At 38.3% G+C, this 129,752-nt stretch overlaps 7 protein-coding genes and 1 long non-coding RNA gene across 21 annotated transcripts; 7 read left to right on the top strand and 1 right to left on the bottom strand.

Annotated features, from left to right (window-relative positions):
• Positions 1 to 243: 243 nt before the first annotated feature.
• Positions 244 to 33,273, bottom strand: LOC116260292 (uncharacterized). Of its 5 annotated transcripts, none has more exons than XM_031638511.2 (33): positions 33,070 to 33,273; positions 31,962 to 32,105; positions 31,656 to 31,811; positions 31,221 to 31,385; positions 28,228 to 28,346; positions 27,575 to 27,622; positions 27,050 to 27,214; positions 26,189 to 26,385; positions 25,978 to 26,100; positions 25,647 to 25,878; positions 25,340 to 25,496; positions 21,847 to 21,923; positions 21,676 to 21,765; positions 20,423 to 20,466; positions 16,166 to 16,232; positions 14,304 to 14,389; positions 11,892 to 11,949; positions 11,721 to 11,816; positions 11,544 to 11,621; positions 9,975 to 10,019; positions 9,354 to 9,449; positions 9,200 to 9,280; positions 6,872 to 6,965; positions 4,719 to 4,798; positions 4,481 to 4,543; positions 3,992 to 4,129; positions 3,826 to 3,914; positions 2,039 to 2,120; positions 1,845 to 1,928; positions 1,446 to 1,520; positions 1,220 to 1,347; positions 871 to 1,053; positions 244 to 704 (listed from the first exon to the last, which is right to left on the bottom strand). In XM_031638511.2, exons 1-32 carry the CDS (start codon positions 33,179 to 33,181, stop codon positions 933 to 935), a joined length of 3,390 nt encoding a protein of 1,129 aa, XP_031494371.1. In that variant the 5' UTR covers positions 33,182 to 33,273; the 3' UTR covers positions 244 to 704; positions 871 to 932. The 5 variants fall into 5 exon arrangements, with proteins under 5 accessions (XP_031494371.1, XP_049935460.1, XP_049935459.1 ...); XM_050079503.1 differs by lacking the exon at positions 33,070 to 33,273 and adding an exon at positions 32,810 to 32,831; XM_050079502.1 differs by lacking the exon at positions 9,975 to 10,019.
• Positions 33,274 to 36,120: 2,847 nt separating this feature from the next.
• On the top strand, positions 36,121 to 45,199 carry LOC116260984 (uncharacterized). 8 transcript variants are annotated; one of them, XM_031639549.2, is made up of 20 exons: positions 36,131 to 36,526; positions 36,893 to 36,952; positions 37,040 to 37,207; positions 37,299 to 37,430; positions 37,740 to 38,003; positions 38,135 to 38,232; positions 38,766 to 38,928; positions 39,025 to 39,135; positions 39,825 to 40,901; positions 40,993 to 41,145; positions 41,232 to 41,331; positions 41,400 to 41,494; positions 41,565 to 41,750; positions 41,831 to 41,887; positions 41,973 to 42,044; positions 42,926 to 43,024; positions 43,165 to 43,296; positions 43,384 to 43,557; positions 43,626 to 43,838; positions 44,616 to 45,199. In XM_031639549.2, the coding sequence occupies exons 4-19, from the start codon at positions 37,332 to 37,334 to the stop codon at positions 43,782 to 43,784; spliced, it is 3,039 nt and encodes a 1,012-aa protein (XP_031495409.1). In that variant the 5' UTR covers positions 36,131 to 36,526; positions 36,893 to 36,952; positions 37,040 to 37,207; positions 37,299 to 37,331; the 3' UTR covers positions 43,785 to 43,838; positions 44,616 to 45,199. The 8 variants fall into 8 exon arrangements, with proteins under 8 accessions (XP_031495412.1, XP_031495404.1, XP_031495402.1 ...); XM_031639546.2 differs by having other exon boundaries at positions 37,040 to 37,187; XM_031639544.2 differs by lacking the exon at positions 36,893 to 36,952 and having other exon boundaries at positions 36,129 to 36,526; positions 37,176 to 37,207.
• A 2,371-nt stretch (positions 45,200 to 47,570) lies between these two features.
• LOC116260983 (alpha-glucan water dikinase 2) lies at positions 47,571 to 64,316 on the top strand. Its single transcript, XM_031639540.2, has 31 exons — positions 47,571 to 47,880; positions 47,965 to 48,074; positions 48,158 to 48,236; positions 48,479 to 48,570; positions 48,670 to 48,823; positions 49,698 to 50,015; positions 50,098 to 50,208; positions 50,522 to 50,620; positions 51,522 to 51,656; positions 51,929 to 52,017; positions 52,212 to 52,346; positions 53,020 to 53,182; positions 53,276 to 53,365; positions 53,448 to 53,633; positions 54,855 to 54,926; positions 55,024 to 55,077; positions 55,242 to 55,301; positions 57,532 to 57,684; positions 57,811 to 57,894; positions 58,265 to 58,441; positions 58,623 to 58,729; positions 58,932 to 59,145; positions 59,444 to 59,547; positions 59,653 to 59,782; positions 61,187 to 61,312; positions 62,054 to 62,164; positions 62,477 to 62,575; positions 63,062 to 63,235; positions 63,301 to 63,393; positions 63,556 to 63,674; positions 63,833 to 64,316. The coding sequence occupies exons 1-31, from the start codon at positions 47,830 to 47,832 to the stop codon at positions 64,035 to 64,037; spliced, it is 3,894 nt and encodes a 1,297-aa protein (XP_031495400.1). The 5' UTR covers positions 47,571 to 47,829; the 3' UTR covers positions 64,038 to 64,316.
• A 2,656-nt stretch (positions 64,317 to 66,972) lies between these two features.
• LOC116259951 (uncharacterized) lies at positions 66,973 to 69,450 on the top strand. 3 transcript variants are annotated; one of them, XM_031637985.2, is made up of 2 exons: positions 66,973 to 67,566; positions 67,649 to 69,450. In XM_031637985.2, the coding sequence occupies exon 2, from the start codon at positions 67,961 to 67,963 to the stop codon at positions 68,927 to 68,929; it is 969 nt and encodes a 322-aa protein (XP_031493845.1). In that variant the 5' UTR covers positions 66,973 to 67,566; positions 67,649 to 67,960; the 3' UTR covers positions 68,930 to 69,450. The 3 variants fall into 3 exon arrangements, with proteins under 3 accessions (XP_031493845.1, XP_031493847.1, XP_031493846.1); XM_031637987.2 differs by having other exon boundaries at positions 66,973 to 67,512; positions 67,622 to 69,450; XM_031637986.2 differs by having other exon boundaries at positions 66,973 to 67,512.
• Positions 69,451 to 80,285: 10,835 nt separating this feature from the next.
• LOC116260140 (dof zinc finger protein DOF5.3-like) lies at positions 80,286 to 82,302 on the top strand. The gene has a single exon (XM_031638241.2). The coding sequence runs from the start codon at positions 80,902 to 80,904 to the stop codon at positions 81,898 to 81,900; it is 999 nt and encodes a 332-aa protein (XP_031494101.1). The 5' UTR covers positions 80,286 to 80,901; the 3' UTR covers positions 81,901 to 82,302.
• A 12,777-nt stretch (positions 82,303 to 95,079) lies between these two features.
• LOC116261248 (methylmalonate-semialdehyde dehydrogenase [acylating], mitochondrial) lies at positions 95,080 to 102,882 on the top strand. Its single transcript, XM_031639922.2, has 19 exons — positions 95,080 to 95,171; positions 95,308 to 95,405; positions 96,434 to 96,508; positions 96,629 to 96,790; positions 96,931 to 97,009; positions 97,651 to 97,805; positions 98,123 to 98,186; positions 98,845 to 98,924; positions 99,197 to 99,262; positions 99,432 to 99,482; positions 99,568 to 99,719; positions 100,096 to 100,186; positions 100,937 to 101,017; positions 101,134 to 101,211; positions 101,311 to 101,346; positions 101,454 to 101,497; positions 101,585 to 101,663; positions 102,069 to 102,159; positions 102,483 to 102,882. Exons 1-19 carry the CDS (start codon positions 95,147 to 95,149, stop codon positions 102,590 to 102,592), a joined length of 1,617 nt encoding a protein of 538 aa, XP_031495782.1. The 5' UTR covers positions 95,080 to 95,146; the 3' UTR covers positions 102,593 to 102,882.
• A 1,470-nt stretch (positions 102,883 to 104,352) lies between these two features.
• LOC126410395 (uncharacterized) lies at positions 104,353 to 112,985 on the top strand. Its single transcript, XR_007574315.1, has 2 exons — positions 104,353 to 104,807; positions 112,593 to 112,985. It is a non-coding gene; the product is annotated as an uncharacterized LOC126410395 (long non-coding RNA).
• A 7,724-nt stretch (positions 112,986 to 120,709) lies between these two features.
• Positions 120,710 to 128,172, top strand: LOC116260534 (gamma-glutamyl peptidase 5-like). Its single transcript, XM_031638960.2, has 4 exons — positions 120,710 to 121,098; positions 125,780 to 125,929; positions 127,289 to 127,456; positions 127,834 to 128,172. The coding sequence occupies exons 1-4, from the start codon at positions 120,790 to 120,792 to the stop codon at positions 127,933 to 127,935; spliced, it is 729 nt and encodes a 242-aa protein (XP_031494820.1). The 5' UTR covers positions 120,710 to 120,789; the 3' UTR covers positions 127,936 to 128,172.
• The last annotated feature ends 1,580 nt before the right edge of the window (positions 128,173 to 129,752 follow it).

Below are 129,752 nucleotides of genomic sequence, written 5' to 3' on the forward strand. Positions count from 1 at the left end.
GTTGCGGCATGATTTTTGTGCACTACAGTGGTTTTCAGACGCCAAAAGCTTGGCTTGTTTTCTATCCTTAACTATCAAGGATGTTTACATTTACAATCTTTCTTATTTTCTGTTGGCAATCGGGAGAAGAGGGAGCCAGTACCGAGCACTTGTAGGCAGCAGTTTTATCCCTTGGATGGACCTCAATACCCAACCGCAGGAGGCAGATAAGCATCCTTTCACTTATTCCACGAACTCAAGACATGCGTACAGTTGGAATGCATTTTCAACTACTAATCAGCTAATAAACAAGAAACTGATAAGGTTTACGGGACCATACAAGGAGGGCATGACATGCTACGCATGCTCTCCAAACAGTATGACCACTAAATAAAGCTGACACTTTATCTAAAGCACGAACATGATCTTATTAATAATGGTCAATTGAATAACAATATGATACAAGATGAAGTACAGTAACATAAGCTGAAGGCCATGGCGAACCTTGCCTATGACGCAACCCCATTGGAGCACAATCACTGTTATTCTTATATGCAACAGGTGCAACAACAATGGTACCCTTTAATCTCATTAAAACCAAAGGCTGCAGTCAGCTCCTTCACTTCAAGGGACAGGCTTCTGATTTGCGATTTGATCATCCATGGAGAAAAAATGCAACAGCTTCAAATGGTGATGCAAATACTAAAGATTTTCAGACAATAATCCTGCAAGACCACAGCCGTCCAATTATACAATTAACTAACAAGCAAAAAGTTAATCAGTAATAATGCAAATATCACTATCTTCGCTGCCAGCAAATTGAAATATAATCAGTTGAAAATATAATCTAGATACGAATACAAGTACAATTATTTTTATTTTTCAAAATACCTCTAACATATCATTTAATAATAGAGCGGTTGATCATAGCATGTGGACTCATAACATCGCCCTTATTGCAGGCCAAACCCAATTGAATTGGATATTGCAAGTTTGAGCCTGTCCTCAAGTTTAGACTTGGTTTGATACTCTGGAATCATTAGTACGTTGAAACACGTGTGTGAGGTTGGCAATCTGCAAGGAAATATGACAACTGCATTAAAGCTGCACTGCAACACCTATAAGACATCCAATGCAGTAAGAAGAAGATGATTCCGCTAATTTAGGAATGACAAAACTAAAGATTTGCGTGAAAATCAAATAAAAAACTAAATTACATAAAGTCCATGCAATGCTTTACCTGTCAGTATCATCTCCATTTCGGATAATGACAAACGGGAGACTTCCAAGACCACCAATGGGCGCTCTATCATTTCCAGTTGTAAAAAAAAGCAGTGCCTTCTTCTCTTCAAGGCTCATTTTATGTACCTATTTAGTTGAAGGCTTGAAGCTTTAAACTACACTATTGACAGAAGGATATGATATAATCTCATATTGAAAAAAAAAAAGAAAAAAAAAAACTTTACCAGCTCCCAAAACCATCTGATGACCTTGCTTTCTCTAGAGTAACCACCATCATAAACAGTAACCCGTTCTAGTGCCTGCATTCAAGTTTACCAAAATATTAGTGAAGATTTATACTGAATGGCAAAGTTTTCTACTTTGTCTTAAACTCATAATGCTACAAAAAATTGTGTTAGTACAATCCAGTACAAACGAAAATAGGAATTTCCTTAGTATCTGCAACTGTATCCATGTCATGTTTCGACAAAGGCCAGCATCATTTTGCAAGCCCTCTACCTGGATCTTCCCACTCAATAGTATCTAGAAAAGAAATTCGGTTCTCTTCATTGAGAACAATCTAAAAAGTACAAACTTTTAACAGAAGAAGCAACCATATTCAATTCCATATAACAGAATCATACATCAAAATCATAATGAGGCAAACCCGAAATCAGCAATTCCAGCTCTTCATAATAGAAAAGTTTTAGTGCATGCCCTCCACAAACCTGGATGAGACCAAGGAATAAAATTAGATGCATATGAGCAAAGATGAAAACTATGACAACATAATGGAATCTTGCGAAAGCTGTTTTACAAATAATACAATGGAAATAACCTCATGAAATGCCCTTGAAAATGCTGAAAATTGTTTAGCAATAGAATCGACCAGTAGATACTTCACATATAGCTCCACATACCTGCCAATTTTAAAAATGACATTCAAAACCAACTAGAAATTCAAGAAAAATCTCCAAAAGATGTGTTAATAGAATATGCCTCTGTGTCTCTCTGTGTGTGTGGTTGTTGTTGGGGTGGGGGGGTTGGCTTTGTTGTAATTTCAAATGTTCATGCATTTTTCTTATATATTTAAACAGTGCATGAGAATTTGAAATCATTAAAGCACAAATAGACAATCACGTGGTGTCATAATACATCTTGTCATAATTTTGGCAATGACTGCTCATAGGGCACTGGCCGCTAGCATGGTTTCACATTCTATGACATCCGAAGTCTGTACTTCAGCTTTCCCATTCGGAGCGCATCAGATTGTGTACATCCTTTAGAAAATGATGAGAGGTATTTGGTTTATTAAGTGTAAACCATCTGCAAACATCACACGGCTTAGAAAAAAATGGCAACTTCTGTAACTAGTTACAGCATAGAAGGGTGGTCCCCATGTTAAGTGAAGCAGATGAAAAAGCTGAGATGGAAAGAAAAAAAAATCATAGGATTTAATCAATGCCCCATCTTCAAGGCTTGCACAAATCCAGCATTACATCACCTTAATAGGAAGGAGAGAGATTTATATTTGTAAACAGTGATTGAAGGTTCAAATTGAGTATATGATGTTACCATAGAAACTTCAGGTTCATTGCTTGGATTGACACTGTTCTAATAGAACTGGCAAGAAATTCTTTTTACAAAAATATAGGAAAAGCCACATGATTCATTAGACTCCACATACATACTTCAGCAGCATGCTCTCTTTGCTGGAGCAAGAGAAGCTCACTGTGTCTCACAACTAGCAAGATAAATTTCGTAAGAAAAGAGAACATGGAAGGCTACACTCTGTACATGAAGACTCCGTTGCAGAAAAAACATATAACCTGGATGCATCTAGAGGTCTACACATCCAAACATGTTGATATGACCATTGACCTGGGCACTACTTGACATGCTGAGACATACTATCTTCTGACTTCAAGGTGTCTTAACATTATTGGATATATTGAACATGGTGTGCTAAGTAGTGGCTACTCCATGTTTAGGATACGGACCACTTCAAAGGTAAAGATGCCTGTGAATACATCTATGTCCTCTCAACTTCTGTTTTTATGGTACACAAGTTTGGCCCATTGTACTAGCCTCCTGAGTCTCTCCTTCGAGGGCCTAGCAAAGTCACATCTAATCTTCACATGGATGCAACAATTTGTCCAACAAACAGTTACATATGAAATTTCTTGTAAAAGAATCCCTTCAACTGTGAGTTGTGTGGCTATCAACTACCTGCACAAGCCAAGACGTATAGATCATGACAATGAGGCTGCTAACCATGGGGTTTTTACAACCATAGGTGATTGACAAGTCTGACAACCTATGAATGATTTCCTCATCTAATAAATTGAAACGGAAAAACCTTCAAATTTCTGAATGGTCACATTTTGTGTTCTTGCCTTGTGGTTTTGGAAAATCTTCTGTCTGTTTTCATATTAATAGAGGGTAGATGAGTGCCTCTGGAGATAGCACAATTTAAAGGCAGCATTTTTACTGCTTTGTTCTGGAACTCCTAAATAAGTTATAATTCATTCTGGTTTATATTTCCGTTTCAGTTCCAAAGCAGTCAAAATAAGGGAAAAGAAAAACAGAATGAAGATAGAAGGTAAGATATCTGGACCAACTTACCTTTGTCGATTTTCATTTGTTACTGGTATATCACGTCCATTAGGCAAAAGATCATGAGTACGCATCTCTCCGAAATAATCATACGTGATCTGCAATAAGAAACTTAATTATGCTCAAAGCTTGTCATGATCAGATAGTATATGAAAAATAGAGTTTGGGTGAATACCTGGAAATACAAGCAAAAGGTATCAAACACATTACCCGTGAACTCCAGAAGATGAAGCAAACCTTTAATTACATCAGGTCGCAAGTCTTTGAGATCACCCAGGCAAGGGTTTAAACCCATCATTTTCTTATAGACAACCTCCAGGCAAGAAAAAAGAAGCCATGTTTATTCCCTTTCGAAGGCCAACCAACCAACAGATAGAAAAACAAAAATTTATTCTATGTGGAGTATTAGGAAATCAACTTGTCCTCATTAAACTCCATTTCTGCAATGCAGTCCCTATTCAACAACCATGGCATATATGGCCCATATTTGAAACATATGGAATTTAAGGGGTATTCTGGTTTCATGGTTAGTTATGACAAAAACTACACAAGCATCCACATTGAATTAATTTTCAAAAAGTTCACTGCATTACCAACCAGGGAAGCGCACCTACCTGAACAACAAGGGCAGCAAAAAAATTGAAAAAATGTGTGAAGAAAATACCTTTGGAAGGTGGAGATCAAGAATGATGCCATTATAAATTGCCAACCCCAAAATTGTTCCAACCTATAAAGATTCACTTGTCAGAAAAACTGAAGCAGAAAGGCCACTAGGAAGAAAAGATATCTGCAGTTATCAATGGTTATTATATGCTTCTAGAAGAAAACCTGCAGATACCAAAATATACATAATTACGCACACCATGACATGTGGGCATCAAAAGCAAAAGAATAACACTCACCAACCAAAACTCATGCTCAGAATCAATCGAATTTGCATTGAACCAAAAATTCCTTGTTTCATCATTGTATACAAACATACCTACACCATTACCAAGATACATTGTCAGTATATATGGGGAATCATTCTTAAAAAGGTCAATCATCATACTAGTATTGTCCAGCTCTGTCACTAGTTGTTACGAGGAATTCTCTGTTGTTCCTTCCAAGTACAACTATGTGGAGTGTTAATATCTATGTTTACCATTACGTTTGAAGAAGACCATAAAGGTAGTTTTGGTCCCCATCGTATTCATAAATTTTGAAAAATACAAGATTATTAGTTGCTAATTTTACATATGTGAATGTTGCTTCTAACAATTATGGCACAGATAAGACAGATCCAACAGAAAGCAAAAGATGGGTATTAAGGAACCCAATTTCTGAAATAATAGTGAGGGCTCGCAGAATGAGTACCTAATGTTTACATATTTAGATGCTGTTTCTGACAAGGAATGCACAAATAAGAGACATCCAACAGAAACAAGTTGGAATCTTAGACAAAAATGAACCTAATTCATGACATAATAATGAATAGGGTTCATAAAATGAGTACACTAATTAGGCCAGAACTTGATGTAAGTCCTTCAAGCACATAAGGAGCTAGACAGGCTCAGACATGGATCATATGGATCATGTCCATTATGGTACTCCACCAATTCTCATTCAACTGGTCCTATTTTTGTTATTTAACAAACTTCGCAATTGAACTATAACTTTTCTCAAGCAAGCATTTTTTTTCTATAATTTTTCAGCTACACTATAATCATTAAATCTTTATGAGATATAATGCCAACTACATTTATTAAATCAAGCCAATCTTCAAGAATTTTCTAGATGCTAATATTCTGAAAAATCAGTTTCCAACTACAGAAGGTGGAAACTTCCACCCCAATGAAATAGTAGATGCAATCTTCAGTCCAAGAATAGATAAGACATATAGCTTCATGAAAGCACTTAGAGAAACCAATAAAAACTTAATCGGGTAGACCCAAGATCAAGGTGAATGAAGGGCTCAAGCACAAGCAACCTATATAATGAATTATGCTAGCGTAACTGGGTAACATGATTTACAGAAACGACAAACTTCAAATGTACTCAAAGCCAACTTATTTTCCGATGCCAAGTTGTTGGATGATAGCGCTGCAGATATTTAGGGTTGTCATCAGCTATTTTTCTGAAGCTTCCAGTAAGATTAATACATAAGGGCATGAAAGGGCATTCAAATGGAGTACCCACACAATTTAGCTTTCCCGTCCTGAAAGCTCCAACTAGAAAAGCAACATACAAGTTCTCGTAGATAACACCTTCCAGTAACACAAAAAATTATAATGCCCAGCTGCATCAAAAGTACTGAAGCTCATGCCAATCTTTTCACTGACATATGATTTTATTGCATCTCAATATGCTCATCAACATCTTGACTTCTCCTACCCTTTATTTCTGGCTCAAAATTTACCTACAATAAGTTCAAGTACAGTTCATCAAGGGCTCTAAGATACATCCATTGCGAGGTCGTGGTGGTCATCTTAAATTGCTTCTTCTGCTGCCAGCTCTTCAAACTGATTATTTATTTGTTAGTTCTCACGAGCGTGTCTGCCTGTCGTCTGTACTCCTTTAGGTTCAACTCACACACTTGACCAACAGCACACAGATGGGTACAACTTGGTGCAAACTAAACTGACTGTCCACTTTGTGGTACTTCATTTTGAGTGAGAACCATTCATTATTTGGTATTCAAAAGCAACAGAAACTCTTAGGCGATGCAACACAGACACAACTTAACATGAAACATAAAATGCTCTAAACATCCAACATTCATGCCCAGGAAAAACAATTGCCTTCAGAATAGGAAGTGAATAACAAATGCTAATTTACATGTGTCATCAATTTCAATAAGGCATTTTAAAAATGGGAAATCACTTGCATTCAGGAATCCATGTATAGAAAGGGAAGAAGGGGGAGTGTCCAAGTGATAAACAAGACTGACAACACATAAAATAATACATCAATTAATTGATCCATTTACAGAAAGGGAAGAAAGGATTTAAATGATGAACATATACACAAAATCATAGATTTAAATGAACAACACTGATTACGCACAAAATCATACCATATCCTGCATTAAAAAGATCGCGCACTAAAATCTCAAAAAATTCTTTCCTTACACCCCCTTCATCCACACCTTCTTCACCCTCAAATATCACCTGAAAGACAACGACAATACGAAAAAAAGTCATAATTCTATTGAAGCTTGTGCTTTGACCACAAAAAAAAAAAATCAAGAATATAGAACAATGGCCAACAACTAGTAGCATATATCACAAAGTATTTGAAGCTTGTGCTTTGACCACAAAAAAAAAAAAAAAATCAAGAATATAGAACAATGGCCAACAACTAGTAGCATATATCACAAAGTATTCTCTTGGGTTGGACAATGAAGGATTATGCTTAATTCACTGCAGTTGTTCTGAAAACTTGCATTACCAATAGTCAGAGTCCCAGTGTAGAAGATGTTCCTTCATGAGGCAGTTCCAATTTTGTAGATCTTCTAAACCCTATGGAGTTACTGATTGATCAACTATAAGCACTTCTTATACCGATATACTTCATCTATCTGATTATGTCATGCATGAACAACATGATGACCTAGATTGGATAAAATGTGCTCCAAGTATTTTTCAGCCATAAATATCGCCAATATGTTGAAAACATTGTATTATCTACAAGAACAACATCCCAATCACTAAAGAATAAATGTTATGATATTTCAAACTATAAGACCTAGGATAAATATTATGACATCATTGTCGGCAATATCATGGAACTAAGGATTAAACGTGTTATCTACAACTTAAGTATATATCATTTCTTCTTCTCTATTTATTTCACTTTTAGAAAGTTTCCTAATGGATTATCTAGGTTTACATTTACACAATACAAATAAAATATTATTTCTTAGTATTCTTACCCTTTCAAATTTTAGGAAATTGGAATGCATAACAATTCTCCTAGATTTTCCCAAGAAACCACTTTAAAAAATCATGAAGGAAGAAACTGCTAAAACTGTCTTACAGTATCTGTGGCTAGGGAATGTAAAAGCAGGTACCAAACTCACATAATCAAGCTCAAATAAAGAATCTGACAGATAAGCACAAGAATAATTCTCACGCCAGTGGACTGCGTTAAAAAATAGGATCTTTATTAAGTCCAAAATACTAAGTATTAGTCAAGAAGGAGGAAACCCCTATATATACTGCTCAGTTGCAGCCATTGGGCAGCGCCAACAGCTACATTTGCAACTGATAGAGCTAGATCGCCAGCTCAGTCCTGGTCAAACATCAAAACTCTCAGGAACTGAGATACATGGACAAAAGCAATCTTTAAAAAAATTAAAAATAAATACCAAAAAAAAAGACAGATCTATATGCTTCTCCTACATACAAACTATATTTATGTCATACATGTATACAGCAATAAATATAAAAGTATTTACATATAATTAGTAACAATCCCCCGACCCACCTCCTCCCCCAAAAACAGCTTATTGGTGAGCCAAACCGAAAGTTTGCAAACAAGAGCATGAAACCTTGGAGAGGTTAAACTTTGGTGATGAAGGCCGCCACTAGAAATTGTTCGGTACAATAGGCCAGACAAATACTCTTCTTCAAATATCTTCTCCTATATAATTTAATCCATCTTAATGTACTTAATCCTCTCATGAAAAGTATGATTGCTGATGTATATTGCACTATTGTCATCACAACATAACTTCATAGGATTTGAAGAGTAATGCTCACATCTTGAATCAACTGCTTCAATCGAACAATCTCCATTTTAGTTGTAGTCATTGTTATATACTTGTTTTAACTAGAGGTGTTGAAAATCGTTCTTCAAGATTTTGCACTTGCAATGATATTCAACTTTCTACAACTTTAGGTCAAAAAAGTGTGTCACCATGTTCCCAAGTGTCGACTTTTAAGAACCACTATGTTCTATAAAACTTGTCCATATTGTATTATATTTTAGTATCTTTATCCGCGTGACAGCTTCTCTTTTCAGATTGGACATAGGTTTGCTCTAACATAGATGCACGAAGACATGCTCTAGTACCACACCATGGGTTAATAAGATGACAAAACCCCCTTGGGTATATAATAATCATGATCCGGATCCCTACAGGTTAGAGGTTAGTTCTTCCTGGTACCAGGTTAGGGACGTACAAGGACCTGCATATTTTAAGCAAAAAGTGAGGAAGGAAACAGAGGGGAAAACCTAACTGCATGTTACAGTAAACACATTCTCCAGTGAACATTATACAGTTGCAAAGAAAGAGGAAGTATCTGAATTTAAGCAGACATTCTTTTGTATAAGGCATGCCATACAATATCATACATTAAGAACTACAATGGAAATTGAGTAGCAAAGCAATAATATGAACCTTCAAAGGCTTCTTAAACTCATCATGATGTGAAGTAGACAATTGTCGCAATGTGTCAGCAACTAGATTGCTACGGCGTACCTAAGCAGAAAAAGTATTGCAATTAAATCAAGAAAATCATTGGTTGAACAGTGAAGGAGCAGAGAAATTCTACCCTCAGTATAAGGAATGGATTTGTGGCAGCATGCAGGAAGACATGTTGGAATACAGCCCTCTGTACTGAAAGTTGCTTGTGAATTTCAGCTTCAGCCTGGGTCATAAAAACATGATGACATATTGAGGATACTGAAAACAAAAACCATATATAGAACTCAAACATCATCTATCAGACTGTTGTACTTGTGTCTTATTGCTATGTATTTGACTGTAGCATTGGTAGAATCAAGCTAATAAGAGTTTATACATCTTCTCCTTCCATGTTTTTGGCAGAAGCACAATGACTTCAATGCAATAGTGCAAGACAACAAGGAATTGGCGAAATTGTTCTGGGGACGAATGTCCAACGTTTTTTCTTTTGGACAACCTTTTGCATGGGGAAGACCTCCCACCCTATGAAATTCAAATTGAAAGTACACTAATGATCATTTATTACTCCTCAGCAAGAAGGGGGGAAAATAAAAAACCATCAGGGTCCTTCAGTTCATCTACCATAAAAAGAAAACCTAATGAATAAATGAGAAGGTAAACAAACAAAAAGAAGCAAAAAAGTGGAATTTGTCACACAGACTAGTTCAATATACCAGACTAGCACTGCTAAACAAGATTAACTAGGTACCTGTAAAATTTGGCTTTTAGCTTCTGGAGTAAGCAGAAATGGTACCTAACAAGGGGAAAAGGGATTGTTAACCATGTGATAAATTAAAACAACAAACCTACTTCAAACAACATTCTGCAGAGGTGGAGGACGATAAAGCAGCTAACAGACATACACATGGCATGTCTACTTCAGCAAACTAAATTCAAGCAATATAAACAACAATAGAACCAGAATGATACCCTTTGACATATTTCTTTCACTAACAAGCATCATTTGCCGTGCATCTTGATGTCAGTTATCAAATACACAATCAGAACATGTCATCATGTCCAAGAAAGCAAAATTTTTAAACTACAAAAAGACTTGAGGTAATAGCCAACAAGAAGCAAGAAATTTTTCCTTTTATTTCCTTTCAATGACTCATAATAACAGTGTTGGTATATGGATTTGCACAAATGCTAACTGAACATATTCATGAAATGTAGTACCAAAGTTCATATCTAGGCCTTGACAAGCAAGTGATTCAAGAGGGAAATAGGCTAATATCTGCTATTGTACCTACTAAAATACTTTAATGGCTACAAAGCTAATATGAGAAAATTCAAGATCATGTACACATGAAATATTATTTATTTTTATATGACCTGACATAGCTATGGCTCTTCTCATGCAAGCTGGTAGAATTTTGGTTTACAGATATGACTTTTCCCATGATAAGTTCAGCAGAATTTTGGCTGGATCAACATTTTTTACCTCTCAGATGGGTTCGGACAGAACCGCACAGTTCTAAATTTCTAATAAAGATTCAACAAACCAGCATGGATAGCCGTAAGCCTAAATAAAGACAACAGATCTCATGAAAAGGGAAGTAAGATGTGACAGGTTATGAAGCAGACAGCTAGCAACTATGTAATATAGGTATAACTGGAACCTGCCAACACAAGCACCAACAAAGTAACGGTTCAGTTGGTCATGATGCAGATACAGTACTAAAACCAATATAATAACGAGGCAGAGAACATTTTGGTAACACCCTAACTTGGTTTTTCCATCCAAAAACAATCACTCAAGAAGAGCTGTATGTGTGAAACATGCTTTCAACCAGTCCAGCTTTTGGGACTGGTACTATTTCTCCATTCATTTTTAATATCTTTTACTCATTTTCTCTACAGTTTACCTTACGGATGTAATCTTTGCATTCAAAGCATTATGAATCTACAAAAAGCTGTTGTTTACAAATGTGCCAATGAGATGGTCAGAATCTTTTTGGTTTCTAAAACTCATTTTACATGGCCAGAAAAACTGAATTTTATGTTAATTTTTTAACATGCAGATCACATCCAAGTAATTGCTTTTTCAGAAAAAAAAAAAAAAAAAAGATAATTAAAGATAAAGGATCTAGTCAGACCACTACCAAATGGGACTGGTTTAAAGCATCTCTCTCCCTCAATATGTGTGTGTGTGTGTGTGTGTATTTTCCCCTTGCCTTTTACTTAGAGTATCTTCAGACCCGAATACACACGCAACCATGCCCCCCCCCCTCTCTCTCCCACCCCATTAAAAAGCAAGTGTCATGGATTCCGTCACCTGACATAAAGAAACAAGTTTGCTTCTTGACTTGTCATGAAGAACATCAACCCACTTCATAAGCTCTTTCTGCCAAAACTGCGAAGAATTTAGAAAGAAAAGTAAGACGTGAAGGAGATGCATTGTTCATCCCTGCAAAGAACAAGGAAAAAAAGTGGAAAGCCAGAGAAATTATACCTTTAGCAAATTATTACTACTAATCGTGGTATTGTAAAATTCTGTGTATGGAACCAAATGGGTGAGCTTGTTAGCATCATTAAGGATTGATAAGACCTGCATTATTTACTCATTTAGGAAATGGCAATCAAATCACTAAATCTCATTAAAATCCCAATTGCAAAAGATAACCTTCATTGCTGACACAACATCTCTAGGCATGTCCCCATCAAAGCCCAAGACGTTCTTCCTGTTAGGCAATACAAAACTAGGTCAAAACTGCAGATAGGCACCATCAAACAATTGTCCAATACATTTTTCCCATGGAAGAAGATTGGGTTTATCCTTTCTCCCACCAAAAAATTTCTCAATAAAATTCTCCACCACTTAAGATATGAGAATCTTAGAAAATAAATCGCAAAGGTCTTAATGATATTTAAAAAGTTATACCAAGAGGAACTTTGGACTTCCATACATGGATAGAGGAAATGGAACAATAGCCATCCGGAGTAGATAAGAACAAGTACATTCATAGGTCAAAAGACTCAAAATATGCCAAAAAATCATATGTTGAAATATGCCAAAGGCTACACTTAAGCTTATTTTGCTAAACAAGGAAATTTTCTTGAATTAAACACATAACACAACTATCAAATCACACCTAGAGCTTCCTTGTTTAGCAAGTGAGACAACACCCACAATCCTATGGGTAAAATGTCAATGGAGCTTGGCCTTCCTCTTGAAGACAAACGAAGCATGAAACCACAAATTTGGCTATATTTACTATTTAATGAACTACATAAGTAACATTTAATGGAAGGTACATTCTTTATAGTGTATAATAACAGCACTATAGCAAAGACAGAGCTCTTTGGCATAAGTAACAAACTCAGATGCATATCATAACTAGTATCAGTTGGGTCCACTTCATAACCTAACACAACTCAAAAATCATAGATTTTGTTAAAACTTTTTATCCCAAAAATAAATTAAGATACAAAATAAAGGTAGAAAACATAATAATAAATAATATTAGATACAAAATAGGCTACAATTTCACAGCCAAAAGTAGACAATGGTAAAAAGTCCAATGCACAATAAACAACCATGTGCCAAGACTAACCAACATATTTCAGCAGAAGCAATTAAATATTAACAACTTATACTACCTAGCGCTTGAAGAAATGCAAAATAACAATATTTTTACCTGTGATTTGATCCTCAAACAAATTTTTTTTCAAACACGAAGAGACGCAAAAAGAAAGACCATCAAAATGCTAACTTTAAGCCTTTTCTTTTATCCACGAACGTGTGCCTACTGCATATACAACATGTAACACATTTGATATTCCCCTCTATTGAAATAGTATCCAAATGACCAACCCAAAGCATGATAACAAACCCTTCTCAGTTCTCACACAAGCACGAAGGCTCAAAAAAAATTTAAATAAAAAACATTTTATTCACAGAAATGCTTAACAAATGCATTGGGAGCTGAGGGAGTTAACCTTCATTATACAAAAGAAGGAGGCTAGTTGAGCAAGCCTTATCAGAAAATCCAACAGCCCCATTTAGAGCCATAGAAGCTGCCCAACGGTCAGCTTAGACATTGTCAAAGGCCACTCTTGACATAAACAGAAAACAATAACAAAAGAAAGACAAAACAGGTTACATCACTACCTACATGCAGGGGGGCAAACTTGTCTCATATATACACACACACACATGCACATAAGCATGTACCTGACTACGCATATTATACATTTGGTAAGTCACAAGTGTTGATGATCTAAAAGACGAAAATAATGGGAAGATAAAAAAAAATGAAAAGAAGAGGAAAGTTTTGCCACATTTTAAAAAAGAAGACCAAATTGAAAGTACTGCATTTTTATGTTCTTTTGCATTTTTCCAAAAGAATTTTAATATATTTTAAAAAATTTATGTTCATTTAATATTTTAATGACTATTCTGGATTTTGTTCAATGTTTGTTTAAGGAAATTAGTAGAAAACTGAAATGTTCTTTATTATCTATATATATGTAAACTCTGAATTCACAAAATTTTTCCTAGAAAAGACAAACTTCCATTTAAAGCCCAAGAAAAACCCTGCAATAAACAAATGAGGACTATACCTGTGAGTCTGTGACAAAATTATCTATGAATAGATACTGTATTGTGTAAAAACTATAAGCATATGGACAAATAGACATAATTTAATACTGTTTGATATAGCTAAAAGTTGATAGGGCATCTGCCTCAAAGTTTCTGTTGACAGGGCAGAAGAGAATGTCTCAGATGTTCTATATGCGACATTCTCTTCCAAGCATTCAAAAGTGCCATTAGCAATTAAGATTTTGTCATACTCAAGGAATTATGTTCGTGACTTGTAAGAAGGAAAGCACCTTTACCTAATGCATATAACTTTAGCGCTCATGTCAGGAATAACTATGCCCAGTGTTGGCCTACAAGGCTCTGCTCTTGGATCAGAATAATTAGTTGAGTATTAACATGATGGGTCTTATGCCTTCAAAGTAATCCACTTTACAGCTAGTTCATGTTCACAAACTAGACAAAGACTCTCAGACACCTATCTGAAGCAATTACCTGCTAGAAAGATATTTCTGCACACCTCTGATGAATCTTCCACCAAAAACTTCTTTAGGATATGCTTCTAGCCATTCAATAATTGTCTGTCAATTCAACAGACAATGAAAGTTGTTATGTCATTATCACACGGCACATAACACAGGTGGCTAGAATCAACAGGACAAAAGTAATCGATATCCAAGCAAGGTAAACAACTAAAGGCTAGAATTGCACATTTTCTCTGGTTACAAAGAAATTACATGATTTCCAACTGGGCAACAAATTTTCCCAAGGCAAGGGCAACCAGATGCTTAAAGGTTTAACCAATTGTTCCGCTATTCATAATTAAAAGAGAAGATCTATCTTTATATCAAAAATACATGGTAAACACAAAAAGTTCATGCCATCTAACGAGTTACATTTATTGGTCTCTCTGGCTTGGATAACAATTGCCTGGCAGCAAGTCCACTAACCACTGTGACAAAAGTGGCCCTAGGCTATCTGCTATAAGCATTGCCAAGTGAAAAAAGCAACCTGGAAGTTGCAGATCATTGTTCTAAAAGTTCATCTGGCATACAAACAGTATAAATCATATCAAAGAATCCAGCAACACCTCAACGTATTCAAGTATCTAAAACAGAAGCTAAATCAAGCCAATGGTTCTCTTGGTTATATGCATAATATCGAGAAGTCAAATGAGTATTTTATGTCAAATAGGTGCGGGTTGTGGGGTGGCAGCTTTCAGAAAAAGTTGGGACATGCAGCAAGGGTATATATGACATAGAAATTGTTCACAAACAGTAAACAGCAAACAGACTTGTCCACAGCCAATAGACTTGAGATTAAACTAAAAAAAACAGAAAAATATGAGACACTAAGAAAGGTTATTATTATAAACCATATTATACAATACAATAGATTAGGACAAACAAAAAACAGATTATACAATCACCCAGTATAAAATCTTATAACAGACTATGCAATAAAGCAGAATAAATAAAACAAAAAAAAAATGAAACACACATATCTGTATCATAGCATTCTTTTATTTTTTCTCAATAAAGAGGATCACCTCAGCTGATTTTGCAGCTTAAGAAAACAAAAGAAATAGATGATTATGGTTCAACAGGCTTTGTTTTACTTTTATAAAACAAATGCCTGAAAAGGGGGTCCTGTGAGAGAGGAGGTGATGCCTGACAAGACGAAATGCTCGAAAAGGAGGTCCTGTTGAACCCTAATATTATGCTGTTGATGTGAGTCAGGGGTGAACCCAATTTTGGGCAAAAAAAAAAAGCTGGAGTGCTGATCACACCAGACTCCGTACCCACCTGGTGTAGGCACAGGTGTGGGCACTATTTCAAAGGCATCCGTGTCACCTAGAAAGTATTTTATGAGCAACCACAAATGTAAGCCACGTCAGAATCCCATAAAATATTTGAAAAAAAAAACATGATGGAATGAAAAATGAAATAAAAGGTGTCATAGCCAATGTGATAAAAAGTAATCTTCCCTTTCAATCAAAGCTGAAGATATTCCCTTCCAAGCACTATTTTCAACACTCAGAGTTGCATGAAATGTTTATCAGAAAATGGAGATAACAAGCATCATAAACCAAGTATGGCAGAAAAACAAGTCATGTACAAGGTAAAAAAGTGTGAATAATCAACTCTAAAAGTCACAGAACAACAGGAACCCACAGGAAAAGACAGAAGAAAAGGAAGAAGCTACAGTTTAGCAAATTTATGTTCATTTCATTTCTTTGTGACAAAAATGGAACATGTAAGAGCTATTTGCAATGGACTATGCCTTCCTGACAATGATTAATGAATAGCATCTGGACTACAGAAAAAAAAGGGGGGGGGATACCATGAGAGACTCACATTTCTCACTGTTGGAGAAATACATTCAAAAATGGAAAACAGTTTGGTGGCAAGAGCGTCTCCAGGCCTACATTCCAACAAAATAAAAGCATAGAAACCTGTCATTAGATCAAAATCATAAAACATAAGCTTTGAACAAGAACCTTATAGAAGTTAGAGGCCAATAGCATATTCTAGTGAACCAAAAAAAATTGATAGAAACAAATTCAGCGGCAAATGCAGTCCCATGCAAATAATTGTCTAGCTTTCGCTAGTTCTCTTCAAAGTTACCGGAGCCAGCTATCACCAGACTTAAACAAGCATGAGCTATAGGGTAGCCAAATTTGATGTCATCATAACTGTAGCAAAATGACAAAAAGTGATGGCAAACTTATGATACTCCTAGAAAACAGCAGCCCATGAGGGAAAGGATGATAAGTTTTTTAAGTGAAAGCACCATCACAAGTTCCAAAAAGGCCTTAAGATGATAAGGTCAGGAACTAAAACACCACCCCATTGTCCAAGCACACTTTTGCTTCCAATGTGGACATGTTCTCCCGTTGTTGATAATAACTAAAAATGGCTAAGCTGAATGTATTTTTACAGGACGACTAATTGCAGCATATAGCTAGTGAATATCAGATCCTATGCACGTGGTGTCCCTCTATATGCTCATAGCCAACAATCTTATCAAAGTAATAGGAAAAAATTCCATCACAATATTCTCAGAAAAAATCCCAAACACCAACATTTATAACAGCTAAAGGACTTTGGCACTTTAGCAATAATCCAAAACCCTAACAAGAAATAGAAATCTGGACAGCATACATGATGTCCTTTAAAAGGATTAAAGAGTGAGAAAAAGAAGATTAAAAAAACAACCCACATTAATACCAAAATAGGTTCAACAAGAAGCTGCACAAGAGGAGGCTCTTAAGAGCTAATTGACACAAACACGCCTAAAGAGGTGCCACTCCTGCATCAATGCATTGTCAGTGTGTGGGTGAAGCTCTGGTGCAGGAAACATGCAGTCAATGTGAACCTGCTGCAGTCATTGGGGCATCAATCTAATTTTTATCAAAATCAGTGCACACACACAAAGCCTACCAAAAAAATTGGATACGGTCAACTTGAGCCAGGTGCGCACCAGCTTATTTATGTCAATATTTCAGCCCAGTGAAGGTTGACCAAGACTATGCTTGTCTCATTAGCAAACTCATAAAACCAAATAAAAAAGAAAAAAGGTGTTAGGACACATCAATTCCTCCCCTTTTCTCCAGTTCTTCGCCTTAGCGCTTTCTCCCTCTTCAAGTTTTAGTGTTGGTAAACAATGTATGCACATCGGCTGTATGTGTGTACATACATAATATTATGTGTGTGTGTGTATATATATATATATATATATATATGTGGTATATTTCAATTTTTTCTGTATTCTTTTATTTGTATACTTTGATTTTTTTTCTTTATTTCCTTTTTTCTGATTGACTGCTAAACTAGCTTTTGGAAGCCCTGACTGCTAATTCAGCTACCAGGTAAACTCGCTGTTAGGAGCTCCAATAGCTAGTTCTGCTCCCTTTTGTAGCTCTTCTCTCTCTCCTTTTGTGTATATAAATTCCCCATTTGATGTATCAACTTATGTATATTCACATGCATTAAGGTGCCAATAAAGCTTCTTCATTCTTATGTTCTTTATGTGAGTGATCTGTGAGCACATTGTTCTAGTCCTTTGTGACTAGTTTGTTCTTAACTTCTTATTATTCTAGTACATTGTGACTAGGTGATTCTAGTGACACTTGTGCGATTAAAGGTTCAGATTGGAGACCATTTTCTTATGGGTGCCTCTCCAGCAAGATGTCTAACAGCCAGTTGTCACTCTCTCTTTCTCTCTCTCTCTCATTCTCCCTGGTGACTGGCAAGACTTTACAGCAGCCAGAGTTCTATGTTTCTGTCTCATCATTCCAGCGACCAGGTGCTCTCTCTCCCCCTCTTTGTACTTCTCTTTTCCAACTCATTGTCTTTTCTACTATATGCATCTATGTACTTTTCTATGCATGCTTGACAATTATATGTGGTCTGTAGTTCAGCCTTTTTGGATGGGCTGCAATCTGTTTTCTATCTGGCTTATATTCAACATTATTTTAGATTGGTTTTATGTGGTTTTCACATGAATTTATATTGAATCGAGATTGGATATTATATATATTAATCGAATTATTGTCTCCTTCATAAACTTGCATGCTAAGCTTATTTGTCAAGATCAGAAGTTAGACTCAAAGTCAGTAAGGACCTAAAAAGACTAGTTGGGACTAGTCATTTGAGTTGGTCCCAGTCAATTGTCTAGAATAAAATTAATAGATGAACACATAGACCTAAAATATACACAAATAATCGAACTTCACATTTTAGATAGAAAGAGAGAGAGATACTGGATACAAGATATATAGAAATAAAGAGTACATGTCATACACAAGATATAGAAATACAATGTAACACAAACATAGAATATGCAGACTGCATAATATATAGAAATACAAAATAGTTGAAGAATATATACCTGATACGTTGAAAGAAAGCTGAATGTTTGAAAAAGAGAGAGAGAGAGAGAGAGATGGGAAAAGTAGGAGGAAAACAACAAGAGGGAGAGGAAAAAGGGAAGAAAGGGAGAGAGAGAGAGAAAGGAAAAAAAGGAAAGAAAACAGGTGTGGCCTCTTTTTTTTTTTTTTAAGAAGAACTGTCAATGATCAATTGATAGATTGACTAGTTGACCAGGTCAGAAACAGGCCCAGCTGCCTTGAAGGCATGGACTATAGTTAGCTGACCGCAGCCTGACCTGACAAGGTGGCTAGTCAGAAAGACTAGCCGCCAGTTTGACAATTAAAATAATAAGTTTCCAGATTTTTATGAATTTCATAGTTTTGTACTGTCTATATCATTGTCACAACTCACAAACATCATTCTTGGGTTTTTAACGGCACGGTTTTTTTTGGGGTATTTTTTGACATTTTTTTCTTGGAAAAATCTCTGGAAAATTGCTACAAATTTTTAAAAAATTAAAAAAAGAAACTTTAGATAAAAATAAAATAAATGAGAACCTAATAAGAAGTCATAAATAAAACTAGATGAAAGTGGTACAAAGAACATTTTAATGATGATAAAAAAAATAACCGTAAAATAATTTAGTTTAAGTTTAAAATTAAACCAAGGATGATATTAATGTTAAAAAAAGATAAAAATGAAAGAATGGGGAAAAAATCGCAATAAAAACATGGTAAATTTATTTTTCACGTTTTTTTCAAAACATCGCAACTTTTTTCCTTTTTTGTTTTTCTCATTTTTTTCATTGATAGCGTGATATTTTTGAAAATATCACGGTCTCTGTGACAGTGAGATTCTATATATACATAAAGATACACCTTCCTGCACCTGCACCCAAGTTTTTCGTGAAAAATCACAATCCTGCATCCAAGACTTGCTTGAAATAACTTAAAAGCAACACATAAAATGTAAAAAAGGTATCATAAAATGTAAAAAAGGTATGAACTGCTGAAGAACCAAAATGCTTGAAGTAAGACTATTACAAAACAAAGGTCTCAACCCTACATATACCAACAAGTAACAAGGCTAGCCACTGGGACTAGCCAGTGATTCAAGGTTAAAGACTTAAAGGAAACCAATATGCTGGGAACAAGCATATTACGAAGAAAAGGTTTCAGCCCCTATATTATACAGCAATGAGGAACAAGACTTTCCTTTCTGACTACTAAAGGCCAAGAGGAATGACCAAAAACATAAACTCCAGAATACAATAGATGTAAAAAACAAAAGCATACCAAGCACTAGTGTCTAAATATACAGAGTCACATACATACACATGAAAAGTACATATTGTGTGTATTGCATATATGAAATATATATACGATATAAACATGTAAATATGTATACATAATTTCAACAAACCATAGTATGCAGACACCTATTGAAGCATGAAGAACTTAGGATCTATTGGAAGGTAGGGTTCACAGGAAAAGTCATCTAGAGAACAACAGACCACTCAGAAATAAGAAACAAGAGAACTATAGCACAATGTTTGCTCAGAACACTAGAACTGAAGGGAGAAAAAAAGATCTACTAAAACAAATATACTCTAACATGTGAACATGAAATGCTTTTTGCAAAAAATTCAACAAAGGAATGCCCTAACATAACAAGCATAATAAATACAATCTGATTCATGTAACATGACATCATAGCAGACAACAGAAAAATCAGCCATACCCCTTTTCTCCAATAAGAGGACACTGAAGAGAAATTAGCAATACCTGTGCCCAAAAAAAATAAATAAATAAGTAAACCAATGATAGGAGAAAAATAATATGAACTCTTGAACATGTGAAAAAGATGTTGACGGTTGGAAAATGCATAAAGGCAGCCTGGTTGTTTGAGAAAAAAGCACTACTGGTCAGGTGTTTTCCCATGCATGAAAGTAGGGAAAAAGACAGATATGGAAGCTTATATACTTAGTTGCATAAACAGGAAAAGAATTATTTGGAAAATCAAGAAGTGGTCCCATGAGAAGGTGGGGCCAAATTTAACTGCCTTTGCCTCCTAAGCTGCTCTAGTTTTTTCAGTCAAGAGTCTGAGTGACATTACTATTTAGTTCTTCTTTCCTCTGTAATTTTTCCAAAATATATAAAGAAGATAACTCCAGGATCTTAGCCAGTCTACAAAAATAAAAAGCCAAAGATATTCAAGCTTCCATACGTGAGTTATCAATATACTTCATCCCACCTTGAACCCTCCGCTCATCCATTGGTAAGTAGGTCAGTTTAACAACAACAGTCTGATAAAGGAACAATATTGTAAATTTAATTTGGAGAAACTGCCCTATTGTTTCTTGGAGTTCTTTAACAAGGAAGTCAAGGAAGAAATCCTAGAAACTGGCACAAGCAACAGGATAACATTAGTTTAAAGCACGTATTCTATGCACAATGTGATCAAATAAATTAAATGCAAATATTTGTTCTACATTCAGGTTCATCAGATTCTCATTAAGATTAAAAACAGAATGAAAATTTGTCCAAAAAATCTAAAGCAAAGTAAAGCAAACAAATGCAACATGAACATGTTTTAGAACCCATCCTTCACGTCCTAGTCAAGCTAATCAAAAAATTGTCAGGAACAACAGAAAGGTTCAAACTGGGATGATTTGATAAAAAGCTACCTCCTAAACAAATTGGATAGATGTCTGCACCATCAAAAAAGGCTAATCGCAGCAGAAAACTGACAAGGTAAGGCACTGTAATAAATGCAAAAAAATGCTGCATTTTATAAGCATGGAACAAAAATTTGCTAAGTCATCAATGTCAGACAGTTCAAGTTCTAACTGCAGAAGCAGTGGACAGTGAAATAGAGTATATATGTGTCTGCACAGTGCATATGTTCATCAAAAAAAAAAAAAATCAAGTCCAAAGGCAGTAGGCACGAGAAATATAGTATTTCAGCAAATAAAGCGAAAAGAGAAAACCCACCCTTGTCCACCTTGATTCAGGAACTCCATGCATATGCCTTTCTATACCTTCTAGCAAACGATGCATGGAACTAACCAGCCTTCTCAAAACCTGCAGTTTTTCTAAAGGAACTTATTATATCTGAAACTGAAGGGGCAGACCATTTTATTGAATATATAATTGCAAAATAACCTCTGGGTTATACAGCTCCAAGATGTGCTGATAAACATCACGAATAAGAAGAATATCAAGTCCAGGACCATCTTGACCTGCACAGACAAATGAAAACATATGCAAGCAAAATTACACAAGCAGAACACACATAGGCATAACATAAAGTAAATAATGTCCAGCGAGGATGGCTTTCCTCTTAATGCCAACTAAAATAACAGATAAACATAATTCTTATTTTTCATTATTTGAGACGATTTATGTTCACACACTGTTTTTATTATTCATATTCAGGTTATTGGTAAGTGACATCCAGTATTTATGAGTCAAACACTAAGCAAGGTGAAAAAAATATAGCAGTAAAATGAAAGGATTACCTTGTTCCATTACGTGCCAAAAATGCCTCACTTCAGGCCCATTGGTACTACATTAAGCTCCATGCTTTGTTTTCTACATAATCATATGAAAACTGAAAGAGCTATTTGCCACAAACACCCTAAATTTTCAGTTGTGCTGATGTTGCATCCAAATGCAGGAGTTGGCAATGGGAACATCTTATATTTCAGAGTTTGAGATATATTAAATTATTAATGGTATAATACCCTGATCACATACTAACAATGTCATGTTTCAGTTCTTTCTAGAATGTGAACTACAGGCAACGGGATGAGTCAGTATCTGTCAAACTGCAGACTGAGTCTTAAATCTAATAATTTAAAATATATTGATGGCCATATATACCTTGATCAGACTATTTGGTGTACTGATCATAGCTCAGCAATTGGCTACATGACAGGTTAGATCCATCAAATCAGATACTCGCATGAGTTTCAAACCAAGTTGTTACGGCTGATCAACAGCCTCAACCAACTGGTGACTGGTGAGAAATGAAAGAAGAAATAAGCTTTACAAGCTTCCCAAGTTTGGTGAGAAGGATAGCTATTTCCTCAACCTTAACTTGGTAGCTTACCTGCAAACTAGATCAACACCCCTTTTTAAGAAAAAAAATGTAAAACTGCACCTTATAAATCTGGGTTGATTTATTAGATAAGACTCAAGAAGACCTAAGCTCAAAAAGTCATCGAACCATCTATATAGTTGTCCCATATTGCTTCAGGTTTGGACTAGAACTAGACTCACCTGAAGCTCGATCAGTTGATTGCCTCACTGATGCAAATGGAAGCATAATCAAATCATGTAATGGATCTAATTAGATTTTTTTGTACTTATTAGATGGATCCAGATCCGAAATCCATCCCTTTCTCTATATAAAGGGACGTGGGTCATTTTTGTAACGGGGTGAAGAAAAGTTGAAAGAAATGAAGTGTTATGTTGTTTTCTTTGTTTTTTCATGTTCTTTGTTCATTTGCTTGAGTTTTAGTTAGTTTTAGTTTAGTTTAGTTAGTTTTAGTTTAGTCATTAGCTTAGAGTTGGATGCATTTAGATTAAGATTCCTTAATCTTAGTTCTTTATTGCATCAAGTGGTATCAGAGCGAGGCTTTCATCAACATGAAGGATCAAATTTGGCAAACCTTGCTGCAACAGGAATCTGATTTATCTTGTCTAAGAGAAGAAGTTGCTGCTTTTACAACAAAAGTGGATGCGTTGGGAGTCTCTCTCGATAGATTAATGGACGAATGCAGAGAAGTGTTTCGCCAAGCTCTGCAGAACATGCAAATTAACGTACAAAGCTACCGGGCGATTCCTGCAAATGTTATTCCCAATCTCTGTGCGTTGGGAGCTGTAGAACCGTCGCAAGGTTACCTTGCGAGAGACACCAGGGTTTTGTGGGGAATCTTAAATGCATCTTTGGAAGGAGTTCCTGCCGGAGGTCCATTGCCGACAGGCGTAGCAAATCCCACGCCAGGGCTTCCTGCCAGAGTTGCCCTGTTTTCGTCTGAAGGAGGTGGAGAATCAGCTGCGTCCTCCTCCCATCGTCAAGCAGAAATCTCGGCCCTTGTTGGTTTGCCCACCCATGAGCAGATGAAGGCGTCGTGTCCAGCGAAGGGAGCTTGGGTGGACCAGGCGAAGCGCGACGGATATCCTTGTTTCCATCACCGGTCAGTGGTGGTGCAGGAAACGCCGCTAGCACTTCTGCAAAACAGGAGGTGCCGCCGTCTACCTGCACCCTTCCGCCTCCTGCTTGTGTGAACATCCTGGTGTCCCCACCTCTGGAATGGGCTCCGCCCATGGAATCGCCGCCCGCCGGCAGACCGGAGGCGACAGGTAGCCGCCGTCCGCCACTTCCCCCACTCAGACAAGATGGGGCGGCGGCGGTGGGCACCGCTCTTTAGCCCTCTGGTTTGCCCCTTCCGCCCCTGTTTGAGGCGGAAAGGGGTAACCATGAGCAGCGCCTCGAACTGCCGCTCGAGGCGCTCATGGGCTTCGACCGGTTACTTTTGGGACCGGTTCAAGCCAAAGCAAGTTTTGGACCCGGTTCGAGTCCATATCGCCCGATTCACGGGTATAAGACTTCAGATTTGGATCCAAACCAGTTCTTTCCATCACTTGAGATGAGATTTGAATCAGCAATGCCCATAGACCATATCCAAGCCTGTGTTTCTTCTCCAAAGCCACCACCTGAGCCGCCACCTTGATCGTCTTCAGGAGAAGTGAGCAGACCACCAACTAGTGGAGCAGTTGGTCCTTTTTGTTCAGCAGATCCAAACTTTATCCAAACCCTCTAAGGTGAAGAAACATTTTGGCAGAACGAAGGGTTTAAAACTCGTCGAGGACGACTCTTCTCCAACTAGGGGAGTTTGATGCAAATGGAAGCATAATCAAATCATGTAATGGATCTAATTAGATTTTTTTGTACTTATTAGATGGATCCAGATCCGAAATCCATCCCTTTCTCTATATAAAGGGACGTGGGTCATTTTTGTAACGGGGTGAAGAAAAGTTGAAAGAAATGAAGTGTTATGTTGTTTTCTTTGTTTTTTCATGTTCTTTGTTCATTTGCTTGAGTTTTAGTTAGTTTTAGTTTAGTTTAGTTAGTTTTAGTTTAGTCATTAGCTTAGAGTTGGATGCATTTAGATTAAGATTCCTTAATCTTAGTTCTTTATTGCATCACTCACTCAGATTGGTCAAAGAACCAGTTACACGTGCATGCAGACATATGTACAAACATTAGACACTACACATAGGGGGCAAGGTGTAATGGCCAACAACCACCTAAGCTGGTCTATAGCAACCTTAGAAGAGGGAAAATGTGCACATCAGGGTCATAGGTCATACAGAAACTTCAGCAAAGGGGAATCACCTCACACCATTATAGGCATATGTTTGCATATTCACACAGAGATTCAGCTACTATCTTTGAGAAGCTTTACTATTTATCCAGCTTTCTGAATATTAAAGTCCATGTTCACGAGTCACAAATCAATTTTTTGGCTACAGCCAGCTTGTGTAAGTAATCATCGATCAATGCTTTAGCATGACACCACTTACTAATATCTTCATACACAAAACTGAAAAACAACTCATATTGGTGCATATTTTCAATGGAACTTACCAAGTTTGTTCAAGAGCACTGTACTCTTCGAATCTTCTGTACCCAGCCAACGAGAAGGCTGCAGCTTAAATGATAAAATGAGAAATCTTGTAGATGAGAAAACATCTTCCATTGCATGTACATGAACTGCCAAGATTCTTGCTGATTTTATGCAGTCCTGAAGAGGGGAAAGCCAAGTGCAACACAAAACCCAAAATGAATGAACCCATATATCTGTTAATGTTGAAAACTATAATATATCTGTCTAATCAGCAAGCTTCTAGAAAATATTTCCTTGTTAGTTCAGAATCTTGAGATGGAGAAACACCTCAAGAATTTTTGGCAGATATGGAATGACTACTGGCCTCAACCCCTTTCCATGCATATCTTCAGTCCCAGAACCATCTGGCAATCTTGAAGGCTCCACAAATGGTTGTTCTTCCCTGACATCCTGATGTTGCACAACTATTGGTAACTGATTAGCATTTTGGACTATTTCATCAGCCAGCGACCCACCATTCTCATGCTGAGTATAATCTGCAGTTGACAAGCCTTCATATCTGAAAAACAATTAAAATGGTCACCACAGATCATTTTATATTCCATAAAAGAAATGAAATCGGTAGGAAATTAGGTCAACAGGATCTGTCTACTGTTACCTCAGAGTATCCAGAACATGATGTCGAAAAGAAGTAACAGTGTGTTCACCTGCAGCCACGGCATAGAGAAGACTGAAACCCTCACGTTCCAGATTAGGAATCAAGGATGGCAAAAGATTAATTCTGGTGCAAAATATGCCAATATTATAACATAATCCCAAGTACACCTGCACAGGTGCCATCATACATGTCTTCAACAATAGTTATTTACCTTTTAGTGTGTCCAAGTTGATTTTGCTCCCCATCTCCCCACCCATATAACTTCCAATCCTCAGTAACTGCAATTGAATGCCGAGAACCAGCAGATGCTTGAATTATCCGTGATCCACATAGAGAATGCACTTCTCTTGGAAGAGGTATATCATCCACAACTCCATGTCCTGTTTGACCCCAATGGCCTTGGCCCCACTGTTACAGATCCAGTGACAGAAATGAAAAACGTAATGAAATCGACCCAGTGAATACAGATCAACCCATGCCACTGGCCAGCCCCCATTATGTTCTCTCCGAAACAAAAAATTGTTTTTCAGGAACCATGCTTCAGCAGCCTGAAAGTCCATGAGGGGGAGCTCAGGGAAACTTATTTACTAGACAATAGGAAATACACTTCCAAATTTTATTTTAGTTGACACTTCCATTATTTCCATCAATCTTTCTTATCCTCCTAAAAACCTTGTATGTTTTTGGGATTAATACATTTGGTGTTCTATTATATTAGTGTGATACTTTGTTCCTTCCATGTTTATATCACACTTTCTAACCATTTTCACATTGTTTGTTTTCTATTTCCATCCTGCTTCTATTTAAACTCACTTTAGCTTAACAAATCATTTTAAAATAGACTAACATCCTGCATCACAGTATTTTCTAACTCATGTTTCACAAATTCTACATTTGAGATCAATTTTTGTATCCATCTTGCAAGCAATGTGACAAGTATATGGCTATTCAAAATTGACAAAAATAAAGGAACAAGAAACAAGGAATGATGCCACTGATAAGTATACTTAATCAAAAATTTTAGCATGTTCCATTCACAACAGATAACACAAAAAGGTAATTGACTACTTACAGAAAAAAGGATGCCTTCTTCATTTATAGCCATTGTGTGGTTACCCCCACAAACCACTTGAACAATCATCTGGTCAGAGAGAGCTTTTACAGGTAGGGGTTTCAACTCACTTTGCAAACTGTCATGTCCTAACTGCCCATACTTTCCTCTTCCCCATGTAAACACCTATACAAAATTCAATAATTTGAGAGGCTAGCTGAAGAGACGAAGTTGCTAAAACATTAAATTTTTAAAGTATATGAAAATCAGATCCAACAACAGAAAATGACTCTCCAAAAAGAAAAGAAGGAAGAAAGCGGCATATTTTGTAAGAATTGTTTAGAACAATTTAAAAGCTAATATCACCAAAAAGGTACAGGTTTTGACAGTTACATAATTTAGCACAATAGATAAGAAAAAGCCAACTGCCACTTCACATTACGATATCATAATTTGACTTAGAAATTCAATAAAGAACTCCAACACCACAATAAAAGCCTCTAGGTAGCATAAGATGGAACTAAATGAGCCAATGCTATTGCATACCTGGCCATCCACAGATAAAGCAGCACTGTGATTTTCTCCACATGCAATCTGGAAAATCAAGAACCACAGCATTATCTTACCTTCACCATGATATGGACTCCAAGTTCTCACAATATCACTTGGATAAAAAATGCAGGTTACAGATCACGAAAAAGGGAATGGAATATGAACTAGGACTCTAAAAATATATCCTAAACTGTGAAATATGGGCATCACACCATTAAAAAAAGAAAAGAATGGCGTAACCCCATATGAACATGATGCACATAAACTCCACCCATTTATAGATAGAGATATGCAGTATAAATTTTAAACTACATCAAAATTTTATCCATCTCAACAATGTGTCAACATGCAGAAAAAGAGAACCATGACTATCATTGCACATGACATGGATAGTACCTTCAACTTCAAATGTCTAATGGACTTAGAACCTACGTTATAGCACAACATATGCACTTCTTACAGGTAGAACAACCTTCTTCATGCTACATGCATAACACAACAATGCACAACCAAAAAGGAAAAAATAACAAAATATTAATGTAACATCAAAACTGAAGCTTCTAGGTACAGAAAAATGCATTCAAACTGGTAGCTTGCACAAGAACACATGGACTCACTCAAAGAAATAACCCACCAAATAACACTACCTGAATAATTCCCAATCCCCACAACTCCTGCACATGAGTGGGAGTGCAACGGTCATCTGCGTCGGATAATCCAAGGGCACCATATATACCTTGACCAAAGGAGTATACATCACCACTTCCTGGGAAGCACAGAAGAATAAGCTACACTCTAAAGGTACATAAACAGAGCAATTTACTACTACCATGGTTAGGGAAAAATTCATGGAAAATAAAATAAATGCCTCCAAAAGCACGTTCCATTCTTGTGCCACTAAAAGAAAAAAGTTTTATCAGTAGGTTATGGATAGGTAACTTATTCCACCTATAACTTAGATTGGAACAGGTACACAAATATCTGAGGAAGAAAAGGGGAAAGAAGAAAGCAGCTAACCAAGAAATAGACAATGGTTGCAGAAATAATTCTATTAAGGGTGAATGCCTGGAATTATTAAAGGGTCTTTCTTCAGTGTCCACAGGAATATCAGTTCCTGGAGGCTGGGACACATGTCCGGAACGCACTTCATTCCTGGAACAGGAACATGTCTTCCTCTGTTTGCAATGGAGGACAAAATGCAAAAACACATCATTGAAAGAAGCCATTGCAAAAGACCATGAACTAGAAGAGATGAAAGAAGTCATTACCTTCATACTTGCACACATGCACATACACACAATAGCAAGCAGGCAGCCCCTTCTGCACTTGTGTGTCTGCATGTATGTATCTTTGAATGAGAGAGAGCGGAAGAAGCTGCCCCTTCTCTAAGCAAACAGCAAAAAGAAGGGGCTGCAACCTGGAGAGAGAGGAAGAGCCAGATGGGGAAAGAGACGTCTACCCCTTCTCCAGCTAAACATCAAAGAGAATAGAGAGAAAGTCCATTGCAATTTGCAACAGTCCAAGGCGGAGTAGCAAGAACACATAAAACACACCTCGCAGGAATGCAAAGGCAAGCATTCAGCTTGCTCCTGTTTGACACATTCGCATCCCACACACGCAAAGGGAATGCGGTGTTCCTGAAACAAAACGCTACCCAAGAGGAACCTAATTCAGATAATTATTTGAAATTTGATGCAAACTTGATCTGCTTTAGAAAAATGTCAAAAACCACACAGGATTTCTAATTAGTACTTTCCTACCGATTTGACTAAGGCAACAAAAAAGGAACATTCTAGCCTTCTAGGGTTTAACTTTAACGACATCTCAGCTAATTTAAGGAAATAGCGAGAAGGACTTTCTTCATAGTTTCTTTATGCGGACTTATCAAATAAACAATTAGATGTAGTAACTTTCAGCTATGCAGTAAATAAGTTCATCGTTTTGAATGGCTCAATTACAGTGTATTAAGTGCATGATCTCTATGTACAATAATGAATCTAGGATGAATAAATCCCATTAACTATTGAATTATGTAACTGGATCCAAATAAGACTGCATAAATAGTGTCATTTTTTCTCTACTAAAATTGATTTGAAACCCACACAGGTTAGTAAAGTTGACAACATGACATCAAAGTGGAGATACTTCTCATAATCTATATACATAGGGAACATAGACCCATGAGGAGCATTGATAATCTTGAATTACTGGAAATGATTCCCTCCTGCGAAACCAAGCCATAGCAAGTTATAACGAAAGGTGACAATAGTTATTAAAAGGTAGCAAGTGAGTACAGGTGATTGATGCTTAGTTAGACTCCCAATCCACAGAAGTACCTAAACCCGACATTTGAGAATAGATAAATGTGCTTATTACCCTTCACAATATAAGTGAAACACAGGCAAACGCATAGTTGGGGTCTCTTTTATTTACTGTAACTACCATTGCAATGTTGGGCATCCCTGCACATTTGTTAATTAACTCATGGAATGCCCGATGCTAATAAAGTTTATTTATCTACCCAAGTTTATTTCAGAGGCTATTTCCTCCTAAGTCACACGGACTCTTCTATTTTACTGTTGCACACGAGTCGCATCAAGTCGGGTGCGCACCGGACATGGGTGCAGCTCTGACTCGCACCCGAGCCCAGTCAACGTGAGTTGGATGCGGTCAGCCGCACCAGACTATATTTGTCCATTTCTGACATGCACCCGACTCGCGTCAAATTCGAGTCTGATGCGGTCAACCCGCGTCCGGTCTAAATGTGTCCCATTTTTTGGTATTATTGTTGTATACATTTTAGCATTTTATTTTAGATGCTTGTTCAGTTGTTCTAGAATCTACTATAAAAGTTTTCAAAGTTCAACTAACAAATATACATTGTCAGTTGTGTACATATGCAGCCGTGCATATATACTGTGCAACTGATATAGTGATATATTGTCATGTTATAATATATATTATAGACTTTTTTATATATGCATTATTTAGCCGACCAGCTGTGGTTAGTATTGTTCTTTTGAAGTTTTAATTTCAAATTTTCAATTTCTGCTTCTATGATTCTATTAATTTTTTATGTTTTATGTTAGACTGTTAGTATGTCATATTACTAAATTACTATACATAATATATTATATATAATATAAGTTGTTCTGATATTTTCCTATGCAATACAATTATGGAAGTATGTTATATACATTAATAACTAAATTGTAATAATAATATATACATGCTTATTCTGTTTATATATAATAAATTAATAATAATAATAATAAAATACCCTCGCCACACTGCCGCACCTACATTTTTTGGGATGTGCCACTCCAGCACCCGCACCCCGCACTCATGTGACATATGTTTCCTCTATTTTTTCAGGTGTCATAAACAAAAATACTTAGTATAATGACCCAAATTCAATACAACTGGAACAGTCGTTGCAAAGAAACAAAAGCAGGGGTTACAGTGAGGATGAACATGGTATTGTATTCACAGATTTTTAGGTCATATAGATTATCAACTTAAAATCAACCACTGAAAGCAGCTTTGTTTCCTTTCACTTAAAGAAAAAAAAAATCATATAAAACCATAAGTAGGTGAAACCCATCAATCATTTGTTCATCCCATTTCTTCAGATATCAACCTGTCAATGCAAGTGTATGAGCAGCCCCACAAGCAACACGAACAAAATGCAGTTCCTGAGATCCCCTGACAACGCGTGGTTGAATCACATCGACAACTTCAATCATATCCTTGAGGCCTAATTGACCAAACTCTGATGCTCCCCAAGACACCAAAGCACCCAAATCTGCGGCAATACCATAACAATCAATTAGCTGCCAGTCAAAGCTTCAGAAGGGGACCAGAAAAGGAAATGGAAAAAGAAAGACAAGGCAAGAAAAAGTTAGTACACAACTTCTAGCAAATGACTGACAAACATGAGTTTTGGTCTCCTCTACGTGAATAAAATGTTAACATGTCCTAGGGTACGTCCAGTGGATTATGGAAACATACTAACACATGGGCATTAAAATGTAAGCTGTAACATAAGCAAAAGCGAACAAAAATGCAGAGGTACCAGTAACAGCTACTGTGTGAGCTTGTCCGCAGGCTACATGTGTAATCCGGTAGATGTCTAAGGCAGATACTCTTGCAGGTAAAAGCTGTGATTCCCGTGATCCTATTCCAAGCTGCCCATACTCATTACTGCCAGTCATGAATAGGTCACCATCTCCTGAATTAATAACAAGCGGTTGATTGCAAACAGAAAGTTAAAGCTGCATGAAGGGAAAATATTAAGCACTTGTATGCATATATGAACTATGAGCTACAAAGTGGATTGCAATTTATAATGTATCACATGGTTGCTTCAGAAAACTCTCACCAGTGAGAAAGGCAGTATGATATTCACTTCCGGAAATATGTACGACAGATTTGTCCAATAAAGATTCGACAAAATTTGGGTACTCACGTCCGACATCGTCCCCCAAACCAAGCTGTCCCAGATCTCCTCTACCCCAAGCAAATACTACAAAAGGGCATAACAAAGTATATGAGTATAATTAATAAAATAAATCAAATCATACTGTTTTCCGATAACCATGGAGTTCAAAATCAATATATGAATCCAAGAAACCAACCTTACAAGATCCTAAAACATCAAACTTCATACGTTTATGATTCGTATAAACGAACCCTCGTTGAAGCTATACCTGAAAGACGGAATTTTCTTTCCCTTGAGTGATTTCCTGAAAGGCCAATTACTAAACTATATATTCGCGATGGAAATTGAAATTGGACGACAGGTATGACCGATCTGATTGTCCAGATTTTGGATATCCCAAACTATTGCACTAAGTAGCCAAGCTTCGGATGATCGTATAATAGCGTTTGGTATGCGTTTATGTTTCACAAAAATGACGCTCTCGAAGCTACACCTGAAAGACAGTTTTCATTTCCCGGAGTAATTACCTGACATGCAGACTGTTAAACCATATTCACGCCAAAATTGACGAATAACAGGCATAACCAATTTCATCTTCTCGATTTCTTAAAACCAAATATTGCACGATAAGAACGGTCGACTAGTGAATTATATGAACATCGCGGCACTTCAATTCAATTGTTCCCAGAAAAAATGGCGTCGGCTCAGCATCACGTACACAACCCTAATGACGTGAACTCGAAGCAAAACCAATGGCGACAAAGGTTTGATGAACAATTAGAACTCACACTTCATAGCTGAAGTGGCAGATTGAACAAATTGGAGACAAATGACTCAAATCCTCCAAGGGAATCGCACCAATACCACGAACCTACAATCACCAACTACCACGATCAACAGCAACCATATTCCAATTAACATTCGCAATTGCTTTCATCAAATCGAAAACCTTTCCCCTGATGTTAACGAAAGAACTAACAGTTTAACAATCGCAATCAATCCCCACGTACAACTGACCAAAATGGGGGCAAGATACAAGCGGCCGTACCACACGAATTGACCTGAGAAAATCGAGAATTGAAGCGGATATCGTCGCGGATATCAGTGATATGCAACGGCTGTTGGGACGAGGATGGGGCGACCGAAGGAGAGTCCTCCATTTCGGGCGACGATGGAAGAGGACACCCGAGAGTCCCTCCCTTACAATCCAGAACAAACGACGAGTCGTGTCTCGACAACGTCTCTCCGTGGTCTTTCGTACCTTTCTTGCCCAATATATATAGGACGCGAAGATCGATGGATTGCGCCGACGTTCTGCCGCCAGTTTTCAGTTTCTCGTTATTTCATGCGCCGTCCATAAATTTTGCTATAATTTGTTGGGTAGGATGATTGTCATGACATTTACCCAAACGTGGCCTTCGTGTTTTCAAATTAGATTAGATGCTCTGACCTATTGAAAATTACCTTGTTTTATTCACTGTGAATGCACCTCTTATGAACCATAGTTACCAAAAATTTTATTCTTTTTTATAACCTTGGCTCCCTGACTTTGAATTAAGTTGCTGCTCTATAATGCTTCTCTAGTTTCATTGCCTATGCTAATGTAATATTTTTCAAAACATTCAATACCCTGCTTTCATCATTTTACACCCGATGTTTGATGTCATTTCATACCATTTGTGCACTGCCTAAATATTTCAATGCTGATTAATCTAAAGCAAGATTGCACTAATACTTTGACGAAGGAAGACAAAATGCGAAACTAGATTAATGGGTATCTGCTTGTTTTAGTTGTAGTATCCTGACCTTAGTCCAAGTCTAATGCTATCTTTGTGAAGCTCGACTAACCTAAGTCCAGCTCTTAATATTATCAGCTAAATTCTAGCCAGTGACATCTTTGAATCTTCTTTACTTTTTTTCCTTTTCCCTTACGCCTTTAAGCTTGTTTCAACTTCAACGATCACCTGTATATAAACTTTTTGGCAGTGACTTTTGGGGGGCATGTTCCCCTGCAGATGTTTTCTTGAACTTCAATATCTGATATAAAAAAAAAGGGAAATTCGGGATTGCTTCCTTTTTCTTTTATCGACTGCCTCGCACTTGAGTTACTAACTAAGTCATGTCTGGTTTAATAAAATTCATTAAAGAATGTTTTTAAGATTTAAATGTGGTGCAACAAACAATGGTTCCTACTGTGTTTGCCAGATTCAGTCCATCAGGGAGGCTGCTAAAAGAAGTTGCAGAGGATAACATAAGACGGTCTACGCTTTTGAAATAAATGTTAAATGAGATGGACAGGAGATGAAGTGTTTCCCGTCTTTTTTTTAGTTGCGCTGCAACTAACGTGGCAAATCCATCTCCGCTCGACTGATGCCGAAGACGTCGACGCCTGTCAAAAAGTCAAAGTCGAACTTTCATTAGCTCCAATGTATGTGGGTTGTCATCGGCTCAAATAGATCTCTCACACAGTTTCATAAAGCATTTGGGAAAAGCACAACAATAGAGTTTTTATGAACACATTCTCTTTGTCTAAGTCCGTCGCTCGTCTTGTGCAGAAAGATGTTCATTTTGTCATTTGACTGCGACGGCATCCTCCTTCTGCGGCTGTGTGATGGTATCGTTCCGTCCTTTCACTCTCTTTTCACATCTCTTTTTTTGTTCTCTATGAGTTGTATTATATATTTTCTTTTTTGCTTATATTTTACGATTTGTTACTGTAACTAAGAAATTTCTTGTCTAAGAGACTTTTTTTGATATACATTCTCATTTTATCCGCTCTCTCATTTTATCCACTCTCTCTTTCTGTTTTTTTTTTTTGGATCGCCGTTGCCCAAATTTCCTTAACTCCGCTAACACGAGTTCCAAAAGTCCATTGGAAGGAGGTTTAGAAGTCAATTTTCACATTTGGCATGGTGGAATTGAGATTTAGCTTTAAACACGTAATTGTGGTTGGCGCCTACACTTTGCACAACGCAAAGTATGTGAAGGTTTTATGGTGTACCAGACTTTACAACTTTAATCGATCGAGCGACAAGTCTCTAGACTCTGGTGAGTCGAGTTCAACACTTGCTATACGTTTATCATACAATGTCCTCTTCTTCATTGTTTGTAGTTCAATTGGTTTAGTGGGTAACTTGTGGTGATGAACACAAGCCAAGTGGAGCTCGGCTCGACAGCCAAAATACTCAGATTGAGCTCTGTTCAAGCTCGAGTCCAGCTCCATGAGTTGGGCTTGAGCTCCATTCTAGGGGCTCCATTCAACTTGGAAGATGAGAATTCATTGAAGCCAACAAAAAGAAAAAAAAAAGTCGAGCTGGACTAAAGATAAACAGATTCGAACCGTTAACAAAATAGAAAAAAAAAGCTTTCTATTCTTGCCGCCTGCAGGTATACCTTTCTCTCTCTCTCTCTCTCTCTCGATTGAGGATCGCCGTCCGGCAGCCCTCGCCCCCTCTTTCAGTCTCTATGTCCCTCTGTTCATCGAGGAAGGGCTGCCTGGCGGCCTTCCTCAGTCTTTTTCACTATTGAGGTGTGAAAGCAAACTTATTATTTTAAAGGTACTTGAATTCCTTTTCACCTTTTAGCTATAGAGTTTTTACTTTTTGTGAGATGCCCGTGGCTCGTTGAACATTTGTAATTTGAAAAAATGGCGATGCACGAGGATGAGTTCTTATTTCTGGTGACTTTTTTTCTTTGTTGAGTTTTTTACTTGCTCGTCTTTTCTAGTGTGTGATATAATCTCCTAGTTTCTTGTGCTGCTCTTGTCTCGTTTCCTTTGCCATCATTTTTTGTGTGTCAAAGAGCTCATTCATTTCTTGTTTCTTCATTCTTTGTCTTTCTCAAGCTGTTAAAGGGAAGACGCAGATGGTGTTATATAAATTCGTTCAGACTATGATTTGTCTGTTTAACAAGTTTTGGTGTCCACCAAACATTGAATTTTTTGCCTCAAAAAAATTTACAGGCCATCATACATGGCCTGGATTAGGAAAAACGTAAAATTTTCTTGACCGTACACTTACCTTGCATATTATTTTCCTTGAAAAAATCTTTCCTCAAAAAAAGTCTGTGCCATCAAACGGGGCCTAAAGGAACTTAACCAAGCCGGGTCCGAGGTACTCGAGTCGGTGTTTACCTGAGTCATTTGGCACAAACTTTGTCGGGGATTTGCCTTAAACCTGAGTCCCCAAATCGAAATACGCTAAGTAGTTGCGCGGGCGCTACGACGCAGGCAAATGAGGTTGGGTTTGATTGTTTCGAACCGTATACCGCGTGGCTTTCTCAGATGATCAGATCCGTCGTGGCTGAACTGAGCGCTGCCGAACTAAGAGCGTGGACGGGCTTGCCGTGGGTTTTCACTCCCCCGGTACAGGTGCGGCAACGGCGTCGTCTTCCCGGGTGTTCAGGTTAGTTACCTCCATGTTCCGTGCACGTCGTCCTCAAAATTTGGTCAGTTAATGCGCGCGTGGAAATGGCGATCGCCTGAAGAATGGAAGAGAAAAATGGAGGTAAGAAATACGAAGACTTGTCTGCTATTTGTCTTTGTAGCCGAGACATTAGTTTCACTCAATCTGATAGTACATATACGATACTGGTTGCTGTGAGTTGCTAGTCGATTTAAAGAAGTTATATCGAGGCGAAAAGAGGGTAGAAAGAAAGCACCGGGGTGGTTACGTACGCCAACTGTTTGTAGTAAGACCTGGGCAGATTCTTATGGGGTTTCAGTTGTTTTTCTTGAAGCTCTCCAATACATATTAGGACAAATTTTGATACCACTTATGATAGTTTTGTTGGAACGATTAAGAATTGGTTTTGGAAGGCAATGGCAGTTTTTTTTGGGCCTTGCATTAATTCTCAAAGTGGATCGTTTTCAGGTCCGAAAACTTCGGTGGTTCGACGAAATGCGATGGCCAGTAGCACCTCTGTATCTTATGGTTGGCTATATGATTAAAAAACCATTTTTTTTAAAGTGTTAAGTTGGTTTTATTACGTTTTATGACCTTTATTTTTCATTTTCCTAGTTAAGATCCTGACGTCCATAATGAAGATTTTGGTACGTATGTAAATTAAACGTTTGTAGTAAGGGCTGCACGCGGGTTGATTCTCTCAAACTCTTCAACACGGCAAAATTTCTGACATTGGTCGTGGAAGTTTCAGGACTGGAGCATTGTAAGTGGGGTGTTCTTCCTGTGAGTGTAAATTTTCATGTGCCTCTCTGCGATGGTAGGGAGCTATGGTGTTCCCTTGCTGGCTTGTGTTGATATCATTCCCATATTCTAGGCGTCGGTACGGAAGTTGGAACAGACACTTAAGATGGCGCAGAGCTTTATCGACAGGCTTTACCAAACGCGTTTCAGAGGCCTTTCTTTCTCAGCACCTGCCGTGACGTCAAGGACAACTGAGGCTCAACTGGTAATCTTTGTGTAAAGTTGCTAACCAATCAACGGATCTATTTCCTTTCAGACCTTTTTGTTACAAAATTCTGCAGACCTCATTAAAGGGATAGATTCATCACTTTTTGAGGTTCTAAATAGATCAGGGAAACATTTTTTTCAAGTTCATAAAACAAATCCGGCATTTTGAATTGCTAATGTTTCATTACTAACAAAGAAGTTTTTCACTTTTTTCATTTTGGACCTTTATTATTTAAAAATTCCACGTAGACCTCAAATTTGTCACGCATCAAAGGTTGTTTATGACAGTTGCTTTTTTTCTCCGAAGGTACGAAGTGTCCTCCAGATGCTACAAGGATTCTCAAGTCCTCTCTTTTACTGGGATGATAGAGCACATACTTTTCATGTCAAGAATGACATCCACGTTGCACACCTTTCTTTGTCAAGTTTGAGTGACATACTTAGTCGGTTCATCCATGCTGCTAACTGCTTACAACTTGTTGAAGAGTTCGTCAAGCACATTAGAATGTATTCCCAAATGTATCCACCTACCATGAAGGCCTTCACAGATTCTGTTTTTGAAAGGTTAAAGGTATATCACTTGTTAGTTCACTTCACAAACAAAATACTGTACGGCTGTGGGTCTGCATTTCAGCCTTCCAGACTTTCTGGTAACGTATTTTTTGCTTACGCAATTTATGGTGTTAAGATTCGTTTGTACAGAATCTACGGAAGATTGCTTTAAGCGAGGAGGAGAAATCAATTAAGTTAGATAACGGAACTAAGGCCACACTTTTGGCATTAGTAGAAAATTTGAAGTGGTATGTCAAAATTTTGTCGTTGTTTTCTAATGGCTTTAGATGCATTTGCTTAGAAATACTTCATAAATTTTCACCTTTGTTTCTTATTTCTATTACTGTAAAATTGTAGCAATCCCCTAGTGTGTATACAACAGCAAAAACCTAAAAGTGAAAAGAGCAATAAAGAAATTGGAAGCAGAAATTAGCGCAGGAAATGTTAGATTTTTTTTAATCTTTAATTTTCTCCCCTTTAAAGGAAATATAAGTTTTCTCATATGGTTGGCATAAATTTTGCGAATGGTGTGATCGGTATAGTATTGGTCTTCCATATCCAGTATACGCTTAGTAAATCAAGCATTAAGTAGTACAGAGTTAGTTTTATGTGGTCGGTTAAACAAGTAACAGTTGAGTAAGCAGAACTTGCAATGGTGTGTAATCTCATAAGATGAATTAGCATGAATTGTGTGAGTTTTATAATTAGCAGCATTACATGGTTATTTCTTTGTTATTTTTTTTTTTCTCTTACATGGTTTACTTGATCACATAACTTGCAGTATCTGTGCTGGAGCTGAATTTCTGCTGCAAATTGTCAGGGAAGCTGTTCCTTGCCACTATCTTGATGCACAATATTCTATGCATGCTAGTGAATTGGCAGTCCATATTCTCGATTATCTTTATCTGAAGTTGAATGAAGATTGTTTGGTGCAAGATGGCGAGGTTGATTAAAATTTCTATGTGTTGACAGTTTGAGCCTTTCGTCAGGTTGTTCTTAAGAGCTGATACACTACCACTCTTTTTACATCTTATTTTCAGGATGCAGCATATCACACACTGTTGATTTTGTTCATCAGCAGTTTACAGCCACTCATACACGGTCTCGATGATTGGCTTTATGAGGGAATACTTGATGACCCATTTGAAGAGGTAACTGTTGTTTTATGCATTTGTATTTACTTTGTTGGGTTATAATTTTTCACCATAACAATTAAACACCAAAATTACAGTATATGAACTGAATAAAGTTCTATTTGTTAGGCTAGGTAGGTGGTGCTTCTCCTTCTCTTGTTAGCACCCAGAGCTCGTTCCTTTATTTTATAAAACTTTGGTCTAATTACACAAAATTTTCTATATTGCTTTCCTTTTTCTCTTTCAATCAATGGTTTTTCCTGAAAACTTTGTTGTATTGGATTTGCTACTGTCTCAGAAACCTTTACAAGACACCATGTTGGCTGATGTGCATCGGCCTCTATTGACCATTTTAAATTATTTTAAAAGAAAAAGTAAAATATTTTTCTATCATTCTTTTATTCAAATATTGGCCGGAGATGAATCAGCTGATATAGACCCATATCCCCCAAATTTGGCCCATATGGACTGATCTTTTATAGGCCTCTCCATTGTTGCAGAGAATGTCAGCTAATACTCCTGGATGCTGATAACATTGCCTGCAACTGGTGAATTTTTTTTTTTTTTTTGGCGGGGTGGGGGAGCCAAATAAGGAATTTTCCTTGAAGAAATGAATCATGGGATTTAATTAACAGCTTTTTCCTTTTTTTCTTTTTTATGACCAATCATTTTCTAACTTCTTGTCATACGTGTGTTATTTCTACCAGTTATTTTTCCATGCAAATGATGCTATAACAATTGATGAGGCTAGTTTCTGGCAAAAGGGCTACAGTTTACGTCGAATGGCGTCTCGTGCTATTAACAAAGATGATACCACTTCCAGTTCCGTGAAACAATTACTATTTGGAAAATCTGGCCTTGCAAAATCAAGGGCTGATGCCAATGACCTTGTCTGTCCTCTTTTTCTGCAAGAGTTAGCCAAGCCAATTGTGTCAGCTGGGAAGTCACTACAGTTGTTGAGGCATGTACCTGGGGTGCATAGTTATGTCTATAACAAAGAACAGGAATTTGAGAACTCAAGTTTCTCTGCTTTGAAAAGTTCTACTACTGGTAATCTTTCACAATCTATCATGGACAGTCTGGGTACTAAAACGAGAGGTTTTTTGTTGCTGGAAGATAATGAACTCACAGACAGTGGTTACCCTGACAATGAGCCTGCGAGTCAAGTGAAGCATATGCTGCATACCAAGGGTGTTGCAGGTTTGACATTGTCTGAGTTGTTCTGTATATCTTTTGTTGCTTTGGTTGCTGATAACATTCACCTATGTAAGTACTTCAATCAAGAATATCCATGGTCTCCTGAGATAGCTAGGATATGCAAGTCTTTTATGGATGAGGAGAACCTTGAAGATAATAGCATTGACAAGAGGTCAGCTTCAACTTCCAAGGGAAAAATCTGGTGTAAATTTTTTAGAGAAACAATTTTGCAGAAGGAACATGTTAACAAAGAGGGAGGGAAGGTTTATAGAGTGCATGATCTGTCTGGCGATGCTACTCTAGGTAGACCCTCGATTAAGCATTTATCACCTCATAATCCACATGTAGGTATATGTTCTAGATTATTGGAAAAGAACCATCCTTTGTGGGAGAAATTAAGTGTATCCACTTTCTGGTTTCTCCCCCCCTTAAATGACAAGCCACTGCGAGAGGCTATTTTTGGTAGGAGCAATGACCACATAGCAACAGATTATATTTCTTGCCATGGGCTTTCCAAGTTGGACCACAACAGCCTTAAAGATATAGAAGCGTTATATCCTTTTCCAACTGTTCTTCCATGTTTTCAGGTAACAATTCAATTTTTTTATAGTGGTTTCTCTGTTAAATTGGTCATTTATTGTCCATGGTATTATTGTGGTGTTGTTTATCCTCAAATAGGAAGGTCTCCCTGTTATGGATTTCTTGCCGTACCAAAAAAACAGCAGTGTTGTTTTAAGAGTGCTCAGCTGGATCCAACATTTGGACGTTAAGATACAGCTACTTCCTGTGGTCATAGTTCAGGAATGTCTTACAGTCTACATAAAGAAGCAGGTTCCTTCTTGTTGCCCGATATATAAGTAATCCACATTGGCTAATCTAAGAAGAACAGACTGCTGAGAAATTGGCATGGATTCCAGGTTGATTATGTAGGTAAGCAGATTCTGTCAAAGTTGATGAACAGCTGGAGGCTGCTGGATGAGCTTGCTGTATTACGCTCCATTTACTTGTTAGGTTCAGGTATTAAATAATTTTTTGGGTCCTTATGATGGACTATGTTTATGCCTTAAATATTTTCACCATTTCAGGGGACCTACTTCAACAGTTCTCAACTGTCCTATTTGACAAGCTAGATGAGGGTGAACCATGGGATGATTACTTTGAACTGAATACAATGTTACAGGTGTGTTTTCCTTGTAAGGTTTTCCTGTTCATTAATGTGCACATGATGTGATTATGCTTGTTTAATACAGGATTCTATCAGAAACTCAGCTGATGGCACGCTTTTAGGTTCCCCAGATTCCCTAACTGTGACAATTTCAAAGCATCATAACGAAGATAGTGATGAAAGCCAGCCTAGCCTGGGTCCAAGTTTGCTTATTAGCGGCAACCAATTCTTTGGGATCAACGCCTTTGACATGCTTGAATTTACTTATAAGGTGTCAGATAATGGCTGAGGTTTCTATTTTGCATGATTTACCCCATTTCTAAAGATTTTGCAGTTTTGTTAATGTAATAGGTATCTTGGCCTTTGGAAGTTATTGCTAATCAAGATGCAATGAGGAAGTACAATCAGGTCGAGAGTTGACTACACACTTTTTTTCTACTTAGTATTGTTATTGTTGTTATTATTCTTTCTCATGAATTCCTGTTGATTGTAGGTGTTAGCCTTCTTACTGAAGGTGAAACGTGCAAAATTTGTTCTTGATAAAACACGCCGATGGATGTGGAAGGTAGGGATTGCATGCTTGGCAGATATTGTAAGATGTGGTGCTTTATATGAACTAAAGATACTGTACATAAGAATGTTCCTTATAGTGTCAGTATTACTGCATGCTGAAAGACAGTCGTCTTGATTAGGAAATTGAATAGCAGAAATTTGGCGCTGGAATAATTTAGGAATGTACTTTCTGTAGGAACTTGTTGCAGTGATGGGAAGAGATCCACACCTTGTGTGCATGGACATGATTTAGTGGAATTGCTTACAATTAAGTTAGCATTGCAAAATTGCCAGGAAAAGCAAACATAAATGGATTGATTTGAGAAATGGACACAGTAAAAGAAACTCTTCCCATGTAAGTTTTTTTCGCTGCAAGCCCGCAGGGGAGACCCATCCATTTATAAGTGATTTACTTAGCCTAGAACTTTCAAATTGAGAGGGCATATAGTCAAGTAGAAAGTAGAATGGTGCCAATTTATTGAAAGCATGTATTATCGTGATCATATTTAACTAAAAATAAGTAAATAAAACTCGAAATGGTACTATAATGGCAGCAAGTTTCTTGTTATGGCATTCAGAAATCAGTCAAATTATAGGAACAGTTTCCTAGAAACGGAGTTCCCCATATGCAGATAGAGTTTAGTAACCATGATATAAATGATGGTTTTGTATCATCGATCTCGTAGATTTTGTAAAAGTTTATGTTTCCCCTTCTAACAACTTCTTTGGCAGTTCTGGACATAGTGCTTGTGAAGCAGATGTGGTCAGTCAGTTTAACCTTTTGATTAATTTGATTAGTTTCTCATTAGTGGGGTGTTCCTGGAGTGATTTTATTATTATTATTGCATCTATAATTATCAAAAGCTTAGTGGTGTACGTGTTGTTGCTACTCAGGATAGGAGCTCTTCAAATGTCAGTCACAAGCATCAGTTGTTACCTCAGCAAAAACTTCTACATTTTGTGGATGCGTTTCACCAATATGTCATGGACCGAGTATGCTGGCTATCTTTTTTACTTAAACTTCTTTTGCAATTTTTGATGAATTTGACCAATTTCACGGGTCGAGTTCAACTTGAATCTCATTGCAATAAGCTCATTCCGTTTTAAAAAGTCATCTGCTCTTGATCAATTAGGTTCTTCACAATGCTTGGCTCGAACTTGGGGAAGGAATGGGCTCTGCCAGATCCCTTGATGAGGTGATAGAAGTGCATGAATCATATTTAATATCTATTCAGAGGCAATGCTTTGTCGCTTCGGATAAACTGGTGTGATTCTTGGAACCTAGTTGGCCTTGTTGATGCATTCCCGATGTATGATGCATAACAAAGTCATCATATTTTTGTTGCTTGCAGTTGGTGTTAATTGCTAGCCGTATCAAGAGCATTCTGGGATTGGCCCTCGATTTCCATGCCATACAACGCACTCTTCGTTCTGGTGGTGCTGCACCTGCCATCAAGGCAAGATGTGAGATGGAAGTGGATCGCATTGAAAAACAGTTCGATGATTGCATCGCCTTTCTTTTAAAGGTTTTGTCCGCTAGTCCCCCACACCTTTTTCTTTCTGGCCTGAACTAACCTTCTGGTGTTCCATACAGGTCTTATCTTCAAAGACAAATGTTGGTCACTTTCCTCATTTAGCAGATCTGGTAACCAGAATTAACTACAATTACTTCTATATGTCTGATGATGGTAGCTTGTTGACGGTGCCTGGTGTTGAAACTACTGCTTCAAGAACAGGGCAGCCAAAAACTTAGCACCCAGATGTTCTTAATTTGAAGATTCACACGTGGTTGTATGTTGTTTCCTGGGTATTTTTCCATTATTTCATCTTTCATTTGAGCTCTCTTTTATTTTGTTAGCTAATGATTTACGTACGGAAAGGAAATGGTAGGAAGAGGATAGAGGGGTTCTGTGTTGGGTGGTTTATGCTGTGCGAACATGCATAAACTTTCGTTCCTTTGCGTCTCGTTACAGTTTCATACAAGTCTAAATATACAGTAGATCGTAGGATATCTAACAAGAGCCCAACTAAATTGAAGTTATACGCTGTTATCGTGATGCAAGAGGAATGAGAGGGTCTTCGGGCTTCATGTCAAGTGGTAGAATGAACCTTTCACAGTTTCACTCACTCAAAACATGAGCCCAACTAAAATAGTTTACTGAAGAAGACACATTTTCCATCCTGGTAAAAGCATTTACGAACTCTGGCCTTTTCAGTGGACCGGGTCGGTGCAAAGTTGTTATGGATGTGAGATCATTATAACAAACACCGAGTTTCTCGACTCTACACAGACCTGTCCTGGATATTACCGTCTACAATTTGAGCCCTTCCAATTTTTAGTAGTAGCTTGTTTTGTCTGATGTAATCAACCATAACCTCCAATTTTCTTCTGACTTATCAAATAATGGAATGCTGTTGCAAAACTTCATTTTCAAAAGCATAGAGAATATCTGTTGTGTTCACATGTATGTATCGTTGCATGCGCCAGAGCGACATGTTTGAGCGTTTCAAGTTTACAAAGTCTGGAATTACATGGGGCTCGTCGGTACCTTGGCGCTCTTACTAATCCTTTCATTTCTTGTAGGTAGATGATGCTTATCAGTTGATCGAAATCATAGCTGGCACCATATAAGAATAAGTTGGGACTTCTTGCCAATGGTCAGAATTGTGTTTGCAGCAAGAGAATAGAAGTCCCTTTCATTGCACAAAGCAATTTGGATGAAATTTCGCATCGTATGCGGCTGTCTTCCTAGTTGCTAATTGGGTTATCGCTCATCGTCAGATGTACAATATGTGATATATGATTGGTCGGCGTAATATGTGAATATGTTGTGATCCATTGTAATTTTTGCTTTCATTTTGTTTCTCTTGGTAATTATATACGGACAAAAATGGGGCTTTTGATTAATTATGCATCGGATAGGAGGATTCTTTGAGGCGATTCTGTACGTTAATACTAGTTTTGGTCACCTTTGCTGTTGTAGAGGTTGAGGGATGGTATGCAATGACATGCATTGCTGCTGAAATTTGTACATTCAGGAACCTACAGCGTGTTAAAGACGAAGCCAATTGAGTTGCAGTGTTATGGTTACAGTTCAAGTTCCGTTTATTGATCTGTGTCAGACACTGGATATTTTTCTGGCCTTATTATTAGTTTCGTCTTTTCCACATGAATGGGAAGCCGGACAATGTAAATTTGTGACCAACTCAGTTAACTTCAATGATTCTAGCGATTGTGATGCTATTTGAAAGTTTGATTATGTGATTTGACACATTTAACCACATTATTGATAGTTTAAATATTACCACGACACCCAGGTTCTTCTCTCAGCTCACCTCCTCCATTGATCTACCTTGAGGAAAAGTGGATCTTGAAATGGGTTTTCAATATCAGCTAATCCACCCTCCAGTTCCAGTCTATCGTATCAGGTGATAACCACAAGAAGCATAGAAATGCCATGGTGTCTCTTACAGGCAAAATATATACAGGAAACAAGCTAAAACCCTTCTTCCCCAAGCTGCTGCTTCGTCCTTTCTGCCTCATTTGCTGCGTCGACTTGCATCTTTGAGGTTTGTAATTCAGCCTCTGCTGCTTCTTTCTCGTTTCTCGCTTTCATGAATTTGACCTGCGATCAATAGCAACACTGCTGAACATACAGTGAGCACCCCATGCTCTTTGTTTCTTTTCGATAGTTTCACAAGGCCAGTTTGTGGGTACACGTTAGTAGGTTGATCAACGCGTTACGCGTGTATAATATAAAGTGCAACATGCTACTGAGATTCACCGTAGATGTTATATGCTTTTATGCAAAAGTAGTGTATGTTATCAATAGTTGTATGCTTTTCTGCAAAAGTAGTGTACCTCGTTCATAGTAATATTGCTCGGTTACCATAGACATAAAACTTATAACAACTTGAATAATTTTCAGGCCTAAACTTTTCACAAAACGGGATCCTCTGTATGGTCGACCTTTTGTTTCTTACCAAATTAATCTGAAAACCCGTTTATGGTCTCTAAAAGAATCTACATCTTTTATAAGAGTAAATTATGCCTTCAAAGAGAACTGTGACAACACAAACTGTGCGCTTTTGAATTATATATATATATATATATATATATATATATATATATATATAGAGAGAGAGAGAGAGAGAGAGTATGTGGTTGTCAGCTGTCCCACTCGAGGTAACATCAACATGCAACAAGGAAGACCAAGATGTGATACTTGATGACTGCATGCAGCTTATAAGTCATAAAGATAGATAGATTCGAAAGTTCTCAGGCATGAAAAAGCAGCTTACAATTCTAAAAAATATAGATTCGTAAATTCTCAAGCATGAAAAAGCAGAGTTGCGTGGTTAATTTCCCATAGAAATACTAAAAACTTAAGAAGGATCGAGACGAGAAAGCGAGTCACCTCACCTGCCCAAAAATTACAGCCTTTACGTATTGCAAGCGCTCGCGCACGGAAGCGAAGAAAGCGAGGCTTTTCCTCTTGGCTCTCTCTCCCAGTGATTGCTCCTGCCGCGGCGGCAGCTTCCTCTTCTCTCTCCTTTCGTCCATGGGATTGGGACGTCGTCGCTTTGGCTCTTGCCCGGACATCGTTTATTTTGTAGAGCGAGAGTTTTCTCCTGTGCAGAGCAAGGGGGTGGCGTGCACTGAGTTCGAGCCCGACACGTGGGAGCGCCTACAACGTGTAGATGAAGTACCCGGCCGAAGTGTCAATTTTTCTTGCATTTTAGTCTTTGCAAAGATTAAGTGGTGCTTGACATTTAATTTGTCTTTTATTCTAATCAACTTTAATTCTTAGTTTGACGGTGCATAAAATCCTTTTATATGTGTATAATGAAAAGGCATTGAATGTTTTAGTAACAATGAATCACCACTTAACTTTTAAATGTTAGTAAATAAGCACCCAAGCTTGAAAGAAATTTTTAAAGTCACATGTTGGTATAACATAAATTTTTGATATGTAACGAAAATATTCCTCACTTGATCCACCAAGGATTTTTTTGTGTATATGAACATTATTTTTGCCATTTTATATCAGAGTAGGTATTTTTCATTCAATAAGAGGCATTTTGACAATCTTTCTTGGCCTATATATTAATCGAGCAACGTTTTTTATTTGCTCATCCACCAGGCGTCTTTGTATGAACTTTTCTATATAAAATCACAAGCATCTCTCTCTTTAATTATCAAATAAATCCAATTTCCTGTTTTAAAACTGCTTCTACCTCTTTATAAATTATGAGGAATTAGACCATATGGAGCTCTAAACCATTTGATTTGGTTGTAGGTACATATTAGTTATGATACGTTGATTTTTATATTTTAAAAAGTTTTTAGAAATTAAGTTCGTTTAAAACTATTGAGGTATTGTCCGACGTCGACTCCAAGATCCAAACTCAAACCAATCTTCGACCTCAAAGGCGTTTCTTCTTGCCGTTCTGCCACTCAGCGGAGTCAGCGCGGGATAGCGTTCAAGAAACGCTAACGGTACAGAACACAATTCGTCTCGTAATTAAAGTCCTATTTCCCGCGCACAGAAAGAATGTCGCCCACTTCGCGATCTCATCCGATGAAGAATCCGAGTTATCTTTTCTTCCTTTTCCGGAAAGAAGAATCCGCTTTTCGTCTTTCTGATTGTCTTTTTCGTAGCTGCCGTTAAGAATAGGATTCGTCATCCACCGTCTCTTTCCAAGATTTTGTATAAAGCTTGAATCTCATTTCTTCCTTATACGTCCATCCATTTTGATTACGAGGAATTGCGATCGGCCGCTTACCTCTCCGAGGGATGTCGACGGTCCTTCACAAATTTGACATCGAAGGAGGATCTAAATTGCAGGCAGGCTTGCTGTCGTCGGTTTTATTGGAACTGTGATTTTGTGACCACTGTTCTCAGTCTACGATAGTTTCTTCGATTTTGTAGGTTAATGTGCTCAGGAATGTGAACGGTTATGTGACTAGGGTTGATTTCCGGCTTTCTAACTGTTCCAGGCCGCTAGTTCTTCACTGGGGTGGACTTTATCCTGCGAGCACGTGAGCTTCAAATCTAGAATTCCTGTTTTTCTTTTACTATTGGACGAATTGACATTGTCGGAATTTATAAACTCTTTGATCAGGAACTGGGTGCTCCCAACGGATCGTCCGCCTGGGACAAAGAACTATAGGGACTGGGCCTTGCAGACTCCATTTACTAAGGTACAGCCTTCATTGCCCAATTGGCTGAGCTGAATCTGTTATGGATGCCCGATGTAGTCGATGAATTCTATGACTGTAAACCCATGATTGCTAGCTTTTATTTATCTTCTTTATGAGTAATTTATAGGTTGTTTCCACAAAATTCGAAAGATTTTTGCTCCGCCTTCTAGTGCAATTTCTATGTATCTGTAGCAACGACTCATTTCCTGGATGCTAATGTGCTTTTTGTATTTGAACTGCAGAGTGGTGATATGTTTCTAGTCACAATTGAAGTAAGGGATCCTAAATTGCACGCTGTTGAATTTGTTCTTAAGGATGAAGCACATAACAAATGGTTGGTCGTCAATAGGGTTTGGTTTTTTACATGGCGCCAGAACTATGGGGCGTCTTAGGACGTTTTTACGGGTGCTTACTCCGTTGTGAAAACTTTCAGGTTTAAACATAATAACAAGAACTTCCAGATTGACATATCAAAGCAAGATGTACGTCCTTCTAATGCATCTATACCTCCTGAGCTGGTAGAACAGAAAGCATACTTGCTATGGGAGAGCAAGGGAAGGCCTAGGAACTCGCCAGAGCAAGCAAAGGTATTGCTTCTTGTTTCTCCTGCTCTCTTTTGGGATACTGTAAAGGTAAAAGCAACATATACCCAATGCGTGATCCTAGTTGTAAACATGAATTTGGTTGAAATTCATACAAATACACCCAGCTTGGGGCATACGAAGGTTTTGACCTGTAGGTCTTACATTGTTTCTTAAGTTCAAATTAGCAATGATTGAGTCATGAATAACTGTAGCATGACGCTGGAAACTAGAAGATGGTTATCAACATGATGAAGAAATCAGTTCCCGATCATAACAAACTTTGGCCAGGGTTATGCGGTGGAGGCCAATGTAGCAAAAGAGATGAAAGCAACTAGTTGGAGTAGAACATTTTGACAGATGGAATAGTGAACCTACTCAAACAGTTGAGAAACAAGAAATAGCAAAAGTAAGCCTAGCAAGATTTCCATAAATGAGTTTTTGACATTTTGTGTATGGTAACACGAGGACATGTGCTACCCTTAAAATGCATCTTCACCCGCAAGTGGGCCTATAAGAATTCCAGAAACAAATGTTGGAGCAAGAAGAAGGCATATCAGTTATTTGAACAAGAACGGAACACCTAAATTTTTAGTTGACTTTTCCTTAAAATTGAAACTTTACATTTTATGGAACACCATATGCATATACTGTATATTTCTAGTAAAGTTCATTTTTTCTTAAATTACTTGCTATTAAAGACAAGCTGAAGATTTGTGACTTCCTTATGATCCTAGACTTAATCTTCCATGTTGACATTTATTATGTAAATTTAAATGCGAGCTCTCAGCCTGCTAAAATGGCATTAAGGTAGTTTTCGACCTCTGAATGTTATGTACTCTTTTAATGTGGTTATTCTAACACTTATTTAAATTTGCAGCAAGACTACAATTATGCGATGAGGGAGCTTCAGGATCAGTTAGCAAAAGGAATTTCCATATCAGAACTTCAGAATTCTTTGCAAGCAAAAAGCAATGAAAAAGCTGATTATAAGAAAACTGATGGACTCTTGAATTCCCCTTCCTTTAGAAGACATGATGTTTCCGAGTGGTTGAATAAATGTCCTGAATCACATGAGAAGGCCACCAAATTATCACCTCCAACGATGCTGAATCTAATTGAGAAGTCCATTGGCCATTTAGATGGAGGAGTGGAGGTCCTAAGGCACAAACTGAATGATAGCAATACAGAACTGACGGTCAGTTTAAGAAAGTTCACATGGATTTGAAAGGTTTTATTTCCCTTTATTGTGCGGTTTCATCTTCATTTTACTGGGACAGGTTTTCCAAGGTACTATTAAGGAAGAAAATCATATGCTGTTTGTGGTGAACATGAAAGGAAATCTTGTGCTTCATTGGGGGATAGTGAAGCCATCATCAGGTGAATGGTTGGTGAGTCAAGCACAAACTCTCCTTGATTTCTTTAGCATGCTTCCCTGAATTTCTCAGTGGTCATTGTAACCTACCTACGTATATGGGTTTGGTGGCTGTGACCTGCTTCAAGGATAAGTATTCTGGTTTCCTCTCACAGCTTTAAATAAAAAAATGTGTGAATTGCTCCAACTTGCTTCCCATTGTTCGGAAGCATTATTTGCTTGTATTTTGGAATATTGGAGAAATAAAATAATATATCTGTTCAGATTACTGTTGAAGTTGGTGATTGATCATTAGAGATAGTACTACATGTTCACGTTTTAAGCTGCAGGTTCCTCCTTTGGAAATTGTACCTGAAAAGTCAAGGATGCTAGATTGTGCATGTCAAACTTACTTTAAGGATATTGCCAGTGCAGCTGGAGCTTTACAGGTATAATTTTCTCCACTTAGATGGAAAAGCTTTATGAATTTAAACTTGTGGTATCTAGGGCTTGGCATCCAGTTGGGCTGGGCAGCGCGATAAGGGCCCAGTGGGCGCAAATGGATATTCACCGGGCCCATTAATAATTGGGTCAGGCAGGGCCAGGCCTGGGATTTATCAGGTATCAGGCTGAAATTGTTGCTCAGTACGCGGCCTGACTATTTTCTTATTAATTTTTTTTACCTTATTTAAAGACCTCAAGATACAACTCACAAGAGCTCTTTTTATAATTGTTCACCATGGAGGCCTTCTTCAATGGCCATCAATACTGAACTAAACTCCCTTAACATTGAACAACATGCAGCTTTTCAAAACATAGACTTTTTAAAAAGGCGTGGAAAAAGACAAAAAGAAAGGCCTCACCTTTTTATTCCTGCACTGATGAAAACTAAAGAGGGTTAACCTTTTAGTCTATTATAAAAAGAACATCAATCTACTCGAGTTTTCCTCATGAAACCCATATGCCAGTTGATATATATTAAACAATGAAAATAAAAAATAAAAAAAGGACAAATCTCATTAGGCCTGATGGCGCTCATTAGACCGAAGGCAGCACACGGACCTGGCCTGTTAACTTGTTTGGTCGGTTCTAACAAATCTCAGCCCGACGGACCGATTTCTGTGCCTCAGCCTGGCCCATTCGGACTGGCACCCTACTGGTCTGTCGGGTACTTGGCCCAATGCCCAGCCTTGGTGGGTAGCATGATTATTGCATTACTGTGTTCATGAGAGAGCCAATATGTAAATATGTCCATGGATGTTGTAGAACTGTCTTTTAGAGCTGTTGGCTGCTGGTAATTCTATATATTTGAGAGCTCCTAATATGCACATTTTCGCTTTTCTGTGACAGTTCGTGGATATAAATTTCGGTAGAAGCAATGTCAGTGCAATGCAGTTTATACTGTGGACTGGATCTTCCTGGATAAAAAACAATGGATCAAATTTTCAAATTAATCTTCAATTACTGGGCTCAAAATGTGGAAAGGTTGTTCAATATTCTCGCTGCACTCCTTTTCTTAGTCATATGTTGCCTAAGTGCCTACTGTTTTGTCCTAAATGAGTGATGTCCTAGATGAGTGTATGGTCACCCATCATCTGCAAAGAGTAATATTCTAAGGATATATATGTGTTCCCTTTTTATGTAAAATTGATAATGTGCCATTTTCTTGCATCAGCTAATTTTCAAATGATTTTGGCTTAGCTTAGGTTTGTGATTCCACATTTGATTAACACGATTCTTGGTCTTTTGTAGAGCAGGGATCTGGAGAAGGAGATAAATTTGTCAAGTGGTTGCTTGATGAAATTTCTGAAAAAGAGAAGGAAGCTGAGAGATCACTAATGCACAGGTGATTTTTTGTGCATATGATGTTTAGTCTAGAATTGGTTAGCTGTACCATTCATGTGCCACTCATCCTTTCTTTGTAACTTCAGAATCGTTGAAATCTTTAAGGGTAAAATATGGATGTAAGTTTCAGCCTTTGGGCACATCTAAAAGTTGTTTTGCTTTTTTTTTTTTTGGGGCATGACTGTGGCTTTTCAGATTTAACATTGCAACAGAGTTGACACAGCGGGCCATTAAAGAAGGGGAGCTGGGTCTCATAGGAATTCTTGTTTGGCTGAGATTCATGGCTACCAGACAACTCACATGGAACAAGAACTACAATGTAAAACCACGGTAGGTATTTCCATTCTAGACTGCTCTTTTGGGGGCCATTTGCTTTTCTGAAATTCCATTACATTATATTTTAGTGTTAGCCCTAGTCCATAGCCAGTCATTTGTAAGCAGTTTTCTAGTTGACAGTAATGTGGTACAAGTACAACCCCAGTTGTTCTCCACATTAGCATATGAGCTTAATCGACCTTGAAGCTTTCAGCATCCTAACAAACATGTGTCAGTCCATTTCTCATGCTTAGTGCACCAAGCAAAGCTCCTTATGCATATTATATTCTACGGGTCACATGAGGTTACTCTTATGGCTCAATTTTTACTGGGTTGGAATCCAAATAGAGCCATATCCTCCCCTTCCTCCCTTCTCTCCCTCTGTGCAGGCATGTGTTTTTCTGCCCATTGTCTAGACTTAGATGGTGAGACTTGTCAAACATCAATGTTCATTTTTTCTGCATGATGCTGTTTTTGCATTTATCTGTTATTTAACTTAGTCCATCTCGTGAGCAGAAACTAGCATTAAGTTTTGTGTTTCATTATGTCAATGAATCACTGTAATTATTCATTAGCCTCTAGCATTTTCTGGTCGTATTGTAAAGAAGCTGTATGTGCTTCTCTGTTTTATTGTAATTGCATTTCCCTTTGTATTAAATTAATCAGTGGAACTTTTTGGACTGTACAGTGAGATTAGTGCATCTCAAGACAGGCTCACAGATTTATTGCAAAGAATATATGCTGATAGAGTGGAATTAAGAGAAATTGTCAGGCTCATTATGTCCTCCGTAGGACGTGGAGGCCAAGGTGATGTGGGACAGAGAATACGAGATGAAATTCTGGTGCTTCAGGTAGCAACTCCCTGTATGTGGTTTCTTCTACTTTTTTCTCTTAGAATGATGCTTGTGACAAACTTTATGATCTCAAAAGTCATCATTATGCAGAGAAAAAATGGCTGTAAAGGTGGAATGATGGAGGAGTGGCATCAAAAATTGCACAACAACACAAGCCCCGATGATGTCATAATCTGCCAAGTAATTTTTTCTTTTCCCTGAACACATTCTCATTTTTCAAAAATAATGATCAACTCAAGTTTCTTTGAACCTTTTGGTCCAGGCTCTATTGGACTGTGTTAAAGCTGATTTTAAAATAGATGTTTATTGGAGGACATTGAATGCAAATGGCATTACTAAACAAAGACTTGCAAGCTATGACCGTCCAATAAGATCAGAGCCTTACTTCACATCCAGTTCTAAAGATGGTCTTGTTCGTGATCTGACATCCTACTTAAAGACATTGAAGGTATGAAGTTGAATGGCATGATATATTACCTCCTTTTATGCATAGACACAAACTCAAGTGTGAGCTATTAAACATGCTGGTCTGCTACCATTGTTGGTCCTGTAAACTAGGAATTATCTTTCTATAAGAGTGCAGTGACGCAAGTTATTTCTAATGGTTAAGACTTAACATTTTTGGTTTATAGCACCATTTTTGGTTTATAGCACCATTTTTGGTTTATATGGTGCACTGTTGCAGTTGCACTATTTGTTCATTTTTTAGAGGATTCTGCATACACAATGACATATATCAATAACATCTTTATTTTTTGTCATTTTTCTTGCTTTTGCACATGGACTATACCACTTTTATTAGTCAAATATGCTTGCAATGTCAGCAATTTTCCCTTGCGGCATATTGAGATGGAAAAAGAAAATTCCATTGCATGGCTGCTTATTGGGGCATTCTTGTTTCTTTCACATGCATCAAACGTGCATTGGGAATAAAGTATTAACAGCTTTCAGTAGTTTGTTTCTGAGCTGCAGTAAACAATAGGGTTCATTCTTGTGATATACAATAGCAACTGTAGATTTCCTGTCGGTAACATGCCTTTCATTGAAAATGGCAAAAGCCACTTCCATGATGATCTAGTTCATTTTTCAAGAGATTCTTTGTTCCATATAAAGAACACGTGAACATTGTTATCCACAGTAGTTTCTTGCCAATCTCAAAGTTATGCATACTTGCTCTTCTAGGTCTGAAGTGGTTGCGCACCAGGAAAACAAATAGATGGGAATGCATGTTATCATACTATAAGTATAAATAAGGCCACTTTTTCAGAGTATCAAGAACTTATCTTTAGGTGGATGAATAATTTAAGTAGTTGCTATTGGCTTTGGACTTTGTTTGGCTGGGACCTGTCCAAGAAAATGAGAATATGTTGATTTTCTTAGATCACACGTGCATGTGTTTTGTGATTCATATATTCTGAATACAGGATAGGACATGCTTGGTTGGAACCAGTTCAGTGCACTATAAGCTATTTATGTTTTCTTTTAGTACACATGCACGTAACAAACAAATGTATGTACAATTGGTCATTCAGAATACTGAGTAGGTACTTCATATGATATCATGCATCAAACCACATGGTCACAAGGTAGTCACTCCAATTGCTGGGCCATAATTTTACATCAGATCAAATAACTTGGTCACTGCTAAATATTTGTCAATTTTGTTTAGGCTGTTCACTCTGGTGCAGATCTTGATGCTGCAATTGCAGCTTGTTTGGGGAAACCAGTTCACCATCAAGAGGTTGGTCAGAACTACCTCATTCTCATTGGTTGATCAAGAGGTTTCTGGCATTTACTTGAAGTATTGTTTGATATTGATTCAAATTTCAAAATCATAGGATGCAGTATTTGCACATTATGGTAGCAACAGTGGCCTACCCCCATCATTACAGGTAATATCATATCTGATAACATTTACTTTTGCAGAAATCCGAACTACTATTTGAAAAGCCATTCTCTTCAAATTAATGACAAATTGGCAACAAATTGATGAATAATTTAATGAAATTGTGTCTCATAGCCTTGAGCGTAACATAAGTATTTTTTTTTTATCCAGGAATCCCTCCAGTTTGTGCAAGCACATGTTGATGACCGTGATGTTGGTCCTCTATTGGAGGTATTCTTGTCAATAAATTTTCTTTATTTTCAGTGGTAACCTGCATGCACATGGAAAAGGAAATGCCTCATGCAATTGCACGTTCTTTCACATGCAAAGTTGGAGATGGAAGCACCATACCCTGGTATTGTATGGTGTGAACCAATATTATCTGCTGAAAGTGCGATAGCTTTTGTGGACAGTGTTGTTCATCTTCTGGTAGTTGTGGGCATTGGTTAAGTTGTTGTGTGGGATGAACTATGAGAAAATTGATCAGGATGTAGTAGCTAACCGTTGGTAATGGTGTCTCTGGCCCAATACTCCATAGAAGGTCTCACCTTGATGACTGGAAACCAACCATTCAAAATAACACTGTCCCTCATGTACTAGAAAAGAACCTGGATTTACCTATTCATAGGGTTGCGCTTAGAAGACCAGATAAAGATGGGATGTCCTGTTACCTGTATAAGGATAGCACTTCTCAGTATTCGGGTTGTTTGTGGCATGTTTGACACTCAGTAGCATTCAGGAACTCCAAGATAAAAGCTGGTCATTTTTACAATCCCACATCTGCTTCTCTATCATTTTGAAGTATTTTAATATATTAAATTCTGCTTCTAGTATGTTCTGTGTTTATGTATACTAAATCACAGCATCTAGAATAACATATTCTGGTCCTGAAAATTTTGGGTGGATCCACTAATGTGCCTAGATAGTGTCACTAAACCCAAAGTTTGTGACATCCAAGTTCTAAGGTCTGCAACCTAACTTTTTCTGCTTGGAGAAGAAATAATCATCAATGGCTGTAAATATCACAACCAATTTGTCTCATGAGGTTGGTTTTACTGCAAGTGTGGGCTAGAGTCTACAACTCCCGAACATTATTGTGGACTCATCGCCATTTCAAATGAAGTTCATATTAAGGATTTATTGTCAAAAAGGTAAGTTAGAAAACTCAACAGAAGTTCCCCTGGAACATGATATCCATTTGTCCTAAAGCCATTCCAAACAACTTGCTGAGTTGGGAGGATACCCATAGGTAGAGTCTCTTCATGCAAACTCTCAAACATGTGGGGGCAAATCCAGATGTACAAACTTATGGAGAAAGTTTAGATAGGGATTGTGTGCTTGTTGCCCAAGTTCTCTCTGATGCATGAGATGATGTAAGGAATACTAAAGGACAAGTAGAATCGCAAAGTGTCCCTTGAACGTGATGCATATCACTGAGGCTTCCATGACTAGGCAATGGCACAAGACTCTTGTTACTGCTTTTAGTTATGGGCACTTGCAGGCACCTTTGACATTCAAATAATCTGTTTCTGGATGTCGTGTCTCAGATGAACTTTATGTGCAGTTTCTCTGTTTTTCTTTTTTCTTCATAGACCTTAAGAAGGTCATAGAAAGTTCCTTAACCTTCATCTGAATAAGTAAACTACAAGCCCCATTATCGAGATTTAAGTTTTGCTGTAATTTGTATGAATAAATGGAACCAAGATCTTTAACAATCACACTTATTTTAGATGGATTGAGGCCATAGAGATTGCTCATGTACAAGTTATTTGAAGGATCATTAGTCACAGCTTACTTGAATTTAGATGGTATACATAATTATATATAAGGATAGTGGAAGCATCGATGATTGAACAATCCAGTTTGACTATTAGCAAAGGGATAAATTTAAGAAATTAACTTGCCTTTTGTTGTATGACTTACAATTCAGAGCAGACACATCAATTATTCTGCTTTCATCTACTGTCAAAATCGATTGGAATTCTAGCTCAACATTAAATGTTTCTAGATGGAGATCTTCAAATAATTAATGAAGAGAAAATATTCTCGTGATATTTCTATGTTAAAACTTAAAAGTATGACTTAAGAGCAGAACATATGGTTCAAACTTCAACCATTGATTATTTCTTTATCCATCTGTCAAGGCTTCATATTCTGACAAAGATATAAGTGTTTGTAGTTGGTCATACTGTTTCTCAACAAAAAAGCAAATTTTTATTATATGCTGATGATATATGTATTAGATGAAAATTTGGACATGCATGCATGACTTTCATAAGTGAAGAACACTTCCTCGTGGAGGTTATGAAAGTAGGGAGTGATGATACTTCTGGAAACTATAGGTTATCCCTATGAAGTACATGCTCTGTTCAAATACAAATAAGATAGTTCTTTCCGCTGCCTGCACTGCTCTTTTACAGGTCTCATAAAAAAAAAAATTAATTTCCAATGGTTCCTACAGAAAATATTGGTATCTCGTGTAGCATTACGACCCATTTTGCTCAGATCACAAGGAAGGTCAAAGGATCTTTTGTTTCTGGATATTGCTTTGGATTCAACTGTCAGGACTTGCATGGAAAGAGGATATGATGCCCTCAAGAATGGTCAGCCTCAGGTATTGTTCTTTCTTCGTTTGACAGGTGAAGGATGAGTAGGAAAATTTATCCAACATTTATTTATGTCCAAATTTACTGCATTGTTTTTTGTTCCTCTGAAGCTCATCTTTTTACTGATGCCACAGGCTATTATGTACTTATTCTCTTTGGTGCTTGAAAATGTCTGCTTATCATCTGCAAAGAATGAAGATTTCATCTATTGCATAAAGGTACACAAATTTGTTCCCTCAAGAATTCAGAAGGTTGAGTCATTTTCAAGATTTTTCCAATGGAGAGACAAGCTTGAATACCAAAATTGGAGTGAATTCGTCCATTTTCTTTTCTCATTTGTAAATCTATTCTCATTCCTCTGGCAACCAAATGATTTTAGTTATTTTATTTCCTTGCTTTGCTTCTTGTTTTCATTTTTAACCATGAAATTCTTACATGTATCCAGCAAACTTTGTTAACATACTTGATGACTTTTGCTGTCTTTATCCAGTTGTAACTTGTCTATTTCCCAAAATTTAGATTTACCATGTGCTTAGTTGCGTTTTTGCATTAATATTTATTTCTTTTTATGTTTGTGCTTTTACAAAGGACTGGTATCGTGTTTGCGAGTTGTGCAAACAAAATGGCGAGCAGTGGGCTTTACAAACGAAGGCTGTCATGGACCGAGTACGTCTTGCACTGTTAGATAAGGCTGACTACTACCACACGAATATTCAACCAAGTACACAGTATCTTGGTGTCCTGCTAGGAGTTGAAAAATGGGCGGTAGGGGCTTCTTTCTCTTGCATGTTACAATATTCTTACTGACGAGTGCCCTCCTTCTTGGCTCATTGAAAGAAAATTTTGGCTTACTGCAATTTCGTCAATAGTTCATTTGGCTGTTTTCATGCATGTCACCTTATGTGAAAAGTGGAAATATTTACTTAATTCTATTTTCCTTTTCTAGATTGATATTTTCACTGAGGAATTAATACGGGGTGGCTCAGATGCATGCCTCTCTGTGCTTCTCAATCATCTTGATCCTGTCGTCCGTAAACTTGCAAATTTAGGCTGGTAGCTAGCTCCCCAACTGAACATCTTTGCTTATAGTCATTTTGACTAGTATTTGTCTATCTTGACTGAATGAATTTCTTTTGTATCATTTTGTCCTCAATCTAGGAACACTTTTGGTCATTTTCTTTGGGATTTACGGACATATCTTGTTTTTTTGAAGTTCCATGATGAAAATCGAGATTTTTTCTTTAAACTCATGCAGTTGGCAGATCATCAGTTCTGTTGAAGTTTGTGGCTTCGTGACTGTTGTAGATGAACTTTTTAAGTTTCAATCTACTATTTATAAGAGGCCTACCATTATAATTGCAAATAGAGTGAGTGGAGACGAAGAAATTCCTGATGGTGTAGTTGCTGTCTTGACACCTGACATGCCAGATATTCTTTCTCACATTTCAGTGCGTGCAAGGAACAGCCAGGTATGGTAGGTGAAACAGTTTGTTAATAGTATATATTAGAAGGCTTACTGGAGTTGTTTACACATTTTTGTTGTTGCAATATCAGAAAGTATGTGACTGCACGTGCTTACTCATCATTCAGTTCCCATTGCTTACCATAGCTTACAGGTGTAACTTGCATAGTATGTGTTCAAATGGTTGGAAAGTTCTTGCTTAAAATGAAATACAGGATGCTGGCACTGGGCACTAAGGAGCATCATCACATTTTTGGATTTGAACATTCATGGGTTGCTATTGAAGTTCGATAAGGATACTGCAGGTGTGCTTTGCTACTTGCTTTGATCAAAGCATCCTCAGGGATCTGAGAGCAAAGGAAGGGAAAGCGATAACTATACGGCCTAGTGGAGGACAATTGGTTTACAGGTATGCAACTTAAGTGTCCAAATCTGCCAACATATTTTGTTTTTCCATGTCTTATCTCCACCCCTTTTTTCTTCCTTATTTGGCTATTCTTTTCTAAACCTGCAGTGAATCGATCAATCCAAGTCTATCACTTGATTCCTCAGTTGTGTGCTCAATTCCTCATGGATTCTCACTTAAGAAAAAAAAGTTCGGTGGTAGATATGCCATATCATTAGATGAATTCACCATTGAAACTGTAAGTATTTGTAGACGATGCTTAATTTTGCTCACCAAAGCATGAGGACATTTCATTTTTCTTTTTTGGTTAAGATGAATGAAATTCTAATGTTATACCAAATGGATATGAATAGAAAGGCATGCAAGTCATTTATTCGCCCCTTGACCAAATGCATTCCTTTTGATGAATAAGAAATACTCTCCTATTGTCCCCAGAATTGTCTGTAGTTGCAGTACCTGTTTTTGCAAGCTGGGTTTGTAAAGTAGAACATCCTCCCACTAAGACCAGGATAAACACTACATATTTCCAGTTTTCCCTTATTTTCTTTTAAAATAAAATCGACATCCTTGAACTAAAGGATATGCAACAGTGGAATTGGTTAGAACAGTAATTTATGCTGCCGTCTTCCATATCAAGTCACATAAAATAAGATTGGTAAGAATTTTGGAACGAGTAACTATCAAAATAGCAAAATGTATGGCCAGGATTGTAACGGACTGCTACTATGAACCATTACAGAACGAATATGAGACTCACATGCTGATATACAGTCTCTTCTATTTTCCACTTAAAACGTTCCAATGTTACCCACCTCATTTCTATTTGCAAGCAGCTCGCATTGCCTGAGTAACTGAAATAGACAATTGATAACACTAATTATGATATATACACTTCTAATATTTTAGGTTTTATGACTCCTGGGCTTTCTAGGAAAGGTCACTGAAAATGGTTCTCATATCCTATAGCTAGGGCTGGACAGTGAGTCAAGTAACTTGAGCTCGACTTGTATAAGCTCAGACGAATGAGTTGATTTCTAACCGAAGGGTGAACTCATTTAGTTGGTCTATCTATATGTGTGTGTTTGTGTGTCGGTATATATACACACGCACACACACTCCTGCTGGCATTCTTCTTGTCTCTTCAAAATAAATTTTACAAAAGTAGAGATTCTTTAGTTTGGGTCGGTTAGGCTGGAGTTTGTCCATGCCAAGTTCAAGTTAGTGGACTATAGCTTGAGCCAAGTTCAGGCTAAGCTTGGGCCAGACCTTTTCAGACTTGAACGCAGCTCGAGCAGTTGTTACATTACATGTTCTTAACATGTCAAAATATCTGCTTGCTTCCAGTCAAAATTTCCAATATATGCTAAAACTTACCAGCTGCAGCAAATAACAAGAAACCATGTGATATCTCCATTAAGCATTTTATTTTCATAATTTCTACAGTATTATCTTTTTATGTTTTTTTTTATACATGCATGTGTGTAGCCTTTGCAAATAATATGTGAACCTCGATGCATGTGGGGCATTTGGAACTCTTTTACACTTGTCATGTTTATTTCGTACGTACTAGTTGTTGGTTTGACAGCCTTCTTTGGTTTCAAGATGGTCATTGCTTCATTTTGACCTTATCTCGTCCTTACAGGTGGGTGCCAAATCACGAAACTTAAGATACCTCAAAGGAAAATTACCACCTTGGGTCCATGTTCCAACATCTATTGCTATCCCCTTTGGAGTATTCGAGACCATTCTGATGCTAGTTGAGAATAAGGTAATTTTCTCATTTTATTTGCAGGTTGTGCCATACTGATCAAGGTTACTCTGCTTCTTTCATTTGAACTTGGTTGATCATTATATTTGCATGAAGTCAACTGTGGTTTATTGCATAAATGAAACCAATTATAAATAGACCTTGTAGTTTCACACTGAAAAATTACTGTTTTGGGTAACTGAAGCTTGTGTGTGCAAGTGATTTCGATATTGGGAAGTTTTGAGTCTGCTTCAATATGAAAGGGGATTATTCAAAAAAGGGAGCTATGATGGGGATCCATTGGCATTCTTCACTATTTAGGTTATCCTGAAAGGTAGATGACTGGTAACAAAATTTGACAAATTTGACCAAAATGCCACTGTAGTTGACTGTAATCTGGAGTCAGTCAAAAAAATAATTGCAAAGATTGAAATTTGCTAAAAATAATCTCATTGCGCATATGCAGACTCGTGCACATCCGAAGGCTGAAATAGTTAAACAGAGTATTTTGCCAAATAAATCTCAACAAACGCTTGTCATGGACATGCAGATGACGTTTTTACCATTTTTCAACCATGTGAAACAGAAACAAAAAGTTCAAATATTCAGTTATCCTTTTCATAGCGTGTGTTTGCGGGCTTTGTTGCAGGTTATTTTGCTGCTTCTAGATGTGACCTAATCTGAAATGAGGAAAAGCATTCCACCCTTTACTATGCTTTGTTAGTATCTACACTTTACATTGACAGAATTTGGTTTGTATAGGATGAAGCAAAGAGGATTTCCTCATTGAGCAGATGTTTAGATGCTGGTGACCTTTCGAAACTTCGAGAAATACAAAAATGTGTCCTCCAGTTGAAAGCACCCGCTCAGCTGGTAAGAGTGCCCATAAAAAACTTTTCAAAATGGTTATAAATGCTACACTTGCATATTGCCTTCACCTTTTTCTTTTTTACTGATCCAATCTTGGCTAATGCAAGTTTTTGTGTGAAACAAACTTAATCACTTATGCCCTGTTAAATAAATCCTGGTATGCTATCTACAAAATTAATTTAGGTCCTTTGGTACTTTTAATTTACTTCATGTAGTGAACGTGTTTCCAATATGATATTCTTGGTAACTTTGTTCTATCCTAATCCGTTAGAAAATAATCAGACCTTCTTCTGGTGAAATACATTTCAAATGCAGATTAATGAACTCAAGAACAAGATGAAACTCGCAAACATGTCTTGGCCTGGTGATGAGGGGGAAAAAAGATGGAAGGAATCCTGGGAAGCAATAAAAAAGGTTTGCTTTTGCATCTTTTAGATTTAGCCGATGTCATATCATTGTGACTGTGTTGAAGACATGTTTGTTCCCAAAAGGTTTTTGTGAAGATGATGATAGACATATTTCAAGTGTTCATTTTTCTGGGGAATGCAACATTACCTGTCTGCATGTAAGCACCATAGTTTAAGTATGCATAACCTTAGGTTCGTGCTTCACCAGTCCGTGTAAAGAGAAGAAAGGGCAACACTAGTTGTAGGCAGAGGATACCATTGATGCCCTATATATTTAACAATGGCTAGACATTCAGTATATTCTCTCCTCGACATGCAGAAGTGATCTCATGAAGGCATATTGGCAACTCTTCTGGATTTTCTTTTTCTTTTTCTTTTCCATTTCAGGGTAGTCATATCAGTTGATTCCTGTATCTGAAAAGAGTGAGAAAATAAACTTATAACAGGTATAGTTCTGCACTACAAAGTAACTACCTTCAATTTGACCTAACAGGTATGGGCTTCAAAGTGGAACGAGAGAGCCTATATTAGCAGCAGGAAAGCTAAAGTAAATCACCAGGATATTTGTATGGCTGTCCTCATCCAAGAAATTGTTTGTGCTGATTATGCATTTGTTATTCACACGAAAAATCCTTCATCTGGAGACAGTTCAGAGATATATGCAGAGGTATGTTAGATGTATTTTAGCATTAATCCAGAACCAGGATTAAACTTCGTTCCTTCTGCCAATAGGTGGTCAAAGGATTGGGAGAATCCTTAGTCGGTGCATATCCCGGACGTGCTATGAGCTTTGTCACCAAAAAGTCAAATTTGAAGGCGCCCAAGGTAAAAATATGTGCATGGAACTTTCGAAGAACATTTAACTGGTTTAAAAGCTAGGCATAGACATGTATGGCTGTCTTCAGTTTTCCCTAAAAAAGCTGTACACAGGGAGAGAGAGAGAGAGAGAGGTTTTATGTTGGTGGTTGACTTGCTTCTGCTTTTTAGGTTACTGGATACCCGAGTAAACAAATAGGCCTATACATAAAGAGAAAATCCATCATATTCAGGTCAGATTCAAACGGCGAAGATTTAGAAGGCTATGCTGGTGCAGGACTGTATGACAGGCAAGTACTAATGCTAGATTACCAACACAGTTATTCATAAATGTAATTTTCGAAATGAACAAATTTTTTTTTTTCCATGATCTTTGGCCTTTGAAATTCTCTCAGTGTTGTCATAAACAGTCGACATCTGTGACCATGATTGTTGGTTGTTGGTGCAGTGTGCCCTTGGACAGAGAGGATAAAGTTGTTCTGGATTATTCAACCGACAAGTTAATAGTTGATAGAAGCTATCAGTCCTCCATACTGTCAAAGATTGCAGAGGTTGGGAAAATCATTGAGAGTCTATATGGATCTGCCCAGGACATTGAAGGGGTTGTGAAAGATGGACAGATTTATGTTGTTCAAGCGCGACCTCAAGTATGACAAGAAATCGCTCTCAGGGAAATAAAGTTTGTCAAAGATGCCGAAGCTTCTCATCAATAAATAGGTGGATATTTCTTGTTTCTGAAAGAACCAAACCGGATGCCGTGGTGCTTAATCTGGGCTATTTCTTATCATTGCAACGCTGTATTTGATAAAAATAAAATCTCATTAGAAATAATAACTTCTGTTTCTTATCTTTCCGTATCTCTTGCCTTTGATTGGTACAGAGTTTGGAAAATGTCTATATAATTCTGCTGTAGTTTATAAACTTAATAACTTAACCTGGTCTCTGAATTGTGATTTCGGAAGGACAGAGTATAGCATGAACAATGAACTCACCAACAATTTCTTCAGACTCGAAATTTCCTTTTTTCAATTGATCAACTGTAGATGTTACTATGGACGATGTGAAGGACATTCTGTGACTGTCAGTGGGCACCCATTCCGACGAACATGGGCTGAACAATGTTAAGAAAATGCCCGTGATACTTTCAAGATACAAATTTTAACGTGACATTCTTAGATCACAACACGCCTCATTCTTAAACAGCTGTCGCATCTCTATGTATGTTCACTGTTAGCATGATGCGTGAGGCTTGACGCTCAGAGAGCACCCACAATTAAAAAGAAATCAATTTTTTTTTTAAACGTCATTGGCTTTTAAGTTTTCACTATTTGTATGTTTCGTATCTATCTTTATTTATAAAATTATTTTTACTTTTTTTGTTTTATGAGAAATCAATCTCTTGCTCCCTTGGTTTAAAATTAAGTTGAAGAGGTCGAGCTCAATAGGCAAGCCACCCTCCCCTTTTTATTTTTCCCAGTCAAAGTTTAGATCAGAGGGGTGGATTTGGATATGGATTTAACAATGTTCAATCGAAAGTTTGATCCAAGACCGCATCGTAGGCAGAAAACCATGTCAAGGGCCTTTGCGTGACTATATATTTGTAGATCGTAGCGGTCAGGATGCATATTCGTCGCAGCCAGAAAATTCAGTCCCCCTAAAACAACCGGTGGCCCCTTGTTTTACAAGAATCGAACGAAACAGCGAGGCCATCATTCATTATAATATAAAGTGATGTGCAATATATTTTTTTATAAAAGTTAGTAAAATTGCAGATGAAAGTTGACATTAAGGTCCTTGTTTCAACAGTGAATTCGTAAGTGGAAAACAGCATATAGCAAAAATCAAAGGGTTGAATTTATTTGTTTAATGTAATAATGCATTCCCTTGTTTGGGCTGGGTAATACCACTTTGGAGGAACTGGCTTTACGTTAACTTATGGGCTTCTGGTGTATATATATATATATATATATATATATAACTAAAGTTAATAAGCTATCTAATCAAAATCATTCAGTCCATCATGATGAAAGATTAAAAGAAAAACAAGAAATTAAAAAGGTGATGAACATTTTCAGCATCTAATATCAGTTCATCCTTTTTTCTTTATGTTTTTCTCTTAACCATCCATCAGCCCTAGTTAGATAATTAAGTGACTATCAATAACCAAAGTCACCGTTATATATATAATTCTTTTATGACAAACATCCAATAGACTTAATTACACCCTTTGGGATTATGTTGAGATTATGCAACGAGACGTACCATGAGAAATTTGAATTGTGGCAGTTTTTTCTTTTCCTTTTACAACCAATAACAACTAAAGTAACCCCTCATCGCTATATTAAGAAAGTTTTACCTTTTCTCCTATACCTTAACGTCTAGGTATGAAGAACAAAGTGACTAAGGATGATGCCATGTATTAGACTAGAGTCTACTTACTTGCTCAGATAATAATAGTACAAGATAAGCCATGAACATGAAACAAGAGTTGAAAAGATTCTTCACCTGAATCTTTTCAGAAACTTAGTGGGGTCTTCACATTTGGACTTGTTCACTGGTTAACACGAAGAAAAAGCGGTGGGTCTGAAGTTGGACTCGGAAATTGCAGAGCCCTTGTCCCTTGTACTGTCCGGCGACTCTGCTTTCACCCGTTGTGATGTGCCAGGCTGCCCACTGACCTGCCTTTTGTAAGTCAATAATATAAATACATTTTATCGTGTATCGACTGAGAATTTATCTCAGGAAAATGTTCTCTCCAATACCAAAAACAAATCTCATGTCAGTAAGATTCTTGGTCGCGTCTCATACTTTGCTGAAAAGTCTGCTACTTGAAATCATGCTAAATAATAAATATTCCACTTTCACTTTTACAGGCCTTTCAAAGTGAAGCAACACATCATTCACTCTTAGAAGGAAAAGACTATTGATGCCATTCTTTTGAATTTTTAACTTGCGAATAAGCCAAGAAATGGTTACCATTTAGTAGAAAAGCGAGGTGCGCATGAACAATCGAAAGTAGGATGCTTACGTTTGAAATTAGTTTCGACCTAGGAATGGAAATTTCCCTGACACGACCTCTGGTTCAGACTTTGAGGGGTCCTTTCGCTTGCTTCCCCGTTGATGGCGACATCTTATGTCATTTTGTATTATCATCAGATAATTTATGACTATGTGGTTAGAGAGAGAGAGAGAGAGAGAGAGAGAGGGTACCCCGAATGCAGTCGGATTTGGTGTTGCTTTCTGTAGTGTGTTTATAAAATTTCGCCAAGTAGACTTGGTTGAACTGAAGTTCAGAATCATAAAATGCAAATTTAAGTTATAATTTTGGCAGAATAATTGGGAAAACGAAGGCTGTGAAGTTGGATCAATTCTTGACTCAAAACATGTTTTCCCGAGCTTGTTTTGTAAAATTTAGTAGAGGAACTCGCTTTTATTCAAAAAAAAAATTACAGGTAACCAAGTTAAAGAGCCATCAGGTTCAAACTATCTTTACCAATTTAAACAGAACTTCATATAGAATCCGAAAAGTTGGCAACGCTGCAGATGGATCCAAGCAAATAGTTGGGGAACCGGTGACATTGTAGGGAAAGAGGGAATGCATTGAATACTGGGAATGGCGAGTATGGAGTCGTAACTGGTAAATTCATTCTAAACGGTAAGAACACAATCGTGTCTCTTCTAGAGAGAGAGAGAGAGGGAGTCGTCTTTTGCGTGGTAATTACCGAACCACTGTGCGTTACGATTTGCACGCCTGAAGTAGTTACCAATATTCAAGCAGTGTCCGCTCACCTTCTGCAACATGCCCTTCTCAGAATACCACCAAAACTCTCTCTCTCTCTTTCTCTCTGAAGCCCCTCACCTCATCTTCGGCCTGCCCCCTTATCTGATACACCAAAAACATCACTCTCTCTCTCTCTGTCTCTGGACCAGCAATTCTGCCTCTTCTTATTCTTATAGCTTCCTCTTATTCAAAAGCTTCTGCACCCTTATCTGAAACACCACCAAGAACCTCTCTATCTCCCTCTCTCATGCCGTCTGGTCCCACATCGTTCTGATGATGTACGGCAGTACGGGCCTTAATTGCTGACGGAATATTAGAACCATTCGGTAGTTCAGTCATTGAGTCGAGTAAGTTCCTCTTTTTGGTTGTTCAGTTGGTGGGATGCTTTGGGCGTGCATTTGGTATGTCTTTGCCCTTCGACACTGATTCTTCCTTTTTCTTCTTTGGAAACTGAAGAGAAATGTCCGTTTGTGATACCTGCAGCGTGTACCGTTGATCAGGAGGGGATCTTTGGTTATTGTCCGTTGCGAAATTTCTTGCTACTGATTCCGGTGTATGTGTAGGGGTGCTGAAGAAATCTTTAATCTCAGAAAGATCCACCAAGGGAATGGAACAATATCTGCTTACTTAAGTTTGTCTGTGTAGCTTCAGTTAATCTAGTGAGCCAGTGTGAAGTTCTTTTGGGGATTGAAGCAAGATTAATATGTGCAGTTCTTGGATCTTGTATCCTGTTTCTTTCACTTGCATGGTCGATTCCTAGAATTTTTGGAATATTTGAATGCTATTGAGGAATAAATGGGAAAAACACCAGCATTTAGTTGCACGGAACAGAGTAGAAAATTTGAATGTAGATGTGTTTCTTATGACTCGCTTATGTTGAATACGGTGATCTTGGTCCTGTTCTTCTTCTTGGGGTGGAAAATCTTTGAAATTAGTACCCAGTGCAAGTCTCTGAACAGGTGCTATGGTCAGCTCGAGAAGAATCTAGCTGATGGCTTCAGATGTGATGGAAGGGGATCTTTAAATGGATACCTGGCAGATTCAAAGGGACTCACTATGGGAAATCATGATGGAACCAGAGAGTCTGATCAAGCAAGAGAGGGGACCTCTGGAAATGGATCACCAATGTGCAATGACTCTTTCGTTTCTTGTTCCTGTGAAGAGTTTCCCATGAGCAGATGCAGGGATGGCAGCACTGGCATTAGAATGCAAGACTTGATCGATGACAACCATGACGAGGCTGATCTGAACCTGGAAATTTCAGCTGATCGAAGGATGGCGGAGATTGAAGTTCATGAAAATCCTGAAGGTGAACAGGATCTGGATTCTGCTGCATTGAGAAGGGCGATAAAAATTGAACAAGGTTACCGGGCTGCGGCTTATTTGGAGCTTGAAAAGGAGAGGAAAGCTGCTGCTTCTGCTGCTCACGAGGCAATGGTGATGATACTTCGACTACAAAATGAGAAACATTTAATAGAGTTGCAAGCACAACAGCAACAAAGAGAAGCCCAACAGAGGCAGCTTTATGATGAAGAAGTGATTCAGTCACTTCGTGAAATTATATCAAAACAGGAACTAGAAAGGGAAGAACTAGAGGACCAGTTAACGAAGATGCGAAGGAAAGTGTATTCTGCTAATTCTGCTGATGACGTTGATCAATGGATTAGGAACATGTCAGCCCCATCTACACCTATTCCCGAAAATAACATATCTGACCATGTGTGTGGTTTCATGAAGGATGCAGAAGCTCATCAGGCTTCTTAATACAGCAGCACCGTATTGACCGGATGCCTTTGGCAGATGATGAATCCTCTACAGGGGAACAGGGCCAAGAAGCTTAAGTACTTGGTGGAGGAAACAAATACTCCATCAACCTCCAAAATTTCTACTTCTTTATGGGTCTTGTGGAGTTGGTTTGAGTGGAGGGCCAAGATCGAATTTCCAAGTGATTGCTTTTTCTTTACTCTCTATTTCAAATTTTGACCATTCAGGTGTACAGCAGAAGTGGCAATTATCAAGCTGATAAAGAAAGCTTTGATGCAAACAGCTACTGGTCATTGAAGCCATTAATGCACCAAGTTGATCGCCATTTAGATGGAAAGTCTTGAACTGCCTTAGAATTGACGCGTTCTGAACAGTGCTCGTGTAGTCATTAAGTGGTTTAATCTTTGTACGAAGAGGAAGAAATTAGGGATCGCATTATATGCTTCTTCACAATATCTTTTAAGACTTGAGAATTAATCAGTTTTGCAATATACGAAAAGGAAATTGAAGCTTGATAGATATAGACTGGTCAGTTTCTGTATATATTTCCTAGATAAGGTTTGTCCGCTGATCATTTGATCTTATGCTTTTTATTGTTTTTTGCATTTGAAGTTCCTGTCAATATACATATTGCAAGGTTTAAGTTGCCAAGGATGCAGTTATATTAACAGTCTGATCCAAGTAACTTAGGATTTGTCAAGTCCATCTTTGGTCACTGGCCTTTCCAACCTTGGCTATTATCTATTGGTTAGCAATAATTTTTCATCTTTCAAAGTAGACAGATCTGATTTCTTGTATTATAAATCTGAAAAAAAGTTTTTTAAGTCATCAGTTCAACTTTGTTTCTAGATCCCACGTTGCTAGAGAACAACACAACATTATTATTATGTTGTCTTTTCATTTTGTAAATAGTTGCAGTTGTTCTGTAACCAAGAGCAGTTTTGTGCAAATGTTGTTGACGTATTCTCACCATTACCTGTGTTCCTTGTGGACTTGTCGGGGAAGAAAACATTACATAAACTCAGAAAGATGAAACATTAATCTTTTTGCTTGAACCTATTTGCATTAGTCTTTGGACCTTCACCATTAGCAGGCAGGAGAAGGTTCATGACGACCTTCTCTCCCTTCACTTCCAGAAATCTTCATTTGAATGCCATTCTCATTGTCCAAGTCAAAAAATTGACGTCCCTGCCTTCAGGATTGAGGACAGTACGAACACAAATGTAGGCCTGCTACAAGAGGGCAGAGCCTTCCTAGAACATTTGAAGCTTGTGGGGACTTTATCTGATCTAGGGATACTTTTATCTATGTGATAGGATTCAGCAGATTTGAAGATGTATTAGGAAGCACCAACCAGAGTCTGCTTTTAGACTTACTAGAAAACAGAACGAATGTGTTGATTACCTTCAGGGATTCAAGCTAAAGCCATGATGGAAACAATGTGCAGTTGTCCTTTTGCCTAAGTTTACTTGTCTTGGTATTGGCATTCAATTTGTTATCTATTGCCACTATGGTACTTCTCACCAAGATCTCGGTTTGGCTTCCCCAGAGTGTGTATGCCGAGGGACCTGAAACCTTAACAAATAAAGTATTGCTTTGAACACCTCAAACCCCTGCATCTCAATCGACGTGTCTTGAAGCTATTAAAGCTTCATATGAAAGGACAAAGTCTGTCTTTATATATAGCAAAAAACCGCATTATGTGGGCAGATACACAGACATACACGTCTGTATTGCTTGTCAACACACACACAGAGGGATTGGATTTGAACCAGGATAATGGGTGGTGACCTCTTGGATGCTTGGATCTAACAGTAAAGACGTTACGAATATGGTCTACTCGTTAAGTTCCTTCCTAATGGTTTTGAGTTTATCATGAGTTCTGATTCACTAGATGTTGAAAAACCAGCGCTTCATTAATCCATGAAAATGAAGAACAGTGTAAAAATGCCTCCCACTTGCTCCTGATTAAACAGATAGCAAGGGACCATGGAGATTCCCTATTTACTGCATTGTTTACCCATGTCTGCCTCTCTAGATCATGCTAAGAAAACCCAACACTTCTAGGCCAGTGCTTTGGTTTTGTATCATGGGAAGCAAATGTTTTCCCATGAGCAAATGTCACCTTCCATCCAAACGATTCCCTGGGAAGATCGGCTGTGCATCGCACGGGCAAGGTGGAGAAAATCCTGCACATACACGGGAGGAACTTGGACCTTCTTTCCCTTCCATTAGCAGGAACCAGAAAGCTTGTTGGAGATCATGCAAACGGGGGACGTTCAGAACACCGAAATGGTGTCTCCAGGCCGTTGAAATTGTGCAAAACTGTCCGTTGCTGATAAAAATGCGGCCTTCTTTGGGTCGCGTCTGTTCTTCTTGTTCGTGGGACGCTAAGAACTAAAACGTCGTCACACTTGATTAATTTTTCTACAAGATTTGGGGAGAGAATGTAATGCTCTGAAAATTATAGTTGGTGCCAGAAAATTTTATGAAAATCTCAACAGGAATTTCCCATTCACTGTTTGGAAAAACTTTTGAAGCATCTATTTGGTTTTCCAAAATCTAGTGATTTGGGGCGGGTGCACACACTTCCCCACTTAATGGCTGCATTACATTAAGCAGGAAAATATTTCTCTAAGTTGCGTCCTGTGAACGTTTTTCCATGGGGAAACCCTGAAGAGTAAGAGAAAATCTTGTACTGCATGATCTGAGAAGGTGGTAGGATTGCAAACCGTATTGAATCTCTTTTTGTGCGTCTCGAAAAATTTTCTGTTCTGAATCTGATTGGGACCTGATATCCAGTGTATTTTACCTATGTGAAATCCGAACCCCTTAGATCTATGCTTGGGTCCTTTCCTCTTCTCATAAGGTCATCCTTTTTAGCGGTCGAAGCAAAAGCGACCACATTCCATCAATGTTTCATGGAACCAATGTCAAAAGCAAGGGCAGAGCCAGCTATTTTCCTTGACGGGTGCTCAAGTTATAGTTTTTAAATTATAATAAGAACTAACATAAATGAAATTTTTTAAATTTACATGTAATTTTTTTTTTTGGAGGAGAGCCAAGGACCCTGCCGCCCCCGTGGCTCTGCCCCTGGTTAAAAGCAAGGGTTGATGCAGAGTGAGCACTGTGTGGGCCATTGCCCACATAGATAAACAAAAAAAAAGCTTATTTCTGTATTGATATTTTAGGGTAATTTGTCTCATTTACATATTGGTGCTCCTTAAAAATTTAAAATTTTATAAATTAATGCCTCTTAACTAGAATTTTCTGGCTCCGATCAAAAGAATCTTCGTCCTTCAATTTTAGAAGGAAGTGTGCCTTCTCTATGCCTAATTAACGGGATGTCAATCAGTTGGGTCTATGATATATATTATTGTTATCCAATTCTAATTCAGTTCTTAGGTCGCTTGCTCGAAAACGTACACACACACACATTGACACAAACACAAATAGAGATACGGTGGTGGAGCCTCTTATGAGCCAGGGTCGGAAAGTGGCCAACCTGACTCGAACAAGGCTCCTCATGGCAGCACCCGCCGTGCAATTACACAGTACCATAACTCGGGTGGGGGGATTAGCCTCGGGGTTTTATGCTAGTCGGGGTTTTATGCTAGTGGGTGAGCGACAAAGTCTCTTGACCTGGGTGTGTTTCGGTTCGTTGAATAAAGAATGAAAAAAGAAAAGAAGTAAAGTATCATATTCATGCCATTTATTCTCTAGAGAGAGCTTAATAAGGAAGCCTCAAAAGAAAAGAATTGTGCATAGACATCTAGAAAGGAGATTAATTAGAAGTTGACAGCTCAGTTGAATAACTTGAGCTGAACCGTTGGGGGGCGTTTGTTTATTTCGGATATGAGATATAAGGTGGTTTGAAATCAATGCCGAAACTATAATATGAGGATCTGAGATCAGACCCACTTCGATGCTGAGGTTTTGGCTACATACCAAGAATTTCAAATCCTTGTTTCTCTAAGATTTGAAATTCAATGTTTGTTTACTCTGGGAGCCCTGTATAAAAGAGATTTTAGATCAGCCTCGAATCTGAGTTTAAAGAAGTTGATTTCTGCTAAGAATGAACAAATTTAGTCAAAGAAGCTGTGCTCGAGGGATATAGACTTGGCTCGGCAATTCAGCTTGTTGGTTGTAAACATATAAAATATGCTTCTTAGTATTCCCATAAAAAAATGTTTTCACTTCAATGAGAACTTGTTTGGTTTTCCAAAAAGAGTTTTTGGTTAAAAACTCGGGGTTGCACTTTGTATGTTAAAAGAAAACAGATTATACACGGCTCAACTAAGCTCGACCCATTTATGTTAAAAAAAAAAAAAAAAAATTTATACATGCTTAGCTAAGCTCGAGCAAAGTGGCTTGATCTGAGTTCGTACTGGCCTAGTTGGACTCCAACCCAAGTTCCAGTTGACTCAGATAGATTCAAACTCAGCTCGTGAACAGACCTATGACAGCCTCTCCACAAGTTTTCCTGCAAGGAGCTCTCCACTCCCATATTGCTAGTTGCTTTTTTTTTTCTCCTTTTTATTTAGGAGACTTCTAAGTAAAACCATTATAAGTGGGGCCGGAGTCAGAAATTTTTTCATGAATAGGCCGAATTAAAGTTTTTAAATTTTGACTGAGGTCGAAATATCATTTTTCAAAAATTTTATATAGAACAAGTGCAATTTTTATAATTTATGTGTAACTTTAAAAAAATTGAGGTGGGGTTAAGGCCTATGCGGGCCCCACCTTGACTCCGCCCTTGATATATGTGAGAAATTTTGCGAGGGTGGAGGTAGAATTTTCTTCTCCATTATGCAATTTCAAAATTTTCATTGGGGCCAAATAAAAAGTTTTTGTAAATTTTATATGGTAGAACTTTATTATTTTCAAAATTCACTAGTTTTCAAAATTCACCAGGGTCAGGGCCTATGCGCCCGCCCCCCGGGCTGATCCACTAGTTTTCACAAGAAACCGGTGCTTGTAATATATATCTAAACCCTCAATTGGCAGCCTAGCAGCTGCTGGTCCAACCGGTGCTTGTAATATATATCTATATATCTAAACCCGCAATTGGCTGCCTACCAGCTGCTGGCCCAACCGGTGCTTGTGATATATATTGTGATATATATCTAAACCCGCTAGTCAAAATTCACTAGTTTTCAAAATTCAGCAAGGGGGTCAGGGCCTATGCGGGCGGTGAGCCCCCCTGGCTGATCCACTAGTTTTCACAAGAAACCGGTGCTTGTAATATCTAAACCAGCAATTGGCTGCCTACCAGCTGCTGGCCCAACCAGTTGCGCCGCACCCCTTAGGGCCAATTGCGCCGCACCTCTTAGGGCCAATTGGTAATAAAAGAAAAGACATAGTAGTAGTAGTAGTAGTGGACGTTGCAGATGTGAGAGGTTCATTCCTGCACTTGGGCTTAGGAAGCTGGTGGATGTGAAATCTCATCAATCACACCCTAACTTCATGTGTTAACCAGATTCTATAGATAGATCTGACCAACAATGGTAGATCCCCTTTTCCTCCGCCACTGAGCCTGAACCATGTCAGTCAGGTTTGAAACAGTGACCTCAGTCCTTGGGGCAAAGCCCGAGAGGGCAGAGCTAAAAGTTGATGATGGGCGGTCGCTATCGGGAAGCCTCTGCCCTAAGAGCAACAACATAAGGTGAAAAAACAGAGTGAAAAAAGAAGGAAATGTCTGCACTTCTTGTCGGCCAAAGCATTGGTAACAAATTCCTCAAAATCTTAAGGAAAGGGAGGACTGTTGGTTCAGTTCATCCATATATCCCCATTTATGCTTCCAAGTCGATGATCAATGACAAAAAGAATGGCTTGAAATTGTTTGAAACTAGGCACAAACGGAAACTGCATAGGGAGAATTGGAAGAAGTTAGTGCATATGACAAACGACTGTAGGGCTGTTCATGAGTGAGTTTGAGCCGAGTTGAATCAGCTCTAACTCGACTCGTTTGTCTTGAAAGAAACTTGAACTCGCTCGACCTTGGCTCGAGTTCGATTTCATTAGTTCGAGCTCGACTCGGCTTGAGTTCTTAAAACTCGAACTCGGCTCGATTAAGCTCAAGCCGAAGTTTAATAAATGAGTCGAGTTTGAGTCAAGTTTATCGAGTGAGTTTGAGTCGAGCTCCAGCTAGCTCGACTCGTTGAACAGCCCTACAAACGATTGCTATTTTTAAGTCTCTTCGGTGACATCCGGTAAAATTAGAATGATGCAAGGATGCGAGTGCTATTGTTTTAAACTGAAACATGTAGAAAGACACAAACTTTGTTTATAAACTAATTATAAAATTGTGCCTACGAATCTGGATTGATGAAAGCTTATGCAGGAGCTTACCTTTGATTGCCCCTTAAATTTCTTCTTCTTTTTTTTTTTTTTGGCTCTGTGATTGTCACCTGCATTGCCTATTCGATAGGAACAATCCCTGAATCATGAAAGTTTCGTATGCATATGATATTTTATAATGCTAAGGGCGTATTAGTTACAAAAATGTAGCAGTTAGAATAACTTTTCTTTACATAAAAAACACGAATATTTGTAAGGCATTTTTTGTTGATATCAATCATGTAGGCCACATTAATATAATCCGATTTGAATAAAAAACCATAAGATATTGGTAGTTATGAGTTCTACATAGTGTTTAAAATATGTTTTCCTTGAATCCCAACTACCAAGAACATTCGCCGCCCCCAGTGGACCAGGTTTCATTGATAGGGACCTGGATCCAATTCTATCCAGTTCCTACTCGTTAGAGTTATAGATTTGATCTTAGATTGTGTGATAAGCGACCTTGTACTCATTGATCCAAGGGAAGGACGAGATCCAAGTAATGGTAAGAAGACCACTGGATACATTGTGTCATTGCTAGCAAATACCACAGAAAGGAAAAATGATTTTTTTGGAAACAAAAGAAAAAAAATGCCATTTTTGAAGACTAGAAAATTCGAAGGCCTAGATGTTTAATTGCCGCGACTAGACATGTTATACATGTATGCAAGATTGTATGAAATTTGAAAAATCAAGAGCCATTAAATATCATAATTAGTTGTCCCTGAAACAAAATCTAAATTCACACATAAAAATTCAAAGTTGTCGTTATCAAATCGGTCATTTACATTATATTTAAATTATTATTGTGCTCTAGCTAAATCAACTTAGTATATTGAGATTCAAACTCTCATTTGAGGACTTTGTCAATTTTTCTATATTGCTAAATCTAATTTTGATCAAATCTTCAAAAGTAGAATTTCAACTTACAACCACACAGTTCATGCCGATTTCGAGCAAAAACAACACCTCACCTCGCTCTTCTACCCCGCAAGCTTAGGGCTGCTTGAGGACCTAGGTGGTGTGAATGGTACACCATTCAGCTCGAGGGTCACGCCGCCACCACTTACGAATGGACATTGGGATGTAAAAAGGAGGATCATCTAAATTGTTGTATCTTATGATAATAAGCTTTGCAAAACATATTTTTATTACGTGAATGCATCTTATATCCAGAAGAAAAGACAATATCTATGCATGGACGTGAACCGAGTGGTCGAAAGAATAGCCTTTGCGTGAGTGAATTCTATTTCTGTTAATGCTTTCGAAACGAAGCTTTGAGCTTTCTTGGCCTACAAAATCCTGCATTTTTTGTCGAAAGAACATGATGTGGCTAAACCGCTGCACCAAGAAATTGAAAAAGACGAGGGCGGTTTTCAGAATTACGAGCCAAAAACTGGGCCTCCATGGAAATTAGAAAGCTTCTCCTACTCCTCAGGCCAATGCCGACGATCAACAACAACAGCAGCAGCAGCCTGAGCACCAGGTAAGATCGGGTTGACGCTCTCGGCAGCTCACGCTACGCACGTGTATAGCCTACCACGCCTTAGAGAGAGAGAGAGAGAGAGAGAGAGAGAGAGAGAGAGAGAGAGAGAGAGAGTCTGGAGGTTAGCTGGAAGCACGCGATCCCTCGAGTCTTTTGACAGTGTGAGAGGAAGAAGAAGAAGAAGGAGGAGCAGAAGAGATGGAGAGAGGGTCTGGTTTGGTTTAGAATCACGGGGATCAAGCCAAGCGCTCTCTCTTCTCTCTCTCTCTCTCACGAGCGCACCCTTTTCTTCCTTTGCTTTTTCCGTCTTTAATTGCGCTGCTTAAGGAGCAGGCGAGATTAGAAAGCTAAAAAGGAGGAGGCAACGAAAATTTTACCTGCGGGGTTTAACCGCCGTATTCAAGCGAATTTATTCTTCTCTCGCTGTCAAAAACCAAAAGAAAGAAAATGGGAAAACTTTTCTGCCTGCGTCGAGGGTGCCCGCATTCACCCCCCCTTCGTTTGGCTGGCGGTGGGTCCATGAGAATTTTAATGACTAAACTACCCCCTTCCTCTTCCCTTTGCCTGTGGTCCTTCCCTTAGTTCATCCCAAAACGTTTGGTAAAAATAATCTTATGTTTTTGTCCACCATGCTCTAAGAATATAATGCATATATTTATCAAGTAATAGTAATAAGGTTAACAATGATAATTAATTACGTTATCTTTAGATTAGTTTTATGGCTAATATGGCGCATGAAATTTTGTAAAATTGGTAGCAAGTCATCTTCATCGCAACAAGACTCGCATGCACATATAATGTCACCTGGTGATGGGCAATGTTGCTAGCATATGAATACGATCTTCATGATCAATAAAATTCAAATCCCTTGTCTAGTGAAATTTTGTGTTTAAATCATCAGATGTTTGCACTTTCTTATAACAACCGATGATTCTCACAATACCATGTAATTTTCGCATACTTGGCGGATTCCGGCGGTCTTAATGTTTGTTTTCTAGAAAAACAGGCGAGCATTCAGTGAGATTTAAACACATACTTAACATCATCCTTGGCATAATCCCAGCTTATGAAAAGTAGTGGAAGGAAAAGAACAAAAGGTTTGGTCGCCAGCTGAACCGGAGAAGGAGGGGAGCACGGTCAACTGGAATCCAAATGGTGCGGCACATCGCCGGAAAGGAGAAGGAGCGGTGGAAAAGAAAAGAGGAAGAGAGCGGAAATGCCAATTAAGGGCCGACACCTTCAACAGTGGACGGCCGTAGAAGGCTTTTAATCCGGGCCGTTAAAGTTTGGCAGTCGCCGGATCCAAAGTTCTGGTCTTCTCCTGGGGACTTCCGCACTGTACTTACCTGCAGACAACCTTTTTTTTTTCTCTCTCTCTCTCTCTCTCTTCTCCCTCGGTATCAGACCCTACGGCTACGATCCCATGAACGCACTCCTGACTCCTATTACCCTTTTAAATTTACAGACGTGTCCTCTTTCTCTTGGGAAGTTTTAACTGATCAGATTTTCATGGTGTATCATCCACTTGGTTATATGACTCTGAGATTTAGATGGAATTTTAATAAGGATTGAAAATTCAACAGTTCTTTTTTTCTGAGATTATTTTTTGAAAGTTGCAGAAGTTTAGTTCAGTTGTGCGTCTAGAAGAGCCAAATCCCGGGCTTTGTTAGTCTCAATCGTGTCCATAATAATAAGTTTATGAAATCGTATAAAAACCACGTGTTGCATAATGAGGAAAACCAGTTCATGAATTTGGGTGAATAAAGTATGAAAGGAACTGGATTTGTATGTATAATGGGAGCTTGTTTTTGGGTAGTAGGGGAGAGCATCGCCTAGTAGAGAGGTGAAGCTACCATCCAACTTTTTATTCTTCAAAGTATAGAGCATGCTTTCCATGTTTACCTCTGGTGTGTTTTAATCTGCATCTTGGTCGTCTTTTTTACAATACAAGAGGTTTGAAACTTGAAATTGATACTGGTTGCCTATCAGCTCTAGCCTCAAACCATTGGGCTAATCCCCTCGACACTAAAGTGAACTTGTTTGAATGAGTTGAAATACTAAGAACATGACTTGCATAGGCGTGGGTGCATGCTTCATGCAACCATGGGTAGAAACAAGGCGTTTGTGATCCAGTTTTATGTGATTTATGTGTGTTTGGATGACACTCACAATACTTTTTCTTTATAAAAACTAGATTTTATAAAAAAATGTTTCTTAGCCGGTTTCTAAAACCTAGTTTGTGTGGGGTTGGGCGATAAGACTAAAACGACATGTTTATGTAAAAAACTTGAGGGGCCAAGTTATGGACACCCTTTGTCAAATTTGGCTTTCTTAGAAGAAATGACAACTTAAAAGCAACAATGGAACAATTTGTGGTTTTGGAGCTGAAGGAGCTTCGGAAACCAGTTAAGCTAAGGTGATTTAATGTAAAGACTTGAGAAGAGGTAAATACTTAAATACCCAAGTATGCTTTTGGAAACGTGGCTTCCTCTATATCAAGATAAGTGCAGTTTTTTCTCATTCTTTTGGCGCTTGTGTTGCAGGGTAAAAGTGATCTGCAACTTGGGTATATGACAATATTCATGCAGCTCTTAGGTTGTTGGATACTTTTCTAAAGGTTTAGAGTTTTTCTTTACTCGAATAGATGCATGTTCTTTAAGAAGGAAAGTCTCATGTTATTTTATCATCTCTCTCTCTCTCTCTCTCTCTATATATATATATATATATATATATATATATATATATATATATATATATATATATATATAGTAGGTCTATGAGAAAAGGATGAGAGTTTTGGCCTTCTTGTTAGGCGGTAAGATGAAATACTCATTCTGCTCATCCAAATACATAAATACATACGAACCCACAATTGAATTGAAGGATCTTAATATGAAGATGATCACTTAATTTAGTTACAAATAAATAATCTAGTGAAATCTACTCGAGCTTGGCACAAACTTTCTTTGAACTTGGCAAAGAGCAAAGTTCTGATGTCAGTTCTCTTCCTAGTGTATTCATCCTTAGTTTATGAGCATTTGAGATATTCTTTCTTACCTTATAGGAGTAGTGTCGAGCATTTCCAATCAATTTCTTGAATTTATACTTGTCCATCAAATTTGTTTCCTTCCAATAAAATGAAATAATTGCTGTTAAAAACAGAAACAGAAAGGAAAATAAGAGAGCTAAGGAAGTAGCTTAAAAGCAAGGCATCAACCTATCTAAATTATTGAAGGTTAAGGAGAACAACAAAAGGCAGAAATGAATGAAGTCGGAAATCAATCTCAAAAACCTTCTTGTCCGTTCCTTGCAATTTTTCGAAAGCGCAGGCAGATACTGCTCAAGCTCCATAGTATGCACTTGCCCTCACAAGCGCATAAACTGAGGGTGATCTAGACAATTCATGTTCTTGGACAGAGAGAGAGAGAGAGAGAGAGGAAGGGTTATTTCAGGGGGTCTGTATGTGCTTAACGAGTCTAAGTGTCTCTGTCTCTCTCTGTTGGTGTGTGAGCTCGCACGTGCCAGAGGATGGGGGGTCTTTATAGGGACAGTCTAGAAGCATTTATAGGGACTGTGTGGAAGCATTGAGAGGAGCGCACTAGTAGTACAGGAGCAGCGGCAGCAACAGCAGACCGGAGGCTCTGCCTGGTGGCTCTGTGTGTGTGTGCTGCCGCTCTGATCGGCAACACACAACAGCAGACACAGCAGCCACAGCAGCAGAAGCGGCAGCCTGCACTGCCCCCACACACAAGATTCTGACCACCGTGTCTTCTGTCATCCTCTCACCCATGAAAGCATCATCCATCACATCCACTCCTTCGTTTACCTCCTTTCCTTTCTTGTAGCCTGTGACTTCTCTCTCTTCTCTCTCTTTCTTATCTCCCCCATAAAGGAACGCCTTAGTTCGTCAATTGGGTATCACTAAAAAAAGTCTCAAATCGTCTCCAGATTGAGAAATCTGGTCGACCTCTCTCTCTTATCTCCCCGTAAAGGAACGCCTTAGTAGTTCTTCAATTGGGTATCACTGAAAAGTCTCAAATCGTCTCCTGATTGAGATCAGGACTGGGTTTTGATTTCAATGATGAAGAAAGTCATGTGCTCTAGCAACACCGTCTCTTGTGCTTTTTAGGAGGAGGAAGAAGACATGCAAGAAGGTGGCGTAGCCATGGTGAAGCAGCAGGCGGGGGAGAAGAAGGTTGGGCCGCTGCGGCCGCCGGAGGAGGCCCTGCGATGCCCACGCTGCGACTCTCTGAACACCAAGTTCTGCTACTACAACAATTACAGCCTCGCCCAGCCCAGGCACTTCTGCAAGACCTGCAGGCGCTACTGGACCAAAGGCGGCGCTCTCAGGAACGTCCCCATAGGAGGAGGCTGCCGAAAGAACAAGAGGAGCGGCAACAAGGTCTCTTCCTCCTCCTCCCAGAGAAGCCTCAGCGAGGACGACGGAAAGAAGTATCATGGTGCTGCTGGTGGTGGCGGTGGCATCACCTCCCCTATAACGTCAATGATAACGCCGACAGACCTAGTCTCAAGCAGCACTCTTAAGCTGCTCCATTGTCTACCATCTTCTCCTTCTGCTTCCTTGGATTTTCATGTCGGTGGGTCGCCTTTCTCTAGGCTTCAACCGGCTGCTACGAACCACTTTTTCTCTTTTTCTGCCTCTTCCAGCGCAGCTGCTACTGTCAATTCTTCTGGTTATGGCTACCCTCTATCTGGTGCAGTAAGAAATGGCGAGGGTATTGGGCTATGTGGGTATTCTAGCAGTGGATTTGGTGAGACGAGCAGTCAACAGAATACTCATAGTAGCATGGCAGCTTCCATTGAGTCATTGAGCACAATCAATGCAGATCTCCATTGGAAGCTGCAGCAGCAGAGGCTGGCCATGCTTCTGGGAGGGGGAGACTACAAGGGGATAAGTACGGATATGGGTGTTTCAGGGGTTGATTCCCATCAAGGGTTTGATCAACAACAAGCACAAATCTGCCTTCAAATGCCCAACAGCATAAAAGCTGATGGAGTTTGCAGTTTCAGCAGCAACAGGAGAGGCAATGCTCAGGACTTTTGTCAACCAAGGGAGGCAACAAACGAATGGGTTTTTGAGAATTCATGGTCTGATTTGCACCATTACAGTTCATTGCCTTAGAAGTTAGAAAGGAATGCAACCAAATGGTACTGAAACATGAGCCAGAGAAGCAAATGAAGAAGAAAGAAAGCAGAAAAGTATGACAGTTCGTGGGAAAGGAAAAGAAGGTGGAAGTAGGAATTTCTCAATGCGTACGCATGTTACCTTGTCTGCTTTTGCCCTACTCTTCTAAATTCCTTTTGTTTTCTTCTATCTCGTTCTCTTGTTATTTTTTCTTTTTTTCTCCTTTGTGTCGGTTGTAGGATGAAAGGTTCAATGGGGAGTATGGATAGCATCATAGCAATCATATTCTTAAAGATGCCTTTATTTTCTTCCTGTTGCTAGGCGATTATATACGCTTTTTCTTTTTTCCTCTTATATGTATTGTTGTGGATAATATCAATAAAGAAGAAATTTGTTTTACATGATAAGAATTATTCATCAACTGTTTATTCGTATGCTCTCCGAGAGAGAGAGAGAGAGAGAGAGAGAGAGAGAGAATCTTTTGAGACTGCAGGAATTGTTGCATTAGACTGTTACATTGAATGGATTTTAATGGAAGCTCTTTGATTTGTTCTATGTTCAGTCAGTCGATACACGGCGCAGACTCTCTCTCTCTCTCTCTCTTCTCTGTGAAGTCTCAGTGATGTATCTTCCTGCAGCGGCTGATTTTTCAATTTTTTTTTAATATAAGACAGGCTAACGGACACAGGTTACTTCTCTCTCTCTTGGACTTTCCGTAATTATTGTTTGCAGCTCTGTATGAGTTGGAGCTTTCTGAGATCTGGGTTCCCATATGCATTGAATACGAACGAGAGAGAGAGAGAGAGAGATTTTGCACATTTGGCATCTTTCATCTCTCTGACTGACTAAGTGCTTCTTCCTTCGACGGGCCAACATTTTTTTTTTTTTACTTCTTATCCTTTCGTCGTTCCCTTTCTTCTCGCTCGGTCCTCTTTTCTTCTCCGTGACATTGCTTCGCTTTGCGAGTTCCATCCTTTGGTTCCATTATATTCTAGTTCTTACGAAGGTTAACTGGTTTGCATACGTGAACACCATTATATATATGCACTTACTTTTGTCTAAGTTTCACGAGTCTTCTGTTGGAAACATTTTCTGAGCAGTTTCCCACCACCCGGAAAATTTCCCCCCAGCAACCGATGATTTCACGGCAGTAGATGTTAATTGGTTCCTGAGGAATGAAGTCTCGTTTTCTAATTAATAGACCTACAGTACTGCAGCATCTGGTAACCTTTTGCATACTGTTTCATCATGTAAAACACTTTTGCAGATCTGTACTTCTGCATGTGTCAAATCTTTACTCTGCAACGATGGTGAAAGTCGATATTCATTCCAAATGCATGATACTATTCGTCTTCGTCGTGGAAGAGTCGTATCAGCCGACAAGTCCAGATACGATGAGATTCAGATTGGACTGAGTTGATGAATTGTAAGCAGTAAATTAAATCTGTGTGTTGCAGAAACGGAAGGGTAAGTTAACAAGCTTAGACGAATCTGAAAATACACCATCTTCTCTCCTTAGATCTCCTTTTCGTTTATTTTTTCTTTCATTTGCAGAAGAACTGCTAAGTTTTACCTGCTGAACATGGAACTCTGGAAAAGATTGATTGAGACTAGCCCCTTGGAAGGAATGGGTCTAGTTATCTGTCATATCACAACCCACAAGTGCCCACCTCAATATACTACATATGACTTGGCTTATCGCTTTACCTATTCTTCTCCAACAGCAACTGTAACCTGTGGCCTTCTATTCACTAGGAGTGTGCAACTCACAGTTACCAGTGAATCAAAAGGATTTTGGAAGTGATATCTGAAGGTCAAGCCAAGCTGGCAAAGGGACACGGTAAAGGGTTCTGAAGATAGAGAACCGATCGGCCTTCTTCTGATAAACTATGCATCAAGTAATTAAATTGGCTTTCAAAAAATAGCAAGCAATCGCTTTCAGAGTGTTTGTTTAAGTAGATCATTGTAAACAAGATTCTGTAAGTAAACCATCGATCAGGGACTAATTCGTTCATCAAATCAGTCACATACAAAGCTGAAGCTTCTTCTCTTAATCTGCTATGGCTGTCTCCCTCTCTAATGCAGGCAATAGCCCATCTGGATCTGTGTTAATAGTAAAGTTGCTAGAACGATGTCCCAAGTGTTCGAACTAATGGTAGTTTCTCCTCAAAAACACAATAAGCTAGAATGCACCTATAGAGCTCATAAAGGAAGGGCCATTAAAAAAGAAAAGGGCCGAGCTGATCCCCATGGTGGCACTGCCTGGCAGCTTGATGTCCACATAGTACTCATCCATGCAAAGTCACAGTCTTTCTTCCATCTTCCATTCCTCTCTCCATTTTCTTTGCCTGTCATCTTCACATATAGAGAGAGATCCATAGTCTCTTTCATGACGCAGTCTTCCCCTGACTTTATGGAGGGAAAGCGTAGTCCTGCGCTTTTCTGTTTCTGAAGAGACCCAAATGGTCCCATTGAATAAATACATACATGTGCAAGACACATAAGGAGTGGGGCTTATGTTGACATCGTATTCTCATGGATTATGAACCCAAGAGGGTTGGTCTGAGAGGGTTGATTGTAATGTGTAGTTCTGTTCACATTGGCATCACTCTCAATACCCAAGTTGATTGTATGCTGCGGCCTCAACAGCTGTGCCATCGCAAGGTTGGATTTGATAGTCTCAGATCTTATACATTAAAAGGTGCGTTTTAGTAGATTCTCAGTAACATAGATTTTAAATTCATTTTGCATGTTAAAAATAATGGATTTAAGGTTGGTTTGAGAGTCCGACATTAAATATATGGATATAAGATCCTAGGTGATCTAAGATCACCACGTATCTAACAAACACAACGTAAAAGACTAAAACCTATTTATGAATAAACCCCTTGTAACGCGATAAAAATGATAAAAAATGTAAAAAAACAGCTTCTTATAAGGACAAAGGGTTTGCGAGAGAGAGAGAGAGAGAGTTCAGGGGCTAATTAAGAAGTTGGTGGTAGAATGTACAATTGTAATGAAGTGTGGAAAATATCAGTGGCAAACAGAACAGAGGTAGTTAACTGTTTGAAATTTCAGAGGAATAAAACAATTACTTTGAGGGTTGGAAGCTAAATCCTTGAAAATGAAGAATGTAAATCAAAAACTACCTCGAAGAAGAAGAAGAAGCTAATGAAATCTGTATTTGGGATGTATGCATTGTTCTCCAGCATTCAGTCTCCAATCTTTCTCTTACTGCTCTTATTATTTTGATCCTGTACAATATTTCTTCCTCTCATTTCATTAGTTTCTTCTCTAATCATCTCCCGCTTTGAATCTCTTCGTTCGATTTCAAACCAGAGTTTGGTGGTGGATCAGAAGAACGAGGTTCGGGTACAGTAAACTGTGCGTGGCGAAGCATTTAAATCCCAGCCACCGTCCAACCTTGGATGACACAGTGGTGATGTTGATGCATCGGGTTCCATCCATGAACCTATTAACTTCGGTTGCATGCGGACTGTACCTGTTCCCAACAAACGTGAAATGGACGAAGACATGGATCATCTGCCTCGCTCCATTGACAACTCTGCCCCCTTCATTAAGTTTCCTTGTTGATTCTCTCCAACCTCCGGTACTTTTTGCTGCAGTTTTGACAAGATGTATGGCTGACCGGGAACTGTTCGGAGAGGCACCGGAGGCGAGAGTTCTGATGGTCGTCGCAAATATTGTCCGGTACATATCGTACTGGCTTCTCGTCCATATGTTATATCGTATGGATACAGGTTTGCAGAGTTTTGTTTATAAGTTAATTCAAAATCTCAAGGATGTGCCCACATCAAATATACATTGAATGAGATATTTTAATTTTCTTATAAATGAATGTATATTTTAGACTTCTACCCTTTATCATACATAACTCCTTTTTATCCTTCTAAAAAATTTCATTTTTTACTTAATTATGGGTCTTTTGAACATTAATACTCCTGTAAATATAACCAGTTTCGATATGAGTTTTTTTTTTTTTTTTTAAAAATGTGATGTTTAATTTCCCCATTTTGGGGACTTTTTAACATTCAATGGTTCTATCTTTTGTGTTAGATAAGGGGTTTTTTTGTACTTTTGGGCACCATCACTCTCATAAAACCTGCTATCAAGCATTAGATATAGCTCATGAGCTCCACTTTGAGAACAAATGTGAACGCGGTGGGAGGGTGATGTAATGCAACTCGACAAGTGGTTCTAGTGGGCTCGGCTCCTTGGTGGAAGCATGGGTCAAGTGATCGATCTGTGGCTTAGGGTCGATGTACGTATGGTGAATTCGTGCCGGACGTCTTCCTGACTTCGTTTTTTAATGCCATTAAACTATAGGAGTACATATCGCTTTAGGTTTCATAAATTTCAACATCTTTAGGATTTAATTTGAACCACGGTTGGCCCTACGACAGCCGTAGCGCGCCCCAATTGGTCCATCCCCATATTTATATCAAAAAATCAAGCCATATTGCCTAGAGTTCTGTTGATTTTCATAGAGACTGTTTGGTAGCATGAACAAATTTTTATTGTTTCAAAAGATTGGAACAAATTCATAAAACACTATAACATTCCATGACTTTACCTTAGTCATTGAGAGAGTTTTGTAGAATAGTAACACAAACTGTTACTGTTGGCAAACAGTTCCACAAATGACGTAAAACCCTCAATAATCATACCCTTATGTTTGCAAGGTTTTGGTTTGCTTAAAGGCCTGGGTGGACTTACGATACATCATTTAACTCGAGTGTTGTGCTTACCACCAAAACATCATGGTGGCCATGAGATTTGAACTTCAAATCCCTTGAATGTGAACTGTCTTGTTGCTCGGTTGTACTATACCTCTTGAGACAGGAAAACTTGATTTAGATCATATCTTTCTTGACCTTTTGCCTAAGATTAAGCATAAGAAAAGCTTCATTTTAGGTCTCAAAAAGGCTCAAAGGATTGATAGAAACCTGTTGACAAAGGCCAAATGATGCACTATTAAGCCTGGGCATTGGGCCGGATACCTGGCGGATACCCAATACCTGGCCCGAGCTCAGACTTAAAAAAAAGGCACCGAGCCAACTGAATCAGTTGAAGTGGGCGATGGGTCCAACTAATCTGAAGTACCACATACAGGCAACGAGCTTGACTCTTGAGCCGATTGAATGGGCTTAAGATGTCCAGTTAGATGAAAAACCTACTAGTTGATCGTAGTTTTGATATTTGCAACTTGCTTTAATTACATCCAAATCAAATTAAACAGAGTCGTATTATCTCGGTGCCTTGCTCAAATCTTGATCGTTGGTAATCCAATTTCAATTATAGATGTTAACGGGACTTGGTACTGAACCATTAGGGCTAAGTACTCAACCAAGTCTACCTTGCTCATTAACCAGCTGGTACACGCCAGACTGTCTATTATGGGCCTAAATGGAGCTCACTCTTAGGCCGGCCCATTGATTAAGTAGGCTTAGCCAAACTCAGTTTTGGTAGTGGAAGAAATGTAGAAGACCAAAAGAAAAGAAGGCAGTGGGAGAAATGTACCTGAAAGATAGGTTTTTTCTTTTTTCCTTTTAATCTTTAGATTACTCAGGTGAAGCCAGGGGGCCGGCAGGGGCCTTCAAAATTAAAAAAAAAAAATGTATACATGCAAATGTTTAAGCATTTTCACTTAACGTTATATAAAAAGATTTTGGAAAATTATATCTTGATCTTCTGTTAAAATTTTGAAACTATAGTTCCGTCAAAAATTCATGGCTCCACTTATCTTTGTGTTGGGAGCAATAATGATGCAGTTAATTCGATAAAACCAAATGCCTCAATTGCTGCCTGTTGAAAACTAGATTACTCATGTCCGACTATGTACTCATTTAGCACTTACGATCTTCCCCACCCCTAAACTTTTATTTAACGCCCTTTTAAAAATTGATACTTGTGTGAGCATTTAGGATTTTTTTTTTTTTCATTTGTCCGTGTGATTTTATTGGTGAAAGATAATTAAAAGTAGGTAAAATGCAAAATGCCCAAAATAAAAATGGATTGCAGGATTCATCCACCCAAGATATGAGAGAGGAAGTTACGAGGGCATTTTGAAAATTTACTAAAAAGAAATGTCCTTTATTATCTTTTTCACTTTTTTTATTTTCAATTTTGCCTTTACAAAAAGTTTTCTTTTTCAATTAAATTAAATGTATTTTAGACATTAACCTTGGCATTTGTGCACCAACATGACGCATATAACAAGGGTAAAAGATACGACTCTCTCTCTCTCTCTCTCCATGACACACACAATCTCTCTCTCTGGCGACCTCCACCACCATTGTCATGTCCGGAAGATTTTGACGTCGCAGCACTGACCGTTTCTGGGGGATTTATGCTTCTAGCTCTCCTTCTATCAACAAGAATGCATTGCACAAACTAACAGTTGATCTGAATGCTTGGGGCCTGGCATCAACGCTAAGGACATGGGGGCTTCCGATCCAGTTGCCTTTTTGGCTGTCAGACGGTTTCTTCAGCAGTCTTGGGATTTCTACGTCCATGTGTTTTGCAAGGGAGCTTTAAAAGCAGTAGATGTTCATGTTTTTGTTCGTGGGATTCGTCGTGAGGTGTTATCTTATTACGGGGTCATCGCGTCCCTTAAACCCCCTTATTTCTTTCTCCATCCGAGAGAAGGATGGGAGTCAGCTTCGCCGCCATGGCAATCATCGTTTCATTTTGTTTTGAAGCGTTGTTGCATTCATGCTGCTAAACCTGGCGATTGGTGGTGCTCGGCATGCGCAACCTTAAACTTTGCTAAGAGATTTATTTGTTTTCATTGTGGTCGGCATGCATCATCTCTTCGTCCTGTTCGATGTTACTCCTCCAGCTTCTTCTAGTGAGCAATCTCATATTAGCGATAGAATCAATGAGCTCTCCAGCTTAATTGCAGATTGGAGTTCTCGTGATGAGGTTCGATGGAAGCAAAGGTCACGTGTTTCTTGGTTGGCACTGGGCAACGACAACAATTCTTTCTTTCATCAGTCTGTTTCTGAAAGATATCGAGTTTCTCGTATTACTTCTCTCCACATTGCAGAATAACTTATCAACAACAGGAGCTAGTGGAGGCTGCAACCAATTTTTTTACGCAGCTCTATGCACGACAAGATTCTGAGATGTGCATTCTTGGTTCATCTGGCTTTCATACTTTACCTCCATCTCAAGCTCAAGCCTTGCAAATCCCATTTGCCCGCACAAAAATTCTTTCAGCTATTAGCGCTATGTCCAAGCTTAAGGCGCTTGGACCATATGGTTTTTCGATTGACTTCTTTAAATGGCATTGGGACATAGTTGATGAAGAGGTATGCAATGCTTTTACAGAATTTCATCGGAATGCATTGCTTCCACGAGATGTGCACAAGTATTTAATTACACTTATTCCCAAGCATGGATCAGACAACAATATTTCAAACTTTCGTCCAATCTCCATAATGGGGGCTCTAAGAAGGATCATCGCTAAGGTAATTGATGCAAGAACTAGACCACTTCTCCCTCAATTAATTTCGCATGATCAGTTTGCATTTATACCGGGGAGAGACATTCATCATGCTTTTATTTTGGCTTCTGAGACTATTCACTCTATGAACAAGTCAAAGTGCCATTTCTTCATGCTCAATGTTGACTTAAAAAAAGCCTTTGATTGCTTATCCTGGACTTATTTGCTGCAAGTATTGGAGTATATGAATTTTGGTAGACGGTACATCTCTTGGATCAAAGAGTTGCTTACTAAATCAGTGGCATCTCTCGTGGTTAATGGACGTCGAGGGCCCTCCTTTATACCACAATGAGAAGTTAGGCAAGGCTGCCCCTTATCTCCAGCCTTGTTCAATATTGCAGTAGAAGGTTTAGCAGTCTTGATTAAAAGGGCGGTTGCAAGCGGGTTGCTTAACCCGAACAATGTGGATGGACTCTCATCTAATTTTATTCAGTATGCAGATGACTTGATCCTTTTTGGAGAAGCAACTCCCCAACAGATGATGGTAACATTGCTCATTATTCGTATCTTCTCTATGGCATCTGGTCTTGACATCAATGAAGGTAAAACGTCTATTACCTTGTTTCATATTGATGCATATACTAGGTTTATGGCTTCTCACATTTTTCAATGCCGAATTGTGGATCTTCCTATCGAGTACTTGGGTCTTTCCTTCAACTTCAAGCAATCAAGACACCCTCTTGGTTGCCAATCATAGATAATATTAATAATAGACTGGACTCTTGGAAATCGAGATATTTGTCTCTAGTTGGCCGGGTAACCATGATCAAGCATGTGCTCTCCTCTTTGCCATCTTATTTTATATCAGTGCTTTCCCTACCTGTCAAGGTCAATAGTATTCTCAAGAGATTTTTGTGGTGTGGGACAAACCTGGAAAGAGAAAAACATCTTGTGGCTTGGGAATATGTTACTCAGCCTTCTGCTCGTGGAGGTTTAGGAGTCCCAGATATCAGGAAGAGAAATATTTCTCTTATTTTAAAGTGGTGGGCATTCATCCAAGACTCCAATTCAATTTGTGCGACGACCTTGCGACACAAATACAATTTGCATAGTCTCTCTTCTTTCCCCAATAGATGAAGAGCATCTCATTTGATGAAGTCTTGGATATCTACCTTCATTAAGTGCAATTCGAAGACGCATTTCATAGAACATTTTTATTCATGGGCTAGAGATAGTGAAGGGCGTTTCTCTATATATCATGCATATAGCTTGCTTCAACTTTTCGGGGTCAACTGGTTTCCTCATAATCTTCGTTGGGCTGGAGGGCCTACTCGACGATCCAAAACTCTTGCATGGCTCATTCTATTAGACCACGTTCAAACTCAGAATAACCTCAAAACGTCTGGTTTTCACCTTGCGAGTAGATGCCCTCTATGTTGTTGCGCCGAAGAAACTACCACTCACCTGGTGTGGTTTTGTCGAGTGTCGCAAGATCTTTTTGCACTTACTTGGTCTATGCCACCCATCGAAGTCACAAACATATCCACAATTCGGGACCTGATTCATGGACCAACTAAAGTGAGAAACAAAAAGAAATGGCGCACCATTTGGAGAATTTGGCTCTTTACGTTTTGGTGGGTCATCTGAAACTCTAGAAATGATATTATTTATAGAAATGAGGCGGTCTCAGTTGAACGCATGACTTCCTCCATTTTGTATGACGTTTGGTTAATTTCCCGTAACCTATGGGGAACTACTGGTACCTTTAACCTCATACAAGAATTGAGAGTTGATTTGTAGATGTAATCTTTTTTCAAGTTCAATTTTTTGTTGGACTTATGTTAATGTTATTTTCCTCTCTCTCTCTCTCTCTCTCTCTCTCTCTCTCTCTCTCTCTCTCTCTCCATGAATATGAATATAAAATAAAGCTGATAAGAAATTAACATACTACCCCGAGAAGAACTACTGTTGGCATCTTTTACACCTTGTATTTGTGCTTACCTGACGATCAACCAGTGAGTTACATTTATCATGCAAAAATTCACATTAACTGCTGCTATTTTTCCTTTCTTTAATTTTCGAATAACAACAATCCGTATAAAGGTGGACAATGTTCTTATCCCAAAGAGGGACGCTGTGTTCCCTGGAGTGCTGTGAACATTGCGCTCCAGAAAATGCAGTATTTCCTGCTGATACCAAAGCCCTCAAAAGAAAGACTGTCACTGTTTTGGAAATGTTGGATTATATATCTTGAACCAATTTTCTCTCTAGGTGCACATTTGGTAGCTCCACACGATATTTCAGCCTTCCACTTGATCATATATCTTGAAATCAAACGCGGGCAGAATTCTTGTAAAAAGTTTACCAGCTACATTGCTCTCATAAAAATGTAAGGAAAACAAGCGCGCGATTCTTGGCCTTCCACCATACTTCTTCAAACATTTTACCTGTTGCAACTTTGTAAGCACAGTAGCCTAAAAAACTTTCAAGCCATCAAACACCCTAAGCGGAGAAAGTGTGTTGTGCCGGACTGAACGCTATATGTAAGGGTTGTTTGGCAGTACAAACACTTTTTGAATATTCCATGATATGAATTTGCCTTAAAAATTGGAGAAGATTCATAGACCACTTACAAAATGTTTATGTCACCAAACTACTTTTTAGGAGGCATTTGTCAACATCATGCCTCTTCATAAGGGTGGTTCTCATAGCATAGATAGTGTCAATATGAAATCCATGCTCCTAGATCCTCAAGAACGAATGTAGCTTTCAAATCGGCCTTGGATCTTAGATCGGAGGCTGATCTGAAATACCCTTTATGTGGAGCTTATAAAGTCACCAAGCACTATATAAGGTGTCACATTTATCATATTGAACTTTTAGCTTTCTATATACTCATCCGGGCTTATGTCTTGACAAACTCATTGCTTTTGTTTAATTTAGCTAGCATTGATCTGAGATCTGCGGTGATTTGAGACGCTTCATAATCTCATATTTATAAAGTTGAGGTAGGATCAACCCTTACTTTCTTCCCTCACAAAACAAACTGACCTCAAATCCACGCCTCTTTAACTCTAGCATGCTTTCAAAATCCAGATCTTCCGTTTGTTTCGACAAGGGATATCTCGTAGCACATCTTGTAAAGCAGACTTGTTGTGTATGAGATCAAAGGCTATCAAACACACCCTTTAGGGTTAATTATTGACATTCCCAGGCATGTTTGTTTTAGTTTGATGGAGTGTCTCAAACGTACATTTTTCTCCACCGCAGAAGTCGCAAACAAACACGCATGTGAGAGTAATTATTTTGCAAAGTGCAGATTTTCAATGACGTGCAAGAAATTGGTACAAGTCTTTTAACCAAACACGGAACTAACTTTAGAGACGGTCGACAAAAAAAAACACCACCGTCGATCACCATGGCAAGTTGAAGGAAATCAAGGTTTGTCTTTATCCTAGACGACACCAGTCCCCATTTGATTTCATTTATGTAAAAAGGATAGCTCAGTCCGAATGACCTGGAATCGTGGGTCTTATCCTTGCGCGTCATTTGGCAAATCCAAAAACTCTTTCATACAATAAAAAATATCAACTTTTGTCAAAAATATTTTTGTACAATGAATAATGATATATATATATATAAAGTAATTAAATATGAGAACTATATGATTTGGTTTTATCAGTCACTGAACCAACTTATTTAATAATTCGTAATGTTCTTTAAGCAAAAAGTTATTTTAAAATTAAATGCAATTTGTCCTTCTTTTTTTTCTTTGAAAAATGCCGTTGTTTGTGGCTATTTGTAAATTGCCGTCATGAATCAAGGTTATTAGATGACTTATATCCAATATACATATATTTACATTTAAAATTATGTCATTTTCTTAAAATATAGTTTAAAACCGACATGCATGTGGTACTGATGTGTTAGCCACCAAATCGAATTGAACTGTCATCTATTTGGTTGAAACTAATTCTGGTGCATAGTAGCGCATCTTCAGGAGAAAGTTGAACATAAATCAAGTTGGTCCTAACCTCTCTTATAAAAATAAAAAATGTTTGAGCCGCATCCGTGAATTTATCGATTTTATAGTTTTGTTGGATTACTTATAAATAGGTTATAATATATATATATATATATATATATATGAAAAAGAAAGGAATATGTAAAAATAATTAAAAATAATTGTATATATAGCGTGATCTATGGACGGAGGCAGTCCACTATAACAATATGATCGCCTCATAAAACAAATCTAATGCTGCGAGAGCTAGAAAAGGCCAGATGCCTCATCTGCGAGAGTTAGAGAAGGCCAGAGAAGAGGAAAAGCATATGAGAGAAGAAGAGAAAATGAACACAGAATGGGAGCCTCCCCTTTATCCTTTTTTTGACAGGGACTCACCTTTCTCCTTTTACTTATGAGGAAAATAGAGAAATTCTAGAGTTGCTTTTATATATATATATATTACATATATATATCAAAAAGTTAACTGGTGAGTCTTACTTTTAAAAATTATGCAGCTATTTAACGAAAGGCGTTTGATCTATCATGATAAACAGTTAAGAAAAAAAATAAGAAGAATGACGGGGTTTCACTTCCCTAGGAAAATGGCTAAACTCCATGTATATGTATATATATCTCAAAAAAATTAATTAGTGATTCTAACTTTTTAAAGTTACGCAGCTCTTTCTAATAAGAAGGAAAAAGTAATAAGAGTTTTCGTTATTCATGAATTTTTTTTTTCATTGTTTTTGTTTTTCTTTTAATCATTTATGTGTTTGATATGAACAATCGTTTGTTAGATTGCCATCAAGACATCGTTCACTTTTTTTTTCTCTGTTTTATATGTATGTATGTATAGTCTACATTGTGCATATATATGTATATTCTTATTCAAATGAAGGGAAAGTGTCATCTCATTATTCGCCGACAGTACATAAAAAATTTTCTCCAACGGAGGTGGCGCTTGTCATCTCGTATATTCGCCGATGGAGGAAAGTGACGGACAAGATGGCATTTCCTTTAATGGACGAAATTACCCTTCCCGCTCCCTCCTCTGGGGTTGCGTCAGGTTGTGGGCGCCGGGGACTATTAAGAGTCCGGACATTTCATTTTAGGTACCTATATTTTCGTTTTAACCCGAGGAACGACCTTCTTCTCGGTTATCTCAGTTTTAGCTGGTAAGAACATTTCTTCTTTTTTACCCTTTCTCTACATGTGATTCTTAATTTTTAGTTAGCAGCTCAGCGTGAAGTGACATAGTGGAAGCAAACTTTTAAACCTTCCTTTTATAAATCCTAACAGACATTAATTCCATGGTTCAATTCAAGAAACTTTAAGTTAAGAATCCTAAATCTTTGTGAAATCGATATTTGTACGTTCAAATGATTTTTCATGAATCTATGTTTAGGTTTTAAACCGTAGTGGAAACATTTGATTGATTGTGATTCTCAACAAAGTAGAAGAATTTAACTCGCTGAGTAGGATGTATTCTACACCTAGGTTCAGTAAAAACTCTTCTTCTTCTTCTTTAAATGCTAACGTAGGATCGATATAAGGCTTTGCCTGTTTTTAGATGGTAGATTTTGAAGCTAACTCCCTGCTTCTGCTTGGAAGTTGCTAGAAAAAGTTGAGTACTGGAAAGAAATTTAAATATATTGAACCACATTTTTCGAGCTTCTAGTATAAATGGACCGTAAGCGAAATTTCCCTGTATAAAAGGGAGAGATCAGTTGTTCAACCATCGTGGAGTCAGAGTGTGGAGTGAGGAGAAGATGTTGCAGGCATCTCTACGACGAGGTAAAGGTTCTTTCTCCATTTTCTCCTATTCCCCTCTTCCGCTTCTCCTCCATAAGGGATGAAGAAGGCGTAAACTTCTTTCTCTCTCGTTCTCTTATGCTCTTTGTTGGGATCATGAAAATGAGCGATTGTGCAGCGAGGAGCTTGAATTCGTGGACGTTGGGGAGATATGAGGTGGCGAAATTTGGGTTTTCGACCGCTGCTGACGCGTCTCCTACTCCTGGAAACTCCCCGGTCCTCTCTCTCTCTCCCTCTGTCTCGCTGGATTTGGTCTATTATTACTTGTCGTTCCGTTTTCCTTGGATGCATGTTTGTATTTTTTTTCTCTTCGTTTATTGCATCACGAATTCGGAAAGATTAAAGTAATATAATTCCAAATTGCTTTCAGAATCGCTCTTTCTTGGTCTTTGTAGTTCTTTTGTGGTCTTTATGAAAAAATGATTTGTCTCATTGTATATGGTTTGGTCTGAACCAATCATATATAACTGGTCGTGGAGATGGGAAACGTAGTTGACAGAGCAGGAAGCAGGGAAAAGCAATACGGGAATCCAGAACTGGGTTGGTTACATTCACTTCAAGATTTTGGAAGATTTTCAGGAAACGAATAAGAGCAAATATGAAGAACAGATGCAGAATGCCGTTTGTGTCATAAAAAACAATAAGAAATTGACATAAGTAAAACTTTATAAACAACAAAGAGCAGTGTAGGAAATGACACTGCAAGCCAACTTAAAATAAAATAACGTGGCACTGGGGATCCCATTACTGGGAATCAAGTTCATGATAGTGATGGGGATTCCTGATAGATTATGCTTCCTGATTCATATCGGTTTCCTGCTTACTCTAAGTTATGCCCACAACTACTGGTGGGCCACTATTATGATCGTGTAATTGAAGCGGCAGGAGAGTGACAGTTATATTAGTATTTGAATATAAATTAACACGCAGCAGTTTGCTGTTTTGCTGAAGAGTGGAGAAGCATGTCCTGGTTTCAGGATTTGGATCCTCAGACTAGCTCATTGCTTGTTGTCTACTTCTTGGTTCTTGTTATTGTGAGTCTTTTGGGGGTATGTGTGGATTAATTTACCTCACTTAAATTTTTCTGCATTTTATGCATTGGAGGATGCTGATGGTTTTGGCAACTTTCTTTTTTTGCTTGAAAGAATTTTTGAGTTGCCTTCTCTCTCAGGTTCTTTGAAACGTTAGGTCAATGACTATTTCTGTGGCCAATCCTGATTTTGTGTTTTATCTTATTTTTATAGCCCAAGGTGAGCAATCTGATTGGAGGGAAATTTGTGGAGTCTCAATCTGATCTTCTGATTGATGTAATCAATCCAGTGAGTATTTATGGCAAATGGAAACTCAATCAGTAAATGACCATATATTTATCTATATAAGCAGATCAATCATGTTCCAATTGATAAACTTTTATGGTCATCTTGGTTCACTTTTGATAGGCAACACAACAGGTTGTTTCTCGAGTTCCTTTGACAACTAAGGAAGAATTTACCGCTGCAGTGGGTGCAGCAAAACATGCCTTTCCATCATGGAGAAACACACCCGTTACTACACGTCAGCGTATTATGCTGAAGCTACAGGAACTCATTCGCAGGGACATAGTAAGCAAAATCAGTAATAAATATGTATCCTTTATTTTTTGGTTATGAAATTTCCTTTAAGAAAAGCTTTTGTTTTGCATTTCTGCACTTATAGCTTTTTTGTGATTGACTCTTGATATAAGCCAACATGTATTTTCCAGGACAAACTTGCCTTGAACATAACTACTGAACAAGGGAAGACACTTCGCGATGCACATGGTGATGTTTTCCGTGGATTAGGTGAGTTTCTAGATCAATGCCCATGCATATTACATGCCCGTTTCTGCACATTGTTTGCATATATTCGATTCATACGTGATGGCTAATTTATATGGATAGTTGTCTATATCCATGGACACCGAATATACATGAATTACAATACGAATGCCTTATCATTCAGTCATGAGGCTGCTAATGCTCTCTACCTCTTGAAAATGCTCATCTCTGCTTGCTGCACATGATTACAGCAGCAACCTCACTTTAGTTTTAGAGTCTGGAAAACAAATTTAATGGTTCCTCAAACTTATTCCTGAAAAAGGAAAGGATAAATATTTAGAAATAGTGTTTGTCATGGACTGAGCCCATTACCTATAGACGAGATGATGTTTGATGAGGTCATTAGTCACATTGATGTATAGGCTACCCTGGCACTCAGTAGTTTCTGGCTGGATTGCCCAAGAGAAAAAAATGGGGCATTCTAGTACCTTGAAAGTTTGTAAAAAATGTGTAGTAGGTGAATTAATGTTTCACGTGTTGATCTTAGGGATTCGATGCTGAATAAATCCACCATTTCATTCCTTTCTTTGTCATTCACTTGAATTCATTTCTGATGGTGCCTCACTGCCACTAATTGTTTCTAAAGTTTAAACTTGATTGTTCAGAGGTGGTGGAACATGCTTGTGGTATGGGAAGCCTGCAGATGGGAGAATTTGTTTCCAATGTGTCACATGGGATAGATACATACAGCATCAGAGAGCCTCTTGGTGTTTGTGCAGGGATCTGTCCATTCAATTTTCCTGCCATGATTCCTCTTTGGGTATGGCTCTCTCTCTCTCTCTCTCCCTCTCTCTTCTCTAGCATATGCTGACTGGAATTTACTAAAATTCAATTTCCTTTTCAACAAAAACCATAAAAACATCCGTAAAGATGTTTTATTGCCACTTTTGGAGTGAATGGATCAATTGTAATTAGATAGTGCTATTCATGGTTTTGATGAGGCACTTCAAAGTTCAAACAATTCTTTGCGTGACAGGCTGCTGGTTACATCTGTGCCTTTATCTGCTATGGAAACAAGGATTCAGGCATAAGCCTGCTAGAGCTGTTCTGATGTTAGCCTTTGGTTTCTCTTTACAGATGTTTCCAGTGGCTGTGACTTGTGGCAACACATATGTTTTGAAGCCATCAGAGAAAGATCCAGGTAATATTCTATCTTTTTGGGTTCTTTGTGTATGAGATTTAACTCTTTCTCATTCATTGAATTTATGCTATGTTATTTTAAAGCCTGTGATGGTAACAGAACCAACTAGCAGACTTACATGCCAGATAGCGCTTTTTTATGTCCCCTTAATAGGGTTGTGGAGAAACCTCACCATGAAGTTTTGCTGAACTTCTTTTGCTTGTTGAGTTGGCTGGAAATCTATGCATCCATTGGTTGTATGTTTGATGGTCTGGGTTTGGCAATGAAATGATCGACAGAAATCAGGGCTACGGAATGATGATAAAGTTCGATAGATCGTCAGTAATCTCCTTCTTTTTCCTTCATGGTTTGACCTGTGGTTACCTGACCCTGGAACTTTCTGCATTAGGTGAATGTCTCATATTGTTTAGCTGAAAAGTGTAAAATTTTCAGTGATACATTAGCCTAAGAGTTAAATTTTAATGCTTTCAAACATCTTCAGATTATTTCTACTGGTTGAGCACAGAATGCATGGTGGCAACAAGTATCTGAGTTTTTGTTGACCCTGCAGTCTGAGACTCTGAAGCATATGTTTGGGCTGTTTATTCTGATTTTTAGGAAAACCTGTAGACTTATCTATTTTGCTTATTTGTTTGTTCTAACTTGCATACCATTGCAGGAGCTGCAATGATGCTTGCTGAGTTGGCAATGGAGGCTGGTCTACCAGACGGCGTCTTGAATATCGTCCATGGGACAACTGTTAAGTTATCTGCGACTTGTCTAGTTGATTGTGTCAAGTTTTTTTGCCTAATGATTACCTAAAAAGTGCTCTAGTTCAAGTTCAAAGGATTTTGTTTAGGTGTCATTTTTATAAGAATGCACATTTCTCACCCATTTTATTTTTTATCTGTAATTTGAGCTTGATGTTTTTGGATGCTCCTCTTGGTTTCCTTGGCTTCAATCATCATTTTTTGGGTAATATTTGGTTTTCGTCCAGATGACAGTAACACTACTGTTCTAATTGTGAGCAGGATGTGGTTAACAATATATGTGATGATGAAGACATTAAAGCTGTCTCATTTGTTGGCTCAAATACAGTAAGTATTTGAAGCTTCTCCTGATCTCTGTTCATGATTTCAGGAGAGGTGGCTATGTTCACTTCTATGAGTGTCTTCCTTTCTTCTTTTGATTTAAGAAAGAAGTTTGTTGGCAGTTCGCACTATTCCAGCTTTTACATTCTCATGCCCTTGGTTTATTTTATTGCAGGCTGGCATGCACATTTATTCGAGGGCAACTGCTAAAGGAAAACGTGTTCAGGTTATATTCTGTTATAGATATGATGTTCTGAGAATTTGTTACTCTTTTTCTTCTTTTCAATATAGTGACTTGATTTACTCTCCAGTCAAATATGGGAGCAAAAAATCATGCAATTATCATGCCTGATGCAAGCAAGGATGCTACCTTGAATTCTCTAGTAGCCGCAGGTTTTGGTGCTGCTGGACAACGGTGCATGGCACTAAGCACGGCTGTCTTTGTTGGAGACTCAAAACTGTGGTACTTTGAACTATGCATATCCCATGAAATTTTTGTTCCCAACCTAAATGCTTTTGTCTCTTTTGCTCGATATGTTTATGATCAGTGGTTTAACAACATTCTGTAATATGAGGTAATGTATTATGATCTATGAATGCATTACTTAATACATCTTTGCTTGATTATTCTTAGTGAAAGGCTATTCTTCTCCTGTAATATGTTTTTTAGTACATACTGGCATCTCTCATTTCATGTCTTGAATTGTACTTATAATTCCAATTCATTAGCTGTTTGTATGAACAATCATTTTGGGGTTTACTATTTTCTCCTCAGTACTTATGATTTTTATTAAACTGGATACTGTAAGCTGATGAGGACATTATTTCCTTTTTGCAAGGGAGGAAGGGTTAGTGGAACGTGCAATACAACTAAAAGTCAGTGCAGGAACTGAGCCTGAAGTTGATCTAGGTCCAGTGATCAGCAAACAGGTGCAAACATCCTTGATCAAGAAACGTGAAATTTCAAACCATGAAAATAAGCTTTTGCCTTTTTTTAGTTATAGATAATGGAAGCTTTTCGGAGTTCCTAGGTTTCATGATGCAATGTTGCTGTCTGGTTTGCTTGTTATCCTAAATTCTTTAGGACTTGTCTGTGGCTTATTTTGGGGCTTTGTGCTTTTAGAAAAATATGAACATAGAGCAGCATACACGACAGAAAAAAATCCAATGAATTACTGTTATGAATAGCTAAAGACCCATTTAAATTGGATCGTTTAACATTTACAGTGTAGGAGTTGTTTGTTATCAGAAATTTGAAGCATTCTATATTTGGAGTTATTTTCCAAGAAGATGTCGTGAATGATCTGGAGTTACCAGATTTTTGTTATGAATTATGCTCATTAGCCATTGCACAAAAATGTATTCCTTGTTGAAGAATAGTTCTTTGACATATTTAAGCAGTTGCACATGGCTGTCGCAGTCATTTTGAATGTTCCAATCTTTTAAATTCATCTATTTATTGGTCTTCCATTTTTGTTTGCGTTAATTTGAGAGAGAGTGAGAGAGAGAGGGTAGCTATGGAAGGATGGAAATTTCATTGTTATACACTTTCAGTCCTTTCTGTTGATTGCTTGCTTGCAGTTCTATTGCCACATTATTTGCTGTTAAAAGACATTGTAAATGAAAGTTAACTAGTGTTCTGATTATTTGCAACATGGTTATTGTTCTTTATATCCATAGGCAAAGGATCGCATCTGCAGATTGATCCAAAGTGGCATCGACAGTGGTGCTAGGATTTTGCTTGATGGGCGAAGTATCAAGGTACCTGCATTTTTTTGCTCTTGTCAATGTAAATATATATTATTTTGTTTATGTTTATGTAACCTTTCATGCATATGAGCTACTAGCACCATCTAATATTTTTTGGTCTTCAACAGGTCCTGGGCTACGAGGAAGGGAACTTTGTTGGCCCCACTTTGCTCGCTGATGTCAAAGATGACATGGAATGCTATAAGGTCCGTTTTGTTTCCCTGTTAGAATAGGATGTGTGTCTCCTGCTAGATACTGAATTCTCACACATCCCTAGAATGCCTTTAACGTGCTTTCTTTGACAGGAAGAAATTTTTGGTCCAGTCCTCCTTTGCATGCAAGTATGTGCAACTTGTGCATTTCCTTTCTCACTTAATTATTTGGAAATGCTTTCGCAAACAGAGCTGATTGAAAATAAGTTTTCCTCCTTTTGTGCAAACACCTACAGGCCGACTCACTTGATGAGGCTATCCAACTTGTGAACAACAATAGGTATGCTTCCTGTAAAAACCTGAATAAAGTCAAATGTAAAACCACTAGGAGATTACTTATCAGACAAGTTGTACTTGCTCATGGCAGATATGGCAATGGTGCATCAATATTTACCACGTCAGGTGCAGCAGCAAGGAAATTTCAGAATGAAATTGAAGCAGGGCAGGTACAAATACTATGTTTGGCCATTTAATGTATTTTGTCTTTGTCAAGCATATGGTAAGACAGACAAATTGTTTTAACAATGAGCAGTCACTGGTAGGCATTAGGTCTAATTTGGCTGTTTCACATTCATTTATATTAGTTACAGGTTAAATGACCTACTCTTGTTGTAGTCAGTACACAACTTGCTTCTTAATGTCTGCTCTTGTTCGAGTCATAATAAAATTTCTAGGTTGGAAGCATCCCTGGCCTCCATTAACTCGAGTCTCATTTCTCTGCCCAAAAAAGGCTTGACTTTATCTGCTAGTTCTCAAATAATTTGTTAGTCTTTCTGCAAGTAGTAAAATACACAAGCTTTTTTGTTTTGTCTAATATGCCTTTTTGCATCATGTGGTTATACTACTCAAAGGTTGGAATCAATGTTCCAATTCCAGTACCGTTGCCCTTCTTCTCCTTCACTGGCTCGAAGGCATCTTTTGCCGGTGATCTCAATTTCTATGGTAAGTTGTACTCTCAACTGGAACTTTTACACCATCCATCAAAGTCTTGTACTTCTGAAAAAAAAACTTCTAGGAACATCTTGCAATCTCTTAGTTGCATGAAAATCCTGAAAAAATTTCTGGCACATATAAAGTATAAACGCCACACAAAAAGAAAAACTCGCCATGGGAAACCAACTGTTTTATCAACGTATCATGTCTTCTTTGAGGTCCTGTTAGCCTAAAAAGTTCCTGCAATCAGATGGCATTGTATGAAAGAAGTGAAATTGACTCATCGTGACTGAGATTGAAGCCATGACCCAATGAGTGATTTTTCTGTGCAGGCAAAGCTGGAGTACAGTTCTACACCCAAATCAAAACTGTGACAACCCAATGGAAAGATGTACCAGGCCAAGGTGTATCATTGGCAATGCCCACATCCCAGAAGATATGATCAACATGACAACCCTCCTTCTTGCATGTCTGTGGCAACGTCCCAGAAGTTCTGAACGACATGGCAGTTCTCCTTGCATGTCTGTGTATCCATTGAGCTGATGCTCTCCTGCTTCTATGTAATCTTCCCGGTGTCATCTCATTTTCTGTCTTTCTTTCTTCCTGCATAAAGAAACTGGAAACACCACTATGGGCCATGTCGTTTGATGGGTTTTCGTTTTTAATATCTTATCAAGCCCTAATCTGATTGGTGAGGTTAGGAAGTAAGCTATTCAAGATCTGTTGCTATTCCGACATTGATCACTCCAGTGTTCCGGCAGGAGATATAGTTTGCTGATAAAAAAAAATGAACCTAGCCTGATGACACGTAAATTTTGTCTAATTAGCTAATAAGATCCAGGTTTCATGATGCCTTTCCTTCATATTTGAGTCTAATTAAGGTGACCTTGGTTTGAAGTGTAGGTGGTTTGGATTATGTGTTTCCGTTTCTTGTGTTAAGCAAAAGGAGACGAGGACACTAGTCTAAGAACAAACTTGATAAGATGAATGGAGATCAAAGCCACCTGGTTTCAAGAGAAATGGTAGACCTTAGACCTTCAAATATTTGGTAAAAAGATATGTTAACGAAAATATAAACATCCTAATATATTCGTCATAACTATATTGAATAAAACGTGTTTTGGTTCAAAACATGTGAATTTTTCTATGCAATATGAGCTGTTCATTTTTATTTATTCTATAAATACCATTAAACTCAAAAAAAATGATCAACTCAATATATGTTTTGCGTCAACTAACCCATTCTTAAAATTACATCGGCAAGGTTATATTGCAAGAAAAGTTTGGTGGTTTACATAACTTGCATTAGGGACCGCACGAACAGATTGACGATCATGGTAGGCTTTCAGGTACCTATGGTTTTCTGGTAAACTAACTTACGAACGAATGTGGATACCACGCGGCTGAGACATCGTTTCATGCATCAAGCTCTTTTAGTTGGAATTTAACTTGGTTGAAAAAGTAATCTGACTCGATTCATCCCCGAAGAGCTTGATAGTTAAGAAAAAGATTTCTTGCTGAACAAATGATTTTCATATAAGATCAAACAGGGGAAGGGGGAAAAGTCACCCCTAGAAGGGTCAGATTTGTTTTCCTTACGCAATTTTTCTCGAGCCACGAAATACCTGCCTCGGATTGATAAGCAGATGGTGAGATCCAAGTGCCAACCCGACGCTGGATCTGGTAAGGAAAGAAGGAACCAAACTTGGATTGGATATATGGCTCATTTATCTGAATTTAAATTTGAGCCCAAAAACTAGTAACGACCTGTCATCATATAACAACACGGGATCATACTACCTGTAAAATTCAGATTTATTTTCAAATTTCAAGTCCAAGTTCTACTTCAAATCAAAGTTTTATTAAAAAAATCAATTGCATGAGATATATTAAATGGTATATTTGACGAGAGTCCGAGACCAGGCTGGCTTGAATTGAAAGATTCAAGTCCAAGGTTCGCTTAAATGATCTCAAGGTGCCAACATGTTGTTTTTCGTTGATTTTAGATATTCTAATTTTTTTAATTAATGTTGTTATTTCATGATTTTATTTAAAACAACCGATTCAGCCGAATCACCGAATTGGTCGGTGAATCGATCGATTCCGCACTGGTTCGAATCGAGGCGACAGTTGACCACGACCGTAATATATTCTCCTCCAAGGGCAAAGAGTTAAGCGGCGAAGTAACCGTTTGCCCGCGAATAAACCGAGGGGGAAGGGAAGGCGCGGGAGGGAAAATAAAAGGGCGGAGGAATTGGAATTCATCGTTCCGGCGCGCATGTGACTCGGAGTCGGCCTTTTCCTCTCCTCCTCTTTTCGGGAATTTAAAACTGGCGCCTGTTCAGTTCAGACTCTCTCTCTCTCTCGTTTCTGTATGATTTCAGCGACCTTTTTTCTGATTATTGATGGCTTATCCCTCTATGGAAGTTATCGTCGGCGGAGGAGGTAGACGGCACACCTGCTAGCAGACTTTGCAGGAAACCGGTGGATGAAATAGTTGCTGTTCTTTTTTTTCTTTTTTACTCTGGAAGCCAGAGATCTGTCAGTGCAGAACGAGGAGGAGGAGGAGGAGGAGGAGGAAAAGAAGTGGGGTCGTGAGTGTTTCGGCGTATTTTGGAGGAGTTGAGATGTAGCTTGGTTGCGTCTTCATGAGAGAGGTAAGCATTGTTCCCTTTCATCGATCTTACTGCATCCGCTTGTCGTGTCGACCAATGCGAGTTTATTCGGCTGTTTTTGAGTTATTTTCCGGGGAGGATGAAGGTTTCTGGGTTGCAGTGTGGATTTTGACGTTATCTGCGTGCGTCTGGATTGTCGTACCATTTTCTACGCCTTATTTTGCTGTTTTTTTTTCTTTCTTTTGAGATTTCATACTCCCTTAGTCCCTTACCCGCAGAAAAATGAGGGTTCTCGGAGTTGTAGACATGATTCTGACGCCGAATCCCCGGGAATTTTCTGTGAGTTGCTTTAGATCGCAAAGCGGAGACTTCAGCCGGTTCTCTTCTCCTGCGATGCCCTTGCGTCTTTCTATTATGTTCTCTCGTGCATCAAAAAGGAGAATGGCTTACGATGTGATGGAATCCAGTTACGAGCTTTGGAGAAAGGGTGCTTCCGTCGCTGAGATTTTCGGTTTTGTGCTTCGTGTTCTATTTGACTCCTCTCTCTTTTCTGAAACGAGTTTCCAGTTATTGCCTGAGCAAGGACGAGGGAAGAGAACGTGTTCTTTGAGCGCGAAAAATAAAAATGGCGGTGTCTGCTTCTAGGTTGTAGGGGAACGGGACTTTCATGGCCGCCTTCTTGCTGGATCTTGGTTTCGGTTTCAGATACCGTCCGGCATTTGCTTTTTTCTTCCTCGAGCCCTTCCCGATTCCCACAAACTGCAATCTCTGCAGTTTGAGATTCTGCCGGTCCCATCAGGATGTGATTTCTGCCATTCTCTGCGTCTCCGTTTCGTCCTAATGGTATCTCTTGTTGATTTGTCTCCTCTCAACCAAAGCACGGAGTGCTGGGATTGGAAGCTATCGCACGCTTTTCTTTGACATCTAAACGGCGTCTCAGCATCGGCCCCACGTTCTTTCACACCATTAATTTCCTTCCAGAACTCCAAGTTTCCGGTTTTTCATACTGAAAATCACGAAATAGTTCCAGATATTTGACGTCTTGTATTAAGTTCCTGTTTGTTTTCAAGCTTTAGAAGGTGAAAGATCTGTGCGAAGCTCGATTGGGAGGGTCGGTGCTGGGCTCCTGTCCCCCGGGGATCTTGTTGTCTGCCTTTTTTCTCCTAGTCATGCTGCATTACTCGAAGAGTTTGCGTACTAGAGAAGGAAAAGAAAATGGAAAGGCAATTTCGATTGAGGTGTTAATTGTTTTCGCTATTGCAAAAACGGTCTTCAGATTTTTCAAATTTTTTTGTATGAAGACTTTTGGTGGTAAGGCAGATCAAAGGTCTGCCGCCGTTAAAAGGTTTATACATGTTTTCGTTTTGTTTTTTTTTTTTTGGGAAGTACGAACTTTTAGAAATGTTTATTTCATAGTTACTACTTACTAGCAGCGAGTGCTATAAAAGAACTTTGCTGATGGCATTCGTAGAATGTAAGTGAATTCAGAGGCGGATTGGGCGTAGAAAACCAGTTTTTAGAAGAGGGAAGCGGGGTTATGACTTGTTGCTTTTCACTCGGAGCAGGTTATTTGTTAGGAATGCTGAGTCTCTCTACTTTACTCTCTTCACAGAAGAAGGGTAGCCATGAGAAAAATAAATACTTAGTCATACAGGCGCTTAAATGCAAATTTCTTGAAAATAGTTGTAAAGAAGAAAAATCACGACCGGTCACTGTCAATGTATTTAATATGGACCAATCTCCTCTCCAACCTCGCGCTTAATGGCAGTCAAGAAAAAGAGTGGTTACTGCTTTTTAGACAAAAGCTCCGGTTAGGTGCCTATAGGTGAATTTGCATTTAGGCTTTTGAGGTTCCATTATTTACGACGTCCTGCTTTGATTTATAAATGGTTCAATAATTCCGTTGGATGTCTGTGTTGCTCTAATCTCTTGCATGCTTTGCTTCGGAAAATTTTCTGCAAGTCTACTAGGTGTCCGTGTTGCTCTAATTCTTGCATGTGCGCTTGCGCAATAGGCAATGGCTTCTTACCACTTGCTTTCTTGGTTGGTCGATATACATGGGTGATTTGACATTGCCGACAAAACCAGCTTAATTTTCTTGAGACCATCTAATTTTGTACTATTTTTCCGCAGGATATATTAAAAATTTTAAACTACACTGGTATGATAGAGTTTGATCATTTTTTAAAGTCTTCAACAATTATAGCTAAGTTCATGGGGTGATAAGTTGGTGGATTATACGGAATAGTGGAAATTACCTCATCATTTCACTTCCGACGAGTGCCTTATCGTCTTATTTTTAAATCATTTTCCCTCTCTCCTTCAGCCACTGTGATGGTGGTCATCTATTTGCCTGTTCTTTCTGTTTTCTTCTTCAAACATATAAAGCCAAAAGTGTTCGGAATTCCTCACATGCAGTCTGCTTCTGTGCCTAACATTACGTGTTTCAGATCTGCCACCGTTGGTTCTCTTCTCCGCTGTGGTAAAGATAACGAGATTTACCGCGGTCGAGCGACCATTTTTTAACCCCCACAATAGTTAAAACTTGCACTATTGGAACGCCACTTCGTAAATACGAGTAACCCTAGGTCTCTATGCAGAAAGAGCTAATCTGAAAAGGGGGGCGCGTCTGACTGAATCCCTGACGCTCTACTATGCACTACGGCCGTTTACAGGACCCAACGGGCATGTTGTGGTCCACCGTAGGTTCAGGTCATAGACTGGAGAGCCCCTTTGGACTCCGCACCAGATTGTTAACGCGGTTGGCCTTTTATAGATGTTTTACATTGTGAGCTTGACTGTCGCCGTGGCAACACAGAAACGAAGCTAATTTCCCATCCGATAAATAAAATACTTTCCTCCGATATTTGGCCGTGGACCATCCTGTGTGCCTCGATTGCCGCACCTGTGTGGCTGGGAAGTGGGGAAAAGCAGGTTTGTCAGTAAGTACTTTTTGGCTGCCGTATGCTTTCTTATGATTCTATAATCTCTGGTGAATTAGCGGTCTCTTTTTAAGCTATAGAAATTGACGTTCACCCGCTTTTCTTCTCATTGCTTGTCGTATATCTTTGTCCTCTTCTTTACTCATCAGCCCTTTGCAGTTGTACTCCTTTCCGGTTTGGCCATGCAAGTCTGTTACCTTTAGAATGACGTTGGAGCATGTTTCACATCCATTTCTTGCCATTTTAAGAACTTCGAAACCTCTGGGCCTGATTGTAAAGCGTAGGACGGGTGGAGCTAATCATGAGTCACGGGTTGGTCTTCCTAACGGAAATGAGGCACACTTACCTTCAGGACTGTTTCGTCTTTTAGAGGTTTGCAGCCATGTGAGGGTTCATTGGACGCTTTTGTGGCTAACCCTATTTGTCAATAGACATGTGGTGCTAAGGAAGAGTGTCAGATTGTACCGGACTCTTTTGATGATACTAATTTGTCTTGCTGACATTGCTTCAGTGTGTAGACGATGACTCCACTACGAAGACCAGGGATTGGTCATCGTTGGACTTTCTTTCCTTTCATTCATTCTTGGATGATAAGACCGGTGATCATGCACTATGTTTACATAGTCAGTTCTCAAATACTTCCAGCAACAGTCCTGCTAGGATGAGTTGGTCAAGTTTAAACGATGTTGTTGCTCTAATTTGCCATGCCACACTTCAATTGGAATTTGGAGTGGCCTGTCTTTCGTTCAATTTCTCTCTCTGTCCTTCAATCGAACGGTTCGCCGAAAGAACCTAGTTGGCAGGTCCCACTCCCACCTTAGTCAATCGACTGTAATTGGGATTGCTTCTGGATGTAATCCATGTGTGTGTGTTTTTCGGCGTTTCGTCTTTTGTCCTTTTTCGGGTGTTGTGATGGTTGAGCCATCCCTATCTGCTGTCTTGCCCGTCGACTGCATTCTCCGTGCTGTTTTCGCCCCTTGTCTCCATCTATCTTAATAAAAAGCCTTATCCGGAAAATCATGGTAGTTATTTTTTTCTGTTTTTTTTTCCTTTCCTCGTGTTCAGTTTCGCTCATCAGAATAGGCACTCCAATCTCTATATTCTCCTCATTTTTTGGACACCGCCTTGCTCCCAAGTTCCTGGATATCGCAGTAACATTCCCGCGCCCTCGCCACAAACCCCACACCTGGTCCTTCTCCCTCTCTGAGATATAGGTGGAAAAAACAGGGCCGCTTTCACCCGTGTGGACGAGGAATATTTCTAATTTCTCGATTGCTGCTTGGTCAGCTGCTCTAATTTCCTCCCTTTTAGGTCGTTATTACATGCGGCTGGGTGTGGCTTCCAGGCTGCATGGTCGTTCTCGCTCACACTGTGACGTTGAAATATGCTGTCTTTCTTGGCGCCATTATGATCCTTTCCTCGTAGGTCGCAACTTCAAAGGAGACTGCAAAGCAACACATCGTGTGCTGCAATGCTCCAAATAAACAACGGTTTTTGTAGCAATAAATAATTCAAAAGCCTCCCGGGTTTTTCTTTGGAACTGGGATGCTTATTTTTTAGAAATGGAGCTGAAATCCTTATGGAAATGAAAAAACTATGGATCACGATTGAAATATGTGATCTGCGTCAATTTTATTTTAAAATGAGATTGGAGATTGCATGTATGTAAATCTTCGGAAGTTATGGTTATGACTATGATATTAGTTGCTTCAAGGGATATAGTGTAGTTGGTTGGGCCCAAGGCTGAACTGAAACTTCTGAATTTAGTTAATATGGTTATTCTTACCCATTCTCTATTGTCAGTAGTTCCAGTTTTCAAAAGTTTGTCAAAAGATTACAAGCACAGTTCAAATTATTATCTATTAGATAAGGTTTCATACATATTTATAAAAAAAAAATGAGAGTTATTTTTTATTTTAGAGAAGATTAGTGAAAGAATTACCCTAAGTTTGGTGGGCCTTAGAGGTGGGGTGTGGCAACAAGTCCTTAGACCCAAGCCCTTATACAACTTTGGACCCCAAAGGCGAGGGATGAGGCACGAGGGTGAGGAGTAGTTACATTGCATTAACATACCAACCAAGTTTGCGGAGCTTTAAGGTTATATTTACAAGCGCTCGGAATGTTTTCGAAGTTTCTATAACCATTCCCGGAATAGTTTCGAAGCTTTCATAATGGGCGATGAATGGACATGCAGCGTTTTCTTATGTAATATGATTGGCTTTGTAGGAGTCAAGACTTTAAGTATTGCATGAATGGTGTAACCTCGTTAGTCGTACATTTTGTTGGAAAGGTTGCGTGATTAACTCTATTCTTTGAGCAAGTACATAGACATATGTAGATACGTGTAACTAGATTCTGACGTCTACAACCATGACAACCGTCACTAATTGTCTAATTATGTTAGTACAATTATTATGTGATTGCGGACTCAAATAAAAAATCTGTCAACTCGAAAGGTAATTGTCATATAATCTTTTGAAATGTTTCTTTGCGGTCCGGGGTTCGGGTACCGGCGGATGTAATGCAGGTGGCAATTTCTTATGGTACAAGCACAACGGTACTTTGAAAGATTATAAAGAAAAACTAACTTATAAATTTGTTGTAAGCCTAGGCTAATGAAGCAATGATCATTTGACAACCTTCAGCTCGAGTCAAAAGTTATCTCTGATTCGCATCAATGAAATTGAATGCTCTTGCGCACGGTTGCTGATTGAATTTGGCGAATGAGCGTAGTACCCAGTGTCGATTCTATCACTCAACATAAATAACATTTACATTCCCTAGCAAACATGAGCGATTAATATTTATCTAGGCTGGAATACTTAGATGAATTTCTCATATTGGTAAACGAGTAGACTTTAATTTTTGAACGTAGTCTTACAAGTGGCAATTTGTGTACCGTTGTCTAGTTGATCTTGACTGGACGACTGATTGTTTGACATTATTAACTGGTTTTTTGTATTCACTTGGTTTGTACATATCTTTGTTTGGTAAAATGGACTATATAGATGGGATTTAAACGTCTTAAAAATTTAAAATGCGTGTTCTAACGATCATGTTTCTTTTATGTATAGATAAGATTCTACCCGGACATAAGACTTACTGCTTAAACCTTTTTAAGCTTTATAAAATTTTATGTTTAAGTTTGTAATTCACATATTGCTTTATTTTAGGTTTTTTATCTATATTGTTTGAGTTTTCAATTATTATGTTAAAGCTCCTGGACATGGTTCGACTAAACAGAGTTAAGAGAGAGATAGAGAGAGAGAGAGAGAGAGATGTCTTGCGTCGTTCTTACTAACCTCATGGTTCGACCCGTTTTCCCGAGGCGCCGCTACCTGGTGCTTTTAGCAGCACGATGCTATCTTCCGTCCCTTTTTCCTTGGAAGATGTTAAAGATCGAGATTTTGTTGGTGTATCAAAATGGATTCAAATCCCAGACTGACTAATTTATTTCTAAATACTCTCGTGTTAGTTTGGTGAAGATGGTTCCTACTAGGGTGGGAGACGTTTTCCCTTTTAGGTTTAGTATCTGTTTTGATTTGTCCAATCACGTTTTCACTGGAGCACAAAACTCTTGGGCAATCATGATCTGAGAAGAGTAAACCCCACTGTTGGAGTTGGACTTTTATATTTCTACTAAATGCGATGAAAGATGGCTCTTTGGAGAGATCTCAGCTTGTCATGTTTTGATTCGTTAGTAATGGCACGGATTTTTTTATGCTTACTGATTATACTGGTATCAATATTACATTTTTACGTGTTTGTTTCCCATTTCGTGTAGCCTACCAACATTTTTATACTTGTAGTCATTATTAGTATCCGAAAAAGAAAAAGTAATTTTCTTTGAACGGAAAAAACTAGTCGGAAAAAAAAATCGAGCCGAGTGATGTCTCACCAGCTGGATAAAATGAAGAACTTAAATGTTCTTGTAAAGGAGAACTTTTCCATTCTTCTTTGCCTTTTTAAGGTTTCATCACAAATTTAGTGTTATTCCTCCTTTTGGCTTTCGCTCGTTGCCACCGTTTTTCTTAAATGGCTTTTGATTGATGGCAAACGTTTTGCAAGTGAAAAATGTCATCCTTCCTTTTCGAGTGTGCCTTCCGTCTAATCTCTAGTGCTAAACGCAGCTACTTGGCAAAAGTATTTGATGTTCATCTATTATGCAGCATAATGATCCTTGTATTTTTCGCAACTGTATAGCTAGCTTTGACCTCAATCATTCATCCCAATATTTGGGGTTGTTTCTGACTCCTTCGCTTCTGCTTTGCTTCTGATACCTATGTTCTCTCACGGCATTTCACCTCTATGTCGCTGTTGGATTGGAGCTCGAATCGTCATAAATATCACCCCTTGAGTTTCCTCACTTGTTATAAAATGACATCCTTCAAATATTTTGGTAGTCAATACGCAAGAAAATTTTTGTTTCGGAGGTCCTTTTTCACTTTTGATTTCATTTTGTGGATGAGCTATGTCACACTGGTGTGGCATGCGGGTGCTAGTGCTGCACATCCCAAAAAATTGGGTGCAGGGGTGTGGCGAGAGTGTATATATATATATATATATTTATATATATAACCAGACACTTAGATTAGAGATAAAAGAACCAGACTTTTTTATTTTTTGACAAAAAATTATTTTAGATAAAATATGAACATCCTAATATATTTATAAAAACTATTTTGATATAATCCTTGCTGTGAATCAAGTTGTTTTTATAAAAAAATGTTTATTTGTCTATTATCATTGTTTTCTTTTCCTTGCATGTGAATGTTAGGCTGGACCTGCAGAAGAAGTCCATGTCGTGATAGTTTAAGTACTTGTGGTTCTGTCCCTTCAATGAATATTTTCTAACCTTTCGATAATAAATAACACGTTCGTGCAGGGAAGTCCCGGGAAGGAGGGTAAGCTATCAAGAGGTTCCGGCATGGGGCAGTTTGCTTGGGATTCAACACCAGCAAGGTTGAGCAGCTTTGGCAGCTTGCACCGGCTTGCATTTCTGGCCGAATGCAGTAAATCTGCCCTGGATTTGTTAGCATGTTTCTGGCTTCAGAGAGTAAGAAAGCGTAGAAGATATTGAATTTAGCTTTGGAAATGCATGCTTAGGCTGCACGTTTCTTGCCTTGTTCCTTGCTACCGTGATATTGGCGATGCCGGCTCAATCTTTGCACTTTGTGTAATATCTCTGTCTCTCACATACCAAACACCCATTCAACATATCATGCGTTCACTAGGCATTCTTGGTAACGAGTTATATTCTATACTTCTTGGAATTTGAGAGCGTGGCGCATTGTGTTCTCTTCTCTTGGCCTCTTCCTCCACCCACATTACGTGAATCGTTGATGTAAATTGTGTTCTCTTCTCTTGGACTCTTCCTCCACTCACATTACGTGAATCGTTGATGTAAGAGGGTTGGGAGATGCGTAGGTACTAACGTGCTCAATTTCTTCGTCCTTTAGCTCATTACCCAAGGTTGAACCTAGAAAGCAAACACTATTTGGCATTTCCGGTGGCCTTCTCTTTTTCAGTTTCCTTTTGACATCCTGTACGCATCTTTTTCTAAATCATCCATTTGACCACGGCAGTTCTTCTTTGTTATCATGCTAGCGCGCCCTCATGCTTTTCCAAATCAAGATAATTTCATCTCATGAATAGTTTTCCCTTTCCTCAAAGGCGGTAACCTTGTAACTTTTTTCTCAATTTAAGAGCAGCCAGATGCATGGAGATGAGATGATTTACCTTTATTTGCAAATTGAAACGGCCAGTAAGGAAAAAGCTGTCGATCAAGAGTACTTTTGGCAACTGTTTTATAAAATGGGTCAGATTCATGCCATTTTATAAAACATTGTTTCGTGAATCTGCTTCATTCTTAAAGCAGATTCATTGAAGGGTAACAATACACTACTGTTGCCAATCATTCTCTCACGAAACTGTCTAAGTGTCATACTCCTAAACGGATCTGCCTCTTTTAGAAGTGACCCAACTGAACCAATGCCCTCAGGAGAAAACCATGTGCAAGACCAGGCTCTAGAGTTTGCGTAGAAATGACGTCTCTCTTTTGCACGCTCTGGATGCACTTCACAGTTCAACTCAGTTCACTTAAATTAGGGGGCCAAACCAGCATCAGGACATTTTGTGAGTGTTGCTCCCTCAGGGGTGTAGATATATAGGCAAGTCGAATCACTCATGTGACATATTTTCCTTTCTTTTTTCCTTTGTCGTTTTATTATATGTTAAATGAAGAATGCAGATTTGTAAGTATTGTTCCCACTTCTCTCACCTTGAGCAGACAAATGGCAGAATATCAGCTAGCTATCGCACATGCTATGGACCTACGTATGTTCTGTGGCAGAAAGAGTGCAAATCTTGAGGTCCTTGCTGGGGAATCCTGGCAGCAGAGTGTTCTCTGTTCGAAACTGAATTATTGACAAACCACCTTTGTTCATTGACCCGTACAGGGTACCGCCCACCACCCACCGTCCTTTCTCGTTTATTCTTCCTAAGCATTTTAAATGTTTTTCATAATTTTACACTTTTGTATTTTTTTTTTTCATTTATTTTGGCATAACTGAGTGATTAAATGAGTTTTTTTTTTTATCATTCACAATTGATTCCGCTGAATCGCTAAGTGGGCTGGTTCACAGAGATGGCAGTCTTGCTGATTCAACTTTTCTTCCAATTTGTATAGCACTAATGGCATAATAACAAGGAATTCCTCCTAATACACACCACTGTCAGCTAAATTTTTGTTTGAAGATCGATGGGAATCTGCTTGAGTTCCTGCTTACATATTTCTCCTTACCATGTGGGTGTCAAATCGTCACAGCTGTTATGACAGCCATAATTCACGCTCCCTGATTTCTTCTTTGGACCAAGTAAGCAGAACCATGCAGAAAAAGCCCGATCCCACCTCTGGTCAGACCTCAAATCCACGCGTTTTACAATCAGTGAGGAATTGATGCTGAAATCAACAGTTCGTTAAAACTGTGGATTTCAACCATCGTTGATCTCAGATCCTTTTCGACTTGAGATCCTCAGAAAATCAAACGCAACCTATGATTCTTCTTTGAGGAAGAATTTTTTATCTCCGCAAGACGTTGAGAACCTTTTCTTTAAGCAAACTGGCGAAGAAAACAACCACCTGATTGATGAAATTGACACACAACTAATTGCTCTTAAATGCTGCTTCCTTGTGATAATTCACAAGTTAGGCCAACTTTCTATATTTACATCCCTGCTTTTCCCGCATCCTAGAACAAGAACTTTACCTACATATACAGTTTCCAGCTTCTCATTGTGTTTTTGAAATGCTGAGGGTCGAGTTTGTTACTAGTTCTTGTCATCGTCGTCACCATTATCGTCGTTGTCATCATGCCTCAATCCGATTATAAGGGCAGGTTGGTTACTGACTCCGCCATTATTGATCAACCCTGTCGTTAATGTGTTGTTTGGCATTGCCATTGTCAATCGTATCCATCATAAACGGGAAACGTTTGGCAGTAGCGACGTTCAAATACCATCGAAATATGGTTTGAGAGATGAATCGGCTTTCCAAAAGCAGGACTTGAATAATCCAATCTTAATGAAACTAAATTTATTTTGACCGGATTTAAACTTTTGTCCTGATTTTTTATTTTCTTAATATGCGTCCAAGTTTGAGACTTTTCAAACTAAAAGCTGTTCAAGTTCCCATTTAGAGTTAAAGAACTCTTGTCCACTGGGTGCCAAGATTGGTTAAAGATTGGTCCAAAGCATAACTAATTATGTCGGTCTAATTCAACCATTTTCTATAAGATTACTAATTCCTGTAATTGGGATTTTTACTGTAGAAATGATCTATTTTACCCAAAACTTCTATCTGAAAGGGGAACTCACTTCTTGAGAAGCGTGCTTGACGTTTCTATTTGAACACATTTTATCGCAGGGTAAATCCCCCTTGGATGTATTTTGACTCCTCTTGGGAAGTATTTTCACAACGGTGTATTCAAACCTTAGAAATGAGTAAAGAAAGCCAGATATCTTCACCACGGACTTCACTGGCTTCTTAGATCGCATGCTTGATGCAACTTGGAAGTATGTTCACTTGGGTGTATTTACCAATGGCAGAACCAAAAGTTTACGGCCGAGGGCGCTATAATACTTTAGGAGGGCGTTTGATATATTTATAATCATAAACTTTCATAATCAAAATGCTTGTTTTTTTTAAAAAATAGAATTAGTAAACAAACAGGCTATTTTGCTTTCCGAATTGGGAACTAAATCCTGGAATTTTTTATTTCATTCTAGTTTGAGGAGGAAGTAAGATTATGAAAATTTTGATTCTTGAATCAAAATTCCAAACTATTAATTGCCCCTTAAAGGGCTACCAAATGTCAATGAGGTATTAATATACAAATAAGCAATTTATAACATGTACCCTTTTAGTGTGTCACTCTTTTGACATGCAAATAATAGCAAGAACAACTCTCGAGTTGAACAGTGTACCGTAATGGTTTTGGGAGTTTTATGTAGAAGACTATTTCCCCAATCAAACTGTTTGAGAGAAGAAGGGCAGACCTCTTCCCCACCAATTTCATAGGTTTCATGGTAGCAAAAGACTTCACAATCTGTTTGATTGCAGCGTGCACAAGTTATATTTTCGGTGCCAAACATGCAAGTTGCGTGTTCATCAACCAAGATAACCCCATCCTCTTAACGTCCAAAAAGTGGAAAAGTTCTTTCACCAAACTACTCTTTTCAAGAGCCCTAGAAAGTCTTCAAAAAAAAAAAAATCATGCCTCGGTTTCCGATTCTTTTCCGAATGGAATAACTTGCTTTTAAGTTAACTAACTTTAGTACATGGTGAGATGTTGTTTTTGCCTTGTTTTTATCCTTAGTTTTTCTGGATTGCAAGGTGTTCTACAATGATAAATATGGCATTTCATAGTTTAGTATAAACGTAGTCTTGTTTGTAACGAGTAGAAAGAGTATTTCATTCTATAGCTTGTATCGCACCCAATCTTTTCCACGCTTCTCCTCACCTGTAGAGTACCACTTACTCGACCTTTTTAGATGACACCCACATTATGCTCCTACTTGCATATTAATATTCTCCTTTGTAATACGCGGAATTGACATCATCAAAAGAATAACTGGCATGCCATATCTATTATTATTTTTCTTGTACTTTTTTTTTTCATATGCTTCATATTTTTCATGTGGTAAAGGTGATTTGCCAGATTATATCATGTGGGTTGCTTAATAACCAAGTCATGTCAATAGATGGTTAAATGAAAATGAAACATAAATTAATGTGGAAATGGAAATTAATTTAGCGGTCTTCATTAACCAGGACAACGCAGCCTGGCCAGGACCTTCCAATAGGTTAAGATTTGGCACGTCATTCATCCAATCTCAGCCGTCCATCTTGGAAGAAGTAAATGGGCTTTTATATATAAAACTAAGTGCAGGAATGATGTGGAGTAATACAAAACCGGCCAAATTACCAAAAGCAAGTTTCAAAAGTGGCTGCAATGACGCTCCTCTTGTTGACCTTGTTCTTTGTAGATATTACGAGAACACCATTGCCTTCTTTTCTCAAAATGCAACATTTTTTTAATTAATATTATATTGGTTTGCTGATCCTTCAAGGTTTTCATTTCCTTCGTAGTGTTTATCCAAAATGGTCCCTGAATTATGAAAAAATGGCACATCGGTATCACCTTAATTGATAATTAGGAATCAGTTTCTGATACTTGTACTTCTTAGAGTCATTCATTTTCCTGTTTTTCATCTCTGTTTTTTTACTTTGGTTCTAGAACTAACTATAGAAAATGGGTTCATGCCGTTATGATTTTTATTAACTCAGTCCGCTTGTCCATTTCCGGGTATTTTTGTTGTTTATTGAAACAAAAAAAAAAAAAACATTTTGTTTGAAATTATATCAAGGTAGACTTAAGCAGGCAGGAAGTATTTATTTATACCAAAGTGGATTTGTCACATTTGTATATGCAAAACTGTCTAATCACAAATAATGTTGACGGAATTAACAGATTTTTAGTTGATTTTTCTCAATGATTGAAAGCTTTCTCTTATACTTTTCTGGCTGGAATAAAATATTATGCCATCAAAGCTCATGACGCAATACAATCTTGTGCATGCCTCTTTGAGATATTCATTTAATGATGTAGGACCCCTTAGCTTTTAAAACCGGCGATGGAAAAAATTGATGTGAGTCCTTGATTTCAGCATTCCGAGTTTTCTTGCTTCGTTTGATAGTTGACAAAGAAAAATACGTGAGGCATCGTGGCTTGGGAATCACGTGTTGCTTGCTTTTCAAATGCAATGTAATGTAGGTCCATTGATATGAAATTCAAGGTGTTTGTTTAAACAAACAGGGGACCTCTACGGAGAGGCTGGCAGGGGCTTTGACCCCTCAAAAAATAAATAAATAAAAATTTACATGTAAATTTTAAAAATTTTATTTTTCATACATAAAAATTTTAAAAGTTTATATTTCAACCCCTATTAAAATTTTGAAAGTATAATTTGGCTCTCTTTATAAAAACTTTTCTAGCTTCGCCCGTGATCTCCCAGCCGTCCTTTTTCGTTTCCCAAATATTGGTGACAGTGGATAAATCTCTTTCAAATGGCAATTCTCCAGATTATCTGATCTGGTCTCCTACTAGCGAAGTCTCCATGAACAAGGGTGAAGGGAGGGGGGGCGCCTAGGCCATGGCTCCACCCTATCGATTTGGAAAAAAAAATTGCATTGAAAAAATTGAAAATTTTTAGTTACGTCATGTATTGTTTGGATTCGAGTTCAACCCATATGCAGAAGTTTGATTGTTTGGATCGCCCTTGCAAAAAATTTTGGCGAATAAATGGTTACATGAAAATGAACATAAATTTAGGTGCAAATGAAAATTAATTTAACGGTTTTTAGTAAACCCGGACAAGGTGTCATAATCGGACAGCCAGTGACTACATTAACGTTGCCCTTGTTGGCTTGTTTGAGACTTGAAAACAACACGTTCGAGGAAAGAGGTTAAGAACCACGCTTTGAAGTTCATTCAAAGCAAGTTTGCGTGTCAAATGAGATCATCATATCGATCATCCAACATCTTTTGAATCTCTTTCAATTTTGTCATAATCGATATGACATGATTTCAAGGGGTGAAGCCAAAAAAATTTTATGAGGAGCCGAATTAAAGTTTCAAAATTTTGATTAAGATCAAAATATCATTTTTCAAATTTTTTATACAAAACAAGTAAAATTTTCTAAAATTTATATGCAAATTAAAAAAAAAAATTGTGGTAGAGTCAGGGCCCAAGCGAACCCTACCTTGACTCTGATCCTCATGATTTCGGAATGATTTTTACAACATTGATTTATTGGCTAATGCCTATCAACTTATTGGTACACAAATCGACCTGAATGGGCTCTTTAGTCTCTCTCTATCTTTCCATTTGCTAACACAGGAATGTAATAACAAGAAAGTCATGGTCCAGCCATGTATTACTCTGCTGGAACTTGAGTCGAGCTTTGTGAAGCAACCTTCAACTAGACTAAGTCGTAAACCAAGTTTGAGCTCAAGCTCGACTCATTTAACCATGTGTCACCTTATTCATATATTTCTTTTCTTTAAATGAAAACAAAAACCATAAAAATAGTGTTAAAAAAAAAATTTACTGGCATGGGATTGAATACTAACAAAAAAGGAAGACATGAGTCAAGCTTGTGTAATTCGAACTTGACTAACTTATAACTAGAGTTTTAAGTCAAGCTCGAGATCCACTCGTTTATTAAACGAGTCGAGCTCACAAGAGCGAGTTTGATTCGAACCCAAATTGGTTCGACTCGTTATACATCCCTATTAATGCCATTGAGTTATTGATATGATGAATCAGAATTTTACTAGTGGCGGAGATACATGGGGCTTGGTGTCGGCCACCGCATACACAAACCTATCAAAGTTTTATTAGAAGAATCCAAAATTACATTATGATGATTTAAAAAATATGTCACATAAGACCTGAGCTGGTGATTCAAATGCCAAAAATATCTTGGATTTGCGACTGACTGACTAAAAAAAACAGTTAAATTCAAATCCCATGAACACCACATTATATGATTTTTCATCGTGACTTTATGAACTTCATATGTCATGCAGCTGCCGACAATTTCGTGATCAAGCCGTGGAAAAAACATAATAACTTTGTAAACTTCGTATTTAACGAGATTTTTTTTCTACTATGTTCAAAATTATCTCATGTTTGAAACAAGAGCAATTTAATAATTTATTTAGCTTTCTGTGGGCTTGAGTAGACCGTGCTCTAATTCAATACTTAGTTTTTAGAAGAAGTTTTATTGTGCCCTGTCATGTATGTATCTGTTTCAAAAAGTGGGGTAGATTCAAAAAAACATTTTTTTAAAGTGTCAAATGAATCTAACCAAGGATAAATGAACAGTAACATAATGTTTTTGTTCTCAAACGACTCATATATATGTTGACTTGCAAATGTTTAAGACGTAAAAAAAAGGCCGACGAGAATTGAGATGTCAATTGGTTGGAAAATCAACTTCAATAAATTCAAGAAACTTTTATGCATCTAAACAAAACAAAAAAAGAACATAAAAACAAAATTTCAAACCCAATACCAATTAATTTATAGAGAGCACTTTTGGTGATACTAGAACTTGCCTTTCAAAACATTATTATAATTCAATCTGAATCGGCACGCCGGTCCGATTCTATGGCAGGTTCTGCCAGTTTTTAACAAATTTTAAACAGATTTTTTTAAAGTTTTTTTATTTGGAATTGTCTTTTTTATATATTCGTGTGCTACTTATTTGTAATCTAATAAATTCGAGCCCGCCAAGTAGATTTTTACAACTTTCTTTGAAGGAAAATATCGTAATTTACGCTCAAAGCGAGTTTCGTAGGGGGCAGGTTGTGATTTCTTCAAAAGGTAAGGGGACTTCACTTTACGCGCTCTTATATAAGGGCGTCCACCGTCGGCAGCCATGGTCGGTCGGAAGGGAAGAAAAAACTTTGTGAGCTGTCCAGTAGTATTGTGAGAGGGAGAGAGGAAGAGGCGCAATGGGGAAGGGGAGGTTCGGGGTTCTGCTGTGTGCGGAGGACTCCGACTACGTCAGGAAGAGGTACGGCGGGATTTTCGGCGTCTTCCTCGGAATGCTGACGGAAGAGGGCGAGACATGGGACGTCTTTCGTGTGTTCTCCGGCGAGCTGCCGGAGGACGACGACCTTGCGGATTACGACGGCTTCGTCATCACCGGAAGCTGCCGCGACGCCCACGGCAACGACCCGTGCATCTCTGACCTGTGCTTCCTCCTCAAGCGCCTTCACGCCCTGCGAAAGCGTGTGCTCGGCGTCTGCTTCGGCCACCAGGTTCTCTCACTCTCGCGCTCTCTGTCTCTTCCTTTTTTTCTTCGATCCCTTTTTCTTCGGGATTTTTTCTATCCCGATCACGAATTTAGTTGCCATCACGGTCGGAGATGCGAAGAATGCCGGCAAAAATACCGGGAAAAGGGATCGCCGTGTGTCTAGAAACCGTTTCGGGGCGTCTGCGCTGCGCTAGCTGGTGTTTTCGGCTGTTTGGCTGTTTGAAAATGACTATTATGCCCTTAGACTTTGGAAATTTTACTAGCGGAACGTGCAGCAACTGGAGCGCTGCCGAGCTGGTGCGGGCGTTGTCCCCAGCTGTTTACAAACTGAAAGGGATGTGATATCACGACGGGTTTTCCCAGAGAAATCCGAAAATTGCATAAATTTCATTTAACGGTCTCGTCTTAGTCATAATTCCAGAAGTAGGTCCTCCTTTTTAATGTCCACGGCACGGGCCCAGTTTTTGCGAACTGCTGCCATTAGGGTCCTGCCTTTCCCCTGAGTCACTCATTTGGTTAATTCGGCTTTGGTTGCCACTTTGGGTTTCTTAAGAGCTTAGGTATTTTTCATGTTAGAGGACAAAATGGAGAAGTGCAAAACCTTATTTTAGGCATTTATTTGACAGCAGCAGATTGTTGGTATCGCAAAACCTCAAAAATAGCGAGTAGAAAATTTTCCCAGTCAATAAGAAAACATAGTTTCTAACTTTCTAATTATGTATTTCTGTAGCATCGTAATATCTAGTTTGCAAAAAATGCGACACAAACTATGTTCGGTTTCCTTCTGATGCTTAATGATTTTTAAGATGCATAAGTGCAAAGCACATTGCTGATTTCATGAGAATTGGCCTATAATTGTTCTTTCAAGTAAAGATTACTTTCTAAGACCACCAATATTTGACATTCTTTGTGGTCGTGGGATTTTTTGTCATATTTTAGAAGTCTAATCAACAATGTAAATGACATTTATTACGTCGATTTTGTTTTAAATGATAATAAAACATGGATTCGGAAGGGGGCTCATACGGTCTTTACGTGAAAACTTTTTATTGGATCCCAATAGAGAACCAACACAATGGGTGCTTCCTGGGGGAAACGACTCTTGACTTTGTCGGTTGTACACGTGATTTTTGTACGAGTAGCCAGAGTAACTCTAACAAGGCTTTGTCTTCTTCTATGGGCCTATTGTGTAGGGCCTGCCCTTCTCTAATTTGTCTTGACCAGGGAAGTACTTATTATAGATCGGAGCCTTTGCTGGTTTTGGGCCGCGCATATGCAGCGCTATTACTTGTCGTGGGGTCATACGTCCAAAACCTGATCTTATACACCGAAGCCTTTGCTGGTTTTGGGCCGCGCATACGCAGCGTGATGACTTGTCGTGGGGTCAAACGTGTAAAAGCTGACTTTGGAGATGTATGGTAGTCGGTAGACTCGATAGATATCTGGTGGGTGTGCTCTAGGGTGTCCTTGATTACTTGAGTTTCGAAGTGATCTAAGATTTTAAATATCAAGATTTTAGGTCATTGATTTCTAATAAAGGTCTGAAATCTTATTTTTGAACGGTTGAAATGTCAAGAGGATTTATGATTTTATAAACCTAGCATCTTGAGATTCTTGGATCTCAAATCAGTTCTCCTTTCCTTTTACTTGCGATCCAGGAACTTGAGGCGAGACACATGATCTTAAATTCATGGTTGGTTAGCGCCATAGATTTAAAGTGGGTCTTTTGTTAATTCAAACCATCGAGTATAAGATCTAAGTTAATTAAAGAACCCTAATCGACGATGTTGACTCGTGCAAGTCGGCTACATCGACTCGGTTGGATCGCCATTTCTTCATTTATTTTAATAAAAGTAACGAATGTATATATGTTGTTGGATAATAACTAGAAAAAAATTGCATATAAACTTTTTCTTAACTAATAATACTGTAACAAATTACATATGCGCATCATAAGTTAACTATTTATGCATTTCATTTCATCATATATATACTTCCAATAAGAACATAATTATAATATAAGCCTTGAACATGACAGATTAAGTACAAAATGCTATATGTAAAATTGTGTTTTTGAAACCTTATCATGCATACGCTTTTTTAGAAGTAATCTTACTTATCATCAGTGGCTGAGCCACATGGTGACTGGTATGGGCGGTTGCTCGTACCAATCTCTTAAAATTTCTTTAGTTTGAAATAGACATCTTTAAACATTTATCCTTGTATTTATATATATAAGTGTCTAGATATGAATATTTTTAAACAAGTATTCCTCCAACCAATTTTCTGAATTTGCCAAATCAATCGAGGCATGGCTGGCTATTAAGTAATGTAATAATTCACATATTATTTTCGTGAGAAAAGGTCTCAAGAGTATTGTCAGTTTGAGTGTATAATTTTTGTCCATCTGATGCAATAAAGTGGGGCTAACCGACAGCGGAGCATTCCATTAGAAATTTTGTCCATTTGGTAAAGGGCGTTGCTTTTGGCCTGCCCAGCAGCCCAAGTGATAAGGCGGGTTGGGCTTCATCCAATGTGGCAGAATGCAATTGGTCCTGCATACACTGGGGATGAGGTGTTTGATAGTGAATTAAAAATTGCTATTATTTTGGGCAGGACACGCGTTGGCTGATTTCACGGTGATTACAATCTGATAACTAATAATAATATTGCACGCTAAACGCTTCATAAAAGCATAATGTTTCACTAGCGCCATGCCCCGAAGATGTGGCTGAATAAAGGCCACTTCTTCACTAGTGCGCATGCACTAAGTGTGCTGTAGAGAAAACCAAAATTGTTGGGTCTTACTCTACTGATTGTTGCTACATATTTTATATAGTGAGGGAATTTGGTGGGACGTGAACGAAGCCACCGAGTTGGGAGGGTTGCTTCGAGCCTATCATTTGGGACTGAGTGGCCCACTTGGATTGTTTTGGCTGGCTTAGCGTGACCAACTTAGACTGTGTCAGCGAAAGCCGAGTCATTCTTGCGTTGGATCCCATTTTGTTGATTCCAAGGCATGAGAACAAAACAAAACGGGAGAAAGCTGCTTAACGTGGTTTGGTGAGCAGTCACAACGGACAACTTCTGTCACTGCTTGATTGCAGTGTCGAGAAGTCAATTTATTAATTGTTCAGCTGGACCTACGCCTGATGTCAGGGCGGATCATCGTTTTACAGATGTATAATCGCGACTTTTACAGTTGGCCTTTTTATTTGTTACAGCTTTGGTAACTGTAGGTGTAACAACTTTACCTCCCGCCTGAGCATTGCGCTCTCTTGATTTACGTTGATTCCATCTTTTTGCTTCTAATTTTAAATCGTATCTCCTTTTTTCGAATGCCTTCATATGCCTTTTTTGCGAGAGCCTCTGTTTGCTAAGTACACGCATTGGTAGAAATGTGTCTAGGCTTTTACTGGCGTACAACGTTTTCCCGTGCCTCTGATTAACTGTTTCATGAAGACACCTTTTTTTCTATTGGACCTAGCATATAGTAATTCATGTTTTTAAGTGAACGAAATTGTCATGGCTTTCTAAAACAATTAACATACAAAATTAGCTCAATTTGCAGAGCGGCAGAGTTAGAACTTGATGCCTTTCATAATTCTTCCTCTACTCTCCATCTTCATTGTTTGAAGTAGTTATTTTTATGTTAGAATGATTGCATACCCTTATTCTACTCATTTGCATGACACTAAAACCATGTTCGTTCTTGATTTCAGCATTGGAATACATTTGAAAATATTAGTTTTGATTCTAACACTTCTACCATCACCGAGGAACTAACGCACCCTCTTCAAATTCAATGATTCTTCCTAGCAAGGAATTCATTGGAAACTCCGTGATACCCTCCCCACTTATGGATGTGGACGGTGGACCTAATCTGCTTTGGCGTCTCACACGCTGTTGTCATGCTGGGTAGCGCTGTTGTCGCTGCCTTCCAAAGTGCAGTACGTGTCAGGCTAGTGATGATCTATAATGTCACATGTATTCTGTGTTGCACCCTCTAGTCATGTCCATCTCTTTCCACTTTTTCATGATTGGTTATCGAACCAATTTCTTAAATCATACTTCGAAAGAGATTTAATATCTTCTTAGTTCATTTTGTTGGTAGAGGGCATTTGATGAACACGATTTTTTATCCAGAATTTGAAAATGGCACTTGTAATTTCTTTTTTTAAAAAAGTGGTTTGGACCAAAAGAGGTGTTCCTACCTGCGAATGACACTGCATAGCTTTTGCTTTTTAGCATATTATACTTTTGATGTTAGTGTCGTCAAAATGAACTCGAGCAGTCCTGCAGTCAAACTGGTGAAAAAAATGGTTCAATGATGAATCATCCCAGTTCAGCACTATTTAATTTTTTTTTAATTATTTTATCTTTTGTTAGCGTTTAACATTAATTAGTTATTCTTCTCCAATAAGTTGAACATCATAAACTATAATTTTACTTTATTATTTTTTACAGGTGTCATGAATTTTCTAAACAGTTCTATATCTTTTTGTGTAATGACCGCCTTTGCAACTTTCTCAGTTCGAGAAGATTTCAATTTTATTCAAATAGCCCAATTCTCTTAATCCTTTTGGGAAAGGAATTCGGCCCAAAACCGATTTTAACGACGTTGGTTGATCTCGCTGTCTGGTATTTATTAGTAATTAAATTGACAATATGACAAATATTTGCAGGTACTGTGCCGTGCATTGGGAGGAAAAACTGGTAGAGCGGCCGGTGGTTGGGATATTGGAGTTACGAGCGTGAAGATATTACCTTCTGCATCGCTCCCTGCACATGGCATTCCTTCTTCCATCTCTGTGATTGAGTGCCACCGGGATGAGGTTAGTAAGGCGACGCAATATCTGTTTGCACGATGACCTAGTGACTGAATAACCAGATGATTTGGAACAATTCTCCCATCTTGTATCGATGCAGCTGACGACAGAAACTTAGCCGATGCTTACTTTTTCACATGCTGCCATTGGTTCGTTTTGATCCAAAATAAGTTTCATCTGACTGTTTAGGTGGTGCCTATATGGCAGTAAGAGAACTGCAGAACCTAATAGAGTCTCTAGTAGAGGCTGAACGAGGAAATTTGCGAGAGGGAGGTCAGTTATCATTTCTGAAACTTTTACAATGGGTGATTTTCGAAAATGATCTTACATAGTTATCTTTTTCTTCCCCCTAAAGTTGATGGGGCCCACTTTGTTTCTCTCTTGACAATAAGAGCTCTGCCAACATGGGGAACTTCCAGCTGAAGCTGGTAAAAGAGGTCCAATACTTGAAGTGCATCAATTGACATCAGTCTCTGTTTTCTTTATTGACTTACCAAAAAATGAAGGAGGAAAGAGATGTCTATTCTCTTTGACTGGTTATTTTGGGCACAACATACACACACACGCAGGCACACTTTCGACGAAGATTTTACAGAATGAGAATGTAGTAGTCGTGCCATTCTGTTAGACTGAGGCATGTTGCCTTCTGCAGGACGCTGGCCTCACGCTCTGGTAGCTCTGGCTCCTCTTCATACTCATCCATTCTGATATGGTGAGTGCTTCAGTTAGTACGTGTAGTTTGTGAACTTCCGAAATGTCGAGATCTAGGAAGCAGGAACTTCTCCTCCTGCTTCCATGAACACATGAAAGAACCACGCTTGTTAAGGCCTTTTCTTATAAAATAGGCTTTCCCGAGTGAAATTGTTTCCACATGAAAGGAAGTGCCACTCCTCGTTCCCAAGAAAACCATGTAGTCGACGCACCCACTATGTGACAGTGGCCTGCTTTCTCATCTAAGAAGACAAAAATGATGAACAACTAAGAGATCTACAACAAATGCAGATTGAGTCCTAACGTGAGTCTCATGCCAATACATGAAAAGGAGTACCGATCATGAACATTAGAGATCTATTCGAATTTTAGCTAATTGTTTGTGTCTGGTCTCTCCTCCATACAAACTTGATCTCCATCCTTTTACCTAGAAATGATAAGCTGGCGGTGGTGAAAGATCTCCACTATGGGATCATTTACACCTGCAGATTTTATGGAGAAAGCCACATATGCTCCTCATGGCTATGAATTTCTTAGCATCATCCCGTAGTATAGTTTGAAGAACTAGGCAGCTAATCTAACCATATAACGTTATGAACCAATTTAGCCACATCTCACTCTCCCTCTCTCTCTCTCATATTGATTGATGTGCAGATATTGGAGTTACCTCCAGCTGCGGAGGTGCTGGCATGGTCAGACAAGACGAAGGTGGAGATGTTCAAGCTTGGTGACCACATCTTGGGCATTCAGGGCCACCCAGAGTACAATAAGGACATCCTCTTGCACCTTATTGATCGACTTCTCCACCGCAACCTAATAGACGTACGCTTCCTTCTTTAGCTATAAGTTAGAACTGAAAGATAAATGTTTTCATCGTCTTACTATCACGATATATGCGGCTTCCAAATGGCCAATAGTTCATGCCAAACTTGTCACTGTCGGTTTTGGAAGTGAATTATGTTGCAAATGATACAGAAGAAGATCTTGGATAGATGTAAGTTGGTTCAATTTGATTGGTTTGATTTAAGAAACAAATTCAGAATCATTCCAACAACTAAAAGTAGCTTGAAAAGTGAAAAGTTTCTCAGCTTATCTTGTTTCGGCTAGGAACTGACTTATGCGGATTATATGATACAGGCAGATTTTGATAGCACTAGTTCGTATGTAGCTAAAATTCTGATAGAGACTGGATGTTGCAGGTGTCTCATGCTGACAAGGTTAAGGAAAAGTTGGACAAGGATGAGCCGCATCGCGAGGCATGGAAGAGGCTGTGCCGGAGCTTTCTTAAAGGTGGTTTATAAATCAATAGTAGCCTTATAAATATGCTTGTATGGTTGCTCAGAAAATTATGTATGTTTTCTTTTTTACTTTGGAATAAGGAGGTGAGGCACATATACACTGTCAAATGAGAAAAATATTAAAGTTTTTCTCTACTTTCAGCCTCACCATTTTTCCTTCTTCTAGTCAGTCAAAAGCCTTCACTTGGGAGTTGTTGGACATTGATTGAGATAGTTGAAATTTGAATACTAATTTGGGAATCTAATTCCAGAATGGCATTATTGCTCTCTGCTTTTTTATATATATATATTCCATAGAAGGCTAGAATTGCGAGTTGTGAAGCATAAACAAGTTTACATTTCAAATTGTTGAAGGACAAAAGGAGGACAGGGGATTACGGATGTGACCAGATTTTGATCAAAATTGGCACAGCTAGAAAATCCAAAACTCCAAACCATACCTGAACTTTTTTACATCAAATCGAAGATTCATAAGGCCCATTAAGTTCAGTGCATAGGTTTTCATATGAAATGCTGGCATGCAACAAATTGGATTCAAATGAAACTGCTTTCCCAAGCCATTCCATTGGGAATCCAATTCATCTAAATCTTCAACCCTCCGGAAAGAACGTGGTTATCAGCCATTTATGTGCCGCCTCAAATATGAATTTTGTCTCCGTCACTGGTATCACCGGCTTTGCACATTCAGGCAGTGATGATGCCAAACATGGACGGCTTTGGCTCACATCCCAGATCAGACCAGCTGTGCTTCTCTCTTTATCTAAATTTGGATTTTTGCTGCATTTGTTCTTGATTCAATTTTCAGACTTCAATTTAGATGCAACACTTCATACAACACCAGGATTCAGTAACTGACCAGAATGTAATTTCACCGTCAATCCCTGGTAATCGTGTTGGATTCAGGACATTGGTCAAGTGTATCATCCAATTAGTATCAGTGCCTATAGCCATTCCCGGGGAAGTTCCTCCTCTAATTTGATTTCTAATTTCCACCTCCTCCCGGCAGGTTTGCATTGAAAATACGCCATGCTTGAGCTTAGCTCGTCTCAGTACCGCGGTCCGCAACTTGCGCCCTCATTGTTAGCTCATACTACCTGGGCGGAGCGCATGAGCCGGCTCATATTGATTTGCGAAATTAAATATGGGAGTTTTTGAATGGTAAAACTCTTAGTATCTTCAACTTATAGTCACAGAAAACATGTTTTTTTTTTAAAAAAAAACACGATAAATTAAATGGCCATTTAAAACCTTTAAAAAAAACGTTCTTTTGAAAAAAAAAACTTTAAAAACGACAACGCATTTTTTCACTTTTTTTCATTTTTTCAGTTTTTTTAATGCCAAACAGTTTTTTTTTTCATTTTTTATTTATTACAAATTTACTTATTTTTTTATGTTTGTATTATTAGTTTCTCATTTATTTTATTTTTCTTTCATTTTTAGTTTTTTAAAAATTTTAAAAATTTACCATATTTTTTTCATTTTTTCAAGTTCGCCGTATTATACCTTAGAAAAACTTTGCCATTTAAAACTCCAAGAAGTTATTTGTGTGTATAGTTTAACTTAAAATACTTCCCTGCTAGGTCGATGGAATCCTTGTTGGTGATAGGTACATGGGCAGGAGTGCATGAAACATAAAGAGATCAACTGATAATTAATCTGTAATATAACAAATGGGATCATATTGAAAATTCATGCTCTTATGCCCTTGGTTGGATCTTCCTTGTGTAGAACTTTAGGAAGTGGTTGATGGCTTGGTAGAACAGTTTGAAGGTTCCTTAATCAAACACCAACAAGCGTTTAGACTGCTTGCCTCACAATTT

The sequence above is a fragment of the Nymphaea colorata genome, chromosome 9 (assembly GCF_008831285.2).
Source record: "Nymphaea colorata isolate Beijing-Zhang1983 chromosome 9, ASM883128v2, whole genome shotgun sequence".
NCBI classification, from domain to species: Eukaryota; Viridiplantae; Streptophyta; class Magnoliopsida; order Nymphaeales; family Nymphaeaceae; genus Nymphaea; species Nymphaea colorata.

Excerpts from the sequence above, each read along its gene's own strand:
- LOC116260292 (XM_031638511.2), bottom strand. The coding sequence starts at position 33,181 with ATGGAGGACTCTCCTTCGGTCGCCCCATCCTCGTCCCAACAGCCGTTG. Across the intron at positions 26,386-27,049 it reads AAGAAGGCATCCTTTTTTCT|TGGGGCCAAGGCCATTGGGG; the intron begins GTAAGTAGTCAA and ends GATCTGTAACAG. Across the intron at positions 1,521-1,844 it reads TGCCTCATTATGATTTTGAT|GCACTAGAACGGGTTACTGT; the intron begins GTATGATTCTGT and ends ACTTGAATGCAG.
- LOC116260984 (XM_031639542.2), top strand. The coding sequence starts at position 36,476 with ATGCGCGCGTGGAAATGGCGATCGCCTGAAGAATGGAAGAGAAAAATG. Across the intron at positions 43,297-43,383 it reads TTGTCGCTTCGGATAAACTG|TTGGTGTTAATTGCTAGCCG; the intron begins GTGTGATTCTTG and ends TGTTGCTTGCAG. Across the intron at positions 43,558-43,625 it reads GCATCGCCTTTCTTTTAAAG|GTCTTATCTTCAAAGACAAA; the intron begins GTTTTGTCCGCT and ends TGTTCCATACAG.
- LOC116260983 (XM_031639540.2), top strand. The coding sequence starts at position 47,830 with ATGTCGACGGTCCTTCACAAATTTGACATCGAAGGAGGATCTAAATTG. Across the intron at positions 53,183-53,275 it reads ATGAAATTCTGGTGCTTCAG|AGAAAAAATGGCTGTAAAGG; the intron begins GTAGCAACTCCC and ends ATCATTATGCAG. Across the intron at positions 53,366-53,447 it reads ATGATGTCATAATCTGCCAA|GCTCTATTGGACTGTGTTAA; the intron begins GTAATTTTTTCT and ends CTTTTGGTCCAG.
- LOC116259951 (XM_031637985.2), top strand. The coding sequence starts at position 67,961 with ATGGGAAAAACACCAGCATTTAGTTGCACGGAACAGAGTAGAAAATTT.
- LOC116260140 (XM_031638241.2), top strand. The coding sequence starts at position 80,902 with ATGCAAGAAGGTGGCGTAGCCATGGTGAAGCAGCAGGCGGGGGAGAAG.
- LOC116261248 (XM_031639922.2), top strand. The coding sequence starts at position 95,147 with ATGTTGCAGGCATCTCTACGACGAG. Across the intron at positions 97,806-98,122 it reads CTGCCATGATTCCTCTTTGG|ATGTTTCCAGTGGCTGTGAC; the intron begins GTATGGCTCTCT and ends TTCTCTTTACAG. Across the intron at positions 100,187-100,936 it reads GTCCAGTGATCAGCAAACAG|GCAAAGGATCGCATCTGCAG; the intron begins GTGCAAACATCC and ends TTATATCCATAG.
- LOC116260534 (XM_031638960.2), top strand. The coding sequence starts at position 120,790 with ATGGGGAAGGGGAGGTTCGGGGTTCTGCTGTGTGCGGAGGACTCCGAC. Across the intron at positions 121,099-125,779 it reads GCGTCTGCTTCGGCCACCAG|GTACTGTGCCGTGCATTGGG; the intron begins GTTCTCTCACTC and ends AAATATTTGCAG. Across the intron at positions 127,457-127,833 it reads TCCACCGCAACCTAATAGAC|GTGTCTCATGCTGACAAGGT; the intron begins GTACGCTTCCTT and ends TGGATGTTGCAG.